The sequence below is a fragment of the Sphaeramia orbicularis genome, chromosome 11 (assembly GCF_902148855.1).
Source record: "Sphaeramia orbicularis chromosome 11, fSphaOr1.1, whole genome shotgun sequence".
NCBI classification, from domain to species: domain Eukaryota; kingdom Metazoa; phylum Chordata; class Actinopteri; order Kurtiformes; family Apogonidae; genus Sphaeramia; species Sphaeramia orbicularis.
The window spans coordinates 19,596,119-19,740,297 of NC_043967.1; the positions used below are offsets into that span (position 1 = coordinate 19,596,119).

At 37.2% G+C, this 144,179-nt stretch overlaps 2 protein-coding genes across 5 annotated transcripts; both read right to left on the minus strand.

Moving 5' to 3' along the window:
- Positions 1-4,519: 4,519 nt before the first annotated feature.
- On the minus strand, positions 4,520-44,596 carry eepd1 (endonuclease/exonuclease/phosphatase family domain containing 1). 2 transcript variants are annotated; one of them, XM_030147699.1, is made up of 8 exons: positions 44,366-44,596; positions 43,330-44,244; positions 24,376-24,427; positions 11,792-11,902; positions 8,411-8,545; positions 6,924-7,062; positions 6,622-6,816; positions 4,520-4,972 (listed from the first exon to the last, which is right to left on the minus strand). In XM_030147699.1, exons 2-8 carry the CDS (start codon positions 44,175-44,177, stop codon positions 4,782-4,784), a joined length of 1,671 nt encoding a protein of 556 aa, XP_030003559.1. In that variant the 5' UTR covers positions 44,178-44,244; positions 44,366-44,596; the 3' UTR covers positions 4,520-4,781. The 2 variants fall into 2 exon arrangements, with proteins under 2 accessions (XP_030003559.1, XP_030003560.1); XM_030147700.1 differs by having other exon boundaries at positions 43,330-44,596.
- An 11,716-nt stretch (positions 44,597-56,312) lies between these two features.
- septin7a (septin 7a) lies at positions 56,313-100,997 on the minus strand. Of its 3 annotated transcripts, XM_030147539.1 has the most exons (15): positions 100,866-100,920; positions 100,039-100,040; positions 93,608-93,710; positions 85,308-85,414; positions 71,127-71,227; positions 70,894-71,028; positions 68,238-68,355; positions 66,652-66,744; positions 66,313-66,409; positions 64,132-64,183; positions 63,808-63,933; positions 63,331-63,351; positions 60,741-60,876; positions 60,497-60,642; positions 56,313-57,433 (listed from the first exon to the last, which is right to left on the minus strand). In XM_030147539.1, the coding sequence occupies exons 1-15, from the start codon at positions 100,918-100,920 to the stop codon at positions 57,397-57,399; spliced, it is 1,329 nt and encodes a 442-aa protein (XP_030003399.1). In that variant the 3' UTR covers positions 56,313-57,396. The 3 variants fall into 3 exon arrangements, with proteins under 3 accessions (XP_030003399.1, XP_030003401.1, XP_030003400.1); XM_030147541.1 differs by lacking the exon at positions 63,331-63,351 and having other exon boundaries at positions 100,866-100,997; XM_030147540.1 differs by lacking the exon at positions 100,039-100,040 and having other exon boundaries at positions 57,397-57,433; positions 100,864-100,972.
- Between the last annotated feature and the right edge of the window lie 43,182 nt (positions 100,998-144,179).

Below are 144,179 nucleotides of genomic sequence, written 5' to 3' on the forward strand. Positions count from 1 at the left end.
TGCTAGAATTCACCACTGTTCCACTGAAATATTTCCAAAATTTTATTTTTAGTGTAAGCACAAATGGTCAAATGGTTAATGAAAGGAATACAGAAATAATGGGACAGAGGGACACACAGTAGAAATATCCAGATAACTAATAAACTTATAAAATATATTTTTATGCCCAGTTGTGCATGTGAAATGGTCAGTAGTTACTATTACTTTATTATATTTAATATTTTGAATTAATTTTACTGCTGCAGTTGCATGTTGCATTTTACTGTTGTGAGATTGAGCTCAGTGAAATACTTTAGATACTACTGGGTTTAGTTGTTATCTTCCACCATTAGACCACAACATGTGCCACAAACGGCACAAACTAAAAGTCCTGATTATTCGTGGTCATCTCAGAGGCAGTGTTTTCTCATGCTTTTATTGAAGAGTTATAATTTTAACTTGTCACATATGTAACCTTTATTTTCATGTTTGATTTCTCTATAAAATATATTCAGTTTTAACCATGTTAATTGTTATAATGGACATTATTATATCATATGTTACTGTCTCAAATTCGAAATTATGCATCAATATATGTGACACTAACAAAATTTTCTAGATATATATTGACATATGAACTCTTTAATTTTAGGTTCGATTTTTCAAGAAAATATATTTAGTCACACAGTCGACTCAATCACACAAAGTGTTTTCACTCACAGAAGCTGAAAAAAAAACCCAAACATACAATGACTATATCGTTAAGTCAAAGGTATATTTAGCAGACTACATAACAAACAGTTTGTGACAAGTTAACATGATAACTCTTCAATAAAAGGAAAACAGCCTTTTTATGTTTAAATCACCACCATCATCAGGCATGTAATGTTAAAAAAGAAGATCATGTAATGATAAAACAGATTGAATTCATTCAAGAGAAACAAAATCTATCAAATCTATGTTTTTTCATCTGAAACATACAAATAGATAACATCATCAGCACCAAAGAAGAACTTGACCCTTTCTGTCTTGGAAATGAAAGTCCAAATTAATGCAGATAAAAAAGATTTCTGTACATGTGGCTGATTAAAGGTAACATGACAGATTCAGGTCTTCATTTAAATCAAGAGGCTTCACTGTGGTATGTGTATAAGATGCATATAAGAGTAACTCCACGTCTAGAATACACCAGACCATTAGAGATGCTGCAGAGCCACAGGGAGCCTTGACATAGTGTTCAGTCAGAGCATATTCCATGGTTTTAGCATGTATTGCAGTCTGATGTTCAGAGATGTGAGTCTGGTGAACTCTGTTGGTTTGTCTAACAAGTCATAAGGGATTTCATCATATATACAACACGTGTACAGCTCTTCTGAAGTATCCTTAAGCATCTTGTTTATCTAATTCTGTCATAATATCACATAATGTGTATGCATTTTATACATGCACTTATATATAAACTATATAATTTGTCCTATAATATACTTTTATAGATAAATAGATGTTTTTTGGAAAGTGTAAGAATGGTAGGCATTGTGAGGCATTACTGCATTGAGTTCTGAGTCATTTATATTGTGATCTGTTTCTATTTATCAAAGCAGTAATTATCCAGTAGGAGGTGCTTACCTACTTGCTTACTTAATGTAGTAACGATAAAAGCTGCATGTTCATCTATTCATGTGTATCTGGATAAACACATGAGTTGTTTGTAAAGCTGCAGACTCTCTTGAAAACTGAAAAGAGTGAAGTTGAGTCAAACTGGACAGGACTTTCTGAACATTTTCTCTGATTAAATATTTCTGTTATATTTCTATCTGTCATTTTACTTTACTTTGTATCTTTTAAAGCAGTGGTTCTCAAACTTTTTACAGTGGTGTACCCCCATAAATATGTGTTTTTAGCCAAATACCCCCCCCCCAACTGTCACTTCAGCATTTTTGATTTTGGCAAAATCTGTTCTTGTGCCAAAGGTGTCTGTTTTTATCTTCTAAACTTTGTAAACAAAAAATGTATATTTTACTGTAATACATCAAAAATAATCAAATCTTTATAAGTACATTTTGTGTACAATATATATAAACTGAAAAGTGCCCTGTTTAATTAATAGGAAAAATAAATGAATTGGTTCTTAATGAATAAATGAACCTTTCATCAACAAAAAATAATAATTTAATAACTCAAACTCATCTTGAATAAGATCAAATAGAATTGTCAATTTTATAATATGAATGTATTTATTGTGTTTTATATTTCAACATTTATTCTCATTATTTATTTTGTATTCAGTGCATGACGACTTATTCAATGTATTTTTCAAAAAAAATAATTGTACCCCCATTTGAGAAAGACTGTTTTAAAGTATTTGTTGCTCAGGAATGGTAGGACTTTCCATAATTTGGCAACTGACTGGATAAATTCCCATTGGGAGAACGGGTCAGTTGGTGAAATAGAGACTTACTGCCACTAGAGGGCAGTATCTAATTATTTTTTTCAAAGGGTGGATTGAAGACAATATCATAAATTACAGTTTGCCAAGAGTTGTAATCAAGACAAATGGTACATATATATAAAAAATATATATAAAATATAGTGGCTCTAAAATAGAACATGCATTTTCCATTACACTGGTCTACAAGTAAAATACACCCCAGAATAGAAGTAGTGAAGCTTTGCTAAGTTTGTGTCAGAAAATAAAGGAATAAACTAATAATGAAAAGATTAAGACAAAAATGGTTGGCTGTAGTTTCCAGGGTAGAGCATTGAGTCAAAATGTGAAATTGTGAACATTAAGGACAGAATGAGTTTTACTTTAAAGGAATGTTTGTCCCAGATTTACCAGATTGACTTCAAAACACTGTCTGCACATTATAATATAATCATTTTACTGGTTCTTTAAAGTGGCAGATTTATAAATATATAGTATTAATGTACATAAACCAATATATATGTGTAACAGCCCTATTAAATACATTGAAAACACCAGTTAAATAGCACTTTTATCATTAGTTTTCCAAACCTTACTAATAAAAAATATATGGTGAGTTGACAGAGACAATCCCAATCCATAAAAGACATGACGAACTGAAGCTGAAGCACTGTGCTACTGTTTATCTTTCAAATGTTCACTGTGGTTGGTTTCAGATGCTGCAGCTCTTTCATAATTCATAGTTTGAGTTCTTGTCTGTTCAGTATTAATTGTCAGCCTTGTAAATCCAAGCTGGACTGACTGTACATATCCTGACCAAGGAAAATAAAATTCTCCCTTTTTGCAGTAATCTACACCTGGCTTTTCTGCGTCCGTCCATAATAATATACATTATATAGACTAAATTTCATCTAAAATGAAAGTTTATTTGCAACATAGTATAGCAAACTATTACATGGTCAAAAACAAATTAATTGTATATAAAAAAAAATGTCTCAGTTTTGAATGTCTGGGGTCGCCAGAAATTTGTGATGTTAAAATGGGGTCTCGAGCCAAAAAAGGTTGGGAACCACTGACATAGTGTATATTTACCTCCATTTTCCTATTTGTACATATGCAAATCTTGTATTTTTCCTGCTTTATAAGTGTATTCTATTTATATTATTTTTTGCTTTTTATCACTTCACACTTACTTTCCTTTTCTGCTATTTTTTTTTTTCCAGGAGTGTTTTTATATACAACCAAGATACTGTGACCAAATAATTTCCCTTGTGGATCAATAAAGTTTTGTCTAAGTCTTCGTCTCTATCTGGTGGCACCTGATTTCCATCACAGAAGAAAATGGCAGCTACACAGAGGCTGTGCTTCCATAATTTAAGAGTGCAGTCCCCACGAGGTCGACTGCAGAGACGTCATCATCCACTCGAACAGAAGAGGCTCTGAAGAGCTGAAGCTTCTGGGATTATTTACATCACAGGTGTCAAACTCATTTTAGTTCAGGGGCCATATTAAGCCAAATTTGATCTGAAGTGGGCCGGACCAGTGAAATAATAACATAATAATATACAAATGTCAACTCCAAACTTTCCTCTATGTTTTAGAGCAAAAAAAGTAAAATTATGTGATGAAAATGTCTACGTCTACCAACTACCCTTTAACACAATGTTAATAACATGAACAACAGGGCACGTTTTTGTGAAACCAGTTTGTTTTAGTGTAAATACAGTAAAATGACATGAAAATGTTAACATTTACAAAGAGAAAACTTTGGAGTTGTGAGTTTTTATAGGTTATTATGATAGTGTTTTACTGATCCGACCCACTTGAGATTGAATTGGTCTGTATGTGGAAACTGAACTGAAATGATTCATATCTTCAGTGTAAATTTTGCATTTCACAAATTCATCCCACGGGCCAGACTGGATCCTTTGGGGGGTCGGATATGGCCCCCAGGCTGCATGTTTGAGACCTCTGATTTACATAAACTAGCGGCATTGTACCTGTGGCTAAAACGTCCTCCCGTGCTGCAACATCGATCGGACACGGGACACCGGACGGACACAGAACGTGCATTATTATACAGATAGATAGAAGATGACAGTTCAGGCACAGTTGGAACATTTAACAAGTCTTTATTTTATATATAGAAAATGTTTGGCACATTTCTGTTTAAAGTACATCTTATATACAGTATATTTATCTGGACATTTTTATGGCTCTATATCTCACCGGTTACTATTAAATAGTGATAAAGTGACACCCAAAAGGCAATCTTGGCACTTCTTCACATTCATTAGGAAACTCTTTGCTCGACAGCAAACCGACACCCAATCAGGACCCACAGTCACTCTGATGCCATTCACTGCTGTGGACGTCGTCACCGCTCATGTTTGGGCATTATGTCTCCTCTGTCCACCACCGTCATACCGGGTCTGCTCAGCTCCTTAGGGGCCACGTCTGCATAAAACTCAGCCACTACAGGGCAGTGGTCCGAGGCAACACCGCCCCACGACCAGTTGTCTGGGATCCAGGGGTTGGTCAAGCCCTCCCGCACGACGGAGCAGTAACCTGTCGGAGACAAAAGAGACAAGGGGATCATGGGACGTAAAGGGGTCATATTTTGCTAAACCCACTTTTATTAGTCTTTGGTTCATTTATTTGTGTATTTGGACCTTAATAGTTCAAAAAGTTGGAATTTGAACCCTCCAGGTGCTGCAAAGCTAGCTTTATATTCATTTTGGCAAAAATTGAGTGGTTTCCACAACCTGTTTTAAGTCTTGCTAAATCTGTTACATCTATAACTAGTTACTTCACGACATTTGCACATATAAGGTCAAGACTTCCGACGAACATTTCTCTGAGTATGACATAATTGTTTGTCAGCAGCAGCGGTTGTAGTCCATACTGAAAATATGTCCAAACTTCGAGCCGATTACTTAAAATTTTCAGTTGTTGGTTGAACAGGACAGAGCAACACAGCCAACAACCTGGAGGGGGTGGGGCCTGAAGTGGCTTATGTGCATTTAAAGGGCCAGCGCTCAAAACGACCTTTCTGGTGTCATTACTTAGAAATAGGGTTGAAGATGGACCTGTGGAGTTGAATTAATGAAGAACTGCTCTTACCTCGAATTTGTCCTGAATAACCTGGGACCTGAAGTGGGCTTTTTTTCCCACTTTCTTAAGAAACTAACCTTTGTAAGAACTTCTACTGCAGGAACCATGGTCTAACTTTGTGTGTTGATCTTATATTGCTGAGTATTTCTGATCAGTGCTCCAACAGTTTGTTCCAGACAGTTTTTTAAAGAAGCAGGAGGCTGGAGAGGCAGCTTTTCATTGTCCTTAAAAGCACCACCAAGGATTTCAGAAGTCATTAGGGACAAATGGACCAATGATGAAGGCCAGCCTGATTTACATACAACAGTTTGCTAGTTTTTGTATCGTCGTACACAAACAACAGCAGGATAATTTGTCATATTTTTGTCTGCAACCACAATGGAAACCTACACCACCAGTTTGAAGGACCTTTAGAACTTAGGACTAGAAATTTCCTGGTTCTTTGGGTGGAAATACACCTTATATTACTTTGCACACATGTTATATATATTTCGTTAATTATCATAATGACAATATATTGTCTAGTATGTATTGAATATGTATATTTGGTGTCTATCTATCTATCTATCTATCTATCTATCTATCTATCTATCTATCTATCTATCTATCTATCTATCTATCTAGCTATCTATCTAGCTATCTATCTTTGTATTTTTAGAACTTTATATACTGTATATTGATACATTTTTCTTTTTCTGTTGTATTGCTAACTTCTTTCCTACTAGTTTTTATTATACTTGAATGCAGCGACCTAATAATTTCCCCCTGGGTTTAATAGAGTATTCTGATTCTGATTCAGCTACAGCAGGTGATCCTAAATACTGAATTACTACTATACCCTGGACAGACTTGATCCAACTTATTTTCTTGGTGCTGTCATTTTGGAAGCTAACATTAGGGCTCTACATGGACATACTTCCAGACTAGAACCTGCTTTCACCATCTTGAGACTCGCTGTTGGAACTTGGAACCCAACCTGGACAAATCTTGACATAATCAATATGACTTTTACATGGAATTGACTTGGGCTTTTCTTTAATCTTCGACAGATCGTGTTTGTAAATCCTCACCACAGTCCAAAACCAGCCCCCCTGTGCTCTTACCAGTGTAGATCTTCTTGAGGGACCGGCTCAGCCAGATGTTGTCTAGACAGCGGGTGCCCTGTGGTGAACGGGTGCTGATGTTGGTAAACTGGGTGGATGGGACCAGCGCACAGAGTTTCTCCTTTCTCAGTATGTCCAGCTCTGAGCTTTGAGGAGGTGAACCGAAGTTTCCCAGAACCACCAGTTCCTTCTCGGCTGAAAAGTAACGTAAAACATGAGGACAAGCATGAGATCGCATTTTGACAATAAGATGAGAGAGGTGGACTATGTTTGATTCTCGGTCTAACCTCACACAGACTCACCTTTGAGTGTTTCCTGTATTCTGGGGGACAGGCGTTGACACTTGGCGTCATCTGTGTTGCCGTTCTTACCGTTGGACTCTCCCGGTGCAGATGTGGTTTGCATGTGGACGTTTATCACCTTCAGGTCATAGGAGCCAATCTAATGGGGGGGGGGGGAAAGCCTATTTAACTGCTAATGTATGGTGAAAATCATGACATTCTGCCAGCAACATAAGAAAACAGATAAGATATGACCTTATTTATCCCACCATGGGGAAATCTCACAGTTAACAGCAGCAACATACAACAAGCAAATGGAGAGAAAAGGAGAGGTAGAAAAACCACAAATAAGTGAGAAATGAAAATATAAGAGAAAATAAGAAATTTGGTATTCATATAAATATTTATATAAATAAAGAATTAGAACTGAAACTATTTGATAGGCCTGTACCAACCTGTTCCATATCTAGGAACTATATTTGCAGTCATTTGTGCTGCTAGGGCTCTCTCAGTGAAAACAATAACAAAGTAGTTTGATGACATCATGAAGTAGCATAGAATCATGGGAGTTTTCACCAAATCTAATGTTTACAGATAAGCTCATAATAACACTAGCTCATGTAATGTAAAGTAGGTTGGTAATTTGCATTTCTGTACAAAACCCACTGACTATAAACTACACTAATATTGAAATATATCAATAAATTAGCTACCTACTAACTAGCTTAGAGTTTGAAAAATAACAAAAATAATTTAAAAAAATGACCAAACTACTGTTGTAGTACTATTACTACTTCTGAGTCTCTGACATAGAAGGGGATGTTATTGTCGTGGAGGCGTAAACGACAAAGAAATTCATGGAGTATTAACATTATGCTACTAATTGCTAATGAAATGGGTTGTTTTACTGAATACATTATCACATTGTTATAATCATTACATAGAATCAGCATTGTTGGAAACAAGTGCTATAATGTAAGGACACATACTGTGCTTGTGTTCATAGCAGCCCTAGTTACTTTTAGATGTTTCAATGGAGAAATATTTCAGTGAGGCAAGGTTATTTGGTATTATTAGGTTAAAATTCAATACTAATCTAATAGTAAAGTAGATTTGTCTCCTTCTTCTGCGTGTTTTCGGGCCAATGGGGGATATTTTGGCCAATCAGGCTTTCTCAAATGGGGGTGAGGTTTAATAAAAAAGGGTGAGTGACAGCTGTAATGTCCAACTGCTGTCAAGAATAAAAAAAAAAACTACTGTTCAGGTCATTAACTGGCACTGTGTTGACATTTATGAATCTATTTTCTTCCTCCTGTAGGTTTACTATAGTCACAATGTGAGGCCTTTAACTTAGAAACCGTTTAGATAAAAAATAAAAACAGTAAAAGCCATCAAATGTAACTGTAATGTTAGGTGAAGAAAACTAAAACATATGAGCTCAAAGAACATGTTCATTATCACAACATAGTTCTGAATGGATGAATGAATCACACACACTTTATACTTACACAAAACTGAGCGCGGTACAGTCCTGGGTAGCCATGATTCCCGTTGCCATTGACAACAGCAGACTCCAGGACTGCAGCGTCCTTTAGGTCAATACCGGATGAGCTGTCCCACAGAAAGCCGCAGTAGCTGACTCCCTGGGAGCAGAGGATGATGGGAGATGAATATCAGAGTTTAGACGGGTGTTACATAAAGTACATGACAGTCACATAATGGGATTCTTTTATGAGACTTGAGGTAAACGTCTACTGTGTGACATCTGCAATAAATACAGCCATATTGTATCCAAAAGAAACACACTTAAATGGCTTGGTAACAGTAATTAAATGGATATATTAAGGATTTACGAAAAATATGCATGGGAGTGCTGTGAGGAAGTATATACTGTAAATACAAAGATGAAGAGCAAACTTCTACATTTCATAGAATTCTGTAGAAATTATATGATGCGAAATGGTCAATACAACTCACTTCCATCAAGAAAAATAATTAAATAGTTGAATGTATTTTCTATGTGTTATTATTAGGAGAACTCTCCTGTTATGTTGTCAATGTATCTGTATTTTCATCATTTACAGTAAATTAAGGCTTTCTGTACACTGCAAAACACAAAAAATACCATTTCTAATGATATGAATGAAAGCACAGAAAACTATGGATTCATTCCACAGCATACTCTAAGTGTAAGCTTTTATTATTTAATGAAAATACATGATTTCTTGTCCTCAGTGTACTGTTTATTTAAGGCTATGAGACCTTCAGGCGCTGGTGTGAAGCAGAAATTTGACTTACGCATGTATATGGAAAGAAAGTGAGAATAAAGTATGAAGTTTAAACACTGTGTAAGGGGTTTGAGGACAGAGACATGACTTATAAAGACCGCTCACCCTCATGAAATAAGGATAAAAACACAGAAGTAATCATTCAAAACCAAAACAAATGTGCAGTTTACACAGGTGAAGTTGCTTTACAGTGTAACACAGTCTAACGACTTGACTGTGGTGGGTAGAAGCATTCAGGATCCAGTCTGAAATGTTTGGGAACATGCCTTTTTCTGCTCTAGTCGAGTCAGATGAGGAGATCAATACCAGTCTTTGTGCAGTAAATGTCAAGTTGGCTGCTCCTCTTGTTAACATGGACCGAATCAGCTGAACGGACAATAGCTAGAATTTCTTCTCATTCAGATTCTCTATTCATGGATTCAGCCGTCATCAAAAAAATCAAATAAAAGGACAATTCATGTTTTTAACTGCTGTTCCCCATAAAACTACTGTAACTACTGAGTACTGGTTGGATAATCATCCAAGAATGCACAAGGTGTTTTAAAGCCCTCTGCTGTTATTTCAACCAGCCATGGACAAACATCTATCCCAGCTCAACTTCATATCATGTGGTCATCTACTGGCTAGTTTCCGCCGTCAACACAGTTATCTGCATCCTCTAGATGTGAGGGGCTGATATTTGACAGAAATGCACATTTGGGGCTGAATAAAATCCACTGGGCTTAGTTTGACGTGCACTGCTGATCCCTTTGAAAACTAAAAAACACTACCTTCTGTTAGGATTGGTAGTCTGTTCCTTAAAGGGAATTTGATGAAAGCGAAAAAAAAACCAAACCTTGTTTCTTGGAAAGGAAAAAAAATGAAGTCAAGTATGTTTTTCATTAGTAGTGTAACCTTATCTCTGGAAAAACAAGCCTAAATTTGTCTTATTACAATATTCCAGCTCATATTGAGCTATGTGTAACCAGTAACAAGCTAAAACAATGGTCTGTGTAATATCCCATGAAAGGAACAAGACGATTTTCTTTATTTTAAGAGACCACATGCACACATTGTCAATTTAATATATATGTATAATACTATACAATATTTTTTAATATTCATTGACAGCACAAATTCCTCATATTTTGGCTTTTTATTAACCTAATTTTAAGTCCCATTTAGACATTGCAGTGGCTAAACTTTTTTTTCTTTTTTTGACACTTAGTTTTTATTAGTTATCATTTTTTCATACAGAACAAAACAAACAACAATCGGCAACAGATAATAGCCACAATCTAATACAAATGATAATTTAGGTTACAGTTATGAAATAGCAATCAAGTTATCCAATTAATTTAATTATTAGAGCAGCAGTTTATATAACATTTCACAGGACTATGAGACAAACCATCCCTGAATTGTATTTAAAGAAACTAATCCATTTAGCCCTCCTGGTTATGTAAAGTTCAGCTTGCAGCCTCAGCATAAATGTTAATCTTTCCATTTTGTGAATTTCATCAACAATTTTCATCCAGTCCTCCAGCACCAGTGGATCAAGTTGAAGCCATTTACGAGTGATTGGTTTTTTTTTTTTCTGTGTGGCTAAACATTTATTCTACCTTTAAGAAATCTAGTCAAACAGACTTTTCTTGTATCTATGTATGTAAATATCTATGTATGTGTGTAAATGTATGTATGTGTGTATATATATATATATATATATATATATATATATATATATATATATATATGTGTGTGTGTGCGCGTGTGTGTGCGCATATATATACATACACACACACATATATATATATATGTGTGTGTGTGTATATGAATGTGTGTATGTATATGTCAGGGTAGAGACTGCGATCTGGTAGGATCGGCGATTCTACCAGTAGAGACTCCGATCGTTGTCTCTACCAGTACAAACTCCGATCAGAGTCTCTACTGGTAGAAACTCCGATCCTACCAAACATTTAATAGGATCGGAGTTTCTACCGGTAGAAACTCCGATCCTACTGGTAGAAACTCCGATCGGAGTCTCTACTGATAGAAACTCTGATCTTACCAATAGAACTGCCAAATGCAAAGTTAATGTTGAAATTCCAAAGGTTTTGAGAAAATTGTTGTCATTTTATATTTCACAAATGGTTTTAATATTTGGTGCTTTCCATAAATTATTTATATATTATGTGAGCGTGCTGAGACTAACTAAAAAGTCCAGATGTGGATTAGGGGTTAGGGGTTAGGGTTAGGGTTAGGTAGGTAGGATCAGAGTTTCTACCAGTAGAGACTCTGATCGGAGTTTCTACCGGTAGAATCGCCGATCCTACCAGATCGCAGTCTCTACCCTGACATATATATGTATGTATGTATATATGTGTGTGTATATGTATATATGTGTATATGTATGTATGTGTGTGTATATCTATGTGTAAGTATCTCTCTCTCTCTCTCTCTCTGTCTATCTATCTATCTATCTATCTATCTATCTATCTATCTATCTATCTATCTATCTATCTATCTATCTATCTATCTATCTATCTATCTATCTATCTATCTATCTATCTATCTATCTATCTATCTATCTATCTATCTATCTACCTACCTATCTAATCCTACCTTGTTGGAGTGTCCTGTGGGTTTTTCAGATACAATGCTTTTCCACAGCCCTCGAGGCCACTTCCACTTGCGTACGCTGGCCAGTGTTCCTTGGTTCAACTCGACACAGAACTGCAAAACAACACATAGAGAGGAAACGCTGTTAGCAGGAGACGCTGAATGCAGAACTGCCTGAGTAATGTAGGCTGTAAATGAGAAAATAACCTTGCAAACAGCGCTCATTAGACAAAACGAGCTTGTCTTTGTACTGTTTTATAAGACTCTGGAGGATCACAGTCCAGAATATGCCACCTCCTTATGCATATGTACTGATATAAACCATAAAGAGCTGATCAAATGGAGTGTTGTACTTAATTTTAACGCTTGAGGGCAGATTGTACGGCCGGCGCTGTGTAAAAACATGTTTTTGCTCAGCAGCACATCACTACCTGGGAAACAATACAAAGTTCAGTGACCTCAAATGGCCTCACAATGCACAAGGAAAGAGGAAGCCTCTCATGTCGACACCACTGAGGGAGAACAGCGTCTTGGTGCGACATAACAGCACTGGGAGCAGAGGGAAGCCAGAGAGAAGCACATAAAGCTCCTAAAGGCTCAGGTTTCTGGAGTGGGTGACCTGCCGCTGCCTCTAAAATTAACCCGAGGCTCCCGGAGGGACACTGTGACCGTCAGAGGAATCCCTCATACGTGCATGGAAACACATACATGAGCTTGAAATGACAACAATATTGAAATGACACTAATTAATACTGTAAGTGATAATGTGCAATAGTTTCATAATAAATACCGTGTACAGTAGAGTCTTAGATGTACATGTTGGTTGAGTGGATAGATCCGGAGGCACATTCCCACATAAGGAGATAATTAAAAATACAAATACAGTTGAATTCTTTATAGTGTGCAGTAAAAGTTTCAGATTGCATCATTTGTATCTCTAGGGCCATTTAAATTTTTTTATGTTTTTATTTCACCATATTTTGCCTCCAGCTGATCTAGTTGTTATATTGAAGTGTTTTGCTGTGTTTCTGCCATCATTGCTGACCCATGTATCTGAAAGTAAGTCTATTTATTACTTTTTAAGGTTTGACTGTTTACTGAGTTCGCTGTTCCTTTCACCACTGTTTTCTGTGCTTTTCTCAGTTATTTATTTATTTAACCAGGTAAGTTAGTGGAGAACTGACTCTCATTTTCATTAATGATCTGGACATGTAGAGACGAACAACCAATCACTCACACATTCACACCTATGGGCAATATAGATGAACCAATTAATCTATATTAGTGCATGTTTTTGGATGGTTTTACTGCAAATGACATCTGTACAATATTATATATTCTCAGATTAACCCATAAAGGCTCAGCGCTACTTTTGTGTCAGTTCCCAAAAGAAATTTTCCCTATATCTAACCTTTCTTAAGCGATGTATCACCATTTATTGTCATATTATCTTCTGTATTTTGCATTTTATCAGAAGATCGTGAAAATGTTCATAAAAATTCAGATTAAAATTGAGGATTATTATATCAAAAAGAGAGAAAACTGCAGAAAAAGTGACTTTTTCAGTCAAATATATCCTTAACTGAACATAAACCAAGCATTTCCATCCACTGTCATTGATCCAACTCCATGGGTTTTACTGGTGAATCAATGTTGTAGAAGATGACGGCGTTTCCACAGTAACTACGGAGCTTCTGAACGTCCAAATGGGTCATATCTGATGACCATGAAAAGATGACAAACTGCATTTAACACAAATTATTTACATGTATTGATAGAATTAGTGGATCAACAGGTATTAAACAGTTTAGATCAGTAGATGGTTTTGGTTTGTGATGGATGTTTGGGTCTTTATGGGTTAAAGCAAAGTTCAATGAATGAATAACTTGAAACGCACACATATACATATACTCTATGTGTACAGTAAATATACCTAATCTGTCTGCTGTATATCCGCATACAAAACTTCATTGTTTGTTTATTTATGTTGAATTTAAAACCAAACACAACAAAAGAAAACTAAGAAAAAAAAAACCTATTCGAAAAGGAGTGGGAAGAAATGCAACATATACTTACACCCCCTTACTCCATCTTTGTCTGCTGGCCACAAAGTCCCATGCCAGCTCCACAAAATAACTCCAAAATATGACATTAATCAAACTTAAGTTCTGTCCATGCCTCCACAAGATGCAAAATATTACACTTGTCAAAAATAAACTCTGTCCAGGCCTATGTACATGATATACATTGTATATCATAGTTCATTATTCATAATCATAGAATATAATACACATGATATACATTATACAGTGGGGCAAAAAAGTATTTAGTCAGCCACTGATTTTGCAAGTTCTCCTACTTAGAAAGATGAGAGAGGTCTGTAATTTCATCAGAGGTACATTTCAACTATGAGAGATAAAATGAGAAAAAAAAAATCCAGGAAATCACATTGTAGGATTTTTAAAGAATTTCTTTGTAAATTATGATGGAAAATAAGTATTTGGTCACCCACAAACAAGCAAGATTTCTGGCTCTCACAGACCTGTAACCTCTTCTTTAAGAAGCTCTTCTGTCCTCCACTCGTTACATGTATTAATGGCACCTGTTTGAACTGGTTATCTGTATCAAAGACACCTGTCCACAGCCTCAAACAGTCAGACTCCAAACTCAACCATGGCTAAGACCAAAGAGTTTGCAAAATCAGTGGCTGACTAAATACTTTTTTGCCCCACTGTATATGAATACATCATACAATGATATAACAACATTAAAGCCAAGCAGCTCATTAAACACACTTCAGTTTTTCCTCCTAAACTTTTGCTTATTTCTTTAATGCAATTTGTACAATAAGTGGGTAAGGCAGTTTAATTAGATGTGACATTACTTAAAATAAGGGAGGAGTTAAACCCAGAGTATGACTCAAAGCCAGTGTGAATGACAAACACACTAGATATTTGATTTTATAGGGCCATGTAAAAATGAAGGCAGAAAACTGGGGTTAAATCGTCCATCAGAACCTTAAAACGGTGGTTCTCAGCTGGTGTGGTTAATAACAGCTGCACAACTGAATGCGAAAATATGTAAAACTTACAAAACTGACTGTTTTTAACACATTAACCCTTTGATGCATGAATTATGAGAACCTTAGTCAAGACTTTCTTCCTGAGTGTTTATATTCCTCTTTAGGCATGAAAAAAAAAACCCAATGTGATTGAAATTTTTTTAATGACCCTATTTTTTTATGGAGTTCCAAAAATGTCCACTCCACTAATTTTTGAAGCAAAGAAACATGTATTTAAAGCGCAATAACAGGAAGTGATATAGTGTGAAAACTATGAAATAGAAACATTTTTAATGCAGCTAATCTGACGTTTTCTCACATTTTAACATACCCTAATACTAGTTGTTACTCAGTTCATGGAGATAATATACAAAAAAAAACTTTTAAGAATACTGTTAATTACAATCTAATAACAACTAGCAATTGATTTACACTCAAACATGTTACTGCAGATCAAGAACAGCTAAGTTACAGTAATTGTATGAATTGCAGTGTATGAGATGGTGCATAAGTGTCCACTGTGTTGGCTGATATCAAACTAAAACAACAAAATCCATGACTATATGAAAGAACAGCTGTAGAATAGCTGTCCACTGTAGTGACTACTATCCATGAAAGGGTTAAGTGAAAACAGTGCGAGTTTTGGTTCTAAGTAACATTTTACTTTTGATATTTTAGTTCACATACTTGGGTTTTTTTCATTGTCAGTGTTTGCATATCTATATTCAGGCTTCATCTTGCCTGTAAACATCTTTCAATCACATTTGCGTCACCATGGTAACCGCCAGCTACTGCAGGCTTTGATATGCCTGTCAAACCAAAAGTCTGATCTAAGATTGGATATGTAGGCTTTTCTCAGTTATTTTAACCACACACTTCAGGACCCACTTGGAGCGAGTCCTCGACCCACTTTTGGGTCACGACCCACCAGTTTAGAAAGCTGCTGTATGCTGGATGCCATGGAAACAGCAGGACGGATGCTTCTGTAGGCAACGATTAGAAATGAAGCTCTTCATTTTTACAACAAATGTTTCAAAACTATTCATGCTTTTAGCACATTCTAAGGGTGAAAAGGGTTAGGAAATATATTCTGACTGTACAACTAGAAGTAAACAGATTCAGTTTATGACCTTATGTCTAAAAAAATCTTAACATTTTTACAAGAACAGCACAGAAGTAGTTAAAATAAGCAAGCCTACCAGGTCAGCTCATTGTTCCTACCACAGCTTTATCACGCTGAGCTGAGATCTATAGCCCCATAATCACACTATAAACCACATTCTGGTTTTACTTGTCCCCATCTCTGAGGAAGTAATAATAGGAAAGCAATTTCAGCACTTCAGGGGGTCAGAAACCTGCTGCAGGATTTACCCTCTGCCATTGTCCCAAAGGGCCGCTGAGCCTTTGAGGAATACCGGGATGAATAACTCACCGGTACAACTTTGCCAAAACACAAAACACCATCATAATTCAGGCTGTTAAGACCAAAGTGCAGGCACAGCAAGCAGTAAGGGTCCTGGCAGGAGGCCCAGAGCAGGAGAGTCCGACTGGAAACCCTGACACAGACTACACCCAGTACAGGAAAAACCACTCAGCACACTGTCATTTCACACTGCCAAGGAATTACCTGATTATTGGAATGAGTGGTCATCAACAGTATAGACAAGGATGGAAAATCTGCTTATCTTCAGATTTCAACATAAAACACAAAACTAACAGGCAGAGGTTATAGTTATACATTTAAGCTAGTCATGTGTGTGAATATAGTATTATTTTCTATTTGTATGCTAATAGTTTTTCTTCTGTTTTAAATTTGTGTGAACAAAGCAGCCTTACTTTTTATTTTAAGCCATTTTTGCTGCCTGATAAAACTGAAACGGAAAATTAATATCCTGACATCAGCACAAGCATAGACATGATGACATCGGCTGGATCGATGCCAAAATAAGTTACAATATGTGCGAGGGGCGGGATTTGTTGTACCTGGAACCACTTGTTTTTTTTTTTGTTTTGTTTTTTACTTTAACCAGTTTACTCCAGTCCTGAACGTCTAGCTCATATGCTGCTAAATGCTATCAGATAGTTGCTTCACTACGGATCATATTACATTAACATGGGTCAAATTGCATAACATGAAAGTTGTTCCCATCATTTTTTACATGTTTCAGCTCGTTGCTTTTGCCCTTTTGTGGTTGACAACGGTTTTATTTATTTAAGAACAGCATCATTTTCTCTGACAATAAAATCACACTAGACTCCTCTCCTACACTACACTCAAAAAAAAGCAGACCAACAAAGAGCATCTATGTAATTTCACAGTTTTAAAGCAAGATATTTTTACCAGGAGTTAGGGATGACCAAAACTGAGCTAATGTACAAGTGAGTAAGATTCATTCATTCATTCATTAGTGGATACAAGTACAGTTCTGTGGGCATTTTGGTAAAATGTTCCGTATCTTCTTGGCTTGGCCCAATGGACCACTTATGGATGACTTATTTAAGAAAATATTTTTGTGTTCACAGTTAGATGTCCTTCCCTCAAGCAGACAAAAATACATTCATCACTGTTAAAAAAAAACACTAAACCTAATTTATGTGACTTTTGTCTCAGTTTGCGGATTGTTTATCTTACTATCTCTCAAGTCAAATTTATGTATCTGTAAATATGTTTTACCTCCCTATTCCTATTTTAAGTAGGAATGAGAATATAAATCACTGGTTCTTCTTAAGTTGTAAGTCATGAAGAGTAACGTGTAATGCTTCATTTTTTTCAAATATCAATATTTCTTGGGACACTTTAAGTACAGCTTGTGTGATTGATGTTCTTTCAACTCCCTGTGTTAAAACCACTTATGGTGAGAAAAAGAAAAGACAGAAAAAAAAAAAAAAAAATAAGCAAACAACTCTGAACCCGGTGAACCTTCCCAGCAGAGCCAGATAGACGAGTTGCCAGCCTCCACACAACTTCAAACAATAGAAATGTGTGTGGAGGTGTGTGTTTTTACAGGGTTAGGACAGAGCCGTACATAATTATTTTTCTGTTTGGACAAAAGCTGCTTGATAGTCACCACTGAGGCCTTTTAAAGTCCGATTAATCATGAAAGTTAACCACAGACACAGACGGTTCCTTAGCGACAAAACAGAGGACAACAATCTAAAAGTGGCTCATGCTCCTGGTCTGACTAATCACAACACATGTCCAGCAAACATGTCCAGCAAAGTTACACACAAAGGCTCCTCTAGTGTTTTCTTTTTCTGTGCTTTTAAAGTATAATTACTCAAATATAAGAATGTGTATAAAACTGTATATAAGGACTGAAACATCTTCCCCTTAAATGATCAAGTACAAGGTTTGTCACTATTTGTTATTAATCATTTTTAGTCACTTTAACACATTTTTATATTTTTTATCTTTTTATTTTTGTATTGCATTTGATGCGTAATGTCTTGTGCTGCTATATATTTGAATTTCCCCCTTGGAGGTTCAATAAAATAAAGTATCCTATCCTATCCTATCCTATCCTATCCTATCCTATCCTATCCTATCCTATCCTATCTCATCTCATCTTATCTTACCTCATCTCATCTTATCCTATCTTATCTTAATTCTAAAAGGAAAAGCAAGAAAAAAAACTAGAATGGTTACCCTATTAAGCATAGACTGTATATAAAGATGGTTTCCAAAAAACTTCTTTCCAATGCCCCCCCCGCCCAGTCTGATGAATTGTGACATCTTCTGTTTTAACGCAAATAAATGACTAAAAAGAACCTACTCACAAAGATAATGATTTGAATACATATTACACCTACAAAGTTCCAAATCACCTTTGGAAAACATGTATAAGATTTTGACCCCTGTGGTGTCCATCTGTGTGTCCGTCCATCCATCAATGTTTGGTATTTAGGTGCAGCTTGGGAAGTTCTTGGATGAGTTATTTGTGAGTCGACCTTTACCTTCATTTTCAAGGTGAAATTGAGGTTGACATGCCAAATTTGGACAGCAATGTTGACCTACATTTTTCAGGTTTTCCTAGGTCAGTGTGTGGTCATGGGGGCAGATAGGAGAAGCTAGCACAGTTGGGATGAGGGGATATTATATTACAACTGTCAACATTGGTCTTGTTAGTTTGGCTGAAGTCCCATAGAATAACATAGATATATAACCTAGACTGTCAGCCACAATGGGGAGAGTGAGACATTCTTGCTCTTATGGTATCCATCCTTAGAAAGGGATTAAGAAAACAGCAAATTTATGATTAAGATATTAACATTTTTGGCCTCTTGAGATTTAGAAACATTCATAAGAAGGGTTTTTTTTGGTCATTCTATTTATCCACCTGTCCAACAAAATAAACTATTTCATGGCAACTCATGTACAATTTTGTAGATAATGTAAGTCTTTGAGAACATTTAAGGTAAAGTATTAAATTAAAGTATTGTAGCTTTTGCAATGTAGGAAATGTAAGTGAGCTAATGTAATTACTGTCCAACAGAACATGGATGCATCTTCTGGTTTAAAACAGCAACAAATTAAGTCAACTTTAATCCTCTTTTTTTTCTTTTGCTTTAACCCATAAAGACCCAAACATCCATCACCGACCAAAAGCATCTACTGATCTAAACTGTTTAATAACTGTTGATCCATTACTCCTATCAATACATGTAAATAATTGGTATAAAATACAGTTTGTTATCTTTTCATGGATCATTTCATCAGATATGACCCATCTGGACGTTCAGAGGCTCCATAGTAAACCATCATCCAATGCAAATCTCTTACACTTTTGTTAACCTATAAAGACCCAAACAGCCACTTACAACCAAAACCATCTTCTGATCTAAACTGTTTAATAACTTCTAATCCACTAAATCTATCAATATGTTGAAATTATTGGTATAAACTGCAGTTTGTCATCTTTTCATGATCATCAGATATGACCCATTTGGACGTTCAGAGGCTCCATAGTGAACATGGAAACACTGTCATCTTCTACAACATTGATTCACCAGTAAAACCCATGGAGTTGGATCAGTGACAGTGGATGGAAATGTTTGGTTTATGTTCAGTTAATGATATATTTTACTGAAAAAAGCAACTTTTTCTGTAATTTTCTCTGCTTTTGATGTAATAACCCTCAACTTGAATATGAGCTTTTATGAACGTCTACAGGGTGGGGAAGCAAAATTTACAATATTTTGAGGCAGGGATTGAAAGACAGTGTATGACCAATTAGTTTATTGAAAGTCATGAGAATTTATTTGACACAAGAAAATTTACATAATAGAAAATGTTTTTATTCTATGTGTCCTCCTTCTTTCTCAATAACTGCCTTCACACACTTCCTGAAACTTGCGCAAGTGTTCCTCAAATATTTGGGTGACAACTTCTCCCATTCTTCTTTAATAGTATCTTCCAGACTTTCTCGTAATAGTTTTGCTCATAGTCATTCTCTTCTTTACATTATAAACAGTCTTTATGGACACTCCAACTATTTCTGAAATCTCCTTTGGTGTGACGAGTGCATTCAGCAAATCACAGACTCTTTGACGTTTGCTTTCCTGATTACTCATATGGGCAAAAGTTTCTGAAAAGGTATGGATAATAGTGTTAGGTATGATTATGACATCAATATATGTTTGGTTTCAAAACAATTGACGTAGTGCCAGCTGAGAAAAAACAACTAAATGTTCATTGTAAATTTTGCTTCCCCACCCTGTACATGATCAATAAATTAAATATATGAAACTACCTGATTTATACTGATAAAATACTAAATACAGAGGATAATATTATAAATAAATGGTGATAAATAACTTAAGAAAGTTTACATTTAAAGAAAATTTCATTTGGGAACTGATATAAAAGTAGCGCTGGGTCCTTATGGGTTAATATCTGCAGCTCATCTTGAAAAGGGGGTGAAAATTACATAAACAGACCAATCCAGAATTGTGAAAGCTCTAGAAAAACATTTGAACAAAGTGTGAAGCTGAAGCAAAAATCTGTTTTAGCAGGCCAGGTTTCTAACCAAAGTGAGAAGGGGAACATTCACAGTGTAGAAACTGAAGATGAAATGATAGGATGGAGGTGACGAGACAACAGGCAGGGACTGGACCCATGATGTGAGCCAACACCTGTCCAGAGGTAACCCACCCTCCCACCAGCTTCCTTTCTCTGTCCAAAATACTCCGGTGCTGACCTACTTCCCTTCACAGGGAGCTCTGATTCCTCTGCCAAGCCTCCATCTGGCAGCCAATACAGAAAGTGACATTACATGCGTGTAAGGAACTGTGGGGGCTGAACAGGAACACATCATGCTGCCTAGAGCTGCGAGTTGAACTGTGACATTTCTTCAGCACAGATATATTTGCATTAATACAGCCGACCTACATCTTAAAAACTGGGTGAGCTGACTGTACGGGCCGAGAGAAGTGGAGGCAGTTAACATGGGCGAATGATATGATTAAACCGAAGTGAGAGGTGACGGTGTGAAGGTCAGGGGGTGGAGAGGCAGCTTCAAATCTTGAGTGTTATTTGACTCAGCGCTGGAACCACTGGGCTGCAAACGAGAACAACCTCCGTGAAGAGATTTGTTTCTAAACGCCAGGTACACGTGATTTAAGAAACTCTGCAGCATTTGTTAAATCTTTAATACCCTCTCTTAAGTACATAACCAAAGTGAGGGTTATTATTATTAGTGAACAGCTTTGGTAGCGCCGAGTACATACATTTAAAGTAAACACAGTCAGCCTCATATCGTACATAAGGTTGTTTTAAGACATTTTGGGGTTGTTACCAAGTTACTTTTACATGGAGACCTTTAGAGAGCTGGAGGGATGGCAGGTTTTTGTAGGTCAACTCTGAAGTTTGTCCCAGTTTCCTCCACAAAAAGCTAAATGGATTTTCCATTAGACCACTGCAGAAAATAAGCTCTGCGGCAAACAAAACTTTATGACACATATGTTTAGTTCCACAGGATAATGTTCACAAATGGAAGGCACTTTATGACTTCTGAAGAGTAAAAGTAGTCTTCTTTTCATTGTTAGCATGACATTTTTTATGTTGAGAATGGAATAGTTTTCCTTAACCCTTTATCAGACAAGTAACTATTTTTGGTAATTTCTCCAATTGTGTATTTTGCTGAAAAACTCACTTTTTCCTATGTGATCTTAAAACCTTTGAATTTACTCTGAGATTGTATGACCATCTACATCTTTAGTAACTTAAATATAAGAAAACACATGATTTACACTGAAAAATGTAAAATACTGACCATAGTATTATAATAAATGGTGATAAATCACTTGGAAAAGACACACACACACACACACACACAATCCTTTGGACATTGTGACAAACATAGTTGTAGGTCTTTAACCCTTCATCAGGCAAGTGACTATTTTTGGTCATTTCTGCATACATTAAATATGGGTCCAATCCTGTGCCTCGATGAGGTCTAGAAGCGTGTTGGTTTTTATAACATTATACACTGATTCAGAGAGATTTTATAAATATTTTGAAGCTGTGAATATGAGTCATTTTTGTCACTTTATGACCTTATAACAGTTGTTTTATTGCGTGTGTTTACTTTATAGCAAGTGCTGCTCGAATGTTTTATGGCAAGAGGAGGGAGACTGTTGTCACAGTAACTGATGAGGAGGTTGATGATGATGCCCAATAACACACTAAGGTTGAAATTTTGAATATCGGAGTATTTCAGTGAGTGTCCTGTAAAGGGTTAAGGCAACATGATGAGGCTGTACAGTTTCATATTTGGTGTGATGACATTTACTGTTCCAAGAAAACGTCTGTAGTTTCATTAAAAATGTAAGTAAATGCCCCATTCATGAATTTTTGAAACCTTTGAAACTTGCTGACAAGTTAGCCATTTGTTAGCGAGTTTCAAAAGTTTAAAAAAATCATGAATGGGGCATTTACTTACTTTTTTAATATCATGGAATAAAAAATTTCTTACACTTTTGTTAACCCATAAAAACCCAAACCATCTACTCATGTAAACTGTTTAATAACTTCTGATCCACTAAATGTATATGTTGAAATAATTGGTGTAAAAATGTAGTTTGTCATCTTGTCATGGTCATCAGATATGACCCATCTGGATGTTCAGAGGCTCTGTCGTTACTGTGGAAACACCGTCATCTTCTACAACATTGATTCACCAGTAAAGCCCATGGAGTTGGATCAATGACAGTGATGGAGACACTTGTTTTTATGTTTAGTTACTGATACCTTTTCCTGAAGAAGTCACTTTTTCTTCAGTTTTCTCGTTTTTGATGTAATACCAATCAACTTTAATCAGAGCTTTTATGAACATCTACATGATCAGTAAATTAAATTTAAAGAAAAAAAAAATCATTTTCACTGACCCCTCCCAGAAAATACAGAGGATAATATCATAATAAATGGTGATGAGTCACTTAAGGTTAAATAGAGAGAGAAATTCATTTGGGAACTGACACAAAAGTAGCACTGGGTCTTTATGGGTTAAGATACAATTTATATTGGGGCGCTAACAAAAACTGAAGGAACAAAAAGAGCAAAGTTCTAATTCTAAATTGCAACGCTCTATGAACAAGTCTACAGACATCAACCAAACACAGTGACTCATTGAGAAGTACTGGGCTCATTCAAGAAATAGTTCCATTTCATAATAATCCCCGACACCACAGACTGTCATTCTGAAATGTGTACGGATTAAACCAGGGATGATCTGTGTTAAGTGCTGAGCTTGGACAGAACTGTGAGTCCGGTCTTGTTTAGAGTTGACACTGATCATCTCTTTGAAAGAACATTAAAAAAAGCATCTTTCCCAAACCATCTGTGTATTCTGCCTTTTAACCACGATGAACTTGAAGGCGGCTGAGCACAGACATCCTGTTGGATTAAGAAAGCTGTAGCCTTCGTGATAAAAGTTTCTGTGTCATTTGTCTTCCGGGAAATCTGGCTGTCAGAGCTTCCAGCTGTCACCCAAAATGTGCCAGCATCTTTCTGCTGAATTCTTTTTTTTTTTTTACTCATTAAAGAAAGGACACAAACAGAATGACAAATTAGGAGTAGCTGTTGTGATGGATAAAGAGCCCAATCATCCCTCAGAGGAGACAGATGTAGGCTGTGTTTTTCTGTGCATGCTGATTCCTGGCAGTGCTGAAGAGGACACCCTCCAACCCATAGCAACCACTGTCATATTTATAGTAACTAAAGTACAGGGGAGCGTGAACACAGATCAAACCCAAATGTGTGCCTAGAAATAGAAGACATTTACACCTGGGAGACATAGACACTCAGAGAGACAGAGAGACAGTGGAAGCGAAGGACAAACATTTGCATAATGGCAGCACATTAAATAAATGGGAAATACTGAGTGAATGAGTGTGAATGTATTTTTTTGAGCGGTGACTCATTTATAAAGCTGCAAAATCACAGCGGGTATCGGCACCTACAGTCCTCCCACTCCACCGCTGTGACCCAGCCAGGGAAAAAAAATCAGGCTGCAGAGATCTACTTTACCTTATCGAGAGCGTCCTGGTCCAGCAGGTCCTGCACGGCCAGTAACTTGACGCTGCAATCAGAGAGACAAGAGGTCACGCTTTACACTTCCACTTTCACAGCTTAACTGTACTGTACGTACCACGTTAATTAGCTGCAGTTGGCTTCCTGCAGTAAGTGATAAGGTCAAACATTACATCCACTACAGTAAAAATACACATCTGTAACTTTTACTTCCAGTATATTCATCACACCCACACTATCGAAAGGTAAGTGTCTTAGTGCAACACATACTGTTTGATTGATGGATGGTTTCCAGGAAGACAAACTAGAGGTAAGTGTCCAAAACAAACACACACAAAAACCAGTGAGGATCTTATGGATTAGTTGGGGCTTGCTTGAACTACGTTTATTTTGTAGCTAAAATGTAACGACACATCTAGACATGCATAATCTGACATAGCCTAACTGTCTGGCAAAGATGCAAACACTGTTGACATAACAGATACAGCGCCACTGCCCAAACTGGATCCTCAACATATGAACCAGCACATTTCCTCAGGGGCAAAAAGTTTTTATAAACTGGCAAAGAGCTGTGAAAGTCTAAGTACCACTCTCTAACTCAGAGTTTGGACTGCTGTCCTACATTCAAGGAGCCAGCACCTTACTGCACTAAGAAGGAGGGGCCTTTACAGCCCAATAAACATTTATAGGTTTACTTTTAAAATAATTTTCCAGACCAACAGTCAGCACAATAAAAAGCAATAATTTCTGAGATGCAGTACATGTTTCTCTCTCTTCCTCCATTTTGGCTCTGAAGAGGAACTGCTTGTAATGCAATTTGTGACAGCACAGAGAAAATCATTCCGCAGTATTTCATTTGGATTAATGTCTTTTGCAAATAGCCTTTACACATGAGGAGACTTGTTTTGTAAGATCTATATGAGGTTTAATTAGAACCCATCTGGTCCCAGACACTGAAGATATATGGTGGGATCTGGACTTAATGCAAGATCATGCAGACATCAACATCATAACATATGCTATGTGTAGAGCAGGGCAATATATGATAAACAATGCAATATTATTCATTCATTCATTCTTTTTCTAAACTACGTAATCCTCTGGAGGGTTGCAGAGATGCTGGAATGGGTCCCACCTTTTATCAGATGAAGTCAGTGTCAGGCTGACAGAGATGAACAACCATTCACTCACACATTCACAGCTATGGGTGATTTATTGGGGCTAATTAACCAATTATGGTGCATGTGTTTGGACAGTGAGAGGAAGCCAGAGTTCACAGAGAGAACCAAAGCACAGGGGAAGGAACATGTAAACTCCACAGAGAACAGTCCCTGCCGGCCAGTGCTCTAATTCTAAACCAGGACCTAATTGATACTAATACTACTACTACTACTACTACTACTACTAATAATAATAATAATAACAATAAATTGGTTTTATATAGCGCTTTTCTAGGTACTCAAAGACGCTTTGCAAGAAGCAGCCAAGAAACAAACCCACAACAAAAGGGCAAACATAGTTATAGAACAGATTCAGAGCTAATATAGATACAATAATTGCTTCTTACAACAGTGCAAACCACTGCACCGCCGTGTCAACCAATATGTGTCTTTTGAGTTTATCTTATTTACAGCATCAGCTAAAACACTGATAAAATGAAATAACACGGCAGCTCCCTTACGTAACTGTGATATTTTGGCTTCCCTTTTTCACAGCGGCATGATACGTCTGTCAAGTTAAACATGTTCATATTTAAGAGCTGCAAACAGAAGGTCCATATTATCAAATAATGTGATTTTCACTGTGATTTTTGGCTCTTGCAGTCAATAAATTGCAAGAGGTCACTGTAGTTGATCCTGTTTTTCCCTTTACTTTAAGAGTATAAAATCTATTCCACTCAAAGGAGCAGAGACATGGCCACTGTCTCTGCCTCCAAAATCTTAAAGGAGTGATATTCTTCTTGTTTAAATGAAATTCTGCATTTTAAAACATTTCCCTGTGGTCTACATGAACTGTAAATACTATGCTTGGGTCTGAATTCTTCATTAATTAAACACCACAGGTCCATCTTCAATCCTATTTCTGAGTAATGACACGAAAAAGGTCGTTTTGAGCGCTGGCTCTTTAAATGCACATGACCCCACCCCCTCCCGGGTTGTTGGCTGTGCTGCTCTGTCCTGTTCAGCCACTTACGTTCGTTAATACAACTAACAACTGAACATTTTAGGTAATCGGCTCGAAGTTTGGACATATTTTCAGTACGGGCTACAACCGCTGCTGCTGACAAACAATTATGGCGTACTCGGAGAAACGCTCGTCAGAAGTCTTGACCGTAAATGTGCAAATGTCTTGACGTAACTAGTTGTAAACATAACAAATTAATCAGGAATTAAAACGGGTGGTAGAAATCCACTCAATTTTTGACGGGATGAATATAAAGATAGCTTTGCAGCACCTGGAGGGTTCAAATTCCAACTTTTTGAACTATTAGGGTCCAAATAGACAAATAAATGGACCAAAGACTAATAAAAGTGGGTTTAGCAAAATATGACCCCATTAAAATTCCGTGGTGGAGCAGCTGTATAAGAGTTAATTAATTTTTGTCAGTTTTGAGACTAGCAAAGTTCCAACATGTCTCAAAGTTGACAGATTTAGTCTACAGTCTGACTGGCTCTTTATGTTAAAAAAAAAGTGCTGCTTTACTGAGTTACACAAGATATTCTGCACACTCAACTCACCCTGCACTGCCATATGTTGAAATGACTTATTGTGGTGCAACACAATGAAATGAAGTTGGTGGCAATGGTTTGACCTCATCTACCGCTAACCTACTAATCCCAAATCAGCCATGGAGAAAATCACATTGCATAATAGTCTTCTCTATTAGCAAAGAGCCGCTGCTGGGCATTATGAGAGCTCTGTTATCGCTGTGGACTGATCACATTCACTTAGCTGAGTACAGTATTTCCTCTGAGGCTCAGTGACCGACAGCAGCATCATGTGTCATGTAATCAGTAATTATGAAGGAGTTACAATACAAATCCTCTGCACCGCTGTACACGTCACCCTGCACAGGCTGGGAGGTCACCCAAGTATGAGAACCACTTCCTCTACCTGACCCCTAATGTCAAAGTTTTAACATCCACTCTTAATAGAAGTGCCAAACTGTACTAAACCTCATGTGAAAGGGGATCTAAATTTTATAACTTCTGTTTCACACGTGGCTGAAACACAGCCTAAACTAAACCAGTTTAAACATGGCTCGAATGTAACTCTAAACCTACACCAAACCCATGTCCTAAAATGGATTGCTGGTGACCTAGTTGATGTTAAGAGGTTTTTAATGCTGATACGTAACCATCTGATCCAACAGAAAAGGCTGCACAAGGACTTTCTGTCCAAAAAGTAGGAATTTAACAGATGTCTGCCTTGTAACATTAGAAACCAGGTTCGATTAGGTGTAAAAGATAATTATGAAACAAATATAATCTCAGAAGTGAGTTCTCTTTCTACAGTTTTTATCAGCCTTTAACTGCAGTATTAGACCATACCAAGGCAATCACAGATACTATAGGAATGTTTATTACTACAGATATGCAATCTTACTTGTGAGTAAGAACAGATTTCAGATAGTACTTCAGTGAAGTTACTGAACCCTGGTGCAGTGTGCAGTCAATACGTCGTACCTGCCTTGTATAAATTAGCAAAAGTTGCAGTTCTTGAGCCCTGTTCCTCATTTTCTGTGCCAAGTTGACATCAAAAACAATATTAGAGGCATTGTGGTATTGAAATAATGCAGTAGTTGTAAAGGAAAGATTTATTCATTACCTTCTTTTACCCTTTAAGGTCAGAGTATTTGGCTCTTTCCAAACTTACATTTGTATACTACGTAGAACATTTAGCTGTTCCTTTACTTTTTCTGTTGTACTTGAGGGTATTTTTATTACTCAATAATGGAGGAGATGTCACTTGAAACATCATAAAACCTATGCAGCCTATGTGATGTGTGTTGACAAAACAGCAGTACATTTTGTACAAGCATAATTTGAGGTTGTCCAGTCTTTATACTGACAGAATATCCACTGCAGAATTCACTGTGATGTGAAGGTGATCAGTGAAAGCAGCTGCTGATCCATATTCAGCACAACTCAGCCACTACAGTACGGGAAGGCTAAGAAGGTTTGGAGGTTAAAAAGGACACAAATATGTTGAAAATGCAGGGTCTACTTTACCAACATCTCTCTCAGCTTAATAGGCTAAGCCCCAGATTCTGTGAAGCTCAGTGTTATAATATTGCTTTGCTGTTAGTAGATGAAGTACTGTAGTCGTATGAATTAGAAATGAAAAGCAGAAAAGCAAAGTAATAGCTTTAACACAGTCGTAAACTGAATTTTTTATAGAGCTTCACTCATTTTATATACATATACATATATATACATATATATATATATACATATACATATACATATATATACATATACATATATATATACATATATATATATATATATATATATACACACACACACACACACACACATTCATTCTTTTAACAGAGAATGCAGAAAAACACAGTGATTATATGTCAATGGTCTTGCTGATAATAAAAATCCTGTTTGTCTCGGGGCTGGTTTGTGAGACTTCAACATTTGGGGGGAGCCAAATGGATGAATCGATTAAATGGACCATAATGACAATTAAATGATAAGATATCTGGTAAATACTTCTGACAATCTGCCCTGACAATGGCACTACAGGAAAGCATGCCAGGGAATTTTCATTCAGGGAAATGGATCACATTATTATTTCCTTAAGAATTAAAGAACTTTAGTTTCTATCTCAGAGGAAAAGGTCAGGAGGTCATAACATAAAGAGTATTGTAAAGTCATCCTTTGTCTGCCTTTTTTCTGCATGTCCTGTTTTGTACAGATAATATCTATGTGCAGTTGGAGATTGCTGATTGAATAAAACATTTAAATACACACATTTGGAAACAGAGGAATTATTGCCTGCATTTTTTTAGACGTTTGGGGAGACAACTGGTCGTAAATTCCAATAAAGTCTATAATGAAAATAGCCTACATCCTTTGCTGCAGCCCTACTTCATTCCTATCATACAGAAAAGCATCCTTTAGAATGTATTTTGCAGAGATTTACTTATCAGTCATCACAGACGACCTGTAAACCATTGTGGTATTTGTAATATTGAAAAAAATTAAACTCAATGAACTTGCAGTTCACTGTCTATCTTATCCATAAATCATATTAGAGCTGAAGTTGTACATAAGCACTGCTGAGTTGCACTAATCAGAGATATGCTCAGCCCATATTAACTGTGGTATCTGCCAAAGATTGGAGACTAATCCACAGTAAATCGCCTGAAAATGTACAGCACCACTTTACCTAACAATACGAATCAGTCTATTTTCCAGATGGGCTAGAAGCAATGATTTATACTAATCCATGTGTTTCAACTTGACTATCCTGCCCACCCAAATATACAACCTCATTTTACATAACACTGAATAGCGTGAGATTAAAAGCAGAAACTCTGTTGCCTTTGCAGTCAGCCAGTCCACAGATCCTGTTTTCAGAACAAACAGGCCTGCTGTCACACAGACAATACCCCTTTCCTCTTCTGGAGGTGTGATCACTCTGCACAATGAAAGAAACTCAAAGACAACGCTTCATTTCTGTTGTACAAGATCCATAAACTCCTCTCTTTCAATTGGCTGGGATTCAGGTTGTGTTCGCCCTACAGTGACCTGAGGTTTAGTTGTGTCATCAGGACGTGGAGGATAATGCAGAGTCAGTGATGTAGCCTTGATTGGACTTTCAAGCCTTCCGAGGTCAACAGAAACTGCTATGTCTAGAGGAGATCATCCTGACGTAAAACTAAGGTCACCCAAAGTCAAACTCTTTAATGTCACTGTGACAATAGCAGCTTTCACTGATGTCAGACCGCCACAGTGAACTTCAAGGCCTCGTGCTGCAATGTAGACACAAATATAGCATGATGAAGCAAAACAGAGTGTGTGCTTCGGCATTTGTCAGATTAAGGTAAATCTGTGGACAGACAGGAGGTTGCATAATCAGAAGTGACGTGCAGCAGCAACAGCAGACACAACCTTGAACATGAATAACACCTCTGACAAGTCTCTGGATGAAGACAGGGCTTGAGGCTACAGTTTGCTAGAGCAGACTCAGTTAAAGAGCACACAGTGATGATGGACCTAGTTTGGTTTCTGGGCTTTTCATTTGATATCTCTGCTGTCTTGTGAAAACTGTCTGTGTTTTTACTTGTTTTATCTTCAGAGAAGAACACGGGTCATGCGTAATATGTCACAAACTTTTGGCTGGAGCAAATCTATGTGTAAAATGTAAATCATAGAGTACACAGTAGCACAAACATACATTAGCATCAGAATTATGTGTATTTGCACTAATGGAGAAATCCATATAATTCTGAGATGTACGCTCACTCTTTTTTTTGGCAAAGATACGACTTCTTTCAGCCACTACAATGACTTTATTTTGGCGTAATACAAAACACCAGCAATACTGTCATCTTAATCAGTGTCAGATTATTTCACCTACTTGCTGAATGTTAATCCATTCAATTGAGTTTGACAACTGTTGTGACAACTTTATGTCGTGTATAAGAACAGAAATTAGCATGCTAGCTAGCCTAATGAGCAGGCTAGTTAAGGCATTGCAATTAATGCTGAAATTAGGTGATGCTACAACAGAAAAAAATAACTTACATATAGGTTAATTCTCCTGTCAGTGTCCTTGACCATGGAGTAGATGAAGATGTTGAGTTTATTCACCGAGCACCTTCAACGGCAACTCACTGCTCCTAATGTGCTAATTGCTAATGCTAAATGCTAATGCTAATCGCTCAGGCTAACTGCTAATCGCTAATGCTAGGTACTGTATATTAGGATGGGTAAAATGCAGAGGCCAAATTTCCCTGCAGGGATAACAAAGCATGTTGTCCTTAAACCTTTTAATATTTACAGTAAGATATGCTAACATTCCAGGTATTCTTGCATACCGAAGTAACTGTAAACTTCACAAAACATCCCATAGACCAGGAGTGTCAAACTCATTTTAGTTCAGGGGCCACATTCAGCCTAATATGATATAAAGTGGGCCAGACCAGTAAAATAATATAAATAATAGAAATGATAGGATAAAAACTTATAAATAATGTCAACGTCAAAATTTTCTGTGTTTTTGAGTGGAAAAAAGTAAAATTCTGTAATGAAAATGTTTACACTTACAAACTGTAATTGAACATAACTTCAACAAATATGAACCTGAAAACACTTAAGAAAACTAAGTGCAATGTTAACAATATTACACCTTAGTTTATCATTTATGCATGTGCATTACAACTTACAGATCACAGTAGATCTACAAATACACACAACATTTAATTACAGGCAGAATATTGGTAAAATTCCACATACTACTTTTAAGACATTTCAGGTTGTTCATATTTGTTCAGATTATTCACATTTTTTGTAAAAGGCTAGTCTGTAAATGTAAACATTTTGATGCAATTTTACTTTTTTTTTTTTTTTTTTTTTTACACTAAAACAATGAGTTTTCATTATTTATAGGTTATTATGATAGTATTTTACTGATCTGACCCACTTTAGATTGAACAGACCTAAAATTATTTAAACATCCTTGATTGTTAATATCTTCAGTGTAATTTTTACATTTCACAAAATCATCCTGCGGGCCAGAATGGACTCTTTGCCGGGCTGGATTTGGCCCCCGGGCTGCATGTTTAACAACTGTGCCCTAGACAGTCTTAATCTTCACCGCAGTAAATTAAAGTTGTTTGTCAATAAATAACTCTTCATTATTAGAGGTTTTGCAGCTCTGTAAGTAATGGTCTATTTATGTAATACTAGTAATTTTATTTTACAATTATAATTACACAGTAAATGGCAAAAATAAATTAGGTACATACATTCTGTTGTAGGTTTCACTTTTTTGGGTTCCTTGTACCAATCACTTTACTTCACACACATAATTCTACCCCCGTACTTCTACTCAATACTACAGTGATATATGTTTGGTTCCAATCAGCTGATTAAAGTAAAAATGCTGTCTACAGTAAGTTGGTTTGATTTGCTGCTTGGTGTTTGATTCAAAGCTCTGCAGAACAAACCGACAGTTTTGTTTAGCAAAGAAACAGGATTGAATCGCTGTGCTGGCCTGAGTGACTCCTGGCTGTGGCTTTCTGGGCAATGCCCCTAACTCACTGTCCACCCACAATAAAATGCTGCGCCAATGGAAATTTCCGCATGAGCACCTACAGTAACACCCTGCGTCAGCTCCACATGCACACCTTCTTTGCAGCCCCCGTCTTCATGACCTCAGCACCCGCGCTGGTCGTAATCTCTCTCTGGATTGCTCTAAATTTCTTTACTAACAATGAACATCACTGAAAATGGCAATACCCGCCATGTTTACGTGTGTGTTGCTGACAGATCTGTCAGTGTGTGTGTGTGTGTGTGTGTGTGGGGGGGGGGGATTAAAAGAGTGTGTGACGCTGCTGCCAAACACTGCTGCCTGCCTCATAATCCAGGCCTGCTGTTCAAGCCACAGATACTGGGTTCATCCTCTTAACAACTGCACTGGGCTTAAATTCACTGCAACCAAAAGACAGTGTTACAACATCACAAAATAATTCATATTTTGGGTGTAAAAGAACATATATTGTTAGCCTCATAGCATAATTGCATCACAACGTTTGGCCAAATTGTGATATTTATGTAATTTTAGTCTCCTAACACTGCAGATTCATTTTGCATCACTGGATATGTCCTGAAAAAAATATGACTTAGGCAGTTCGGCTGTGAGGCTAACAATATGCAACACTGTTAGCACAGTATTAGTTTGCAACAAATAATACTCTTAGGAAATAATAACTCATAAAAATGAGAAATATTAGCTTTTACCTCCATGATCGCTAAATGCCACCTCCTTCTTAATTGGAAATCCACAACAGCCCCTTCCAGGACACAATGGATTAATGAGGTTATGTTCTTTTTAAAAGTAGAGAAAATTAGATATTCAAAACGGGGAAACTTGAACAAATTCTACAATAAATGGCAACTGTTTATGGATATTTTTTAAGACAATGTAATCCCCCCCCCCCTTTTTTTTTTTAATTATTTAATGTATTTTTATTTTATTATTTATTTATTTATTTTCTCATCTTTATGTCACCAGTTTAATTATTTTATACAGACTATGTCTTAGTATTCTTTTCATTGTATTGTTTGTCAGGATTCATTATTATTTGTTCCTTAAAAAAAAAAAAATGCAAATCTAAACGTAATGGTGTTTACAAACATGGTTAATGTTGATATCAGTGTGCCCTGGTATTTGCATGTACCTTTAATTCTCTTGTATACACTTAAATAAAAATATGAAACAAAAAAAAAAGAGAAATACACCTACAGCATTATGTCTCTTACATGTAATGTTTTCATTATACAGCCACACTTTATTATAGTTTTATGATGCTTACGTAAGCCTGTGCTGTTGTTAATATGTTAAAGACAAACAAACATGACCTGCACTAACTGGAGTCAGTATTGTTTTATGTTTTGTGTTGGTTTAATGATTTGCCTTGAAATATGGCAATTAGTTTTCCTTTCAGCTAAGAAAGCAGCTACCAAAGTCTGTTCGAGTCAAGAGGAGAGTCAATACCATGAGGCAAGGGAAAGTACCAACACCACCAAAGGGCTCTTATAACGTGTTGTTTCATGTATAATTAATACAGAAATATAAAAGTATTTCCACAAGATAAGACTCAAACCTGACCTGCACTAACTGGAATCAGTACTGGTATTCAGCATTGGTTTAATGATTTCTGTTGAAATATGGTAATTTGCTTTCTTTTCAGCTAGAAACGTCTGCCAGAATTAGGAGGTATTTAGACCAGGAAGTAGCTTTCAAATAAAAAAAAAAAGGGGGACCAACACCACAAACAGACACTTGCAGTACGTTGTTTCTTGCATAATTAATCCAGACAGAAATGTAAAACAATTTAAAGAAGATAAGATTCTGCAGATGTTGTCAGTGTTGCACAAACTGACATTAATATAGCTGGGATACTTTATTTATAAAGTAAATGATATATTTCTGTTTGTGTACAGATCCAAAACATTAGAAAAAGTGAGCTTTAGAGGTGTCAGGATGAGTCAGGTTAGCTATTCCCCTGTTTTCAGTCTGTTTTATGCCCAACTCAAAGAAATTATGAGAGGTTTACATTATTGTATTTAGTACATTTTCAGTGAGAAAGCTTATAAGCATGAATTGCAAAATGTCAATCTATTCTTTTAGCTGTAAAATCAAACTAACTATAGTCCAGATGTGATTTCAAATGTCTTAAAACCCCGCTGTGAATTAAATTCCACTGTGGCATAGATAAGAGCCGATACAGACTGTTAAAAGAGACGGCAAAGAGAAAGAATGTCAACATGATAAACGGGTGAGTGTTATTCTCTCGCACTTGTACTTTGATAAAATTATAGTGGCTCAATGAGGGGGAAAACGGGATCTGATGAGATGGGAAAATGATTAACAACACAGCGACGACAGCAGCTGCCATCTGTACGCCTGCCACTCAACGATCAGGAATATCACCCTGCAGCTCATTATTATATAATAGTTTTTCCCTGGTTGTGGAGTCGACACAGCAGGACGCACTGGCATTTGGGAGACGTGTCTGTTAACAGCATGAAGGAATGACAGAGATAGATATATATAGAAGTAAAAGGCTGGACAATAAAACTAGTTTTAAGAAGATGTTACATATTATACACTTGACACTTATGATGTGACCTATGAAAGACACGACAGAGTTATCACAAAGTCAACAAAAATAAGCAGTAATAAACCACAGTCCTGCAGATGAGGATGTATCTGCCTTTGTCTGGTGTTTTCTCCTCCTTTTGCTGGTTCTGAGAAATTAAAGTGTGTGGTAAGAACTCAGCACTCAGCTTTCCTCTACCGTTATCAGCAGTTTCGGCAAGGTTAAAGGTCAACTACAGAAACCGCATCGGTGAATAAAAACCCTCACAACTTGATATGGCAAAGATAAAAGCAAGAGTATCTTTGATCCTGATTTACACAGATAATCCAGATAATAGAATAAAGTGTCAAACATGTCCTGATTGTAATCTGAGATAGCAGACTTTTTCACCTGTTTAAGTATTGAAATCATTAATCACAAATACTTTCAGCACGCATAGAAAGAAAAACACACTACTGCTGAACTAGTCTTAAAACATATTTAACAAAATGCTGTGTAAAAATCTTAGACCACCTTCAGTTATGCTGTATTTACTGGGATGTAATGAGCATATCTGTGAGATAGGATCCAACAAGAAAATACAGGGAAATGCCACGTACAGTGTTAAAAACGCATAAAAACTCTGAACTAAACGGCTTCTATAGGCAGCAGATAATAAGAAATATTTAACCAAAAGTAAAGTATTACACATATCATGCTATTCTCATTAGGACTGCACGATATTAGAAAAAACTGACATTGCGATTTTTTTTTTACCCTGCGATATATATTGCGATATGAAAAGATACTCAGGAGGATATAATAGCTGTGTGGTGGAGATGTAAATGATCAAACATATTAGTAGTGTTTCCTTTCGTTGTGTCGACATGTGCATTAAGGCATTATCTAAACAGAACACATGCTTCAATATCATCCTTCTTGTAGCCGAAATAATTCCAGATAACTGACATTGCTTTTCTTTTTGGCACCAAGTCTTTGTTTATGGTGATTTTCTCTGGTTTGTTGCTCATTTTTCAGTGTTGTTACCAGTGACTCACTCCAAACCAATTAAGAAAGATTGTGATTGGTGGATCGCTGCGTGCAGTGTGTGTCAGGTACCCTTGAAATTAGATGAGAGTACGTTCAGTTCATTTGCCTCCTACATTGCAGGATCTGCGATGTGACTATTGCGCACACGTACATTGCGATGATGATGCTCAAATGATATATTGTGCAGCTCTAATTCTCATGCTATCTATGTATTTCAGGTATGTCTCATTACTCATACTTACAAATATGCATGTCAGACTTCTGCACAGGAATGTACGTGAGCATAGATAGATATTAAACCCGTTTCCTAGTCATGGGTAGGTTAGTCTATCTAAACAGACATTACACCCTCTTGTTGTTTGTCATAAAACAGGTCCCTGTCAACTCAAACTCAGGGATTATATTTCTGTTTGTTCTGTCTGTGTGTAGAATGCACCAACAAAAAAAGGCATGGTTTGTATATTAGTAAGCTCCAAAAGAGATAGAAAGTGTATTTTTTAACCTAGCTGATTTCCTTCTACTTGTGGTCTCTCTGCTGATTTAGACAAATCCCCCTCTGGCTCCTACACACAGATTTAAAGCTTTTTTTAAAAAAAAAACATGCTGAATTCTGTTTGTTTCATCTATATGCAATCACAAATGTAAAAACTACACTAAGATAAGACTTCAGGACATAAAGGGCCTTCAGATAATGTTTAAAATGGTAGAATACCTCATCAGTAAGGAAATGTATACACTTTTTGCAGGTTTAATAACTAGAATATACTGGTATAATTAGATGTTAGTAGGTAATAACATGTGGAAATAGTCTTGTACCTGCTTTAAGGCTTTACTCGAAACTCCGTCCTGCAAAACCAATGAGATTGATTTCATCTCAAGATCAGAAATTAAGTCAGTAAATATATTTCATAGCATTTACATGGACAATGGGTTCTTGATAAAATGTACAAATAACATCAAGCCTTGTTGCCATAACAAAAGACATATCAGTGACCAAAACATGCTTGTGTTTTAAGATGAGTCCATAGTGACTCATACAAAAGGAAACCAAACTGATGACAAAAGCAGCTAATGATATCAGGCCCAGCTCTTATTGGAACGATCACTTCCTCACTGCAGTCCTGTAACTCAATTTAATGTTTTCATTCTTCACTTCCTGTGTGTCGTAACACTGTCATATAGGTCTAATGGTTAAGAGGATAAATATGTAGCTGTGAACAGGGATGCTCCTCACTTTTCCAGGGATACTTTACATTGTGGTCACAGAGGATGGGTGGATGTTTATACCAACGGCCTGGAAGCTAAACAGCAGCGATAGAAAACACTTGAAACCAAGATGGATGAAATTCCACTTAGCGGCACAAGAAGAGAACCAGAAAGAGCCAGACACGTCATTCTGCAAAGTGACGGAGGGGATCCCGGGAGTAGATCTGACAGCAACACGGCTTTTCACTGCTGTAGTCACATTTACTCTGAGTCCTATGAAGGTCCTGTCATCTTGCATCCACACTTTGCTCCATAGTAACCTCACTAGTGGCTGCCGTTTCACTTCCTTCAGTCCAGGGAGAATGAGGCATGTGGGTCTGACTAATGACCGGCTGATTACTAATATCAGCAGGCCCAGTGGCTCTGGTGAATAAGCACAGTTTGCTGTGTAACCTCTGGTAAGTAGGAGTTCATTGAACTCTAGTAGCTCCCTACTTGTGCCTGGAGGAAAGCCAGGAAGTGTGTAAACTCAGCCTGGATCTTGTGATTGCTCACACAGCGGATCCTAAGCGCTATGCAAACACACAATATCTTCCTTACAGCTTTCAACTCCTCCTCCCACTGCCGACTGTTCCTCAATAACAATCAAACCTACAATATCACCATTAGGGCTGTTACCCATAGCTTGGGAACACAGGAAATGGGAGGCAGGAGAGAGGGAAGCAGTGGAGATTTATGGATAGGTGATGGGTTTGGATTGGAGATGGAAGGGAGGGTGCTCAGATCTAACTTGGCGCCAAAGTAATCAGATGAATCTTACGCAAACACACATGACTGTGTTTGTTGTTCAAATGGATCTGTCATGAAGCCTAAAGACAGTTTTCAGTGGCTGTCACGAGAGGTTAATGCTGTTTTAATAAGCAGAAATCATTTGAAGAAAATGTTTCAAAGGAGTGATATTTTGCTTTTTTTAAATTCAATTATGCATTTTAAAACATTTCCCTTTGGCCTACAAAAACTGTAAATGCTATGCTTGGATCTGAATTCTTCATTAATTCAACTCCACAGGTCCATCTTCAACTCTATTTCTGAGTAATGACACCAGAAAGGTTGTTTTGAGCGCTGGCCCTTTAAATGCAAATGACCCCACCCCCTCCAGGTTGTTGACTGTACTTTCCGTCCGTCACTTATGTTCGTTAATGCAATCAACAACTGAACATTTTAGGTAATCAGTTCAAAGTTTGGACATATTTTCAGTATGGACTACAACCGCTGCGGCTGACAAACAATTATGTCGTACTCTGAGAAATGTTCGGTGGAAGTCTTGACCTTATATGTGCAAATGTCATGATGTAACTAGTTATAAAATGTAACAAATTAAGAAGGAATTGAAACGGGTTGTAGAAATCCACTTGATTTTCACTGGAATAAATGTAAAGATAACTTTGCAGCACCTGGAGGATTCAAATTCAAACTTTTGGAACTATTAGGGTCCAAATACACAAATAAATGTACCAAAGACTAATAAAAGTGGGTTTAGCAAAATATGACCCCTTTAAGTGACTTCCAATACACTATTTTTTTTTGTTTGTTTTGGCATAGCTGGCCAGATCCATCAGCTGTACACATTTCCACAAATGGGCTATCATAGCCTGAGGTGGCAGTTTGTGCTGAAGTTTGTGTTGCGTTTGGTCATTTGTTGATGTTAGCTTATCATTCGTAAGCTAATGGTCGACAATGATGAGGCAGGTGTTCAACTACTATTATACAAAAGTACTGATGAGGTCTAACTAAACAGTAGAACATGTACATTTTCTGTAGTAACAATTAAAGGTGAATTTTAACATTTACATGTGATTGTACTTGGAGCAGTTTGTGTTGGTGTGTGGGTTGTTTGATCATTTGGTGATGCTAACAGACCATTTGCAAGCTAATGGTAGCTAGTGTTGAGGTGTACAACTACTATCACAAGTAAAGTTGTCTGAGGAGATGCTGATTTTTAATACAGACTATGATCCATTCACATAGTGGTAATAAAAATGTACATTTCTTCACAGAAGTTACATAGTGCACACGAATTTGAGGTTGCACTGTTGTTATAAGCTTGAAACAGTGTAACAAAGTCAGAATAACTCAGGTTTTGTGAGTTCTCTCACTGATTCAACATACGTAATCAAGACCTGGTAAAGTCCAACAGGGCCAAACAACACAGCAGAAACTACAGGGACACAGGGAGTCAAGCGCCTAGTGGATATCAGGGCCTCAACAAACCTCATCCCCTGGCAAATATCTATGGAAATGGTATGTGGAATGGTAGCAGCCCAAATATACATATAGTGTGTAAGTTTGATGCTTTAAAAAAAAAGTCTTACAACTGTGAGACAAGTCCAGCTTTTACTTTCACAGAAACTCTGTACACTGCAATAATGTAAATCTTACCAAGTGTATTTTTCTCATTTCTAGTCAAAATATTTCATCACACTTAAAATAAGATATAATCACCTAAAGAGGAACTTCTCAGTGAGATATAAGAACTTATTTTTAGACAATAGATCTTGAAAATCTTATTTCAAGAAATCTTACCAAGATCATTTTCACTTGTTTCATTGCCAGATTTTTTTTTTTTTTTTGCTTAATTCAAGATTTTTTTGCTCAGCTCAAGCAAAAAAAAATCTGCCAATGAAACAAGTGAAAATAATCTTAGTAAGATTTCTTGAAATAAGATTTTCAAGCTCTATTGTCAAAAAACAAACAAACAAACAAAAAAAGTTCTTATATCTCACTGAAAACTTACTCTTTAGGTGATTATGTCTTATTTTAAGTGTGATGAGATATTTTGACTAGAAACGAGAAAAATACACTTGGTAAGATCTGGATTTTTTTTTTCCAGTGCATGAATGAAAGCAGTAGGGACTTGTAGTTCTATAGTTTTCAATAAGGGCTTCTTGTCTCAGAATTAAGTGGCGTCATTGATCAGAAATAGAGCATTCCCCATTCAGTTATTCTTCTTGTCTAATTTCTTATTTGAAGCACAGTAAAATCATAAAATGTTATTTTTTCACGTACTATAGATGTTTACTGATTCATATTAAGCTCTAATGTGTAGATTGTGACTTTACAGCTATATTTTTTGTATTTGTGATGATACTTTTTTGTAATTCCATATGGATACAAGCAGAAAATTAACACGAAACACAAAGTAACAACACAAAGTTAAGTGGAAAGAAGTGAATGTGCCACAGAACAGGGGCTTGTGTTGGGGTCGTCTATGTAAAGCACTAAATAAAATCCCAGTTAGTGTACTATAATACATACTGTTAGCATGATATAAAGTTCTACATGCTGTGATCAGAGACTTTGCCCGTATAATGTACAGCTAATGTGGAAGTCTCAGCACTTGATGGAACAGAACATGCTGCTAAAACAGATCATATGCTGGCTGCATAGCGGAGGATGCTAAATTTACTGACAGTGACAGTTTAAGATTTAACAACATGTAGTGTGGGAATGACTGTATGCATTCCCTCCACACCCACTCTGCACTTTGGCTTCTAAGAAGGTCAGGTCTCACCACCCAAAGAGAATTCTGCTCAACCCTAGACACTTGAACTGACAAAACCTGGCCAACAGTAAACCTTGTGCCAAGAGATACAAGTTTGGTCACACCCTGCTTAGGAGGCGTTTATTAAGAACAGAGGATTACTTATACAGAGGAGAACTAAGTAAATATTCTGGGTGTCATCTCATGCTGAAACCCTTGTGTATCTTTTTCCATTTCCTTTAAAGCTACATTGTGTTTTCTCAGCCTTTAACATTCACCCTATGCTCCTCTAATGCAACATGAGCGGTGTCTTCTAAGATTTGGCTCTTTAACAGGCCTCATTCTAAAAACACCTCCAGTTCTGAGCTAATAGGTGAGCAGCACAGCTCTTTATCCATGCAGCTTGTTGTCAAATACGCAGAATCCCATTGAATTAATCTTGTTATTCATTCACCAAGCAACCTGATACCGAAAAACTGCTCTCAGAGTTTATCAGGGCAGATTAACCTGGATTCACAGAGACCCACTTTTCAGCTGTCTGCAGAAATGTAACCCTCATGAATAAAAGGACATGACCGCATTAAAAACTACTGCACTGTTTGCACTTATTTCCATTTAACAGGGGTTTTAGTCATGGAGGCACAACCATACAAATGAAAATGTTGTGTAAGATTCAGTGACAGCCTGTCTTTGTTAGATGCGAATAGGTTTGGAACAGACATCTCCTGCTTTTATTTTGTTTGTAGAGACGTACTCTGACATTTTTATCAGTTTATTCTCTTTTGTTTCAATGTGTTGGTTGTTTATACAGTTTGTGGATGTGCACAGTATAATACCATATTCTTGTAGGTAGGGATGTAACGATTACCGGTATAACGATAAACCGCTGTTAAATTGCCAGTGGTTAGTATTACTGTTTAAATTCTAATTATCATGATAACTGAGTTTGACTACTGCACTTTTAGGGGAAAAAAAACCTATGTAAAGATCTGCTTTTATGTCAAATATTTGAGTATAGTTTTAATTACAATTTTAATTGTATATACTTATTATTTGGAACCAATATTCACTTTTAAAGTCTTTGAAAAGGTTCGTTAAGCATCTTTGTGTTATTTATGCAATAAATTATATACATTTTTCAAATTGGATTTTATATATTTTTTTGTGTTTTTTGTCCTTTCATGTTTTTATAGTAGGTTAAAGTGAAAAAAATAATAGACAGATGATATAAATGAAGTTGTGCTGAAAAAACAGATCCCAAACATGAGTATAGTGAACATTTGTTTATGTAGTATATAAAGGCAAGATCAAAAGGACTGAAAAATGGACAAAATAGGCTCAGACCACTAAGGGTTAATATTTGAAAGTTTCTGCAACAGAAGGTACATTGTGCCAATTATTTTATTTAGTATTATTTTTTTTATAAAATACAACTTGGTTAAATTATTTCAGTGTGTGAATTAGTACTTTTTGAACATTTTGAGCACAATTTCAACAATACTGCAGTAATAATGATAACCTTGATAATTTTGGTCACAATAACCGTGATATGAAATTTTCATATTGTTACATCCCTACTTGTATGTTTAACTGGTCATGATGGTGCTGTTGTGTTTGACCATACCCAGACAGCAAAATCATTATGGCTTAAATCTGGCCCAAAACTGGCATGTCATTTGGCAAAGTTCTGGGTGGATGTATGAGTCCTAAATGGCCCAAAATAGGCAAGCTAAAATCAAACCAGAAGGAAGCCAAAATTCATCCAAAAGTAATAGTGGACTTCCAAAATATAGCCATAATTGTCCTAGAAAAGCCCCAAATCCCCATAATCCAGCCAAAAAAGTAGCTAAAACTGACCCAAAAAGAGGCCAAAAGGAGGCCAAAATTCACCCAAAATGTGTGTTGATCATGCTTTTAAAATGAAGTGGGGTTTACTTCTGGGTAGAAATTCCTGCTCTTTGTGCAGTGTTTTGGCTTTACAGAAATATGCCAAAACACAACCAAAACACATCCATATATGTAATAAGATGTTGCTGCTCTTTAGTCAGTCTTCTGGCTTGCCATAAACATGCCATACCATCCCTGTACTTGATCCCACTCTTTGCCCCGTCTTTTGGTTAACCACACATATGCATAACTCAGCCATATACTGCTGGTGCCTCCATATCTATTATGGATAATCTTAATCCTACCACAGTTAAACCTAAAGGTTTTCATAATGCCAAAAGAAAGCCAAAAATGTATCCCATAATACTGCCAAAATATTTTCTGTCTGGGTGTTCATACCAGCCACAGTTTAAATCACTTATTAAAAGGAAGTTGCACTCACTCATTCTCCAGCAGGGTCATGCACACCACCTCTTTGACCCCCGGGTTGTTGGCCTTTTCGCAGGAGCAGCCCTGCAGGCTCCAGGTGGCCACTCGCACCACGGGCTTCCCGTCCCGTAGACCGGGCGGAGGGTCCACGTTGGGCCGCACAGAGATGATCTGGGTCGGTCCTCCAGGTGGGAGGTCCAGGTCGTCGCTTTTGAGGCTGAATGAAGTCGGGCTGGGGTGAGACTTGGTGGTGCAGGTCAGCCCCCCGTTGGTGTTCGTGGACGGCGCCCTGGAGCGTTCCACGAACACCTGGAAGCGGATCTTGTCCAGGAGAGAGCTGTTGATGTGGTTCACCCGGACCAGGTCCTCGATGCTCTTGAAGGGGCCGTGTTCCGTCCGGTAGGCCACGATGTTATTGGCTATTTTCTCCGTGATGCCTCGGATGCTCATGAGCTGCGCAGGGGTGGCGGTGTTAATGTTCATGCCGGTGCACGGCTGGTAGTCCAGGTCTTTGCGCAGAGAGGACGGGGAATGCTGGGAGGAACTGGTCCGACTGGAAACACAAATTTCCAGTTTGATCACCTCTAGTTTAGTGGCCCCGATCCCGCTGACCAGGGCCAGGTCCTCCACCTTCTTAAAGCCCCCTATGCAGTCCCGGTACTCCACGATGTTCTGCGCAACAGTGCGGTTGACTCCCGGCAGAGTCATGAGTTCCTCCTCCGTGGCCGTGTTGATGTTCAGCCGCTCCTGGTTCACCATGATGTGGCCGAAGTTACACGCGGCGCTGAATTTGCGCTTTCCGCAGCTGAAGTCCGTGGGGTCCTTGGGGATGGAGCGGTGGCAGCCCAGACTCCCACCCATGGCTCCTGCGGGTCACCGGGGCTCGGATCAGCGCAGCGGACGGAGGCAGGCGCAGGGCCACGGCGCGCTGGAGAAAAAAACAAAACAAAAAACACGCACCGTGGAAGCCAGAGAAGTGACAGTCACACACATACACACAGCAGCTTCAGGACAGCCTGGTTCATTTTAATGATATCGGAGCTACGCACCATACAGCAGCAGCAGATCCAGTGGGTCCAGTCTACATGCTGCGTGGACTCCCCACACCTGCGCACTACTCGGATGAAGCCTGTCCGTGGGTCTGCTGAGACAGATACGAGCTGGATACCCGGGCTCCGCGGTTCAACTTTACCCCTTCTACAACCTGCAGTCTGACTGATCACAGGTCGACCTCCACGCACACTGATCTGACAGAAACACGCCAGTGATCACATCAGTACACCCCACTGAGTCACAGTCAAGTCACACAGGCTGAGGCAGGAAAACACAGGAACACTCCACTGTACAAAATAAAAGGAAACTCAAATGCATAGACTGATGGCCACTTGAAAACCACATTATTGCATTGGGGTTTTTTTTATGTTTAAGTTTTTGTTTGGGGTTACTTGTTTTTTTTTTTTTTTTTGTTGTTTTTTTGTTGTTTAACTTTTTGTTTGGAGTTACTTTTTTTTATTGTTGTTTTTTGTTTTTTCTTGTTTAAGTTTTTGTTTGGGGTTACTTGTTTTTTTTATTGTTATTTTTTTTGTTTTGTTTTGTTTTTTTTGTAAAACTGGAAAATTGGACATATCGATGGCCAAAAAACCAAAACCTCCTATCTGCAAATTTTTAGATTTTGAGTTTTCATATTAAATGGTGAGAACAAGGATGGCTCCACATTTTCAGTCTATCTGCATGATAATCCTGCCCTTTCTTATGACATGAAGGTCACCTGACAACAACAACAAAGACCATACTATAATAAAAGTAAACCATCAATCAATCAAATTTTATTTATGTAGCGCCAAATCATAACAAAAGTTATCTCATGACACTTTACATATACAGTTGGTCAAAACCAGACTCTAAGCCAATTTACAGAAACCCAACAGAATCCTCCAGGATCCACGTTTTTTTTTTTTTTTTCTTCCTGAAAAAAGTGATTTTTTCAGATAGGAGGTTTTGGATTTTGGCCATCAATATGCTTGTACCTGTGCTGACAGGATGTGTATACTGAAAATGTGTCCTAATAAAAAGATTATTAAAAAAAAAAAAGTTCTATTTAATGTGATGTATACTTAAATGCTGCATTATATTCAACATAAACACTAAAGGGAACACTAAAATACACCTCATGTAAATGCAAGATTACTGTTGACTTAATACTAGCACTACCTTCATGCACAGATGTCTTTGAAGAGTCCTGCTTTTATTTTGACAGCCCTGTCTCCACTGCTGTCAGGACTAACTTGATGCTGTCTCCATCAGAAGCAGGAGTGGGCGTGGCTCCAGACGTCACGAACCAATAGTTTGTGTCTTGTCACTGAAGTGCACGAGCTCAGTCAATACACGTAATTAAAGGCTACATCCACAAATGAATTGGGTTGAAATTATTAGTTAGTGATTGTCTTATGTAACAGCATGAACACCAGAACACAATCAGTCTGGATAACAGGGTTGTAAAGTATCATCATTACCCTTACAGCTATTGTCAAACAAGTTGTAACATGTTCAAGAGGTGTTCACAAATTTTACAGCAAATGGAAGTCTGGATTATGAGGTACATGGAAAAGGGTTTATTATAAGGAAGGTTATTAGCTCAAATCATAATAGAAATGTATTTTTAAACCCATAAAGACCCAGTGGTACTTTTGTGTGAGTTCCCAAATGGATTTTTCTCTATATTTAACCATTCTTACATGATTTATCACCATTTATTTTAATATTATCCTCTTTATTTCAAGTTTTTTTCAGTATGAATCATGTATTTTCCAATATTTAATTCAGTCGTTTATAAAGGCTCAGCATAAATTCAAAGGTTATTATATCACATCAGAAAAAAATAGGAAAAAATGACTTTTTCAGTAAAAATATCATTGACTAAACATAAAAAACAAGTATCTCCGTCCACTGTCATGGATCAGACTCTGTGGGTTTTACTGGTGAATCAATGTTTTCCATATTCTGATGACCATGAAAAAACGACAAACTGTATTTTACACAGATTATTTCCGTATTGATGGGATTAGTGGATCAACAAGTATTAAACAGTTTAAATCAGTAGAGGCTTTAGGTCGATGGTGTGTGTTTGTGTGTTTCATCCACCGCTGACCAAAAGCATCTACTGATCTAAACTGTTCATCCACTAATCCTATCAAAACATAATCCTTTCAAAACATGGAGATAATTGGTGTAAAATGCAATGTATCATCTTTTCATGGTCATCAGATATGACCCATTTGGACGTTCAGAGGCTCCATAGTGAATGTGGAAACGCAGTCATCTTCTACAACACTGATTCACCAGTAAAACCAATGGAGTTAGATCAATGACAGTGGATGGAGACACTGGGTTTATGTTCAGTTAATGATATATTTTGCTGAAAAAGTCACTTTTTCTTCAGTTTTTTTCTGTTTTGATACATTATCCTTTGATTTTGCTTTTATGAACATCTACATGAATTAAACATAAGAAGACAGATGATTTTCACTGGAAAAAAAATGCAAAATTCAGAGGCTAATATTATAATAAATAGTGATAAATTATTTAAGAAAGGTATATCGAGAAAAAATCATTTGGGAACTGCCAAAGAAGTCACACTGGGTCCTTATGGGTTAAGCAGAAGTGAATTTACAGCCTTTCACTGTGGCTCCAATCAGTGTAATTATTAAATGTATTTCTTTGGCTGTGATCCTGATTGAATTCATTAGCACGGCATTAGAATTTCAGATAAGACACACCAGCTATCTTCATTCATAATCAACAAAGCTTGTGATTATGAATTTATGTGTAAAGCATTTTTACGTTTTTAATCGGCTGTTTTACAACCGGCATACAGACCATTACGCAAACGGAAGTTCTGATTAGACTTTAAGACCCTTGAGTCTAGTGGTTTTCAAGAGGGAAGTCGAGTCCCAGTAGATCTTAAATGTGGCATCAGAGGTTTTTGAGTGGTTCAATGTGCTGTTGAGGGGCTCTAAAGGGAGACCCAGAGAGGGAAAAAAAAGTCAAAGGACTCTTCTGGGGTCTTATAGAGTCCTGGAGGGCTTCCAGTGTGTTTTGAAGGAGCACTGTAAAAAGCATGAGGATCACCCAAAGGTGGACTGTTAAGTGGTTGTATTGACCCTTGATTGACTGACAGGAAGTGGATGAATTACATGAGATCCTTTAGGGGTTACAAGGCCTCTAGTGGGGCCTTTCAGTGCAGCAGCAGATTGGTTTTTGATAATCTTGTCAAGCCATAAGGACAGGGATACTTGTGGTCATTGATCCGAGGGTTCTGACGTGGGTTCTTGAATGATATCTTAGAGCTCTTGGGGGCTTTTTCATGCTTTTGCAATTAATGTGGGTTTTCTCAGGAAGTGTTCCCATTGCATTTTTCCAGTTCATGTTGGCACGTGATTTTCTTTTCATCATTTTTACTTTCATTCCAGCAGGGAAGATGTTTTGATATGGTTTCGGGAATTCAAGAATGGTTTTAAAAGGGTTTATTCGCCCAAATGAAACACTGGGTCACTCATGGATCCTGAGGAGAGTTCTACATTGACTTTGGAATGGCCTGCCCGAGGAGATAAGGCTTGCGGAATCAGTGACATCTTTTAAATCACCTCTTAAAACACGTTTTTATAGACTTGCTTTTATGTGATGTCTGTCCCTTTTTAATTTTAATTTTTTGAATTTGATTTTTATCCTGTCTCATTATTAATTTATATTCTCATACATGATGTTGTTTTATCTCATTTCTTCATTTTTTGCACTGATTTGACAGCATCATATTACGTTATCCCTGCCCTCTTTACTCCGATTCACTTAATTTATTCGAAGTGCCATATTTTTTGCATTTGTTGTACACATCTCTCTTATTGTGTTGCTTCTGTTTTAGTGTTTTTACTTGCTTCTTGTATCCTGCTGTTGTGCCCTCTGTCAAAGCACTTTGTAAAGTTTGTTTTTAAAGGTACTATATAAATAAAGCTATTATTATTATTATCTCAGGAGGATTGCAAGGGTTCCCTGTCGATGCCAGAGATTCTGAAATGGATTTTTGGAGAGCCAACAGGCAAATGCTGCGTGGTTGAATGGTCATGAGCTCTTGCAAAAATCCTTGAGTTCAGTGGAAGACTCAAGGATCAGTATATTATCACTGACTGCAACGCAACAGTTATATAATGTATACAGTATCATATCAGGCAAATGCAAATTCTGTAAAATGATATTCAGTTTTATGATCAAACGGGTGCAATGTCCAGTTAGAATCCAATGATATGGATCTGTGGTCCAGCAGAATGTGAACCTGGCAGTCAGCTATGTGCCTGGATCGCAGTAGTAAAGGGATAAGCTACTATTTACATCATAGCTCTATTTAGAGCCACTGTCCCACCATGGTACAAATACTGGACATTGCCACCTCTGCTTGACCTCAGATCTTACACAATCTGAATAAAGCAGGACTTAACATCTTGGGGGGAAAAAAAAGTACGTTGCGGGACAAAAAGCAGAGACATTCCACACTTCTAAAAAGGATTACGACACATCCCAATCAGTTAAGAGGATTTAGATTTCGCAGTGATATGAATGTGAAGAGGACGGTGGCTTAGGAATCATGATGTGGAACAATGATCGTGGAACAATGAGCCAATCATCAAGAAGCCACATACGCTAGAAGAATCATTATGTGGCATGTACTGTGTCCGCACAATGCTGCATTCAGTTTCTAGAAAATATTGGAATGAATTTAACATTAATATTCCCCAGACTATTAACTGTAATATAGGTTGGTGTTACGATACTCAGGGTTTTCATCTAGGGCAGGGGTGTCAAGCTCATTTTAGTTCAAGGGCCACATTCAGCCCAATATGATCTCAACTGGGCCGGACTAGTAAAATAATAACAGCGAAAAAAGACATTATGAAAATGTTTACATCTACAAAGTTTCCTTAAAAAACATGAACCTGAATCTTCCTAAGAAAAATAAGTGAATTTTTAACAATATTATACCTCAGTTTATCATTTACACATGTGCAATACAATTACAAATACACAAAACATTCAGTCACAGGTGGAATATTTGTAAAATTGCACTTATTTCTCTTAAGAAACTTCACGTTGTTTGTATTTGTTCATGTTTTATGTAAAAGGATAGTTTGTAAATGTAAACACTTTTGTTTAATTTTATATTTTTACACTAAAACAAAGAAAATTTATAGCTTTCATTATTTAAGTTATTATGATAGTATTTTACTGGTTCAGCCCACTTGAGATTGAATTGGTCTGTATGTGGAACCCGAATTAGAATGACTAACATCTGATTGTTAATATCTTCAGTGTAATTTTGTTTTACAAATTCATCCCATAGGCCAGATTGGACCATTTGGTGGACCAGTTTTGGCCCACAGGCCACATGTTTGACACCTGTGATCGAGGGTCATTACTGATCACCAAAGACTATCATTCTAAGCTTTTTTTTTTTTTTTTACTTTTCATGCTCTCAACTCTCAGTCTGGGCTGTAATTTGTTCTTAGTGCGACTTAACAATGAAAAACTGAGAATTGTATTATTATTATTAAATTAACACTGTGGCTAAAAAGGTGTTAGGATTGCTGTAAAGAAGACTGTAATCTGGTTAGTCTTTTAAATGGTCTCTATTAAAAGCCAGGCCTAGTATTAAATGTCATCAATAGTTGTAAATACTTTAGATATTTCTAGATTCAATCAAAAAAATACTTGCCCAAAACATATTTATCATGATTACAATACTTAGCCTTAAAGGGGTCATATTTTGCTAAACCCACTTTTATTAGTCTTTGGTTCATTTATTTGTGTATTTGGACCCTAATAGTTCATAAAGTTTGAATTTGAACCCTCAAGGTGCTGCAAAGCTATCTTTATATTCATTCCAGCAAAAATCAAGTGGATTTCTACAACCTGTTTCAATTCCTGCTTAATTTGAATATGTTTTATAACTAGTTACATTACAACATTTGCACATATAAGGTCAAGACTTCTGACAAACATTTCTCAGAGTACGACAAAACTGTCAGCAGCAGCGGTTGTAGTCCATACTGAAAATATGTCCAAACTTTGAGCTGATTACCTAAAATGTTCAGTTGTTGATTGTATTAACGAACACAAGTGGTTGAACAGGACAGAGCAGCACAGCAAACAACCTGGAGGGGGTGGGGCGTGAAATGGCTCATTTGCATTTAAAGGGCCAGCGCTCAAAATGACCTTTCTGGTGTCATTATTCAGAAATAGGGTTGAAGATGGACCTGTGGAGTTGAATTAATGAAGAATTCAGACCAAAGCATAGCATTTACAGTTTATGTAGACCACAGGGAAATGCTTTAAAATGCAGAATTCCATTTCAAAAAGCAAAATATCACTCCTTTAAGAGTATATACGACCACATAAGAAAAGCTGCAGTGACACATTTACTTCCGTCTTTTTTTCCCAGGGCTGGAGCTAACCTAGAAATACTGCAACCAGGTCAATGTCAGAACAGCAATTAACCACACATGTAATGATTTGCCTGATAAAGAAGAGGATTTGGTAGCAAAGGTGGAAGTTCTGCACAATGGTAAGAAACACAGGGTGGGTTAGTAAAATTCCCTCAACAGTTCAGACTCGCTCCATGTAGTCGAGGGGCGGACCCTGCCCTTAGGGGACCTGAAACAGAATTAGATCTGCCACTGGTATTCGTGTTGTCATGTAAGCTGACACATGGGGTTTTTGAGTGCATCTCTGTAATTGGCTGAGAGTGTCCTACCTGGGTGATCTGGAGGCACGGCCGACCAATCACCAGGCGGAAAGACTGACCCAGACTTGTTGTCAGGCTGGGAGGGCTGTGGGGTGATGCTGCAGCGGTGTGTGTGTTTATCCTCCACACAGCTACTAAAAGTCCAAAGGGTCCATCTTTTGTTTGGATACGGCAGAGGGAGTGACACATTTTGCATCAATAAGTCAATAAGTGCATGCACATGGAAATTATATATGCTTTACATATTAAAAGTCTGCTGATCATATCTGATGGTTAGATGATGCAACGTGGAACTGGTTAATACATTGACTGAGTCCACATGCAACCTTCTTTCATTATTTATCATTAAACATAACAAGTCTACATTTATTTTCTTAATGCAATGTAATTTCAGTCACAGGCAGAAAATAAACATGGATCCAGGCTGTTTCAAGTAACGCAACTCCCAGTAAATTGCTTCACATGTCCTAAAATGATCTAACTACAAAGCTTGTACATGGTGAATGTAGTGGAAAGAGCTCATGTTCTAATGGTTTAATTTTATACATGATTGGACAAACTTTGCAGCACAAAAAAATGTTGCATGAAGCTGATACATCCTCAAGAATTACTTTCCAAAAAAACTCTGCAGTCTCATAAAGGGATCCCAAATGCCCTAAACAATCCACTGCCTCTTTGATTAAGTTAAAAGAACATCACATCTCAGTGGGCCCTGAAACATCCTCAGAAAATCCTCAAAAATATTGACAATTTAGAAAATCCACTGAAAACTTCATATGAAGCATCACAACATAAACCCTTTCAATAATTCTTAGAAAGCAGTTCTTTGTGCTCTTATATAGGCCCCTAAACTCCTGCAGATCACTAGAATACCCCAGTAGCCTATAGAACACAGGTCTCAAACATGCGGCCTGGGGGCCAAAACCAGCCAGCCAAAAGGTCCAATCTTGCCCACGGGATGAATTTGCAAAGTGCAAAAATTTCACTGAAGATATTAACAATCAAGGGTGTCAGACTCATTTTAGTTCAGGTTCCACATACAGACCAATAAGTTCTAAAGTAAAATAATAGCATAATTACCTATAAATAGTGACAACTCCATTTTTCTAGGTTCTAGGTTCAACTGGACTAGTTTTGCTCTTTTGAAGCAAAACTAGTCCAGTTGAACCTAAAAGAACTATGAAGAACAATGAGCAGGACAAATGAGAAACTGAATGAGAAACTGTTCTCATTTTAGTTCCAAACTCCAAATTTTTATTAATATTCTGCCTGTTAGAACATGTTTGTATAACACTGTGTGTAATGCACATGTATAAATGATAAGTTGAGGCTAAATATTGTTAAAACTGCACTTATTTTTCGTACAAATTTCAGTTTTTTAGGTTATTCACATGTTTTTTGCTAAAGGATGGTTTTTAAATGTGAATATTTTTGATAATTTTATGTTTTTTATTGCACTAAAACAAAGAGCAAAAGTTGTCATCATTTATAGCAGGGGTCTCAAACATATGGCCCGGGAGCCAAATGCAGCCCGCCAAAGGTTCCAATCCGGCCCGTGGGATGAATTTACAAAGTGCAAAACTTCCACAGTGTAGGCTGTTGAACTCATGTTACTTCACGTTCCACATACAGATCGATATGATCTACAGTAAAATAATAGCATAAAAACCTACAAAAAATAATGACTCCATATTTTCTTCTTGGTTTGATGTGAAAAAATATTACATTATGCCTATAAAGAATGACAACTTCAAGTTTTTTTGTCTTTATTTTAGTGCAAAAATAACGTTAAATTATGAAAATATTAACATTTACAAACTATCCTGTAACAATTAAATGTGAATAACCTGAACAAATATGAACAACCTGAAAAGTCTAAAGAAAATTAAACACAATTTTAACTATTTTCTGCCTGTTATTAAGTGTTTAGTGTCTTCGTAGATTCGATCCATAATCCACATGTAGAAATGATAAGTTAAAGCATAATATTGTTAAAATTGTACTTATTTTTCTTAAGAAATTTCAGTTTTTTCAGGTTATTCACATCTTTTTTGTTTGAATAGTTTATAAAAGTACATATTTTCATAATTTAACGGGGGTTTTTTGCACCAAAACAAAACAAAAATTTGGAGTTGTCATTATTTATCCGTTATTTTGTTATTATTTTAGTGGTCCAGCCTACTTGAGACCCAATTGGACTGAATGCGGCCCCTGGAAGAAATGAGTTTGACATTCTTGCTATAGAACCACATAATAATCTGTAGAACCTTTTTATGAGCTCCCATAAGAACTCAAGAACCTCCTTTAAGGATTAAATTAAACCTGAAATACATCTAAAAGTAATGAGAAGAATCTTAGATTCCTCCTCATCAAAACTCTATTCAGATGATCCCATACCACCAAAAAAAACCAAAAACCAAAAAACAACAACCCTTAAACCACTTGAAGACTATTTAAACCAACATTGAGGACTACGGTAATCTCTTTTGACATACTCAGAACCTTTTAAAACATCTGGAACACATCAAGAACTTAAAAAATTTAGATGAAGCATAGCCAGAGCTCTTTCAGGTCATATTGAAGTCCCACTAGAACTTAGGAAGCCTAAAACACTGTTAGTGCTAAGATAAGAGCCTCAGCTGTTATCTTTGAAATACTCTAAATTTTTTTCTGTAACCACACAAAACTTAAGGAGCTACTTTAGGAAAAAAACAAAACAAAAAAAAAACAAAAAAAACGTGTTTGTCTCGCAAGGAAAATAATTGCACATCCCAGAATCCTCATGCATTTTTGCAAACTTCAGCTCCTACTAAAACATTTAAAATCACTAAACTATCCATTAACTTAAAAAATATACAAACTACTACTTCTAAATCATTCAGTGTACTTAGTGCCACCTCGCTGAATCTTAAACTGAGTGTAGTGTTCCTGATAAAGCCCCTCATCTGAAATGTTGAGGCAGAATGATAGTGTACTTTCGGCCACACAGGAGCATTAGTGCAGTAGGTGAAAGGCTGTAACAACACGAGCTACAAACACAAACTGGCAGCGAATCCTTCTCTCAACATTATTTAGGTTAAGTGTATCAACACAAAACAACCAGGCTGCGTTTAAAGTCCAGGGAAGCACTGATAAGGCTGATCAAAAAGAAAGAAAGAAAGGCCTTAAATGTGTCAGGAGGCGTTCACTGTCTGTGCTGCCACCTGCTGGAGGAAATTATGTCACAAAGTCTCCTATAAAATCTGTGAAATCCTGTCCACAACATACATTATCTGGTCTGAAGATTTGTTTTAATGAGAGGCATAGTAATAGTTAACCCTTTAACCCCTGATGTATCTGTGGTGAGCGTTCTATAATTAAAAAAAAAAAAAAAAAAAAAAAATTCATTTCATTTATTTGGATCTCCACTAGCTTTGGCTCAGGCCATCGCTATTCTTCCAGGAGTCCACACCCAACACAATTATCTTTACTCTGCAGTACGCAAATAACCAAAAAACACCAAAAACACAAACAACAACTACAAACCATCCATCACAATTACAAAACAAAAACAAAATACATGTTATACAGGACCTAGTTCAACTAACAGTACCTCCCAAAAAGTAGTTTTTAGCATACTTTGTAAATGGTCAGATACATTTCACAGTTGTATATCAATGTAATGTTAATCAACTAAACATTAGCAGACACCGAGCATCGTTCTGCAAATAAATACTTTTTCAGTAATTGTTTAAATCTGTATTTGTTATTTTCTTGAATAATTTGTCCCGGCAGAGCATTCCATATCACCATGGCTTTATAAATCACAGTACTTTTCATTTTATTTGTTTTCACTTTAGGTAGAATAAAACTACCTTCTGTAGCATGCCTTGTGTTATACAGATATAACACAAGGCATGTATGTATGATTTGTTTTAAATATTTTAAAAAATTCAACTGTTTGCTCAATAACAATTTCAACATGTGCGCAGACATCTGAGCATGCTCAGTACACCCCCCACCGCCTGTGTAATGGGGAGGGGGGACAAAATTATTATTATTTTTTTTTTTACACTGTTTTCCTTGTGGGTTTTTTTGTTTGTTTGTTTTGTTTTTACTGTTTGCAGTGTTATGATGATTTTCTTAAATTTTTTCTTTTAATTTATTTTTTACTGTTTTTACTGCGTTTTGACCATGTAACTGCTTTTTGGAGTTCAACCAGGTGCCAAAAAGCAGCTGAATTGATTTAGAATAAAAGAGCCACAAAACAAAAACTGCTGGGCCAAAATTGAGATACTTCAGTGTATTACAGTTCACTGTTAATGTTAAACATCCTAAATCTCTTATTGATGTGCATTCTGAGTGTTTATTTTGTAAAAACCTGTAAAATGTCCAATTCCTCTCTGTCTTTGTCTGTTAATTCCAACCTGTTTTGACCCTAAAACACACAGTAAAAAAAACGACTGCCAGGTACTGAAAGTGTGATAGGTTGTAAGAACACGAAACGCCTAACATCAGATTTCAGTGATTCAATTCATTACATGATTCATTAAGAGTTAAAAACAGCAAAACAGTTAAAATGTATATAAATATAGTTAAAATGGTCATGTTACAATAACACCTTTGCTATTTTAGATAAGGTAATCCAATCCACTAGTATGTCTGAAACTGTCTGGGTTTGTTTGGTTGTGTCCTTATCCACCTCTAGGGGGATCGCGCCCTTTCTCCTCATTGCATTAAACTGCAGAGGGAAACAATTATAAATCACTCTCATGATTCCATCTCCCCTGTTTTCAAGGGTGTAACAAAAGCACAAACATTCCTGAAGAAAAGGAACAAAAGCATACACTCACAGCAGCTTTTATGACACGTCTGATTATCTCATTGAAATAATGTCTCAGGGGTTAAAGGGTTAAAATGAAGGAGAATTTTGATGCTATTTTATGAACCCAGGTCCATAAAGACAGTCTGGTGTAGCAGAACTTAAGTATTCTACATGGAGCCCTTTTCCTCACTGACCTCATTGCTTAACGTTAGTGCTGGATGTCACTAATGCTCTTGTAGCTGAACGGAAGCATATTTCCCTGCAGCTGAAAACAGAAGGATGGACACTGTTATATGTCATTTTAGGTAATGATACAGTGACAGGATTTTGAAAAATACAATGTGTTAATATTTCAACTTACCTCTGATGATATAGAGCATACATTTTGCACTTTCACAAAGGCAATTTTTTCCCATCACAATTTTATTATGTGACTTTGTACAGTAAAAACAAGACATTACAAAATGCAGATGCAGTACACAAACAGTGCTAAATGTGACGTAAAGAATGCCAGTTACGTTGAGTGACTGAGTCTGTCCCAGTAGAGCTGTTTGAGTGACTTTTCATATCCATCAACATCTAACGCAGGCTTTCCATATCCTGCCCTTGGAAAGATTTATTTTTTTCTGTGGAAAAATATTTATATGGAGAATTAGAAAATCAATGTGTGCTGGTTCATACATAAGCATTTGATGGGCAGTTTTCTTTACATTTTTACACTCAGCGTGAGTGAAGTCAGGAAAACGTGGTAAGTTTCCAAAGGCAGGGTTAGAAAACACTATGATACTCAAAGCAAATTTTAAAATAATTTCTATACCAGGGCATAAAAAGGAAAAAAAGTAATAAACAAAAAGTATGAAAATGTTACACATGTTTCAAGTTAAACACTGCAGTTTGTGGTTATACAATTTACATTACAGGAGATGGAGGAGCATAACACTCTGGGAGGGAGGGATTAACATGTGATAGCTAAATAGATGAACCGAAAGATATATATATATATATATAAAAACAGTGCCTGAGGCGAGCTTCAGCCTCTATGTCGAGGCCAACCTCTTTAGTTATTTTTTTTGGCATTAAAAGGATGCAGCACAGATCAGTGCAGCAGCCAACATTCCCAAACGAACAGAAGAGTAGAGGAAACAACGACTGAACTCTGGATTTCATCCTCGTCTATCACAAAGGAAGAACGGAAGTTGTTTGATCTGCAAAAAGAAACGGCTGTACATACTGTCACTGTTTCCATGTAAAGAATCAATAAGGACATAAGATGTGAGAAGAGGAGTGGAGGGGCCATGACATCGTTTGAGGAGGGGTGGGTTAAATTGAGAGTCCAGACAACACTGCCCTCTGGCTTTCACTTGAGTATTCCACAGTAATATGGTCAGACAGCTGATGGAGTTGATTGACAGATGCTTCGACAATCAAGTCTGGCGGGCTGGCAAAAAGTAACATGTTGTTAGGATTGGGAGGGTCCTCCAGAGTTATTAAAATATCTTCTTCTTTTTGTTCTTTTCCAAGGTCCTGTTAAGACAAAATAAACAGGAAACAGGCAAGTAGTTAAGTATTTATCAGTGTGCTTCCTTCTGAGGCCAAAGCCTAGTTAGTCTGCGCAGCCTAAAGCTTATAATTTAATACCTTCATTCAGTTTCAGTGCTTTTAATTAGACAGTCAAGTTTATAATCAGCATTTGTCGCTTTGCAAACCCTCGTCTAGTTTGTTTATGAGATTTCTCGACTGGATCAAATGTTTTGGGGCTTAAGCGGCCGCTTAAAGTCTAATTCTCTCAGTGGACATATGCGCCCTGATACAGTGCCTACCAAAAATAATAATCTTAAAGCCTGCCTCCTAAACAAAATGGGCATTTGGAGGATTTGCATTCTGGCTGTTTGTTAAACTATTTGATCTGCTGATCATTGGGAGGCACGGAGGAGCGAGGGGCTCCGCCAGAATTTTAACGTCATAAAGATGCAACTGCTGATTCAAAGTGAACTGCTGGTGTAGGAAATTACAAGTGTACATCAATATAAGAACAAGAGACTAAGGAATTAGCATTTGATTATAAAATGAGGCAACATCAGCATTTAACAGTAGGGACAAATGCACTGACAAACCCATGCTTTACTAGGAAATAATTAAAAATGTGTTTGCATCCAATGGCTGTCAATTGCTTGTCTAAATGTTTGTTTTTGTTTGGGTTTCTTAGTTTTTCTTGAGCTGATGAAAAAGTTTCACCTCTTCAAGACTGCCATTATACCAGACCGCCAAGGTGACTTGATGTTTCTTTTTCATTAAAAGTGGCCTAAAATGTCTTTTTTGTCAATTCTTTCGCACTTTCGTTTTCAGGAAGAACTTAACCTTCAATATCTGTCCATTAATGATCATTTATAAATAATAAATGCTTAAAACAGTGTGTTTTAGTAAAAAAGAAAAAAAAACAGACTTGAAGTTTTTAGCATATTTACTATCAGAGACAACTGTAAATGTCCATAATTAAACTTTGAGAGTGGAAAAATAAACTTTCAACTATTGTGCATCTGCTCAGTCATGCTTTTTGATCTTGAACATTCAGTGTCCATATTATTATTTAACATTTTTTGTCATTTCCAGGCATTTTTTAGCCTGTGTGGAACTCTCTGAAACAGTTCCTTTCTACTTGTAATAGAGTCCCACATTGCTGCTGTAATGCTTTATATCTGAGGTGTCAAACATGCGGCCCAGGGACCAAATCTAGCCTGCCAAAGGGTCCAGTCTGCCCTGTGGGATGAATTTGTGAAATGCAAATATTTCACTGAAGATATTAATCATTTTAGTTCAGACTCCACATACAGTCCAATTTAATCTCCAATGGGTCAGATCAGTAAAATACTATCATAATAACCTATAAATACTCACAACTCAAAATTTTTCTCTTTGTAAATGTAAACAGTTTCATGTAATTTTACTGTATTTACACTAAAACAAACTATGATTTCACTAAAACAAGCCCTATTGTTCATGTTATTTACATTGTTTTAAAGGATAGTTGGTAGGCGGAGACATTTTCATCATATAATTTTACTTTTTTCACTCTAAAACATAGAGGAAAGTTTAGAGTTGACATTTATATCTTATTATGTTATTATTTCACTGGCCAGGCAACCTTCAGGTCAAATTTGGCTTAATGTGGCCCCTGAACTAAGATGAGTTTGACACCCCTGCTTTATATAGTGTCGGAAAGGTCAGGATCTCAGCTTTTTGATGTTGTTTGAATTTTGTGGATAGCACAAACGGTTCAGGAGTTACAGTAATTTGAATGCTGTCAAGTGCAAAATGCAGCGCCGGAGAGATTGCAGTTAAAAGGTTAATTTCAACAATCAATGATGTTTATCTGCATCTATGATGAGGCTCAAATGTATTAATTAAAATGAACTGGACGACCTCTCTCTCTGAACCCAACACTCATCATTACAAGTTGTACTGTGTATACAGCATTACCAAAGTAATGTGTAGTTTATTAAATCACAACTGACAAAATGGCCAAATAACCTGAACCCGTATGTCACCTTGAAGGCACTTAACTACTACATGAATTCTATATTTAATTAGGTTATATCCTATTAAGCACAGCAGACAGAAGACATTTCATATTCTGCCTGCCATAACAAAGTACATTTCTTGTGATCAACTATTTTGTTGTTTTTATTTGTCAGATTCTTATCAAGATGTTTTTAACGTCGCTTTTGGCATCCTGAGTGGTGAAATGCTTCCAACTCAGAGGTTAAAAGTCCCCATTCTGACATTTCCAACCTCTGACTTAAACCACACACCTCACACATAATTCAAGTTTTTCTTCTTGATAATATATTACACAGACAGACCAATCACTCTGCCTGCCTCATGATTTAGTCAGTTCTTCAAGCTCTCCCTGTCCTGTTTGTGTCATTTATCACAATTCTGCTGGCTCCACCTGCAGATACAAATCTAAAAGTAGGTCACACAAATATTGCTTCATTAAAAAATAAATAAATAAATAAAAAAACTCAGTAATGTCTTTAAAAAGCCAGACATGCCAGTTTTCAGCTAATGTCACTATCTGGAAGGAAATGGTGCGTTTCTTGGGTGCTTTCACAGCTGTAGATTATTCCTCCTTTGCTGTTCTAGGAAATGGTGTGTGCTCATGTTAATTAATGAACACGTAACCCTGAGCAACACTGTGATAAATGAGGTGATGCATAGTTTTTAGACATGTAATACAAATGTAAAGCAGAGTCAGTACCTTGTAATTTTAGACTTGCATGATTCTTTAATACAGTAAAGTAAGTAGTGTTTTAACAGTAATAAAATGAGCAGTGGAGAATCACTAAGGTTTATTTTTTAAAGGTAAAATGAGTGGATTATACAGCACAAAATGACCACAGTTAACAGCAGGGAAGGAAAAATCCTTTAAGGTATCGACAAACAAGTGTCATGGGATACTGTAAGGGTTTATGTTTTTATTACATTTCTGTTGAATGTTCAGACAGGTTTCAAGCTCACCTCAAATCACCCTCTGAAAGAAAAACCCTTATGATACTTTGATCATCCTATGTGATGATGTGTGTTTACCTGGAGGCGTCTAATTTCTGCTGTTCCATAATCCTCTGCTGGGCCTCCCAGCTGGCCTTCTCCTCCTCGTGTTGACGGCGTTTCTCTTCCAGTTCTTTGTGCTGGGCCTCAAGGTTCTTTTTCATTTGCTCATGACGTCTCTGGAGCTACAGAGACATGCACGGTTAATCAGAGGAGAGAAAAAAAAAAAAGAGGGTAAACAAGCACTTATGAAAGAAATACTTAGGTACACCTATAGATTTACCTCAACCTCAGAGTCCTTAAGCTTTTGAAGCTTCTCTTTGACCTTCATTTCAAACACTTGTTCCATTTCTTGCTCCATTTTTTTCATCTTGGCCACGTGCTCCCGTCGCTCTTCCTCCATTTGAGCAAGAGGACTCCTGGAAAAACAATTCAAGCGTTTATTACAACAGAAGACAACCTCTGGTATGCAGGTATCAAATAGGCGGACATTTCTTAAAACACTGTCCCTCCTTTTAAAAGTTTGATCTGACAGAGGGATAAAATGAAAAAAGAAGCAGCAGGATCAGAGGAAGAGGAGGCGTCAACTTGCTTACTGTCCCTTGAAGCCCCCCATCACGGACAGCTTCCTGGGACAGTTGGAGCTCAGAGGTGACATGGCTTGTTGGAAGTACAGGTGTGATGCTGCATTCCAGAGTACTGGGAGGTAGAATATATCTCACTTGGAGATAACTACATCCCACTTCAAAGTATTCCGGGTGATCCATGTTCAATATAAACAACAACAACAAATAATAATAATAATAATAATAATAATAATAATAATACATCGGTTTTACAGGGTGGGGAAGCAAAATTTACAATGAACATTTAGTTGTTTTTTCTCAGCAGGCACTATGTCAATTGTTTTGAAACCAAACATATATTGATGTCATAATCATACCTAACACTATTATCCATACCTTTTCAGAAACTTTTGCCCATATGAGTAATCAGGAAAGCAAACGTCAAAGAGTGTGTGATTTGCTGAATGCACTCGTCACACCAAAGGAGATTTCAAAAATAGTTGGAGTGTCCATAAAGACTGTTTATAATGTAAAGAAGAGAATGACTATGAGCAAAACTATTACGAGAAAGTCTGGAAGATACTATTAAAGAAGAATGGGAGAAGCTGTCACCCGAATATTTGAGGAACACTTGCGCAAGTTTCAGGAAGCGTGTGAAGGCAGTTATTGAGAAAGAAGGAGGACACATAGAATAAAAAATATTTTCTATTATGTAAATTTTCTTGTGGCAAATAAATTCTCATGACTTTCAATAAACTAATTGGTCAAACACTGTCTTTCAATCCCTGCCTCAAAATATTGTAAATTTTGCTTCCCCACCCTGTATATAGCGCTTTTCTAGGTACTCAAAGACTCAAATATGGATATAGCAGACCTAAACTCCTCTTTGTTTTGTTACTGATGTGAGGCATTTTGATTGTTGACACTACAGTGTTCTCATATATGCAAACGAGATGGAAGAAGCAAAATGATGGATGAGCTAATTATACATTGTGAAGTTTTTTTCAATGCGAACTTGCACACCGCCATTGTTGTGTTGACGTCACGTTGTATTTCGTGGTGAGGTTAGGGTACTTTGATCTGGCCCCACTTTGCAACAAGGACCTCCGGCTTGGACAGGTGTTCCAATGTATTTTACCGAGATGGACATCGGAAACTTCCTATCTCCCAGCACTCTGGCATGCAGCGTAACAGCAGAACCTTTATATCTTTTAACACAGTCTGTACAGTTTTTCCATGACTATGAATCTCTCATTCATTCAGCATCAGTAAAGCAAACATTCTCCTCATGCTTAATTTCAGTATTGGTGAGTTTGTTGCCTAAATATTATTAATTGACTATACAAAAGCTACACAAGAACAGAATTATAATAATATATATTAATATTTTCATAATATATAATGTTTTTTAAGTAATACCATTGACAGATTACTTTTAATCATGCAAACACAATTTACCTAGAACTGTTTGTTTAATGCACACTGACATTGTAGCTTCACATTATTGTGACTCTTATTGCATTTATCTTTTATCTAATAGGGTCTATATACTATTTACATGCCAACACATAAAGTGGTGTTTAGGATGGTGACATATTATACCAGATCATAAAATTAACAGTTAGTGCAAGCACATTAAGTTAAGCCAGTAGCATTACCTTAAAACTACAACTATCCGTCTATAAAATTACAAAACTTGCAGTTATTTATCTTTCTCTTTTATGCTAAATAGAAGATTAAATGAATGGCACAATAAGATGAATGTCAAAATGTAATATTTTCTTTTTGGCCTTTGCTACCGATCAAACAGGCTACTGCAAACCTTTTAAATAGGGGCCCTTGTGTATATTATTAGTATTTTAATTAAAAATATATAGCCTACTCCAAGGGTGATAAATTAATCATCAGGTGCTTACATTGTGTTAATATTATCATTTAACTTAATGCACCATTTTTTGGCCTGCTATATATTATACATTAAACCTTCTGCAAAAACTGATTTTGATTTATATCCTAACATTACTGTTGTATATTTAAAGTTTAGACAGAATGTTAATCATAAAGGGCAATGCTGTAGCAGTGCAGTATATAAGTGAGGAATGTGGTTATATTTAATGCACCACAAAGCAAGCCAATCAGAACAGAATAGGTCTGACTAGATGTCCTAAACACCGTGTGAAAAGACATTTTGGATTATACTTTATGGAGTTGCAGATAGGTGCATGAGTGAGGGAAGGATGGAAATGGCCGGAGAAAGGAGTAAAAAGCATGTGGAGAGAAGTTGTGAAGAAGTGGAATAACACTTACATGCCTTCAACTGTGTCAGGTCTAAAAACAAACAAACAGACATTTAGCATGCTGCCATAACCCATGCATTAGCTTGTGAGATTGTGCTCGTGATTACAGGCGGCTGCAGCCTGCGGATTAGGAGTCAGATGGTACCTCGGTTAGTGCTGTCAGATTAGACACGGCTGATACTGGTGGTCAGTTAGTGGGGGGTTAGTGTTGGCTCTTTGGGCCAGGAATGGGTTTAAAGGTTTGGGCTGCTTTAGTGACAGCTTGGCAAGTCTAATCTGCAGGTCAGTTGTTGCAGACTTTGACCTCTGAACTGGAGTGTCTTCCACAGTTACACAGTAACTGAGCTGCTTCTGCTGCTGACAGTTTGATGAAAGGTCGCTGATAGAACCAGCTGCCAAATCTTCTGTGGGCTCCAGTGGGATGGAAGGAAACCTCCCAATTGTCAGCAGTTCACAAAACTAGTGGACATGCAAATATGAAACTTACTTGGTTAGTTGCCCCTTGTTCTTATTGTTGTCAACGCCATTGTAGGTGACGGCAGCAAGTTTCCTGCTACGGTAGTTTTCATAATGAACGTTGTTTGTCACATCCTTCAGGTCCTGCATGTGAGTCCTGAAAATAACATGAATAAACGTGAGTGGAAGAATATGAGCGTACTGCACTACGGAAACTTCACTGGTGGCACATACAGTTTTAATCTGAAACAGCTAAAAGCAGCTGTTTGACTGAGAGAGACTGGAAGAACACAGAGACAAATGAGACATTATGCAGTGACAGTTGGCATGCCTTTTTTTTTTTTTTTTTTTTTACCTGATAAGCATGTTCCGGAGGATTGTAAAATCACAGTGTTCCCCGTTTTCCACTGTGAAAAGAAACAGATGAGTCTGTGAGAACTGATCAGAGGATGGCAACACATTAACATTAATGACCCTGCAACAATGCTAAAAAAAAAAAAAAAGTATATATTATATCCACTTTTGTTGTTGTTACTTTTACAACTGTTATTATTAAATAGGGCTGGGCAATAAAAAAATACTGAAAATTACTGGGTTTTTTATAATTATAATTTCTACAACACACATTTTTCTCTTGACATTTATATACTGTCAGCTATGTTCTGCTACAGTGGCAGGTGTTTGACATGTTTTGACCACAAGGTTAGTTTAAAACCATAAATAATAATCTGGCTTCATTAAGGGGGAAAACCAAAATCACCCTTTAAACTGGTAAAACAAATAATGATATGATACAAACTAATGTGAATTTCTTTTAATCACAGGACAGAAAAATGACATTTCACTTGGTCTTTCTTTATTCATTGTTGAGGTTTAGCTGACATTATAGACAACTGTTTATCAAAATCTTTTAGGTGACCTTCTTCTTAAAAATGACAAATCATTGTGATCCAGTAGCTTTTATCTATAAATCATAACAGTATATTTGTAAAAATCCTAACCATTTTTATGTCAATTTCCAAATCACATTATAACACTTAGTATAACTGGCTATTTCAAAAGATATTTTGATAAACCACTCTATTTTTGTCCATTTATTGAAAAAGACCAACTTCATCTTCTTCATCTACTCCTTCATGAATGACCACATCAAACATCACGCCAAGTTCCTGAATGCCTGAACATGTAAACAACATGTAAAATACTGTGAATGACACATAACTCTATTTAGGTGGGGATAACAGGCTTCATTTTTTACTCTTCTCATTTCAAAACACAAAATATATGACAGCCTGTTACACTAGATAAAATGTTAGTACAATTATCAAAACAATACTATCAAGAGCATATTTATTCTGAAAGGTTTTTGAAATATATTTGGTGGACTTGATGCTATCGAGTGCCTTAATCATTGCAGCCTGTAGTACCAGACAGATCCAGCAGATGGCATCATGAGTCTCTCCTGCTGTAACCCTCACCGCAGTCCCCTGAGGTTTCTCTGGACTGCTGTGGTAGAGTGACTCGCATAGCTTCTCAGGGACCTTGCCCTCTTTCTCTCTCTCTTTCCCGCCCTCTCTCCATATTTACGCTGACATGGAGCCAAAAACATTTTTGGTATTCCAAAACTCACTCCCCAAGGGTGGCAAACACTGGCAGCAAACCAGTTTCATAGTAGCACCCCTACGAGTCATCCACTGGGCTGCAGTGTACAGTTGTGAGACAGTTGTTTTTATCTTTAGACTACACAAGAGCAGGATATACAGTATATGATGTGGAATGTTCCCATCATTGCCTACAATTAATTGGTTGCAGTAAAAACGACTGAGTTCAGTCACTTTCACACTACAGCCACGTCCTCACATCACTTTAAGCTAAATATACCGTCATGTTTTTGACTCTGTGACCACATTATGATTGCAATTTCCTGTGAGAAGTCAGAAAACACTTTCATATCCGATGCTGAAAAAAAAGTCAAGTTTCTTGGTGTAGGTTTAATGTGCTACAGTTTTCATTTATGTAATACCATCAAGATGAGGATAATTTCAGAGGACAAATGGTCTTACAGCAAATTTAGACAGAATGGATGAAGATAATTAGAAGATGTTAATTTTAAGAGTAAGTGATTCATCAGGTATTCATAATTGGGTAGATTATCAAAAAAATATCAGTTATGTATCTGGGCCACCATGTTGAACACTGCCTCACAAAGTTGAGCAGCCAATCACATCTTAAACAAACTGCACAACCAATCCCTGTCATTCAGTTATGTAGGGCTTCATACCAAAGAACACTAGAGTTCAGCCCTGGTACTACTTCAGTATGTATACACTTGCTTGTGAGAAAGTTTGTGTGTGCTGGTGTGTACACTTTGTGATAACACCAAAACAGGAGCACATGGATTGTATTACTGCTTTGCAAACCATCTACACATGATGTCTGGTCAATAATTCAATAAAAGTGGAAATACATGTGTGACAGAGATTCCATTCTAGTGATCAATTTGCAGTCGGTGATCGGCTGAACTCTGGCCTCTCACCTTCAGCCACGCCCCAGGGATACTGCCGCCCGCGCACTCGCTTTCCATTGACCTCGATAATGGTGTTACTACCAACTACAGCCAAGGGTAAACGATCCTGCAGAGTGGAGGGAGGGGACACAACTGTTGCATAGCTCATGCACAATGGCTAAAAATACATTGCAGACTGTGGGTGTGCACTAACATACATGGAAAGACTGTATGCACACCATAACTCAAGAGAATTACAAACACAATACGATAGCCTGGTACTGAGTTAAGTACAAATGATCCAGTGAAACAAAAAAAATGCAGAGAACATGTAGAGTTACACCGACTTCTATGCCAGTGAGGACACACCTTGATTTTCCTGACCATCTTCATCTCCTCCTCATCATCTGTGTCTGGGAACTCATAGATTTTGATTTTGTGCTCCTGGATTTCTCTCATGATCTGCACACATCGGAGAGGGAACAAAATGAGATGGAAAAAAAACAAACAAACAAAGGGATGTATGTGGAACAAATGGATCCAACAACATCAATATCCAGTGAGAAGGTTCGATCAATACACACAGTGAGAGAAAAGTACCTGCTTATTCTGCAGTTAAACAGGCTCGACCCAAACACTGTATCTATGTATCAGTTAATCAAAATCTAGGCACTGACTTAAAGTGTACACTAATTTACAACAATACAATCAAGTATTACATAAAGGCAAGCGGCACAAAAACACTAAAAGTCAGAGGAGCATTTGAACATTGTGGAAAATGATGAAACAGTTCCTGTTTTGTGACAGATACTTAACTATACAAGTAGGAGTGTACTGTAACAGATCATGTTTGTTATAATAATGCTGTTCATCACTGTATGCCTTTTATTGACAGTGCTAGTGATCCCTGTGTTTGTGTACCAATTACACAACTGTCACTTAAAAAACACTTTGTCTTGTTTCATTCTGTTCATTTCTTTATTTACATACCCGTCAGTTCAGTGCTCACAAGAACAGACGATTTGATATGATACTATAATTAGTGATGTCCTGATGTGGATTATTTTGCTTCTAATCCGATCCAGTTTTATTTAGGATTAGTTTTGCCGATACCAACTTTTTACAATGAAATTTTGAGTTAAATTTGGAGTCATTATTTATAGGTTATTATGCTATTAATTTTCTTCAGATCACAATTGGGCTGTGTGGAACCTGAACTAAAACAAGTATGACACCTTTGATGCTAAATAACTTTTGTATAATTTTTGCATTTTCCAAATTCATACTGTGGGTCAAATTAGAACCTTCAGCAGGCGACTCGCACATCACTACCGTACGTACCTCATAATGACTATGAGCAGACCATAAAGTGAAACTGAAACTTATAGATGCTTTACTAATTCCTCTCAGTCTCTCGCTGTTGTGCAGGTTATTTTTCTTATCCCTACCTTTGGAAATTTTAATTTGAGGGGGCAGGACGTGTCCCCCCCCCCCCACACACACACACACATAAGTGTGACAGAGGGATAACTTCTATAGAAAATGATCCCCTCAATTAATTGCAACAACTTGTTGATTATCACACAATGTTCAGTATTGTTTTATAAAAAGAATATAGCTTATAAACATAATTCTTCTAGCAAAAGAGAAGTAAAAAATGCGTAATACACAGTGGAAAAATGATCCTCACTAAAGGCTTGAACATTCTGAATCATAACTTATTGTGTAACAGTGCGTAGTCTAAATGGTCAGATGATCAGATCAAGAAAAACAAGTGCACTACATCTGTAGCAGAAGTACATGGAACAGGACACAAAGATCTTGTATAAGAAGCATCAAGTGGGTTACAGGTTTGAATGGACAGAAGACACACCTGTTCAAACAGGAACATTTGGCTGCATCATTAAAGGTGCTTGCCAAACAAAAACATACCAGCACCGAGAAGAGACCCTCACCTGTTTCTTGAACTGCTGACACTCCTCAGGAGTCATTGTATCGGCTTTGGCAATGAGGGGAATGATGTTTACTTTTTCATGTAACCGTTTCATGAATTCAATATCAAGGGGCTTGAGTCTAGAAGCATAGAAAACAGACATTTGGTTAGTGGTTACAGTTTGGCTCTGCAGGGCTTTAAGGCTGACAGGCGTGTTTCATGGCTTGGCTGACCTCAAAATGCACATCTGGATGGACCAGACCGCACTGTAAATCTGAACTGTTTGGACTCTGAAAATCCTCTTTCAAATGGTATTATGTGGCTTTGCTATTGTATGTGTACCTGTCTGCCAGAGCAACTACTGTACATAGCACTCGATCTGGTCTGTATCACAGTTTCTGAGCTTGTCTCTCACCAAAACGTTTTTGATGAATAGTCCACCTTTTTTCACTAAGAGTATGTCTATTGAGTACAGAGCTGTGGTCAGAACATGGTTAGCCTTGCTTAGCTTAGCATAAATAATGGAAGATGAAAACATGTTAAATCTACATGGGACATAAAAACCCTAACTACAAATTATTTCATTCCTCGTCACAGTAATGAATAAGGACTATGGGACTGATGTGGTAATGCCATTTGATTGACACTTTATTTCAATATTTAACAGCTTCCTATATGACATATGAGAGCTAAGCTGGACATGTTTTACTTGGGACTGTTTAAGAATGATAATGCTGGTTCAGTCAGTATCACTTTTCTCCATTAATACCAACCAACTATTTCTCCATAGCGTTAGCCTCATAGGATAATCACATTTTTTTCAGGTCATAGCCAATGACACAAAATGAAACAGTAGTGTTAGAGTTAAGATACACATATATCACAATTTGGCCAAAATTTCACTTGGGTAATTATGCAATGATATGCTATGGCTAATGATATGTAAAAATGTAGGTTTAAAACTATCAACCATTAAAAAACAGCTGATGTTCAGACATGAACAAAGATTACAGTGCATTATGCACAGTAGGAAAAATGATCTGAAATCATATAAATCAATCATTTAATCATATAAATGCCGGATAAACTTAATTTTTCATCTATTTTTAGAGGCTCTTATCGTAAATAAAGAAGAAGAAGAAATAAAGCTTTATGTTGTCCAGAGTATATGATGATGTTTTATGTCATTTATACTTCTATTAACACTCTTTTTACCTCCGTCAAGGAGGTTATGTTTTTGCCAGCGTTGGTTTGTCTGTCTGTGTGTGTGCAAGATAACTCAAAAAGTTCTGGATGGATTTGGATGTAAATGTCAGGAAATGTTGATACTGGCACAAGGAACAAATGATTAAATTTTGGTGGTGATTGGGGGGGGGGGGGGGGGGGTGTCCCACTGATCTGCCTTGGCGGAGGTCTGCGCTCTCCGGGTGCTTCTAGTTTTATGCTGCTTTTTTTTTTTTTTTTTTTTAGATATTTATGCTGTCAGGGTTTTTTTTTTATATTTTAATTTTTATTCTCTTTTATATACATTATTTATACTTTTTTTATGGCAACTAGGACGATTGCACTTTTTTAATTTCGTTGTACCTGTACAATGACAATAAAGACATTCTATTTTATTCTATTCTATTCTATTCTATTCTATTCTATTCTAAATCCATACTAGTTATGTAACATTGACTCAAGTCTAATTAATAACATGTTTGTGTAATTGGTGTCTTTCCAGTACTCAAAAATCTGTAGCTATACAGTAAAGCGCAAAACAAACTGAAAAATAAAATTAATTAAATATGTGTACTTTACAGATGGGGGAGATTAACAGTAAGTGATTGGTTGGAGATGCATTGTGGGCCAACAGCCGTGACAACAGTGGATTGCCAAACCACCTTTTGTTGTGGGCAGCCCAGCGTGTTTAACAGCTTGTCCAACTGTATGTGTGTTTGGCACAAGCCAGAGCCAAGACACAGATGGGAGGAATGGGGTCTCCAGGTCACTGAGCTCAGGACAGATTAGAGCAATGTTATTCTTGCCTGGGAGCTTGGTAGGAGGTCACAGACTGATCTGGCTGGGCTCCGTTATCTTGACTCTGATCCAGAGAGTCATGCAGCAGTAGAGCCATGTTAAAGCACAACAGATCTATCGGTTGTTTTAAACACAGTAAATGGAGACGAAAACAGGGTCTAAAGCAACATTTTACTGAAAGAATTTGGCTTCTGTCCTTATTAACAGATTTTTAGGTCAATTACTGGAGCTTTACATCCTTCCAGCTGGAATCCAGGGTGGGGTTCCTTAAGGACCCCTCCAAGGCCCATTTCACTTCCTCTCGAACAAATCTCATTTTCATGAAGACACTAATAGGTTTACTGATAACACATTAGTGTCAAAATAAGCTGGAAAAGCTAAAGACGTGCAAAGGGGACTGTTGGTAGTAACACAAAGTGGATAGATGGTAAATACTGAACTATTAGTGTTCAATATATTAATCACCTTGAACAGCTAAATAATTAAACATCTAAAATCATCTTGCCATTAGTCTTGGTTCATTTTACACTCTAAAACAAATCTCAAATGAGAGCTATATTCTTTAAGTTCAGTATTAAACCAAGCTGTATGCAATTCAAACACAGTAAATGTGTATTTAGAACTGAACAAACACTATTCATCCATGTAGAACCTACCCGTGTCCGGATGGGGCAATAAAATACAGGCAGCATTGCACCCTGTTGTCTGGCATCTGCCGTCTGTTGACCCGGGACTCTGCATTGAGGTAATCCTCAAATTTACTGTCGATATAGTCGATGACCGGCTGCCAGCTGAGGATGACACATTCGATTACACAACCATTGTAAGGAGCATCAGCGGTTTCTACACAAAAGTGAGTCCTTTCCAAGAGTGAGGCGGCTGAACCCACCAGTTACTGTTGTCAACGGCGTCGCCAAAGCCAGGGGTGTCAACGATGGTGAGCAGAAGATGAACTCCTCCTTCTTTTACCAGAACCTTAGACTGTTCCACCTGTAGCAACACAGAGCAGTGACAGATATCAGCATGGGAGAGTGGGATGAGTGCTCTGTATGTTTTTCTATAAGTGTAATTGAAGTTTTGATTCTAGTCATGTTCCTCATCATGAAGCCACAGTTTTGGAAAAAAAAAAAAGAAAATCACGTATCAGCAGGCCTTATTCATACTTGTTGGACATTCACAAACAATGCTTGTAAGTTGGGTTAACCTCTGTATATCACACGCAACTTAGTCTAGTATAAATCACAACATTTTAACAGTTTTTAAGTGGAACTATCAAGTTGGTTAAAAAATCATACCTCATGCCATAAAGCCTCTTAAAAAGTTTTAATCATCTGTAAAAAAAATACTGAGCTCCCACAAAGTGCGTGACACTAAAGTTGAAAAGTATGGATGTCACAGGCATCTAAAGATAAACAACTCAGTAGAGTGAATACATCTGCCAAGGCCACGCAGTGCAGCTATTCAATCAAACGCCTCATCATGAACTGTTAGAAAGAATGAAAAAAATCCAAGGTTTTTATTTATGTAGTCCAGAATTTGATGGGTTCATCCTTGACTAATGCCAGCAAACAAACCAGTAAACACATGCAGCTGATGCCATTAACTCTTTGGCGGATGTAATTCATTGGTGTATATGGAAGTATTAAGTAGGACAAAGAAGATACTTTTTGAGATGTAAGGTGCTCAACTGAAAACAAAACATTAATCGACCCCTTGACCTTATCTAGCTTCGTTTTTAGGGGCACTATAAAATTTACAGACAACAGACCAAGCTTATCATACTCCATAAACCAATTAACCACAACAAAAAACAAAAGTATTCAGCAGCCATTATAAAAGTAATGTGAGATCTGTGTGGAGTGTTTGTGTGAAGGTGCTGACCAAAAAAGTTCAGACCACATCAGATAGGCCAGAAGGAGTGAGCTTTGATCAGCATGGGGTCTCAGCAATTCCCGTGATCAGAAGACGGACTTTGATTTAATCAGTAGATCTAATCCAGACTTTGGCTGCAACTCTCTGATATCACACACTCTTTTTTTCAGATTTGGACTCAGTGATGAGAAACATTCAGTATAGCTGAGGTCAACCCCGGTCCACACAGCAGTTAGCAGTCATAACATTGACATTACAACACTCCTTAAAATACCATACATATGCCTTGTACAGTCTTTGACTGGAGTCCAAGTCTGGACATAAATCTTTCTTTAGCTGAAAGTTAAATGCTGTGAGGAAGTGTGTGTAGTGCCGTTGCTGTATACAGTAATATTTTAGGAAAGCCGCTGAGGAGTGCCCACATTTGAGCTTAACCTCAGCTAAACTGAGCCCGTACGTTACACTTAAACAGCACCGCAGAATGCCCGTGGTCAGACACTCTAACTACATCATTTCTTTGGTTACACAACACCACCAGGTTCTCACAACACAACAAATCTCCTGGACCGAGGAGGAGGGGTGTGATGTTTTGTGCTTATTACTACACTCACTAAGCTGGCTGGTTTATCTGGGCACCTGTACAGACAGATCTCCTGGTGGGATGTGAAGCACTAGTGTGTGTCACAACCTGCTGGATAAAAACCTTACAGACAGAGCCAGGGTGGTACCTGATGATATCCCTAGTGAATGTCATCAAAAAACGTTATTTATGAAACATCGTCATGTGTCAGCTAAATGATTTGTCTTCTAGATTGACTTTCCTACCTCCCACCACAAGGACAGTACATTTATATTATAGCCCTATTCTAGAATTATGAGGATACTGTTATACAATATGAATCCATATTTGAGAGTTATGTACATACAATTACACCAACTGACACATTTACACTGATATATGTACACGGTGACAACAACAAAATAACTCTGCAGTACTTTCTTTAATCTCCGCTGCTCAGCCGTGAAAGTATGGAATCTGAGGAGGTGGAAAAGTGGAAGTAGGGTGGTGGGCTCGCCTCATTCATAGATCATATATTACACAACAGACTTTAAGAAACATTGATTTTATCGGACTGTATAAATCTTTTTACTTCAGATGTTTTGTTATAAGAGCTACAAGAGCTGCACAATTAATCACAGCACAATCGTGACGATAGCTCATACAATAATACAATTACAAAAGGCTGTGGGTCCAGTGTGTTTGGTTTAGATCCAGTGACATACTGTGGAAAATTCAAGCTTTTTTTGTATGGTTTAGCTAGAAAAATATTTCAACATGATGAGTAATCTGTGCATCTTTCTTAATAACAAAGCAAGTAGGCTCAAATTGCCAATACTGTCCCCAACAAATAATCTTATGTTCCATTTTCTTATTTTACTTTTTGTAATTTTATAGTCACTCTATTCTTATTTTCTTATATTAATGGTTGTTTTTTTAATTCGTTTTGCTGCACTTAATGGAGTAGCACTGCTAATTTCATTGCGCACACACACACACACACACACACACACACAATGACAATAAAGGGTATTCTGATTCTAATTAGAAAAGGACTAATTGTGCATCCAAAAAGCATGTTTAACATGCACAATACCAGTATCTTGAATATCTTATAAAATGCCACTACTATTAGTTCCTGACTGTTTGCTGCCAAACCTCTTTTCGTTCTGATATCCTCATAGTATTCATGGTACCGTTTCCTTATGGGTTCATTTTAACTGCCGGCCAACCAGTCTGTCATGACACTTCCCACGTAAAACTTTAACAGCAGACCTTGACCTCTCTGACCCACCACCCACCACTTAGTGTCGTCTGCCATGCACTGGTATCTATCATGGCCGGGCTTTCTTTTGACTGACCTTTGACCTCCTTGGCTGGCGACTCATAGGGTGAGCTGACCAGTAAGGGATTTATAAAGTGAACGTGATTAATGCTAATATAAAACACCTTCAGAATGAATATAGTAGAAACTGAATTGTGTGAAATCAAAGACACTGCAATATTTTAAATACCTTCATGTTGATGTTACCGGGAATCAAACCAGCTCTGTCAGTGCAAATCTCAGCAGGCTAAAGTCAATGAAAGTGTTCTGAAAGTTTAATAGGTAGGACTGCTGAGTAGACAACGCTGAAGAATCCTGCAGTGTCTCTGTTTCTCTCTGTAGTTCATAACAGGATGAGTCAAGCCACAGACATGCCTATTAACCAGACAAGCTGCCCACAGACAGTGAGCTCATGGGAAAAGAAGGAACAACGCTTGGCCCCAACGTATCAGCACATTAAAGCAAGATAGTCAGTACAAGTAACTGGCAGTATCACATGACTGCAAGTTCATTTAACTGTAATAGACTGTGCATGCGGCATTGCAAAACAAACTGCACACGATGGAGTCAGTGAACTAGCTCTTACCACAAATGAACCGTAAGTAGAAAGAGGGCTTACAATATTATGACTGGCTGAGAATATATTAGAGATGTTCTTGCTGATATAATGTCATATCAGCATGTACTGTGATAGGGCCGCACGCTCAAGTTGGATGCCTTAGACCACGAGCGTGAAACATATGGTTCGTGGCCTGCAAAAGGGTCCAATCTGGCATGGGGGATGAATCTGTGAAATGCAAAAATGACACTAAAGATATTATCAATAATTTTATTTCAGATTTAGTCCACATTCAGGCCAATTTGATCTCTAGTGGGCTGCATCAGTAAAATACTATCTTAATCGCCTATAAATACTGACAACTAAAAAAAAAAGTTAACATTTACAAACTATATTCACAAAAAACATGAATAACCTGAACAAAAATGAACTTGAAATGTCTTAAGATGTACAATTTTAACAAAATTCTGCCTCAATGTTTTGTGCAGTTGCAGATCCACTGTAGTCTGTAAGTTGTAATGCACATGAGTAAATGATAAGCCGAGACATAATATTGTTAAAATCGCTCTTATTTTTCTTTAGAAATTTCAGTTTGTACATGACTGTTCACTTTATTCATATTTTTAAAGCAGAGTTTGTAAATAGAAATATTTTTTACACTAAAACATAGAGAAAAGTTTGGAGTTGACATTATTTATGTATTAATAGGTTATTATTTTACTGGTCTGGTCCACTTCAGATCACATTGGGCTGAATGTGTCCCCTGAACTAAAATGACTTTGACACCTCTGACTTAGACCTAGCCTAAGCCGGATCTAAAAGGTTAATGTATTGCCAGTATCATTATAAAATCCTGTCAGATTTCCACCGGATCACCTATCCAATGGCATTCAGGTTGAGCGGGGTCACACATCTTGAATGAATGATGTGGCTGTGAGACGATCGGATAGATTTCCTGGCAGGTGTGAAATAGTGGTGGGCCACAGTTTGAGCTGTTGAATGATCAAATTTCACACACCGCAGCCTTCAGTCATAAACGTGACTCATTTAAAAATATTACTGGAATGTTTTTTTGTGTTAAAGTTACAGCTGAGTGTAGTTTCAGCTGACACTCATACAATTTAACCTTGGAGTGAATAAAAACATCTGCAACTAATTTTTTATCTTCAAGCTACAAAAAACAATGCCTCTAGTTTTCTTAGATACATTTTTACATTATGTTAAGAATAATTATACAGGCGAATACATCAGCTGTACACAAAAAAATTAAGAAAGCAAAAAAAAACCCTTGACATTTTCCATATGTCAAAGCCCATAACAGTGTTTTAGCTCCATTCTAGTTTAAGGAAATCTGGCCGAATAAAATGTGCTGCCCTAATGGTAGATTGTGTTGTTTAACCCATAAAGACCCAATCATCCACCATCAACCAATGCATCAAATAAGGCAAATTGTTTAATACATATTGATCCTCAAATCTTATCCATACATGTAAATAACTGGTGTAAAATGGAGTTTGTCATCATTTCATGGTCATCAGATATGATCCATTTGGATGTTTAGAGGCTCCATAGTGATCGTGGAAACACAGGCATCTTCTGTAACACTGATTCACTGGTAAAACCCATGGAGACTGACAAATGACAGTGAATGGAGACACTTGATTCATGTTCAGTTAAGTAAGTAAGTAAAGTTTATTAATAAAGTGCTTTTCACAGATAAAAATCACAAATTGCTGTACATAAAATGGGTGCAATAAAACATAAAAATAATTTCCTAAAATAGATCAAAAGGACAAATCCATCAACCAAAAGCTTTCCTAAAAAACATCTTGAGCTGCTTTTTAATGATGTTTTATTGAAAAAGATACTTTTTCTTTGTTTTTCTCTGTTTTTGATATAACAACCCTCAACTTTAACCTGAGCTTTTGTGAACATCTACATGATCAGTAAAGGAAAATACCTGATTTTCACTGAAAAAGTGCAAAATACAGAGGCCAATATTAGAAAAAATAGGACCAATGGCCCTGTAGCTTACCAGCCAAATTAAAAGCTTTTGGAAATGTTTACAGATGACATTTATTATCACCCAGTTATGTATATTTATTATATTACAGAAATAGCCCATGTTTTGGTCATATTCCAATCAGATCTGTAAAAAATTCAAATTCCAACTTGATATCATTGATACTGATTTATTGGATCAATCCACTTCCTATCTCTTATAATGGGAAAATTTTTCACAGTGGCACCAAATCCAGAATCAGATCCGGATTGAAATAATTTCAATACCTTGTGTTGACTTCATCATAAAAAAGCTGTATACCAAGTTTGAAGTCAATCAGAACTGCAGTTTTGGAGAAGAAGACGATTGAAAATTTTTCCCCATAAGAGCCCATGTTAAATTTTCGGTAAGTTCCCAGATCCAGATGAAGATCCTGATCAGCATGTGGCCATTATGTTTTGGTCATGTCCCCATCAGGGCTGGACTGTAGAAATTTACAATTGATACCATTCATGTTTACTGAGTTATTGTATCGATCCACTTCCTATCCCTCATAATGGGGAAATTTTTCAAAGTCGCACCAAATCCAGAATCAGATCCGGATCCAAATAATTTCACTAACTTTTGTTGACATCATCATAAAGAAGCTGTATACCAAGTTTGAAGTCAATTGGAAATGTAGTTTCGGAGAAGAAGACTATTGAAAGTTTTGTAACGGACTACAGACAACAGATGATGACAGACGACGACAATAGCTTACGGCCTATCAGCTGGTAATAAAAATGGTGGTGATACATCACTTAAGAAAGGGTAAACAGAGAGACAAATTAATTTGGGGACTGCCACAAAAGTACAACTGCATCTTTATGGGTTAATACAGGACTATCTGATTATATTTAAGACGATTTGGCTGTTCTTGCAGTACATATTGTCTGCTCAGCTTCAGTGTCAGCTATTACAATCAGCCTGGGCTTTATATGAAACCTTTACTCCATCATATTATCGTGTTGTTTTAATCTCTGAAATTCCACTGAAGTGGGAGCAGGTCTCGGATATAAAAAGCGAGGCATGTCTGTGCACGGACAGGACAAGACTGATCTCAGCACACAACGGCAGTTTGTTGGCTAATCATCAAGGCCCTGTCCTTGTGTGCTCTCCAGCCTCGGTGAGCCTTATTAACCAAAAACAACACAGACCTCTGCCCCGGTCTTTCATCTCCTGCGCCCGCTCTGTCTATATTCCCCTGGTCATCTTCATCTGCTTCTTTATTTTATTTTTTTTTAATAATGGAGTGGGTTTCAGCACACACAGCATTCCACCGGGTTTCATCACATTCTCTGGCATCGAACAGGGGGAAAAAAATGGCCACAATTATTTGAAATGTAATTAGTTTGTGGTTCCTGGAGAGAGAGAAAAGAAGGGATCTCTGTTCTCCATATTTACAGTCTTGGTTCTGGTGAGGATAAACAACCACCAATACAAACACGCATTCGGTACGTTTTATTTCAGGCCTATATGTTTCAGTTAATCCTCTGCTCAAACATTCAGTCTGAGAGGCAACAGAGGCACACGCATGCTGTCGAAATCCCATCTAAACTTTTAATTAATAAGCACCGAGGATGTGGAATGTACAGGTAAACTCATTGGAAGTGGCGGCGAGCGGGGCGAGGGCAGACGGAGCCCCCACAGTGTGTTGCCGAGGATTAGAGGAGATTTAGAGCAAAGTAGTAGATCACAAGAAGCAGGTGAAGGGAAGATCCTGAACATGCAGCTGATCTACGGTACGCTAAACCGAGCAGAGCGCTTTCAGTGGCATGTTCAAGGCGGAGGACGGGAGAGAGAGAACGCTGTAGCAACAGTATCGACTTTCAGTCTTCAAAAGGAAGCTCCGGTAAAACTATGCAGCTGTGAGCCAAACCCTTATCCTCTGCAGCGTCACTGCACGCAGCACTGCAGATGGACGCCTGGTTCATTCAGTATCACTCATTTCTGGCACCGTCACACCTGCAGCTTTGATGTTTCTCACTGCTTCATGGAATATGACGATGATCCGCGCTGGGCTAAGCTCATGAAAGACGCTAAATTTGCTATTGTAAACAGATGTCTCCTCAATGTTCATAGGTATAATCCTAATGGGTATAAAGACTGGGATGTGTTTGGAGTTGGCAGATGAAGTAGGCAGTTTAAGACACTAAAGCTGCTCTGAAGAAAAAAAGGGGCAAAAGGCCAGATTGCATATGGTTGCGTTCAGCCATAACAACTCTGACACTTCGGAACAAATCACAGAACTAAACTTTGAGCTTAAAGACGCCTTTGTCAGTTGTGGTTTGTGTTACGAAGAACCAAGATCCATGATATTTTAATGGTGCCTTAACTTAAAAAGGAAATTTATTTGTTGTTCTTTGTGTTGTGTCAGTCTCTGGTGTATACTTGTTGCCGAGTTTGTAGAAGGCTCTTGGACCTCAAGTTAATGCAATGAAACTTCATCACAGATACATCCCACGGTCTTTCCTGATTCCTCTCTCTACTTCTGAGCATGTCTTTATAGTCTAGATGAAAAATACATCAGAGGATATGTATAGAATTAAATATGAGCCCCACTTGGTCTCATGCTGCCCTGTTCTTCGACAATTGCTGCTTTCATCATGCTGCTCAGCTTTTTATTTACTGTGCTATTATAGTAGTTATTTTATGATTATTATTAATTTTATTACAGTACTGACATTTATTCTATTATAGCTGTGACCAGTGCTGATTCTGGGTATGTTTTTGTTTAACATATGGCATGCAAATGACAATGACATGAACCTTGAACTACTGTTTGCCAGTTTAAGAGCTACTGCAGAGTAACAATGTAAACTCCTATGGTAGTTTTGACAAAGCACGTTCAACAATTTCCTGTCAAGCCTGGGGAGCCTGTTTATAGGTAGCAATTATGTGTAACATGATTTAATAATGTGTTGATCTGATGTCCACACAATCTGACAAACATATGTGAGGTAACCATAAAGCATTCGCACAATCACTGATTAATGTCTATATTAATTATTGACATAAATAAACAAGAGTAAAAACTAACCTCAAATATACCAGTTTTCATTGGAGAAGACACATGTGAGGGTCTGTCTCAGAATGCAGCACAAACTGATGAGATAACTCTATTCTGTATGTATTTGAGCAGGGTTTTCATGAGATTGCTTAATTTCTTTGGCAAATTACTTTGTTATTTTGTAAGAATACACCAGACAAAAGTAGAAAACCCAATTTAGTGTTTCTCATCTGATTACCCTGGAGTCGTACTGACACAGCCAGCCAAACACCCTGTTATTTGATGGCTCAATACATTGACATCTGACCTGGATAAACGTGCTGGGTGACTACCACAGTTACATCATTACAATGAACTGCAACTGATGCTAGGTGTGGTCAGAAGTGCAACAAATACAAACAATGCTTTTGAGCTAGAGGGTTGTTCTATAAGATGATAAACCCCTACAAGACATATCCAGGCGCTCGTTCATTTTAGGACTTTTAGTTCTACATGTATCCTGTCTAAAGAGGAACTTGCATAAATCCACTCTGTGTCCAGGTTGAGCTCCTTCCTGTGTATTTTTTTTTTAATATAATAAATGTGTTTGGTTTTCACACATCCAGAATATATCAGGGCCATACTGTGAACCTTATGAACGCAACATGGTGTCTTTTATGGATTCACAAGCATTACATCACAGAATTACAGCCATGTTTTTATGAGCAGCTCTGTAATGCACATAAGCCTAATCACAGCCTCTATGAAGTAAAAATTACACTGTACAGTGTGCATTCTTACGCGTGCCTTATTTTATCTGGGCATCCTCAGAGGAAGTTGTGTGTTTGGTTAAGGTTTTGTGTAGTGCACACTTTAATGACGCATACAAACGCTGCTATGACTGACACACAGGAAATGCCTGCTTAAATCTAATACACTCATATTAGGCATCTGCACAACTGAGGAGCTCAGCATGAAGGACAGACTCTTACAGTACATTCTTTGTATGTATTTAATGGTCTTACATTGGATGGATTTAAGATGGAATATTTATGTTTTCATTCAAGCTTAATTCATGCATTACATTTGCATTGTAAACAACCACGTAATTCCAGGGAGACTTAATGCCATCATAATATATATAATGATGTCAGGACATATTCATAAAACTATCATATACATTATACTAGTAGTAGCAATCGCAATAGTGGTAATAGTAGCAGCAGTAGTAATAGTAAAATAATAATTTATTTAAATAGGCTGCTTTGTATATTTTACATGAAGTCAACAATGGTTAACATAAATGTAAATTTTCTGATATGCTTTTTTCTTTCAGTTTGTGGGAGATGTGATCTCACTATGATCACTATTCACAAACATCGCATTTTAACAGTTTATGTAGTTAGTGGACCTGTGCTAACAATGAATATGAACAAATTCAACAGCCATTGAGAACACAACTAAACCTGACTAGAATCCACAATGACATGCCTTGCTTTCATCCAAAATGTATTTTCTTGTTTCAAACCCAGACAAAGGGTTTTTGAGATGTGCTTTGATTTTTTGGTGGAAAAAATACTAAGTTTATCATCCACTAAAACAGACCAGAGAAAACTAAAGCCTCAGTCATATCTTTAATAATAAAGCTTAGTCAGAAAAAAAACATGTGCATCATCCACCGCAGTCACAAAACACACTGAGGGGCCAACAGAGAAAGAACTGCTCATGTGTCTGTGTTGATCCATACTGTTGGCTCAGGAATCACTGCTTCACACAAGGCTGTTTTAATTAGTTTTTCACTCCCTTTATTTATACACATGAGCACTACATGTCAGTGGGTTTAGATTAAAAAGCCAATGTCTTATCATTTCAGTTATGTCCTTAAATGTCTGAATTATTAGTGAACAATCGGATGAGTTAATATCACAATGGATTGAGATAAGTGGTCATGTTTCAGAGATATGTGTAAGAAACATGGTCAAAGAGCAAACTGAGCCTTAGAATTCTGTCAAACTATTGCTGAGATATTGTTTTAAAATGAATGAAGACTGACTGACTGACTGACTGACTGACTGACTGACCTTACAGAAATGTGCAATGGATGCAAATAAAAACATGCTTTACTCAACAAACAGAAAATCCAAAAGTTCAGTTTGGTGGGTGATGAGCTGTCAGCCACATCTGTTAATTAAAGTCTAAAATCCTATTAATGGAGGAATAATTCTAAGATACAAGTGGGATAGGAGATCCTGGAAAAAGGGTTCAAGCATCCATCCCCCTCAGTCTGCGGATCCATGTATACCTTATTCATTCTCGAATGGCATTTGAGTTTGATTGACATATCACCATTCAAACATTTCAGCGGGCTGGTTTAAATGATTGGATGGTGTTTTTTCAGTCCTGTCCGTTCCACAGGTGACTAAAATTTTTTATTTTTGTGTTAGAGCATTTAATTAATTGGTTGCAATTGGGGTGTGAAGGGGATTTTAAGCAATATAGTAAAAAAATGCTCCAGGAAAACATCTCCTACCCTACCTTTGGAAGGGTCAAAAATAATGCAAATATGATCAGAATATACAATATGGACAAAAATATTGGGACATGTTGAATTCCGGTGTTTCTTTTCTGACAGGAGTCTGGGATACAAGACAATAATGACAAATGTCATAATATAGTTTTATATTGTGATAAATATCATTGCATTGGTTGGTTTTGTTTAAATTGTTATCCGTTTCCAAACTGCCTCAGAGATGGTTTTTAATCTCAACTCTTTCAATATTTTTTTTTATCCATGACTATGATTTTAAATGTTCTACCCCTAAATTTCTAAAATATTTTTCATGCTCTGACTGTAAATAACTTTCTACCACAACTAACCATCTACTTTCTTCACATCACACTTAGGAAGAAAAATCTCCCTTTAAACTTTAAGGAAATAATGATGTTAATATCTCAAATCAGCATGAAAAAGGGCATCTTACAAGCTGTAACCATGAAGTGTCCCAATATTTTTGTCCATGTAATTTATAAACATCATTATAGAGAAAAAATACTACTACTAAAGAGAAGTTCTGTACTATTACACTGCATTAGCTTCACTTTCTAGCTGCAGTTATTACTCACTGATGTCAACAGCCTTCCTTGTCTAGAATTTGGAAATGTTTATCGAATTTACAGAGATGTTTATAAGCTGATAGTGTATAGCCCGTGGTCATCTGCGCTAGTCTAAACACTCTACTGTGACTACCGACGCAGGCATGACATGAAGCAGTTTACGTAAACACGTACTTCATTACTCTAACTTTCTCTTTTACCGCACCATACTGTGAGGACTACATTTCCTCTCAGCCTGCGCCATGTGAATAAGAAGTGGCAGTGACTGTGTGAAAGACTGACACAGTGGTATAGGCCTCCCACACACATTCACAATAATAATAATGATAAGAATAAAGTTTTTTTCTTCCCATCAGATCCATGCATGTTGGATCTTATACACAGTCCCATCCTCACTTTGTTCTGTGGTTTTATTCTCTACAATGACATGCCTTCTCTTGTGCAACACACACACACTCTCTCTCACACACACACGCCTGCACACACACACGCACGCACGCACGCACGCACACACACACACACACAAAAAGGAGCTTCTCAGCACTCTGCAGCTCTGGGTTTTCTCTGTCCAGACACCTACACAACCAGGCCCAGTCTGATGGTTCTGGTCCAGCATAGTAAATCAGGGTTTACACAGAGCGGCCTTGTGTTTTCACAGACCCGCTGCTCCAACATTCTTCAAACTCATTAGTCATAGCTAATCAATTTTTACAGTATCTACAAGGTTTACACTAAGACTTTTCTTTTTTTTCACCCTGTTTGTTTTCAGTTACACAATATATTGTGTGTCAGTGGTAATTTGTTTCCAGCGGTTTCGAAATGGTGTGATTATAAATTCTGCTTTTATTACATAAAGCCATTTTCCCAGTGATTGCTGCCAATTTTAATCATGAATTCAGTCAACAAAATGACTGAGCAAATCATGTGATGTGGCTTTTAATGTGATCAGCCAAACAAACAACTACATGAAATAGAATGGGGCAATGAAAATAGACTATATAAAATTAAATATACACAGTTGTATAGCAATGACACAATATACTGAAGTACTTTTTACATTTAGAGGTTTAAATTGTTATTATTAATATTTTTACGTATCTTATTTATCTCTATGTTTTTAATAGGCTGGGTACTGTTTGTATTAGTACTATTGATGATACTTTGGCTTCCATGCCTGTTCATAAATAATACTTTTTTAATATCAATTTACCATTTCCACAAAAATTAAACTGTATTATACATAATGGTACAAATCTACAGTTATTTTAAAACTCATCTGCATTTTCAGATGCTTACAGTAGCTTCATGAATAAAAATTATAAACCTCTTCACTGCAATGTAGTTTAACTGTGGCCATTCCAACTCATCAGTTTTATCTCACAGCATTTTGGCAAGCTTTCACTCATATGGGTTTTATAAAATAAAAAATAAACCTATTTAAAGCAAGTTGATTTTATCATATAATTAATATGTATAGAAGCTGTGCATGCATGCTTCATTATTAAAGGTCAACTGATGGAAAGTGGATAGAAGATTAAAGGTCCAATATTACTCCTGGAAAACATTAGACACTGTCGAAAATGACCTTTAGAAACTGATAACTGTTGAACACAATATGGAAGTCAAATTAATGAATAGTGAAGTAATTAAATCTGGATCACTGAATATAAAACCCAATTTAATTCATCTATATGTCTGACACTGAAACTAACCATGGGGAAAAAGGTGATTGGAAGTGTTGTAATTGTTAGCGCTTACTTTTCCCTTAAAGTCAGTCACTTTTGTCACCAACAGTTCGTAAAATGTCCTAATCACACAAATTAAATGGTCAGACAGGTGATTTCACCTATATCTACTGCATGCATGCATTACCTACTCCTTAAATATTGAAATTTATTATAATCAGAAACACATTTTCCTCATACATGACACTAGCAAAGCAATTCGGTCAGTTCCACAGAGGTATCAAAGTTTGGTAAGCGGTCCTAAATTTCAGCCATTTATAATCATACAAATTATTTGAAACTATCATAGTTTGTGGACAGGTCCCACAAAATATATATCAACTGTGTGTAATGTTCATTTTAATTTACATCCAGTCAAGAACGTAAAGAATGGAAAGGAGTAACAATTGTAATGAAAAACAACAATAAAATTGCAGTGGCTAATTTGTGATTGTAACATATGTTTGCCTTTGGCAGACAATGTCTTTGTTACAGCGGATGAACCGGTTTTACTGTCTAACACAAACACATGGGTGGCAACAGTTTGGAGAGCAGCCTCACAAAACAAGATCTCACACAGCAACTATTTAGCTGATGGCTGCAACACTGAGAGACAGCGGGAGAAGGTGAAGGCACACCTGCGTTACAGCAGCCTCTGGCTCTTTAACTGGCCAGTGTCAGGATGGAGTTAACCTATCGAGTTTCAGTTATGCTACCAGACAAACCTTTGGCCTTTTTATGGGATTAAAACGAAAGAAGCACCTGTGTCAGTAAATCCACAGGGAAACATCCGAAAGTCATCATTTGTCAGTGGGTGAAATTACTTCTGTGTTGACATCTGAACAATAGAAAAGTGTTGACTACTCCTAGAAAGGACGGTTGGGTTACCTGTACAGTTTTCTTAATTCTGTGTGAAGGACCCGGGTATTCAGGGGAGTACAAGTCTGTCAGAAAGAGTGAGTTGATGAGAGTTGACTTCCCCAGCCCGGATTCCCCTGAAAGACAAAGACAGAGCCAGAGTGAGTGGGTGGGTTTGAACTCTGAGATGCATTTCATGCTATACTTGTTTTTTAATCCTCTTTTTCATGCCAGACTGAGGAGCAACATGACACAATCTCCAGATGTTTATCGGTGCCGTTTCTAATGCAGTTTTACTGTTTGACATTCTTTACATGTTTCACATTCAAAACTTTTTTTTTTTTTCAGCACAGGAAATGGTTCTCTTAAACGCTCTTTTTTTCCCCTTTTTAAACCAGGCAAGCTTTAACACGAGACAAAGGAAGAGACAGACAGGGTGGAAGTTCTGTCCTCCCAAATTCTTTTCCTGTCTGCATTTCAGGAATCTAATCAGAGATTGGAGAGGGAGGAGAAGAGAAGGAAAAAGTTTTTAAACCACTACAGTCATCATGAATTTTCACTGTGAAAAAAGGAGGAAACAGAAATCAAAAGCGCAGACTCCATTCCCCCCATAGTTAAAATAATCAAGAGCACAAAATGCGATCAGATAAGTGAAACTCTATAAACACTATAAATCCCACTGTAATTCTGTCAAATTGACTTTAAAAACAAAAACAATACTGAGTGCTAAGATAATGTTTTATTTAAGCTTGGTCTTATTATCCTTACTCTTATCAGATACAAAAACATTTTCTACACTGCTAAACACAGCTTAATAACACCGCTGATAAGAACAATCATCATAACACTTTAGTTTGGCCATTTTAACACTAAAGCAAATCCATGCTCTTAGTTACAGTATGTAATGTACGGCTGGGGACTCGACATTTTGTTAGTGCACTGAAAATCACCTCCAAGCAAAACAAGCAACAACTACAATCGAATATCTGGTTAGATAAGCAGAAGTACATTTTGACATTTTTTAAAAGGTTCATACTGACAATTTTTTTTTTTTTAATCAAACTCTTACCATAGAACCAATACTGATCAACTACAGTAAGCTGGCAAAGCATTTTCTGTCTATTTATATCTCCTTTTTTGTGTTTTCATTCAACATTTTGTTTTAAATAGTCTACAATCTGCAATGAAGAGGTTGTGCAACATAGTAACTGCCAAAAACACTGGGCCACTCATCCAGAATGCTCACCTGTCTTTTTTTTAATACCAAAAAAGGGTTAAATTCTAGATCAAAATTTTCTGCTCAAATAATTCAATATTTAGTCAATACAAGTCAGTACTAACAAAAATGTAGTTGGACCTACCTGAAGACCCAAACTTCTACAATCCGATTCATAATATCTATTATGAATATTATCTATTCAAACTGTCCTATATGCCTGAACATTGCATTAATGTTTTTGCATGCTTATTTTCTCATGTAAGAAAATACTTTCACGACAAAATAAAAATAAATATATATTGTATGTAACCTTCAGGTGCTCTACAGGAAACACGTAAATGACCCTACGTTGCTGTTTCCATGCCCACTCAATGGATTGTTAACCAATGAGGGTGCCGAGGGCCTCATTTTGGTCAGTATATGTGCAGCTTTTTGTTCTTTACAGAGCACAGGAGTAACTCAATCCCATCAGCAGTGTGCCTGTGAAGATTGAGGTGAATGGAGGCCACTGCAAAGCTCATCCACAAAAGCCTCAGTGTGAGAGAAGAGGCGGTCACACGGCGGCCTGGCATCAGAGCCAAAGAGCTTCTCCTGACCTTTACAAATGGCCGACTGGCCGTGGCCAAACAAGGGCCGCTGCTGCCAGTTACCCAGCCACTCAACGCCCAGTGAACCAGGAGGAGGGGGGAGGGTGGGGTACGAGATGAAGAAAACATCACAAAAGGATCCTTCACTCGGCACACTCTCAAAGTCATAAATATTTTCCAAGAGGGCAGAGCGGCATTTATCTTGCAATCAACAGAAACGTTTCAGCTGTTATAGTCGGCCCGTGATGAAACATGTGAGACTGCTGTAAACAGTACTTTCAAGGCCGACAGGGAATGGAGATCGCTTATTCACCGAAGGCTGATGGGTACCAGGGGGGAAGATGTGGTTTTGTGCAAACTGTGGGTGAAACGCATGTGATAAAAATGTCAGCTTGAATTAGAGAAGCTGATGAGAACAGCAGGACAGAGGAGACCCAGTGAGATGGTGATCCAGGTCCAGATCTGGCCCCAGTTTCAGGAAAGAGAAGAGACTGAGCTCTGGTTACACATCCAATTGAGAAGTGGTGGTGGTGAAGAGGATGCTGATCATAGTTGGTTAGAGCTGTGGTGGTTTGTTTTCGAAGCTAATGTAACCAACGTTAGCTGAGGAGATCTGACCTCATGATAATTGCTCTTGACTGGATGTTACATATCAGCACCCCTGTTGCTCTGGGTCTGCTAACCCCATACATGATGTTTGACCCTTTACCCACATCTTAACACTGGCTCAAATTGTTCAGTGGTATGAGTAACTGAACCACAAAATATGGAAAAATAGCATATAGTAGTCAGACACTTAAGATGCTGTAAGCATACACTGGATGGATACGCTCGAGATCAGTAACACATGTCACACTGGAGTTTGCGTTGATGGTCCTAGTATTTCCACTGCAAACATGGAGCCAAAGACATGAGTTAAAGCTGTTGTACGTTAACACAGTCCATTACATAAAAAAAGCATGCCAAAGGAACCATACTAACTAACTGAGATAAAATCCGTCACATCTTCGGTGTCTTTTTGGTTCCTTTTTCACATTGACCAATGCTTTCCCCTCAGCTAACCTCAGTAATGTCATGAGCGTATAGTGAATGTGAGGACATGGTGGCTTTTCATATAACATTTGGGTTGGTTCTCCATTGTGTTGGTTGTGTTCCAGTGCTACTTCTCCCTGGACATTAACTGATGGCATGAGCAGATGTTTATCTGTTGTGTTTTATTAAATTCATTCAAAACTAGTGATGCTGAAAGGGCTGATAGACTTTCAAACACTTGTTTATTATAATGTATCATATAATATGCAATTCTTTGACACAAAATGGAGAATGAATAGTTCATTATCAGCATCTGCTACTGGCCAAATAAACAGTGACAGCACCACCCAGAATAAAACTCAGATCATCTATAGCTGCTATAAATTTGACTAATAGCACACTACTTTCCAGCAGTGAAATATCAGTAGAAATAATTCTTGTTTGTTGAACTGCAAGAAATTTTAGAATAACTTTGAGAAGCAAATTAAACAATATGCCAAATAACTAAGCAACAAATGTTGTTTCTTAAGAATATCCTTCTTATACAGTCAGCCTTCAGATACAAATCAGTATAATATGGTACTAGCCAAGGTTATTATCGTTAACGAAAACGAACGAAATGACGAAAACTAAAATTGAAAAAACATTTTCGTTAACTGAAATAAATAAAAACTCTAATTAAAAGAAAAAAACGATAACTAACTGAAACTGTATCGTGAGCTTACAAAACTAACTAAAACATATAAAAATTATGGATAAAATTCCCTTCGTTTTCGTCTTTGTCAATGTCGGATTGATATGAAATTAATTTATTTGGCTCCAGCAGTTTGAGCTGGTGACACCATACGACACTTCACAGTCTGTCATGTCTGGTCACTGGTGGTTTCCAGTGGTCTTCTGGTCCCCACTCTACCTGGAACATACAGACTAAAGCTGGGACACAGCAGCACAGTCCTGTCTGGGGTTTACTGTAGTGATACATGGGTCGGGGTTTTTTTTTTTTTTTTTTTTTTTGGCGTACCGTGTGTGTGCGCGTGAGTGACAGAGACAGAGCAGAGCTAAAGGACAGAGTCAAACAGGACTAGCATCCAGGTTAAAACTGGAGAGTTTATCACCATGAAAAGGCCTTTCAAGCCCTGAACTGCACAGTTTAGAAGAGGAGAAAAGAGGAGGATGAAAACTAATCCAATTACAGAGGTATGGAACCTGTTAGAATGTTAAAAAACGTTTGATGTTACTAGCTACAGCTAGCTAAACTGAACTGAAGCAAAGTTGGCTAATAATGGAACTGGAGATGATTAAGAGATGAGATATCTGCTAAGGTGTGGTTTACTGCTGAGGAACTGGGTTATATATGTTTATAAGTGGTTTATATATGTTTCTGTCTGCTTTAACTGCTGGTTAGCTGGTTTATAATAGGTTCCTATCTGCTTTAATTGCTGGTTAGCTGGTTTATAATATGTTCCTATCTGCTTTAACTGCTGGTTAGCTGGTTTATAATATGTTCCTATCTGCTTTAACTGCTGGTTAGCTGGTTTATATATGTTTCTATCTGCTTTAACTGCTGGTTAGCTGGTTTATATATGTTTCTATCTGCTTTAACTGCTGGTTAGCTGGTTTATATATGTTTCTATCTGCTTTAACTGCTGGTTAGCTGGTTTATATATGTTTCTATCTGCTTTAACTGCTGGTTAGCTGGTTATATATGTTTCTATCTGCTTTAACTGCTGGCTGCTTTGTGCATCTCCTCTCATGCTTTGCACATCTTCGCATTGTTTCACGTAAGTGACGTTGTGTATGGATTGCACCCCCCCTCAACCTGCTATAGGGAATTTATACATTGTACAGTACATTGTGTCTCTGCTCAGTCCATGAGCCGCCCTAACCCGACCCCCAAATAAAGTGTCCAGGGTAACCCATATCCGCGCCTCACTAATTTCTTTGAATAGGATGATGAGGAAGTTAAAATATATGAAATAACTAAAACTAATACTAAAACTAAACTAAACTAAACTAAAACTAAGCATTCAGAAAAAAAACGATAACTAATAAAAACAAACAAACCTGCTCTAAAAACTAATTAAAACTAACTGAATAAGAGAAAAAAAAGTCAAAACTAATTAAAACTAAACTATAATTAAAAATCCAAAACTATTATAACCTTGGTACTAGCACGTGCTACTACTTCATCATAACAAAACCAGAGTTAATCATGAATCCACTTCCCCAATGAATATCTACGGAAGATGAGGAAGCAGACAACACAACACAGCCGATGAATCTAATCTCCGTCTTTGGGTCAAACCTTAAAGCGCCAAATCAGTAGAAAATAAAGTGGTGGACCAGTCTGGGTTAGGAGAGGTTTTGGAAACAAACTCACTGACATTCAGGACTGGGGCTGAGAGTCTGAAATGTCTAGAGGCAGAGGTGAGGAAACAGGGTGTGTATCGTTCAGCTCTACCCTCTTTTTCCATCATACTTCTTCATATTTCCATTACAGTTGGGACTGGAGTTAGGTCATTTAGAACTGGCTAAACTTTGCAGCCTATGGTACGATTATCATTTGATGTTTGTCTGATGCTTGAACCGACAACATTGTGTTTTAATTTATGGATTCTGTGTTAAGAATAATTTTCCAAATCAGAAGAGTGTCCAAAACAGCAGTAAGTTCAGCCAGTCGAGTTGGTGAATTACATATTTGACTAATGGATGGATTATATTTTGGCATCTCGTTTTTCTGAGAAACACCAGACCAGGTTAGCTGAACACTAGTGAATAAAACAGCATTCATTGCAGCTGTGGTAGAGCATCCCTGTTGCAGCACCAGAGGAGGGCCACTCTCACTGAGCCGGCCCACCAAGCTGAGGCTCGGCGGGCCCGCTGCTCGGCTCGCTTAGCAGCCAGCTCACTTCCTTTAAAGGAAATTTCCAGCAGCTGTGTAAACCGTGGGGGTTTATTCAAAGGTACTTCCCACTGCATGTGAGAGGCTGGTGGAGGGGAAGCAGGAAAAGTTTGGTTTGAAAGTGGGAGACTGCACTGGGTTAATTCATTCGACGGAGCATCCAAGACACTGGGCTATTAATGTGCAGGTGACACAAAAACTGGTCTGTTTGTTTACGAAAGGGAAATTTTGCACATTCAACATTATCATCTGAAAGCAGTCATCTTCTCTCTGAGACTCTGTGTTTATGAATGGGACTTTCCCCCAAAAGGCAAAGGAGACAGTAAAAGTTTAACAAGTCTAGAGCATGACAAAAGTGTTACATATATATCTGTTGGCAAAGCCATCAATTTCCCTCTACCCGTCTGTGTCAGATTTCGTCTGCTTCTCCTAAAAGCCCCTCTTGTTTATGTGTGGGCATTCTTTCCAAAAAGGATTCGACAGAGCTCATTCAGCTCTCTGTAAACCAGCACCAAACACAAAGAGCTACGACTGCAGTAGCTAACATCAAGGTCAGTTCCTGCCGATGTGTAAATCACTACCAAATATTGACTTTACCGACCAATGGTTCTGGCCCACTTTCACTTGTCCGCCAACAACAGCAAACCCCCCCCCCACTGCATTCACACCTAGACTAATGCATACTTTAGTACAGGGGGAGAAAAAACGCCACTTAAAAACAGGGTTTCCTCCACCACATGCCTTACACCGTCAAGCTCTGGAGCAGTTCGAAAATAAAACTGGATTCTGCAGCTTTTACTGTAATAAATCCAAATCATTCCCCTGGGAAATCAAATAAAAAACACAACAAGGGTTTAAAGGAAATGATACATGAACTTGTGTGTAATCCTGGAATACAGGTGTAATTTGATCTTGCTGATATCAGTCACAGTGTTTATTGCTCACTGAGACCTGTATTCAGTTTCCACTGGTGTAGCTTTTATTGTGAAAAAGGCAAACAAATCCAGTGCATTTGTTACTGAGCTAAGCAAGTATTGCCGATCATATTTCCAGTTTGTTTCAACAAGAAACAGTGGCCACAGTAAGATAGTAGATGTGACTACAGATGGCTATCTTATCTTGGAAAGCTTTTGTAGGACATACATCAAAACATTACGTAGTAGAAGATGAAAAAAGGGAAATACTAAAAATCACTGAAGATCTAGCATTTTGGGAATTCTTTCCAAAACTGAGCTGATCCTGTACATTTCTAAGGGCTTGAGCCACAGTGATGTATTTCTTGTATAAAACAAATGTAACATGCCCTAAAAACTAAATAAAACAGCACATACATTCACCTGTTTCTGTTTTCCTACATTATGAGATAAGACTGCAATAATTTTGTACAATATGGGACATTTGGTAAACAATGATTTTGTGAATAATGTTTGATATCATGCATTCCTTCATGACCCATTTAAAAAAAACAATGTTTTTTTTTTTCTCACACGAAAAACTAAATAAAAAAACAATAATTCCTTCCAGCTTTCAGCATATTATTCATCTTACACTGTCATGTTGTCATGTTTGGCACAGTGGTGGAGTTTGCATGTTCTCCCCTTATAGCCGTTTGTGAGACTGAATAATGGGATAGAACTGGTTTTGTAGAAGAAATTCCCTTTCCTCATCACTGTTTAATATTGGAATATACATGCATGCGTATAACTTCCATAACCAGTGGGATGCCAGTATGTCAGTGTGTTTTGTAACTCTCCCACCCCCCAGAAATGAAGGAAAAGCACACACTATCTGATGCTTCGACTCCAGCATGACAGAAGCCTGATTTTGCCAATTACCCTGCTACTCTAATTACATGCTGCACATTAAATTGCCACATAACAGCCTCTTTCCTGTGAGTACACAGCAGGGGGAAAGTCCAGAGCGTGAATTAAGCCAGAGGGGAGTAGGAGGGTGCTGTAATCGCCATGGAGATGGGCTCTGCAGCCCCACATGCAGGTAGGTTCTGAAAACCATGAACCCAGGGGACAGGATATGACATCATTCAGGCATTCAGTGCTGCTTCCTGCTCAGGTACATGGAGACGCCATGCAGCAGAGAAAAGGAAGGGGGGGGTTGTATGGGTGCGCCTCCCCCTGAATCAGCTGCTCAGGCTTCAACTTGGCTGCTTGAATGGAATGACAGGAAACCTCCTCCCACCACAAAAGCCAAAGACACACAAGCGCAAACACACACATGCACAAGCAAGTGGGCTGCTCGAACTGCTGAATGGCTAACATTTGTTTTAAATATGGTTTCCCGGAGTCCTCTTTTACGTGCAACTTATCCTCCTTAACCAAAACCATCTCTAATGGGTTCGGGCAGCCAGCTGCTAACGCTTTCAGCCATGCTGTTTGTATGAAATTCAACACTGCACAAGGTAGAAACATGTACAGTAGCTACAAGTTATAACAGACACAGTGTATGCTGTATATGTGTCAACATCTTCGAAGACTTCCACCAAAGATACAACAGTGTTAAGCTCTCAGAGTTTGTTGTTTCCTAAGATGAATGCCTGGAAGGCTGTGGAAAGGCGTAAAAGACAATTACTCACCCACAACCATGAGTGTGAACTCAAAACCCCGTTTCACAGATTTTCTGTAAACTTGGTTGGGAAGATTTGCGAAGCCCACGTAGCCCTCCAGGTTCTTCTGTTGCTGTGAACCAAAAATAAACATGGTTGAAACTTCTCTCTTAAAGAAATAAGACTGCAATAGAAAAGAAGAGATTGTAGCAAGGTGAATAACTTGATATATCAGATTTCATAAACATTTAGTCATTAATGCAGTCTTCACAAAGGTTTCCTTCCTAGTTTTTTCTGCATATTTTTCCCATTTCAGCAAATGCTCGTTTAGTAGTACAGCAGTGAATACCAACGAAGAAAGGTGAGGAGGATTTGTTGAGCTACCATTACAAAACATCCAGAGTGATCTTTCTACCTCAAAATATGCACGTCTGGAACTATTAAACAAAACAGAATTTTAAAAATGATTGAAACTCACTAAAAAGTACCCAATCAGCTCATCAGCCACATACTGATAGAATTGCTCAGTAAATTATTCTCATTTCACTCTGACCACTGTAGTGTCCTTTAAGTCTGTTCCTTTTGGCCAAAGGAACTCAGTGAATGAATTCAAAGAATGATAGTTGTTATAATAATGAACAGTGACAGATTTCCAATCCACTAGGAACTCCACTTATCCTTATTTTCTGCTTTCTGCTCCTGTCTTTATGTCTGTAAGTCATTTGATTAGATGTAGCTTCACTTCACTTCACTCAATCCCACAATCAATACTACACTCTATCAACTGGCTTTGTATGCATCTATGCCACCTCTGTACTGTGTAAAAATAAATAAATAAATAAATAAAAATCAATGGAAAACCAGCAGATGACTGAAGCACACGTGGGCATAGAAACAGGATGTTTGAGTCTTTTGCCATTTGAAGCGTGTCCAATGTATTTACACCTGTGGTATTGATCACATGGGGTTTTCTTAGTGTATGCGGTACTACTTTTTCACATTTTGGGGATGGAGTTCAATTCAAAAAATAAGCTGGCAATTAATTGTCAGGTACATATTTGAGATTCACTATACTATCTGTTCTGTTAAGTTCATTCCATTACTGAAGTATGAGCCTCACAAGAGTTTAATGATATACCTTTTGAAATGGAAGAGCTACTTATTGACACATAGCTAATTTTGAGGATTATTCGCGTTTGTGGTACTAGTTCTTTATTGAAGTCACAGCAGAAGAAGAATTAGATGCAGTGAGATTTTATCATTAAAAGAGCACAAATGATGGTAAACAATGCGAAAATAATGATAAAATGCGTACTTGTAGTAGTTTCACCCAACTGTTTTTATGCAGGTAAATGCAGATGATTATCACAATAATCTTTAAAGGAATACATTTTATTACAGTAATTTGAAATATTTGTGATACAGTGCTTATGTAATAACTGTGGTAGGGCTAACCACCATTTTGTGAGTAAAAAAAAAAAAAAACTAAAACACTGATCAAACCATAAAAGCTTTTCAAACTAGATGTTTTAAAATGTCATACTTATTTTTGTCTTCATTTTGTGTTTGATAAGATGTATGTACCAACTTCTCTGCATAAATGGAGAGACTGATCCTGTTTATTAGACTATCACAAGTTTTAAACTTGTGTAACGCAGAAATAACAAAACAGAAATCCAATTGAGTATAACCAAATTTAATATCAATAAATCTAATTGAATTAAAAATTAAAGATGTTTACAGTGGCTTAAATATGGTGATAGAAATGACAGAGTTGTTGTTGTGACTGTGGTGTGCAGTGGAAATGAGATTTTCCGCCATATGAGTCAGTTTTAGTGCACACTATGAGGCCCAGAGGCACATGAACAACAGCAGACTAAAGAGATTTAGGGACAGTACTTACAGCTGGGATGAAGAGTGGACGGGTCATCATGGTAGTAAAGAAAGCATAACATGGTGAAGGCAGCAGCAGAGTCAGCAGGTCCACGAGGAGGTGCAAAACCAGAAAAAAAAAAAAGAGGAAATCCACATTAATAATTCTTCTATTTTTTCTTTCTAATACATATAAAGACAGGAAATTATATAGCTTGGCAAGTTACAATAGGCACAGTGGAACCATCTAGAAAAAGCCTAAGTCTCCTTTTCCAAAGAGCATAAAACACAGATGTAGCTTGGAACATATCTGGAGAACAGGTTTGACTATTTCATTGGTCTCCATTTGGCAGTTAAAAGACATGAAAAGGTCCAACGGAGAGGGTTTCCCCAAATATTTTAACAGCCATAAAAGAAGTTGTCTGGCTTGGGCAGAAATCTGGTAATTAATGTTAAAATGTGTTATCATTACAACTATCAATCGTCTCTGCGAAAATTACAAGAAATATAGTATTCATATTACCCAATACAACATTAAGGGGAGATACACGCATCATCTCATCTGTTTCACAGGGTGGAAACAAACTGAGTAATATATCCGTTACACAATGCTAAAGAGATACTAGAGCAGAACAAACTAGATTTATCTCTTCTGGTCTCTTCTGGATAGAAATATTCTGAGTCTTCTGCTGAACTCCTCCAAATCGGTGATTACAACCAGACATTTTACAGTTTAACTCAAAGCTCCCCATAGTCATGTTATAAGACATAATAATGATGCTCTGTTTTAAAAATAGCCCAACGTGACCCATTATTGCAAACAAATGAAATACAAAAATTGCTGACTTTTAGTTATTTCAGTCCATTCATAGCAACGCTTCAACATATTTCCATAAAGTGTTCAGTTGTAGTCTGTGTTAACTGACAGAGCTTTGGGAACGTGTTGTTTTTCTGCTGCTTCAGAAATAATTACAAAGAATTACCATAAGTCTGTCAGTGGTGGATCTGCATTCTGAACTCTGGGATGCAGTGAGTCTGATTTACACAGATGCTTAACAGTTGTGCCAGTGTAAAGACATTTTTTGAGTCATTATAAAACTCTAGGAGGGCAAATAATGCCACCATTGTCTCGGTAATTGGTGTAAAAGCTGTAGCTGTACATACAGGAAAATCTAGACTAGTGTTTACTTTGTCTCATTCTGTCAATAATGTAACAACGTCAGTCCAAAATTATAAAAAAGGCAGCGTTTTTGCTCAGATAAGAAACCACCTGAACATCCTCCAACTATAGAAAACTAACAGAAGATTAGTTACAGTTCGGCTTTTATGTTACTTATATTTTATAAGAAAGAAAATAGTGATTCAGATCATGGGACATAATTCTACCTCAAAGATCGTCATATAATCTTCTGGCCAGATGAGCAAACTGTAACTGAAACTCAGATTTTAAGAATGCACAGAAAAAGATGAGTATCAGTCACATTGCACGAGAGGGAACGTGTGAGAAGGCTTGAAATTTGGAAAAAACCCTCCCACCATTGTTAAACCACAGCACATCACAGTACTACAAGTGATCCAGACCTACAGTACAGTAACTGCACATTATCATCGAGCAGTTATTTCCTGTGTGTTTATAGGAGCTGTCACCAACTTAATCTGAGTGCTTAAGATGATGATGCGTCCTACATTCATCGTATTGGTCCCACTGTAACTGTACACACACATTTTGACAGACTACTGGTTTCCATCCATAGGCCCTCTCCCCACTACTTCCTGTGCCGCAGACGGTTGATGAACAGCAGAGCAGTCAACCATTCAGACTGAAACTACGTACTAACGGCTGCAAACACAAGCAAAACTTCACCATCATATTACACCTCACAACCAAGAGCCGGACAGTTCAGCTGAACTTTTGGCCAGAATAACACTGGAAATGACATGTCTGTGATAAAGGTCACAGTTTCACACGTCACATGAAAAGCATCACTGCTTTGTTCTGAAGCTTTGTGGCTTCCTGACAGGAGAGGAGTCACGTAGACACAGCCAAATTGTCTTTTCTCAGCCAAACTTCAACACACATCAGTTTCAGCTGCTGACAAAAGCAAAAAGTGGAGCTGTTGAATGTATGTAAGTAAGGCTTATTTTTAAGTGCTGCATGTTTTACATTTAACACAAAGAAAGCAAACATCAGTGTCTTCACCTACACTTGTGGAGCATTATAAAAAAACAAAAAAACAAAACAGAAATCAGTGCAGGAAAGACAAGAGACAGTAAGAACCATGAAGTGAAAAATGCATGATGCACTTTGCTGTTTGCTAAACTACCGGAAACAATGTGGTGAGCCTCCAGGAAGCTAGGGTTACAAGAAGGTTCAACCAGCCAGAGGCAGGGCTCTGCACACTCAGTATGAATTCAACAGCAGAGAGGATACGAATGCCTTCACAAATATGAAATGTCCAACCCCTTCCCACGACCTCAGCACAGCCCAGATATTTCAAAAATGATCCGAGACTGTTATTCTTCCACAGTTCTCTGCTGATATGACTTGGACTCTGCTCACATTGCATCTGAAAGCCATCTAAATGCTCTCTTTTGGAACCATCTGCTTCATGGTGACTTAGCAGCTTTGGAATCTTGCATGTAGTACATTCATTCCATCAGTAAAATTTCATTCATTACATTCATAGATGTTGCTGTTCAACATGTCAACATCATGAACATGCAATCCTAAGAATGAAAAGTAGCTCAGATGACAGTATGCCACTCTTGCTTTACTGGTATATATGAACTGTCAGTCATATGCAACTGCTATGCTGCTGATGCTCTATTGGTTTTCTGTTGGTTTACACTGACACACATCACTTCCCAGCATAAATACAATCTTATTAACAACATTCACTGCTGATCACTAGTCAGTTGTTGCATAAAATTTACAAGTGGCTGGTCACTCATATCTAATATAAAAGATACTTTTTTTTTTTTTTTTAATCTTAGCAAATAATGGATATTTGGTAATAAGAATAATGATTTATTAATTCCACTTCACTACAACAGCCCACATCTTCCTCTTCCTACCAAGACAACATGATAATGTTATCCTGCTGCATGTCACTCACATGCTGCTAAATCATACCACTGATGTTCAGCAACTCTTCCTGTTGCTCAACGAAAAGTAAATTGAAGAGAAACCATGTAGAAGAGATATTTTAACATAAACAAGTATGTACATGAGAACATCACTGTGACTGTGTCTGGAGGGGAATGATTTGGAAGCATAATGGGCCAACACTGGGAAGTATAACTAGCCATGTGTAGCCACTAACATTTTTGACTGTGATACCGCATTTTAAAGGCCACTAAATTGTCAGACAATGCACTGTGATGCTGTGATGTTCAGTTCCATTCTGTCCTTTTGATCGTTCTGTAATTTCATGGCTATTTAACCACATGTTTGTTCTTCAGGTGGTACAATTGTACAGCAGGAAAACATGTTCACACTTGGCCAAATGCACTTTAAGTAATTTACTAATTTATAGAAAACCACCAGCAAAACCATAAATATTTAAAAGGGCTTTAAGTTAGATACTTCCATATGTGACCACATGGGGATCACATTTTATCACACACCCACAATTAACTAATGTGGATCTGTGGTACATAGATCCACAATGTTTTTTTATACAAATGTGTCTGTTATGTGTGGAATCCAGTTTTAATGTTTGTTCCTGGGAGAAAAACTGAGAAATGCTTTATGATATAACATAAATAGAACTGGCAATCCCAGACTTCCCAGTGCATATATTATGGCATTACCTCCCTGTTTTACTCAATTTTAGCAAGAAAAATTTGGAACCTACTGTCAGTGAAAGCATAGTACCACCATTGATTAACTGACCAATGTTATCTCCATACAGTTTCCTGTGGCTGAATGTAACTTAGAGCTTGTATAAATATTCACACTGAACTAAAACTGACAGCACTGAACAGATGAAAGATTGCAAATGTGCAAAATAGATGTGACACTGTCTCTGCATGTGCCCATTAACCATCACAGTCAACTTGAGAGCAATTTAAGTCAAGCCTGTGGTGTGACTGCAGATGTATTATTTCCCTGGAAGAGACAATGCTGAGGTAGGCCAATATGTCACACATCCTGTGGCTGTGCTACATTCAGCAACACCTGAACAAAGTGAGATCAGACATGGCGCGGTCATCACAGACTTCCCCCTGGTATTTCAGTGCCATACCATCTGACTTGCTCTGTCTGTCTGGCTGAATGCCTGACCTGCCCATCTGTGCGATGTCATTGCCACTATGCAAACAGCAGAAAGAAACAACAGGTCACTTGGCTCAGGCTGCAAGATACCACAAACTATATTACCACAACATGATCCCTGGATATTTAATAAGCCATTGCTTAGAGTCAAATGCATGGGAATTTGATCTCTGGTTATTACATAAGTAAGTAGTAGGAGAGTTAGTCTGTCAATCAACACAGAGTTAAAAAGGAACAAATATGATGTTAAGCGTGTTTTGGCTAAACAAAGTAAAGGTGCAGTCACTGTCTATGACTTGGCAAACAAGTTTACAGCTTTCACTAGTACACAAATACAAACTGACCTGCTTCTCCATCTGTAAGGACACATTTTCGTTTATTATTAGGTACATATATAATAAAAACAACGCCTTTCTCTTTTCAATTGTTTAACTACCCTTGCATAAAGCTCACATTTAATTTGTAGTTAATAATCAGACAAAAACTGATGGAATACCAAGCAATGTCCGAGTAAAATTCGTAAAAACTAAAGTGCCAAACCAAACTTCATTCAAGTTTCCAATCGTATTAGAGTTAGAATTAAAAACTCGCACTTAAAACGACAGTGGATTTTTAATGTAAACCTTGTGGGCCCTCAATAAGATACCCTTTTTCAATTCGGTATAGAAAAACGACACATATAGAGAGATACTACACGGAAAACACCGTAATATAAGCTAATTCACATGAACTTCTGTCGGTGGAAGTTTTTACATTACACAGCATTGGTGGGCGGTAGCAAACAGCGTACAGGTTAACTAGTACAAAAATACGTGCTTAGGTTAAACACCGAATCTACCGGAAGACCTCAACAGTTTCCGAGGTGTGTAACTATACGAAGTTTAAGACAGGGAGACAAATGTATCAGGTTTTGCCCTAGAAATCCCCTGTATGAATAGTTACCAGGCTAAGCTAGCTAACGTTTAACACTAAATGACTATCCCAAAGCGGGTGAACACTTTATGTCAGAAAGGTTTGGTTTGGCTAACATACTGACTGTTCGTTACATAAAAGCAAACTATTTCAAAAGTTAACCCAGACTCGGGTCAACTCTACCCACGAAAGAGAAGAGGAATGTTTAAAACTCCTAAACAAACTCACCCATTATGCCGCCGTTCCCGTCCGCTTCACTAAGCAATCTTTCTCCGCTTGACATTCCCTCTCACAAACTCAGTACTCAACTCTGTGAAGTAGCAGTAGTAGTAGTAGTAGTACCTAGAGGGATACGCAAATTATTGGGCGTAATGGCATGTGATTGACGCGAGAACGTCACAGCAGATTGCGTAAATTGCGTACGTTTTCTATGGAGAATATCAGCCCGGAGTCATCGCGAGATTTGCGAATCAGTTAAACTACTCCCAACTGGAAACTGCAAAAAAAAAGTCCTATAATACTATTTCTACTAATGCTGTACAATAAACAACAACAACAACAACAACAACAACAACAATAATAATAATAATAATAATAATAATAATAATAATAATAATAATGATAATAATAATAATAATAATAATAATAATAATCAGCACTGTGTATAAAAAATAAAGACTATCACTGTCTGCATATGACATTAGGACACATAAATGCAAAAACCTAACCCTCAATGAAAACAGTGAACTCCTGTCTCTTGGGACAGTCAACAGTGCCATCTAGAGGGTGTTTCCACTTGATACATTTTTTTTCTACCCTGTTGTTGAACAACATCTTGAATTTCTCATTTAATTGCAATCTCAGGCTCAGATTCTCAACATTATACGCACAGAATCATTAAGGCTGACAGGAATTAACTGCACTTTCGGATGTATCTCAATATGCACCAAAATGTTGCAAAAGTGTCTTTGCTGGTATCAGAGATCAACAACTTGAGTACATTTTGTCCTTTGGTGACCATATTTTTTTTGTTCTTGCTCTCAGCAATCAATCTGTCAATCCACCACCTACTTGTAAAGACCTTTCAGTTTCAGTTTAAGCTTAAGTGTTATGTGCTGACTGACAGACAGATATTTGATACCTCACCACATGGAGGCTTGAAACTGCTGGGGCTCAGATTGCATGATTGTACTTATGGAATGCAATAAATTCCACAAACCATGAAAAGGAAAGAAGAAAGAGTAGATGAACGCAGTGCTGCACAGGGTTTTGAGAAAAAAAAAAAAACTATCAAAGAGCATAGCAGACACAAGCCATCCTACGCAAGGCAGCAGTAAAATCAATGCACTGAGCTTCAGCAGCAGCAACAGCAGCAGCAGCAGCATATACCAGAGCGTACACGGCAGCTTCTGCCTGTGAAATCAAATGAAATGGACTGTGACGAAGAGGAGAGTGAGCGTGTCACATCACATTATATAAAGCTGGCAGATGACATACACAAACCTTCCCATGAGCCACCTGTGTGTCTGTGTTAATATGTGGTAATATGTGTACAATTGATTAAGCTGTCGTCTGAGAAAGGCAATGAATTAATTACATGGCTTTATAGCTTGCAACACTTTGAAAATGTTTGCCTCTATTTTGTTCATGTCATTTTCACATAATACACTTACAGCAAATTATCATTAAAAATAGACATTCCCAATTCTATGCTAGGTATGCTTGAGTAATTTGTTAAAGACAGACTTAAAAGATCTTTTACAGATGGCCTGGTCCCCAAACAATCATAAAAAATTTGCCTGTGTCATGACAGTTAAATGGTAATATTACATTGCCATGATTCTGCATTACTGTTTGGCCTTCACTGCCTGAGTTATGACAAAATGCTCACACAAGGTGTCAGTGTGGGTAATACAATAAGGCACGCATGAGCCTGACTCATTTTGTGGTTTAAGACTGAAAGCACTAATCTCATAGTCTTTCCTGTAACTGATAAATGAGTACAATTAATGTACAGAAAAATGGATTTAATACAAGCAGTGTGAGATTAAATGCCTGATGGGAGAATATATGGCTGCTCAGAAAAGAAAGGCCATCTGTAACTCAAATAGTCTTTTTCACAAATCTCATTTCAAACTAAGGAAATGGAATTATTATTCAGCATCCACACACAGTCTTGATTTCATCAGCAGGGAGGTAATTTTCTTGCTCAAATGTTTAGGATCTCATTGGCTGTGATATAGGCTCTCACATAACCGCCTGGCGCGCTGATATGCACACTATGCAAATCAGTCAACGTATGCAAATGATTTGTGCATTGTTTGTAGTGTATTATTTAGCAGGAGGCGGAATGTTGAAACAAATAGCTGCTACCCTCTGTTTTTCATCACTGTTTGTCTCTGTTCAGCAGTAATCAATGGTCCCCTTTTGCCAGCACAGTGTGGGTTTGCTCAGTGCTCATTTTTATGAACTGTATCTATTTACTGTCCCTTTGTAGCAGGGGGTTCTGGGAGCGGGTGTGCATATGCGCTCATGCATGAGGTACACAGGCATGCAGTGTAGTCGGTATGTATGAGAGAATAATGATTCGTGCCGGTGGAAGAGCTGCCTGTCATCTTCAGCGGCAGCTCATTAGGAAGGATAAGAAAGTGGGCTCTTCCTCCCAAAGCAGACCAAGGGAAGCTGGAGGCCTGTAATAGCTCAACAGTCCTCTCACTTTACACAACATTTTAATATAGGCAATCTGAAGAGACACACGCGGGACTTCATTTTTTTTTTTTTATGGAGGCCACACAGACTATTTTTTGTTATTAAAGAATACGCCTGCATTAAGACCTTCATTCTCCATTTGAAAAATGTATCTCCGATTAATTTGAGGGAGGGAAGATGTAAAAGAAATCAGATAACAACAAGCAAAGACTTAGATGTAATATTTAGCAGATACTGAGAGAGAAATTAAATCATTGCAACACTCAAAGCTACTAATAAATTTCTGACTTATATCAAATAATTGAAACCACTTGATCATATTGTAGTAGTTATTAAATGCAGCATAAAGGGAAGAACTACTGCATTACCTTAATCCTATATCAATTTATCAAAGATAGTAAGTATTTTAGAGTCAAAACATTAAATAGAACATATCCTCATGAGATATGCAGTAAGGGTTATTTATTTATTTCTTTATTTATGTATTTCTTTATTTATTACATTAAATAATTGCCTTGATTTGAAACAGCATGATGCAACAGTTTTTTCTGATAATTTCTTTTTTTTTTTTTTTTGGAATGTCATTTGCAGTGGACAGCATCTTTTTTTTTTTTTTTTTTTAATCTTTTTTTTATGACTACATTATCTTTTTTTTTTTTTTTTTCAAGTAAAGCTGTGAAACTCTTGTTCACTGCAGAGGACAAAAATGCATTGCTGGGTGTCAGGAGGGTATTTCCATGATAGAACACAAGATTTTGAGTTGACAATTCAGCATACTCTATGAAAAATACTAGCTGTGGCCATTTTTTATGATCCCGCTTGAAAATGTAGTGGGTTCATCCTTGGCCCATGCCACACCTTTCCACTAAGTGTCATGAAAACTGGTGCAGTAGCTGTTGCATAATCCTGCCAAGAGACAAACAAGCAACACTAATGAAAGCATAATTTCCTTGGCAGAGGTAATTAATGGGCTGCCTGTGCCGTGGTGGGAAGCAGGTGAGGGATCAGGCCTATGTCACTGCATTAGTCATTCCGACTGATTGGTCAGTGCTGTGGGGCATAATAATAAGAATCATTTTATCTATCTAGCACTTTTTTCAGATTACAATTAAAAGCCTTTTAAGACACCCCCGGTAGGCCACAGTTATCAACATTCAACTGCTTAATTTGAGCTGCATACAATTAATCGAATTACACTCACAAAATCACAATCACACTTAGAATGTTTGCCTGGCAAATACATATACAGTATAAAAAGGCTCAAGTTCAATCAAATAAAATGTGCGTGTGTAAATGTGACAACCTCTATTTTATGCATTTGCTTATGATAAAGTGACCTATAATTAAAAAAATGACCCAGGAAGTCAACTCATGCTACCATTATCTTATTGAATCTGTTACTTTTTCCACCATATTCTGCAGCCTTAGTATTTATCTGGTAGATTTGAACCAATACACATGACTGATGAAAGTGTAAGTGCAGTTTCAAAGAAATAATCTCATATGAGTGAAATGCTGAAATGTTAATTACAGTTTCCAGTTCCCTTCAGAAAGCTTATACAGTTACGGTGCCTCGTTTTTCGAATGATGCGCCGTTTTCTGCTAACCTACAACACTATGCATATGATAACATTTCAATGTGTAAAACTTTTTTGCACTTTATGAAAAGGCAGCAAAATGAATCACATACTACTCTGCATATTGACTGACAAAACACATACGGCCAAAACAATGCATTCATGTAACACAAAGCCACTTTATTTATTACCCCGCCCCCAAAGGGGCGGCAAGGGGTATTGTTTTTGGTTTGGTTTGTTTGTTTGTTTGTTTGCTAACACTCTAGCAGCAAAAGTATTGGTTGAATTCATACCATATTGGGCTTATAGACTGCCAGTGACCCAGAATAGATCTCATTACATTTTGGGAACAGTTCCAATTTTTTATGAATTTTTAAAATCCTTTTTTTCCCCATTTACTTAAAATGGGTGAAATTTCAAATGTCTGTAGCAGCGAAATTGTTGGTTGAATTCATTCTTATAATTGGGTTCATAGATTTCCAGTGACCCAGAATAGATGTCATTACATTTTGGGAAAAGTTGGTCAAAGTTAAAAATTTTTTATGAATTTTTTAAATCTTTTTTTTTTTTTTTTTCCATTTTCTTATAATGGGTGAAATTTCAAATGTCTATAAAAGGATCAATTTTGTTTCAATTTACCTAAACTTGGCACATATATTTAGGCAATTGATATGCTGATATAAGCACACGTATAGACATGATGACATCAGCTGGATTGATACCAAAATAAGGTATAATACGTGCGAGGGTTGGGGTTTGTTGTGCCTGGCACCACTTGTTTTAAAAGTTTTAATTGTACAGTGTTTAATGTCCTTAATCTATTCTTGTACTTTATTCTTCTATTTTAGTTTTATTTATGCTTCTGTACAGCACTTTGGTCCACTGTGGTTAAGAGAGAGAGAGAGAGAGAGAGAGAGAGAGAGAGAGAGAGAGAGAGAGAGAGAGAGAGAGAGAGAGAGAGATAGTTTAATTGTTAATCTTCCCCTTGTAAGTCGCTTAGGAAAAAAGCGTCTGCCAAACGCATAAATGTAAAATGTAAATGCATATTTGTGATGCACCGATCACTCATATATACATGTAAAAAGGAACATTTGTTTGCATGAACTCTGAAACAATGGGTCATACCTGTGCTAAGGTCAAAAGACATCAGAGGGAACCAAGGTGGTCCCATTATCATCCAACCACCCCACATTCACATATCTCCATATCCCTCATTCCTCAACGCAATAGGAGATTTTTTTTAGCATGGTGATGGAGAGTTAATGCCAGAAAGCTCTAAACAAGACTGGACGTTATTTCCATAGAGCAGGCCGCCATCCAAGGCTGGATTAGACATACCTGGGCATATGTCCCATGTCGACTAGCCAAGAAAAACATCCTTTGTGATGTTAATGAAATTTAGTGGATGAATCCAGACCAAAGACGTGATTACAATGTAGACCAGGTTGTAATTAGATTGACTGAGAAGTATGGGATCATACTTATATGTATGTTGTCAAAGTTTTCCCCTTTGTTCATAACTCTACTCTACTCTACTCTACTCTACTCTACTCTACTCTACTCTACTTTATTCTGATCTAACCTTATTTTCTTCTTTCCGTATTATTTTCTGAAACAAGATAGCTGTTTCAAATCAGTAAACTGTCTGTTCAACATCACAAAGCTGGAAAACAAAGGAATACCCACCAGCAATGTTGTCTTTGTCTTCATTGTCTTTGTCATAGGCATTAAAGATGTGCATTTCGATGTGATGCAGACAGAAAAATAAGAAATATTCATATCAACATAAAACATAAATCTATAAACACATGTAAACAAAGTTACACAACTTCATGCATATACTGGTTATAGTTTGATACACACTAGCATATGTACAGCACAGAAAGACGCGTGCAGACACATATTTACAATAAATATCGAGCAACTATTTGAGTTACAACACATTTAAACTTAGCAGCATGAAATTCTTTCTATCAGAGTGTTTCCTATTTTTAACAGAAAATCTCAGCCTTTGTGGAACTGGTGGTGATGCATGAGCCTGATTTTCACAGTCAGCCACCAGTCTGGATAAGAATGGCAACAAAGAAGTGCAATTACACTGATTGTGTCCAATGAGTGATGTTTTCTAACAAGCTCAGAAGAGCTGTTACATACAGAAAAGCTGTGGCTATTTATAGAGCCTGTTTCACCACCATTCATTCCTCATGCTATTAACCAGCATCAGTAGTGATATATTTTAATCACCAACAGCCAACTTCAGAATGGAGATTTAGTTTACAATGACTTTACAAAGTGTAAATCAGTAAAAGACCCTGAATGTAAAACACATAAAATATATTTTCTAATGGTACTGCTTCAGCCAAACAAGGGTGTTTGCATGGTCTGAACTAAATATGAAATATAATCATGAAAACATAGTTACTGGATTGACAAAACATTGCATAGTAAACTATTAAAAAAAGATAGTTTTTGGTTAAAAATATTTGTTATACCACACCTCTGTAACCTCTGAACATCAGTTAGTTTATTAGCTCCTCTGGTTTTCCTGCTGTGTATCATGTGTTTTATGTTAGTTATGTATTATTTATATGCCTGGTGACAGAGGGAAGGAAAGAAAAAAATATCTATAATTACACATATGTAACATGTAGCCATACCAATACACTACTGTGCAAAAGTCTTAGACCACAATTAGGTTGGTTATTTTACCAGGTTATAATGATAACACATTTATAAAATAAACATGTTTTAGTATTATTTAACAGAAATGAGACAGACAAAAAAGAAACAAAAAACAAACACGCTCAGACCAAAGCATCCAGCATTTAGTGTGACCTCCTGTTGCACTTTACATGTCTTGAATATTTTGTTCAGTCAATAAGAGACTTACTGAACCAATCTCCATGTGTTTTATACCAGGTTTCAGTCTACACATTCCAAACATTTCTTACTGTTAGGTTTGCTTTTCTCATACGAACAGAGTTCACACTAAATACTCACTTTTACCTACAGGAGCTATTTCAGTCTTATTTTTTGTGCATGATGTATATATTCCCTGTGTCTTCTTACTACTTAATAAGGACACTAGTAAATAAATAAATAAATATGCTATTAACAACTTTGTATAAACAACCAAGCAAAAGGGTGCCTTTGCAAAGTACTGCACAAAAATAAATGAATTCATGGATACATACACATATACTTATGTTCATGTTGTGTTTCATGTAAATTGAAAAGGGGAGTTTTATATATACATATAAATAAAAAAAAAAAAATAAAAAAAAAAAAAAAAAATATATATATATATATATATATATATATATATATATATATATATATATATATATATATATATATATATATATATAATATATCCACTGATAACTAAAAATGAACAAAGAGAAAAGAAAAGGGAAGAAACTGTGATTGATGCTCATTTTTTTAAGTAAAGACTTGGAATCCCTTTAGTCTTTTGGTGTTTGTTTGCAGGATGGATGGATGGATGGATGGATGGATGGATGGATGGATGGATGGATGGATGGACGGACGAACGGACGCACCGTCGGACTGATGGACGAATGGATGGTGGATGGATGAATGGATGGATGGATGGTTGGACAGAGTTAACCCTATTACGACACGTTAGAAGATTAAGTACATTTATAGATGTCACAAATTCAAGACATGGGTCAGATGATGCTGTTTAGTAGGAAAAAAAATAGTATGTGGTTATTGTTGAACTCTAAAGTTAGACACACACAAGACACTATGATTGGTATCCTTATTCATGTTCCTTATTTTTGTGTTTTCACTCTTTGACGTTCTTATCTTTGCAGCTTCTTCAACCCCTTGTTCCGCTGTTTTTATGCCTGAACTTAACCAAACCATAACGGGTGATTTAGATGTCTTTTGGAGTGTCTCATTAGCTGAAAAATGCTGTAAGACACCAGATTTGCATCCAGCTTTGAAACTATTGACTCAGTATTTATCATTAGCTAATTAAAAACCTCACACACTGTAGAATTACTGTGCATTAAACACAAGCAGATCCATTAAATTCTTACACATACAGCAGATGTAGTATTATTATTAGTCTCATAAAATGTTGGAATTTGTTGATGATCATAATCTCCAAAAAGCATTATTAATAGTATTTTGTAATTAAACTGCTTTCGTGATAATATTCCATTTGAAACCTTGTTTTGCTCCCTGTGTGAATACATCTGTCACCAGCCTCCATCGGGCTCCACATTTCATTAGACTTGTTCTCTTTCATGTTCCCTCGTTTGACATAAAAACGTCTCATTGTCATCATTTATTTCCATCTGAAAGTGTAATTCTGTTTCATCTCTCCACCGCGGTACAAACCCATGAGCTGTGGTGCCGCTACAGCCTCACCATTTTCCCATCAGCTCCGAGATTTCAGCTCACATCAAAAGTTCCACAGAGAAGCAGAGATATCAGACACACCGAGGCGTTGACCACGGTGAAAAAATGCATAGGATCTCCCTTGAACATCTACCGGTCTATTCCAGGATTCTCCACAAAATAAATGAACACGTCTATTCTTTGTGGAGATTTATGGTCTTTTTCTCCCACTTTACCTTTATCTCTGGGCTGATCCACCTCAGAGTTGGAAGTCCAATTACAGTTCTGAAAAGTGAACATTTCCATTCCTGAGGCTGGAATCATTATGTTTTACTACTATCTAGACAAGCGAGTGAGGACAGCTGACGATTTTGCCATTTATCAGCCTCCGCAAAAGGCCGAGGAATCACATATGAACAGAGAGACGAGAACAGACGGGAGGCTTGCATGTGGAGAGTGTGCGTACAGTCTTTTCCTGTCTTTGTTCTTACAGTATGTGATAGTCAGAGCTCAGAATGGGCCCATCTGCTGCCACATGGTGTGGGTCCCTACAGCAATGTGAGCAACGTTTAAGTGAGACAAATGGGCACGAGCACAAACAGAACATGCACATACAGTCAGACACAGGTTACATAATCATCATTAGTAAAGAAATACAAATCAGTCCAATATTCTATCTACTTGGACAGCAAAGAGAAGGAACTTTATTTTTGTTTTTAGTTTAGTTTATTTTGAATATGCAACAAAACAAAAGTAAACTTACTTATTCCTTAGAAATAAAACAGATTGTGAGAAATCATGGAAAAAACAAACTTGACTTCATTTGCACATTCAAAAAGGAGTGGGAGGAAGTATAACTTATTTAATCCCACCCCTTCTCCACACTACAGTCTACCCTTTAGCTTCCTATCAGCATGACATATGAAAAATCAAGTCCCTTGGATCCCTTTTCCTTCTGGAGCTCAGAAAAAGACAATGTCTCATGCATTTACCTCAGTGTTTTTCAACCATGGGGTCAGGAATTCGGCTGGAATTCAAATGGGGTTGCCTGAAATTTCTAGTAATTGATTAAAAAAAAAAGTTATTGATAAAAAATATATGTTGAGTTGAGAGAGACAATCCCAATCCATAAAAGACATGACAAACTGAAGCTGAAACTGAAGCACTGTGGTTCTGTTTATCTGTCAAATGTTCATTGTGGTCGGTTTCAGATGCTGCAGCTCTTTCATAATTCGTAGTTTGAGTTCTTGTTTGTTCAGTATTAACTGTCAGCCTTGTAAATCCAAGCTGGACTGACTGTACATATCCTGACCAAGGAAAATAAAATTCTCACTTTGTGCAGTAATCTACACCTGCCTCTGTCCATAATAATATACATTATATAGACTAAATGTCATCTAAAATTAATGTTATTTGCAACATAGAATAGCAAACTATTACATGATCAAAAACAAATTATTTTTAGCAAAAAATGTCTCACATTAGACCAGATATAATGATTACATACTGAGTCCTGCTTATTCTTACAACAAAACACATTGTCACAATCATTTCATGAGAAGAGGCAGAAATACTTTATTCCAACAGTGTTTTTTTTTTTTAATATTTCATTTATTTTTAGTTTTGACATGAAAATTTAAGTATAAGAAGAAAAGGACGAGGGAATGTGCCTTTCTCATTTACAAGGAAAGACTAATAAGAATAAGAATAAGAATAAGAATAAGAATAAGAATAAGAATAAGAATAAGAATAAGAATAAGAATAAGAATAAGAATAAGAAAGCTCAAACACTGACCTATTTCTAAATAAATAAATAGACTTTCCTATTCATGTAAATATTCAGATTCAGAATAGTTTACTAATTCTAGCGGAAACTGTGTGGTTACAGTTGTTCCATGCATGCATGAGAAAAAGTAGCAGGGAAAAAATTGTAATGTTACATATTTATATACTCTGTTAAAATACAATTAGAACAATTGAACAAATATTTGCACAAAAATGACTCTTACACTTGAATAATGTGTGTTTGCATGTTGTAATTGTCTATTATTTAATGGCTCCAAATGAAGATGATACATAATGGATAAAATGTAAAACCTTGATTATACCTGATGACATTATGTTTATTACATACATAAAACGATTGAAGTAGTATAGAAATATGAATTATTGCATTAATGATGACCTCTATTGATAAAGGGTCAGGATAAAGAATGGGTTACTGGTGCTGGTGTCACATGTGGAGGCAGCATTATGAATGAACAGATAAATGACTGCATAACGTATAGCATGTTAGTGCGTGATTGATTTTCGTAGACACTAATGAGACAATGTGTTCTGTTTACTGATTGAATGATTAATGGGAAGATGAGCTGATTAATAAAGGGTTCAGAGGAAGAATAGATGAGACAGATGAGACGGTGGTGGATTAAATATTCAGATACGGAGTTAAAGCCATGGTGCTGGATAGTTTCATCCATCCATAGGCTTCAGTGGAATAGTGAGCTTTGCCGTTGCTTTGAGCTTTGCCTCCCTCTACATCACTGCCAAAGCTACTCCGATCCACCTGTCAATCTCCCTCAACTTCACTCAATCTGCCTTTACCTCTCAACGTATTGAAATTCAAGTGGTCTGAAAGGACAAGGAAAATCAGCGTCTAATCTTCACTTGTGTTGTCAGGGTTAGTGAAGTCAGTCTAACCACAGGTGTTTTCAGACGGGTAGGAGGGGTAAATACATGACTGGGCTTTAGGCCTGTTCACATGGCTATGGTTTTAGGATGAAACACAAAGGCTGTAGATGTCCTAAAACAGATACTTTTAAAAACAGCCTCCAGAGGGGAATTTTGTCAGATGCAGCAGCCATAGTCACAGTCAACAGGTGTGTTTTCAGTGAAAATGGTAACGCCATGCTCCACTCTATGCATGTGCATTACTCTTTGTAGTGTTGGGCAGACTTAAACTACATGTAGTTTAACTACGTTTGCTGTAACTTGCTGGTAGTTAAACTACATTCATATTTTGTGCCATCAAGTAGTTCAAGTACTTTTTGGGTCATTTTTTGTGGTTTAACTACACAATTTGCCAACTACAATTTTGGGCAACAACATAAAATTAAAGGTTTTTTATAGATTTATTTTTTGTAATATAAATTGCAGTTCACCATTGAACGTACAGCAGTCCCTTTTTCTTTCATTCTGAATTGTTTTTGAAGGCATGATCATGTCATGACATGACAGCCAGCACTGCCTCTGATCGGTTTGCCCTGGCAGCACTCAACTGCTTTGCAGATGTGCGATCATTACTAACGTCGTGTGGTCGTCACCACCATGGACAACCCTCTCACTAGCACCACCTCCAATAATGACATGCCACCCTAACCATGGCCATATTTTGTTACCTCTGCTAAGTGTAACGGCGGGGGTTATGTTTTTATCGGGGTCTGTCTGTCTGTTTGTTTGTTTGTTTGTGTGTCTGTTAGTAAGATAACTCAAAAAGTTATGGATGGATTTGGATGAAATTTTCAGGAAATGTTGATCCTTGGACAGGGAATAAAAGATTCAGTTTTGGTGGTATGGGGGGGGGGGGGGACTGATCTGCTTTGGCGGAGGTCTGTGCTCTCCGAGTGCTGTTCTAGTTTCATATACACCACATGTACATTCTCAATTTAATGGGTCTACCAGGGGTAGAACTGTAGTTTGAACTACAGCCATGCTGAACTACTTGTAGTTTTACAAGCTACACTTGCAAAGTAGCTTCCCCAACACTAACCCTTTCATTCAAATTACCATGCACGAACTGGACGACAACAATAACAGCTGGCTGTACTTCTACTATTCTGTGGAGGAACATGTAGTGGAGTGTTTCATTACATCATTACATCATGGGCTAGCTGTCTGGTATACGCACGCTACAGCGTTTTCAGTCCATTTCAGGGTCCCAATGTAAACAGGGATCCTTTTCAAGACAAAAAAAAAATACTTTTGTGTTTCGAGTGATTCTCATTTTTACAAGAATACCTTTTTCTTTTGGTGTTTGCAGATGGATGGATAGATGGATGGATGTACAAACACCCTACACAATACAATACAAATACAAACACAACAGACCTGGGTCAGAGGGTTTTCAGTCCATTTCAGCATCCCAATGTACCTGTAAACGGGGATCATTTTCAAGACAAAAAGAAATACTTTAGTGTTGTTGGGTGAAACGTTGTTGTGTAAATGGGGCCATAATTACCACTGATCAGATTCAGTGAGGAAAACAAGCATATGTATATATTCTGTATGGGAAAATTAAAGTGTGGCGGGTAAACTAAAAGCACTTTTCACTCAAAGTCAGACTGAAAAACAGGAAACCTAAACCAGCCTTCAGACCACATACTGTTTGTGCAAACTGTAGAGAGAGAAATTAGTACCAGTAATGATGACTATTATGTTAAATTACCAACATATGCAGAGGATTTTTTTTTTTTTTTTTTTTTTCAATTTGTGGACTAATGCATTACCCACAGCACACAGCTGCTAGCAATGTGAGTGAACAGAAATTAATACAGCCACCTCTTGAGTAAATAGATCTATTATGTGAAGCAGACCTTCATTATGCCTTCTTCAAGGTCACCAACATTCAACAGTGGTGTCTGACTAGTGTTATGGTACATCAGATTGGTCTTGGAGTTTGAAGGTGTTCGTCTTGTCTCAGTTAAGACCACAACTGTAAGGATATCACTAAAATTTCCTGAACAATTTTTGATTTATTCTGTCAGAAGTGACATAACGATGACTCAGCCCATGTTAATAAATGGGATATGTTTATACTTGACTTTTACTAATAGCACAGCCACAATTCAATAATATGTCATGGCTGTCATTAGGAATTCATACATAAAAATAATAAATAATTCCAAAAAATACAGAATACAGGAAAAACATAATCTGCCTGATTGAACATGACTCTTACACTTAAATAACGTATGTGTTGTATTTGCCATAGATGTTATAATAATGATTCTAAATGAAGATGACACATTATGGAGGAAAAGTCTTGATTGTCTTGATTATATCAAAAGGTGTTAAATGTAAATAAAATTATTGAAGTAAAATAGAGAAATGAAAAACTAAAGGACAAAAAGGACAGTTTATTATTATTATTTTCAATAATAATAATAATAATAATAATGATAATAATAATAATAATAATAATAGGAAACAATAATAAAAGTCCTTCATTGTCTATAGTAATGCCATCACCTTTCACATTTTAACTACAATGTCTGTTTCAGGGCATAACACAAAAGACATGTGCTGCGTTTTAAAACTTCACTGCATCATGGGATATCATGTCATATCATGTTGATCAAAAAAAGGATAAAGGAAGTACAAGAAACAACAATATACAACAATAAAAACAAGATATATCAGGGTACAGAATAGCCATTTTTACACAGAGATCCCGGTAAAAGGTGAGAAGGTGATCCCACCTTTTTGCCACCATTAACCAATTTCCACAGCCAAGCCAAAGGAGTAATAGAGGTGAGACAGGCTGGACTTTTACACCACGGACCTGCGTTCTGGAATCAAAGAGGTGGTGATGCAGCGCAGCATAGTGTCGGAAATACCCCGAGCATAGCATAATATAGTCATAGCTAACCTCTCCAAAATCTTTCACCATTCCACAAATGTTAGCACGGACAGATTCCCCCGCCTGAAGTGACAACAGCTCATGGATCTAGGCATCTCCCCAGTTCATCTTTCTGGTCGCGTTGATATGTTTGTTTACTGTACACGGCCCACACTCATTTCTTTAAAAACCCGGCATGGGGGTCACACACACAATATGCCATCAAAACGTCACACCTTGGCTGTGGAATGAGAGGTGATCCTTTTACATAGCATTCTGGAATCATGATTCCACCTTTACCACAGCTCTGTTACTAACTCCAGAGGCGTTACAAAGGTGTGATAAAGGTGGGACCAAATGATCCCACACAGACGTCGTTCCGGAATAAAGGTGAAATATTTCCGTAACAGAAGCACTGTGTAAAAGGGGCAAATGCAATCACAATTGTTACTGACACTAAATTAAAAAAAACATTTATCAAGTCTTTACTATCTGGATGCTACTCTTTCTTAGTTAAATCTGGGCTCTTGTGCATATTTAAGAATATCTGGTTTCAGACTGGGTCTCAGTTAACTATGTTTAGAAGAAAACATGAACTAAAATTAAGATATAACAGATTAGTAACTGATGGTTAACTTTGTGAGCTGATATACAAGAGCCTGCAGATTGTTAACACACAGTACAGTGTGGTGTCCGAATCCAGATTGAAATATAACATCCAATAAGTGTTGCATGAAATGGCTGTCTCCCAAATAAAAGCTCCTGGGAGTTAAGCCCTAAAGAGAGCCAAGTGTTTATTTTGTATTAGAGTTGTTTTATCTGGCCACTTTATTCTGCTTGTTGGTGCTTTTTAGCTTCATTGTTACTGAAATGCTAATAAACAGCATTTCCCTCTTAGTGCACAATTTCTGGAATTACAGTTTAATAAAGCTTGATATGGTTTCTTTTAATTTCTAAAGAACAATGGAAAAAATGTGATGAGAAAACACAGAAAATCAACTGAAGACAGTGGGAATTATGATTAAAAAGATACATGGAAAAAAATGATTAAATGAACGTCAGTTAATTCGGTTATCAAGACCGTAGTGATTGATTTTTATCCACATTAAATTTCCCAAATTACACATGAAAAGCAAACAGAAGTGTGTGTGTTCCTCTGTTTGACTGTAGCTAATGACAAACACTGTGAAACATCTTTTCTACAATCACAGAAGTGATGTGTTGTCCAGACGGTAACTGTCAGGAAAGCTGTCAAAACCAGGTCTTTCACGGAGTCCTCTTTGTTTTTTTGCATTTCATTAGATTTGACAGAAACTGGCATTCTTCCCATGACTCCTTCCATTCGTCTCAGAGCTGTGGAAAAACAACCTGAGCTCAAAGCAGAAAAGTGGGATTTCTTTGAAACCTCCTACTCAGTCCTACGCAAGACGAGGCTGCAACTTTAGAGATTTTGTGAGATGGTAGCAAATAAATAAACTTTCAAGATAATAGTGCGAAGCATAGACTTTTACAAAGCACAAGCTAAACAAACAGGCTTTCAGTGTAAGTCAGCTTTGATTTCACTGCTCATGAATCTAAGTGGAGTCTATCCAATAGGAGACACACCTCAGGGGGCTGTAAAGAGTCAAACTTTGAAACTTTGTACACATGTCCAAAAGTTCTGCCTTCATTAGCTGTGTTTCACTGAAGTGTAAATAAGGCATGTTTGACCAGACTTGAATACTAGAACATCAAACTGCCTTGTGTGTGGGGAGTAGGATGACTTTAACCCTTTATAGGGCACTAATAAAAATACTCTAAAATTTAAAATTTCAACCTTAGTGTGTTATTGGAGGACATAACAAGACTTTATTACTTTTGTGAAATTTTTTCAAAATGTTTTACTCTTACGTAAAAAATTAAGGTTAATGAAGTGACCATATTTGGTTCCTTACCCATAAGTGGCAAAAATAAATAAATACAAGAAGTAAATATAAAAAGTACAAGAAACACACATGTAAGGTGAAAGGAAGATGTATTTTAAAACATTAGAACATCACTTTTAAACATTAGGCAAGGCAAGGCAAATTTATTTGTATAGCACAATTCATACACAGGGCAATTCACCGTGCTTTACAAAAATGGAAAAGAGACAGGTTAAAAACACACAATAACAATTAAAGCATAATTAATGAAACATAAATAATAATCAGTTAAAATAAAGTAATAGAGAAGAGTGCAGATAGAACCCTTTCAGTTGTTCTATGCACCATGTTCTGAGCCATTTTCAGCCTGGACTTAAACATTGACAGAGTGGAGGCCTGTCTCATGTCATCATTAGACCAACATAAGTGCTGATCCAGACACCTGTCAACATACACATTATCACTTGAACATCATTACTTACATTAGTACCATTACTTCAATGGGGTGTGAAAAGTATTCCCATTCATTACTCAGGTGGAAGTACAGATACTAGGGTTTAAAAGACTTCTGTAGAAGTTGAAGTATCAACTCAAGCTTTTTACTCCAGTAAAAGTGTAAAAGTACTGGTTTCAAAACTACTTAAAGTATAAAAGTAAATGTAAGGGGGGAAAAATGCCATTAGGACAAAAGCTTAGTTGGTGCCACAGGGGTCTATAATGCATTACCCCACCTCCCCAAAAAACATTTATCTGAAGGTCATAATGACTATAATGCCATATTAAAATGTTAATGTTGAAGCATTTGGGATGCACTAGTCTACCTGTTTCAGCCACTTATATGAGCATTGAAAATGAATGCATTTTAGTCCAATGCAAATGTATTAAAGAACCATATATGTGTCCTACTGAGCATTAACATGTGTTTCATGGAGCAGAAGATATGATGACTAGTTGAATATAAAGTATTGGCATGGTGCAAAAAGTCAGGTACGATGGAGCCCATACAAACCAATAGGGTGTCAGAATGGTATATGTTTATACTTCTCATCCAACCACAATCAAATTCACTCACGTAATTTATCTGGATAGTTTTTTATTTGGATGATGACAAACCGGATTGAAATTGGAGTAACGAGGCTATTTTTAAAAAGTAAAGAGAAAGTACAGATAATTGTGTGACAATGTAAAGACTAGAGGTAAAAAGCCGGCTGAAAAATAATTACTCCAGTAAAGTATAGATAACCCAAATTTCTACTTAAGTAAGGAAATAAATTATTTGTACTTCATTACTTGACACCTCTGATTACTTCATGGTACCTAACAAAGCAGGTACACTCACTGTCCATGCAGAGGTGGACCTTACAGACCCTGTAGACCACATTGGACCTGAGATTGTTGACTCACTGTCCTCACTGTAACTGTTGCTGTCACTGTCTTGTAATGCATGCAGAAGTGACCAAATATAGTCACTTGCCAATAAAGGGTTAATTATTGTGGAAAAATAAAACAAGCAAGTGTGTCTCTTAATGTGTGCTCTGCATGTTTGCTATCATGATTCCTCTAGGGTTGGAAAATGAATCAGCCAGATTGATGACGCCTGTGGTGGCACCGCCCTAAACGTTCACTAATTACAGTCAAAGTGATTTGTAATTTGGCTCCCTCTGCTACATGCCATTGTGCATTTACTCAAAATGTCATGTTTTGCTTTGCAAAGTGCAGCGAGTTAATACAAAACTGAGCCTGTGTTATTTTTTTCCCCTTTCTTAATGAGGTTTCACACCTCCCAGTTTATCTCAGGCCTCGGGGGAGCTGAGGAAATGAATGTTAAAAAAGTGAGAGAAACAAGTGAGCGTCGATAAGTCATCAGGTGTGATAGTGACTAAAAACAGATTGTCTTCACAGGCGTGCCACGCACAGGCTCCTCCGGGTCAACCCACATACTGTACAGCGCGCAAGAACAAGAGCTGTGACCTCATAGGCAAGAGAAAGCATGTTTTTAATGCTAAAAACAACCACAGCGGCAGCAGAGGTAAAAACAGAAGCATTGTGGGAGTTGTTGTGGCCTCAACTTCTCAGACTCGACACAGATGTTTCCACAGGGCAAGCATCACTTCAGCTTTACATAACACTGACACCAACAGTAAGAATCCATCAGGAGACGTGTACATGCCTTCTGTACAGGGGAGAAAAAAATGTGTGACATGCGTAAACTAGAGGCACTTTTCATTCCTGAAGTCAGACACAAGAGCTTTTTTCAGAAGGTGTGAATGTAAAAATGTCAGCATTCACAGCACATACTGTCTGTGCAAACTGTATGGAGAGATTAGTATAATAATGATGTACAGGATCTTGACATGCTTGAGGGTTTAAGTAATTTGTGGACTAATGCATTATTGACAACATACAGCCCTTAGCAGTCTGAGCAAACACAAATGTATACAATCACAGCTTGAATAGGTATTGACTAAAGCAAGTTTTGATTCTGACTTCCTCAGGGTCAGTGGCTTCTACCTGTCATTGCAATACTTCATATTGGTCCTGGTCTGTGAAGGTGTTGGCCTTGTCTTTGTCTCAGAACACTCTTGATTTTATTTCAAGACCAATGAAGACCACAACTGTAGAGATGAATTATAAGTTTCTAATTTTTTTTTTTTTTTGTGATCAAATTTTTATTTTCATTTTCATGTAACAAATTAAATCGAACAGAGGTATTTCAGGTTATACAATATTATTGGAATGGATTCTCAGTGCAAGAATACCAACAGTGAGCCCCAGACATAAGAACGTGTCATGAGATACCAAAGTGATAGTATAAAAATAAAAAAGGAAAAGTAAGAAAAAGTAAGGTTAATTACACACACAAAAAAAATAGAAATGCATACATAACCTACAAGAATACACACAATATACACAAAACATACAGACACACAAACATATATAGACAAGACAGAAGGGACTTGACATCTAGAGGTACTAAGGTAAGAGAGCCAATGGCAAAATCAGCTCACAGCACATAAGTTTCTAATTCTTGATTCAACTTTCAATAGACTGCCTCACTCTGCAACTCACTGGCAAATTTGGGAATCATCTCAGCCCTTAGACCGTATCGACCTGTTATATATTAGTAACTTATTTGTTGTATTTTCCTTAGTGTTCCTGGTCTCGGTCTTGATTTGATCTCACGCTGCTTTAGTCTTGGTCTCAACTCTCTTACAATCTTGAGCTGCACTGCAACCAGAGCTTTACATTCAGTATTTATTGCACCACATGCTGCAAAACTGCTATGCATTGTGGGTGATATGCAAGCCTGAAGTGACCATGGTTGTTAAGTCAATCTCCTCAGCCCTCCGAGGGTCCATCTCACCATGTTCACACTCAGAGATTTGGAAATTTGGTTACCGGTGGTGGGCCTATTTCACACCTAGGCCTTAAGTGGTATTCTACCTGATTTAATTCGCCTTTTAATATCAATAATATACTATCATTGTAAAACATGCAATATAACAGGGTGTTGCGTAACAGACAGGTATCTCAAGTAACAAGATCTAATGCCATTACTAAAGCAAACAGTGCGACCAAGAGAAAAGCTATAAAATAAAGAGAATAGACAACTGGGAATAATTTAAAGGATCTTGGAAAAACAGTTTGAGCAAGCTACATTTTGAAAATACATAATTCAAAAGTCCAAACCCCTTTCTTCAGACATCTCCCCAAAGCCACGCCTCCAGAGTACAGGCACTTGCATCAGTTCACCCAGCCCTGGCTCCGGCTCCCGCTCCGGCTCTGACCCTGGCTCTGGCCCTGGCCCCAATCCATGCATTCCTCATTCAGTCTCCTCCAACACCCCTGCTCTTACAGAACAGTCCCAGTTCATACCTATCTGGCTAATGTTACATTTCCTAGTGATTTATGTTAGTGACAAAACAGTTTGCCGGTAAACTTTCCATCCTAATATAGCTAATATAGCCAAGCTCTGACTCTGGCTTCATTTCCTGTACAAGTGCTTCAAGCCTCTGAGAACGCACCATTCATGCACGAAGAGGGGTACGCACAGAGGGGGAGGGACAAATGACAGTTGGGTTTGATAGACATATCACCATTCAATCATTTCGATGGGCCGAAATGATTGGATGGTGTTTTTTTCAGTCCTGTCCATTCCTCAGGTGACTAAAATGTTTTATTTTTGTGTTAGAGCATTTAATTAATTGGTTGCAATCGAGGTGTGAAGGGGATTTTAAGCAATATAGTAAAAAATGCTCCAGGAAAACATCTCCTACCCCACCTTTAATAGATCTTCCTGGAACAAATATAAAATGTATGGTGTAAATTAGGCCTGTAACGGTACATGTACTGAACCGAACCGTTTCGGTACACACCTGTTCAGTTCGGTACACAGCTGTACTGAAACGGCACAGTATGTTGAGAAAAAGAAAAAGGAAAGAAAGACGTCGTTCGATGCGGAACTTTAAATCCGCGGAAGTTTCACACAGACATATTGAAGGAGCGCACATTGACCCGAAATATGAAATAGCAGCTGATATAAGCTTAAAAAAAACAGCAAATATGATGTGAACCTGGAAGGAAGAGACTGAAGACCCTCCACCATCAGTACAGTCCAGTTTGGATCAGTTCAGGTTCAGGTGAAAGACAACAACGAGGAAAGAGACATTAATAAGATGGACGTTGTTTGGCCCCTAGGAACTATGGTAGTTCTAAAACACTGACACTAGCTCTGTCTGTCTGTCTGTCTGTCTGTCTGTCTATCACACACGCTGTATAATAGTGGAATAAATAGAACGTTGAAAGTATGTAAAGTTTCACTTTTGTTTCACCACAGCGTTCGTTACGTTAGTTACCGACCTCACCAGGTATATAACTGCGCACCCCCCCTACCCCCCGGCTCTGACAAAAAAAAAATCCCCCGTGCACACAGGCACACACAAATACACACAGTGTCCTAAACAGTTTGTTCTCTGTCCTAAAATAAATAATTTGGTTCATTGTGTTGTCAAAGTTTCTCTTCAGTTTGTTTAAACAGAATACCCGTTTACCCTCTTCTTAATGTTGCACTTCATATGGAATTTTTATTATGTATTTTTTATTTATTTATTTATTATTTATTTATTTGTATTATTTATTATGTATTTGTTATTTTTATGCAGAATGTGAACTGACAGAACTGTAATTAGATTTTTCTTGTTTGTTCAAAACTACCTTTCAGGGAAAAGTGCAATACTAATGTTTAAAATACATTTAGTAATATTAATGAATTATTTTATTTTCTATTCGCTATTTTCTATTATTTTCTATTTTACATTATAGCCTGTTGTCAAGTATGCACAAGTACTAAGTCATTGCTCCTTTTGTCAGGCATGGTCACTGACATGTTGCCTCCCTCACAGGCTGTTCAAGCTGATGTAGTGACGTAGATTCATAGTACTGTCCGATTACCTGGGCTGTGATGGACTGGTCACTGACCCTGTGCAGCAGATACCAGTCTAAGATGACACATTATTGGCCAGTGCAGGGTTGCGTCCCTAGTACAGTGGCGGAGTTCAAAGATTACAGCTGCACAAACAACAAGTGTGAACACTTACTTTCCACTCAATCTTGCTCACTGACTGCTGCTTGTTTACTCGCACTCAATCACCTGGAAACAACAACGGTACGTCACTTCTGGTTGGCAATGGCTGCTCCCCATAGGTTCTACCCCTACATGTAATTCACGTTATAAAAAGGTCCAGTGTGATGCATTGATGGTGATTTTTTATTTTTTTTTTTACTGAATTTGCGCCTCTCTTGCTTATAAGTAATACATAAAGCACAATTAATGTCATAAGCATGACCAGTACAGGTACACTTTAAAACCCATAAAGACCCAAACCAAACTCATCCACCAATATAAAATGTTTAATACCTGTTGATTCACTAATCCTATCAATACATGTCAATAAGTGGTATAAAATACAGTTATTCATCTTTTCATGGTCATCAGATATGACCCATTTGGACATTCAGATGCTTCGCCACAAACATGGAAAACCCGTCATCTTCTACAAGATTGATTCACCAGTAAAACCCATGGAGTTGGATCAGTGACAGTGGATGGACACACTTGGTTTATGATCAGTTAATGAGAGATTGGACTGAAATAGACACTTTTTCTACAGTTTTTTTCTGTTTCTGATATAATAACCCTCAACTTTAATCTGAGCTTTAATGAACATCTACATGATCAGTGAATTAAATATAGGAAAATACCTGATTTTAATTGAAGAAACACAAAACACTCAGGATAATATAAAAAATAGGACCAATGGCCCTGTAGCTTACCGGCCAAATTAAAAGCTTTGGGAAATGTATCCAGATGCCATTTATTATCACCCATTTCTGTGTATTTATTATATTACAGAAATAGCCCATGTTTTGGTCATATTCCAATCAGATCTGTAAAAAATTCAAATTCCAACTTGATATCATTGACACTTCCTGATTTATTGTATCAATCCACTTCCTATCTCTTATAATGGGAAAATTTTTCAAAGTGGCACCAAATCCAGAATCAGATCCAGATCGAAATAATTTCAATACCTTGTGTTGACATCATCATAAAGAAGCTGTATACCAAGTTTGAAGTTAATCAGAACTGTAGTTTTGGAGAAGAAGACGACTGAAAATGTTTTCCCCATAAGAGCCCATGTTAAATTTTCGGTAAGTTCCCGGATGCAGAGGAAGATCCTGATCAGCATGTGGCCATTATGTGTTGGTCATCTCCCCATCAGGGCTGGACTGTAGAAATTTACACTGGATATCATTTATATTTACTGAGTTATTGCATCGATCCACTTCCTATCTCTTATAATGGGGAAATTTTTCAAAGTTGCACCAAATCCAGAATCAGATCTGGATCCAAATAATTTCACTAACTTTTGTTGACATCATCATAAAGAAGCTGTATACCAAGTCTGAAGTCAACCGGAATTGTAGTGTCAGAGAAGAAGACGATTTAAATTTTTGTAATGGACGACAGATGACATCGACGGACGCCACATGACAACAATAGCTTACGGCCTGTCAGCTGGTAAGCTAAAAATGGTGATAAATCACTTCAGAAAGGTTAAATACAGAGAAAAATTCATGAGAGAAGCACCACTGGGTCTTCATGTGTTCATTGAATAAAATAACCATTACCTGCAGCTCCATGCTCTCCGTGGCATCAGGACTGTTAGTTTCTCCAAACATTCAGGTTAAATACTTTGTCATACTGTAATACTTGCCAAATGTGTTCTTAGCTAGTTGGATGGTTCTCTCTGCCCTTAAAGAGCATTTAAATGGGACTTAGGCCATGTAACTGGGTAGACCATTCTATAATAGAAATCACTCTAACTGACTCTCTAAATAACCCTTATGGAGCTTGGATGTCTGCTCTGGGTCAAGAAGTTGGTGTTGAAGCATTAGCATTAGGTTTGTAAACCGATGTGGTTGTTGAGTCACTGCTCAGATGAACCACTTGCCATTGGTCTCCACAGGTCACAGTTAAGGAGGTGGAGTTACAGCAAATAATGTCGCAGCCCATTCTGTGATAGTCTGCCCGTTTATTCTTCTATCTTCTCCTTTTGCCTGGTTTGGTATCTTGTAGGATAACTGTTGATACATCATTTCCTGTGGTAGCATGTTCATACCCTTTCAGTCTTCTCTCTTTGACAGCTGTTAGAGGATCCTTGAATGGACCTTTCTCTTGGCTAATGGTGTGACAAACTGCATTATTAGAGGTGCAGTTTCTATAGAGGATGCCGAGGATGTATCTGTGGCTTGGATTCATCATTATAGATCTGTTGTAAGAGTCCAGACTCACAGGAATAAAGGAATATTGAAGGTGCCAGTGTTGGGAACAATCTGCTCTTTGTCTGGAGGCAGATGTTTTTATCCTTCCATATGGTCTTTAGCTTGGCCATGGATGCAGTAGTTTGAGCAGCACTTGAAAATATCTTGATCCTTCTATTGGAATTCTAACATTGGAAATCTATTGAAGTACTGTTTCAAGTTGCTGTCCATTGACATCAGTCTTCTTTGTTACCATATTAGTGCTGTTCCACCCAACTGTTTTTCATTGGTTTTCACATGTCGGTGCACTCAGTCATGTGTTTAACCTACATGTGCAGTCGCGGAAAAAGTAATTAGACCATCAAAAGTAATCAGAAACAATGGTTATGTAATGAAGTACTAACTCCTGTGTATATCATGAGCCTAAAACAGACAGAAAAGAAAACATGGAATGCCTAAAAGCACTGTTTTTGTCAGTACAGTGCCGTAGCTATTGATGTAAGAACTGAAGTGATTTTCATTATTGTATGCAGGCCAAATGGGACAACTGTGTATCTGCTCCTTTTCAGATTGGTAACAGTGTGGGACAGGGCAGTTTATTATCCCCTGCTCTTTTTAATTTTTATGTGAATGACCTGTCCAAGCAGTTGAATATATGCAGAACTGGGTGTATGGTTGGAGGTGCCATAATCAATCATTTAATGTATGCAGATGACCTGGTGGTGTTTAGTCCTAGCTCAGCCGGTCTCCAGCAGCTCTTAAATGTGTGTTCCGTGTACGGGGAACTGCATGATCTGAAGTACAACTCAGCCAAAAGTGTAATTATGATTTGTCGGACCAAGGAGGACAGATCTTTGAAGTTTTCTGACTTTAAGTTAACTGGGAATATCTTGAACTTATGCCATGCTGTCAAGTACCTGGGTCACATCATTACAGATCAGCTGTCAGATGACGAGGACATGTATCATCAGTACCGGATGTTGTACACACAAGCAAACATACTGTCACGGAAATTCTCGTCTTATTCTGTACAGGTGAAACTGACTCTGTTTAGAGCGTACTGCATCCCTCTGTACACAGCACATCTGTGGGTGAACTATAAAAAGGCCAGCTTCCACAGACTGACAGTGGCATACAAAGATGCTCTAAGACTGTTACTGAAAAAGCCCCGATTGACCTGTGCCAGTGAATTGTTTATGTCTAATCATGTAAATTCATTGCGTGCTGTGCTGAGAAATCTGATGTTTAAATTTATGTGTTGCCTGAATCACTCGGAAAATACTGGAATTTTATTGCTGACAAATCTTGCATATGGTGCTGTACGTTACACATTTCTGTTCTAGAAGCACTGGTATGACTGCCTCTTGAAAGTATAAAGGTTTTTTTTTTCTGTCTTTTATTGTGTTTGTATTTATCTGTTTGCTTTTTAATATGGACCATGAGTCTGTAACAAAGCCTATCTATCTATCTATCTATCTATCTATCTATCTATCTATCTATCTATCTATCTATCTATCTATCTATCTATCTATCTATCTATCTATCTATCTATCTATCTATCTATCTATCTATCTATCTATCTATTATTATTATTATTATTATTATTATTATCAAGAAAACATGGAAAATGGCCAGATATCAGCTCTGAAATTAAACTATTATGAGCTATTTTTGTTGTTATCATTATATTTTTCCAAACAAATGTACCTTTAGTGGTACCAGGCATCAAAATGAACAAGAAATTGAAGAAAACAAGGGTGGTCTGATCATTTTTTCAGCAACTGTATGTAATCCAAACCTGTTGTGAAACTTATGTGGTAGAACATGACATAGCTACATGTATTTCATCCAGAGTCTACTGTTATTGCAAAAGGTGATGGTTTAATGAACATAAAGCCATTCACTGCACATTTACATAATTATTTGGTCAAAATAAATTTAAATTTGGTCTTCATATCACTAAATTGCCTAGTTTTTTGAATACAAGCAAACTGTGCATGTTTTTATTAAAAACTCCCCTTAACCCATAAAACCCAGTGCTACTTCTGTGACTGTTCCCAAAGGAATTTTTCAGTAGATTTAACCCATCTGAAGGGATTTATCTCCATTTGTCATAATATTATCCTCTCCATTTTGCATTTTTTCAGTGAAAATCATGTATTTTCCGATATTGAATTTATTGATCATGTACTTGATTGATCATGAGGGTTATACCAAAAACAGAGAAAACTTAAGAAAAACCAACTTTTTCAGTAATGTATGTCATTACCTGAACATAAACCAAGTGCACAGGTGTCAAACTCTGGTCCTTGAGGGCCGGTATCCTGCATGTTTTAGATATTTCCCTCTTCCAGCCACACTTGAATCAAACAATGATCAGCTCACCAACATGCTCTGCAGAAGCCTGATAATGATGTCATGACTTCCAGGTGTGCTGGAAGAGGGATATATTTATTTTAGGGAATTAGGGATTGTAATACCAAGTCCTATTAGCTCGACTAAAACATGCGAGATACTGGCCCTCGAGGACCTGAGTTTGAAACCCCCGACCAAGTGTGTCCATCCACTGTCACTGATCCAACTCCATGGGTTTTACTGGTGAATCAATGTCATATACGAGGGATGTTCAATAAGTTCATGGCCTCACCCAGAAATACTGGTTGTTATAATACAGGATGTTACATTCTTTTGTGATGGGATAGTGATGCTTGAACATCGATGGACCAAGTGCATTGCTGTAAATGGAGATTATGTTGAAAAATAAAATATAAATTATCAGTCTGTGTTGTTCTGTTCTGGGTGAGGCCATGAACTTATTGAACGGCCCTCGTAAGATGACGGTGTTTCCACATTTACTACTGAGCCTCTGAACGTCCAAATGGGTCATATCTGATGACCATGAAAAGATGACAAACTGTATTTTACACCAATTATTTACATGTATTGATTAGGGGTTTAAGAAAATATCGGTTCTGCAATATATCACGATATTTCATTTCATATCATTTCATATTAAAAAGTACTGTATCGATATTTTAGGTATTTATTCAAACGCAGATATGATGGAGGTTCATTTTTGTTTATATTTTATTTATTATTATTTCACACTCTTTTATTAAATATTGTTAGTTCCTTTGTTGGGATTGCACAAAAATAATGTTCTGATGTCAGTTATGAACTAATAGAATATGAACATTTGAACAGGATCTTGAACTGTAATGTCTGTAAAACATAATTTCAGTTTTGAAGACAGGAACATTTTGTGATATTGCATTAGATCCTGTTGTGATCAAATAAATATGTGTTTAGTACTTGTGCATATTTTTGGTGTGATTCAATTCTTCAAGGAAATAATAATTCAAAAAAGAAATGAAAAAAAAAAAGGCCTTTTTCATGATATATCATGATATATCGTATCGTGATCCTAGTATTGTGATTTGTATCGTATTGCCAGAATCTTGCCGATACACAACCCTAGTATTGATAGGATTAGTGGAACAACAGTGATTTACTTTTTTCTTTCAGTAAATGATTTTGGTCACTGGTGGATATTTGGGTCTTTATGGGTTAACTTTCAAAGGCAGCAGTGCATCTTGCCAAGGTCTTAGCTTTGCAGCATTAAAGCTGTGTATGACTTTTGTCACCAATTTTTCATTAAATCTAAACAAATGGACTGTTTATGGTGGAATACACTTCAAAATTGTTCACCGTGAAGGAAAAGATTCAGGCGTGTAATCACGGAAAGACTAACAGATTCGTGATACGTAGGCTATAACTCAGGTTTTACAGATTTGATGAAAAATTTGTGACGAATTTCATTCACAGCTTTAAGTTCTCTCAACTTGTTAGATTGTTGTAATGCATTTTCCAGCAATAAATGGGTTTATTAAATTGTTTTCAACACAACTATCCCCAAAGACATTTCAGGTTTTTATTATTATGTGTGACAAAGAATTTTAAGAACAGTAATGAGACCACCTGCTTGACTTTTCTGAGACACACAGTGTGAATAGAATTAGTTTGTCGTCCCAATAAGCAGCAACTAATTAAAACCATCATTTTAATTATATTGCTTGTGCATTATTACAACATGAATTGGATTTTTCTGTGGTTTGTCTTAATTTTAACGCTGACATATAAAGGTATTATTGTCAGAGTTGAATAATCTGACCAGAAGGTAATGATTTGCACAAGGAGAAATCGCTCCCTGCATTGCATCATCTACATAAAAACATTTCCAGATGGTCCTTATTGTCCCTTTGTACGGCAGACCGGGCACTCTGCCTCTGAGCTGTGCTTAATTTATTATTCTAGACAGTGCAGACAGGCAGACGGCAACAGAGGCAATGAATTGATAATGGTCATGTCAAAACACAATACTCTTACAAAAACTCCAGCGAGACAGAAGGAGCACAGACAGAATCTGAAGCCACTCGGTAAATCTTTGAATTTCCTTTTTCACTGTGACCATGAAGGTGTGCGAAGCTGTGAGACCCTTTTCACTGCACGCGCTGAATCGCAAACATCAGACAAAAAGCACTGAAGTCACAGCACATTCATTTTCATACAGTCACAGTTTTTCATTTTTTGTCCTGTAGTCTTCATTCTTTGGATCTCTTACATAGTACCTGGATCTTAAACACTAAAGTAATGTTATTTCTTATAATGGAAAAACACTTGATCCAGAGACTTTTTGTATATGATGAGATTCTTTTGGCTCTCGTGGACTTATAATAATAGATGTAATTGCGCTAATCTGCTAATGCAAAAGGACAAGAAGTCTGACTATATCCCTGTTGCTATTTCGGGAGTGCTGACGCTGAGATTCTCTGAAGGGCAAGACACCAGCAGATTTTGATGTGTGTCATTGTGATCTTACACATGTCAGTCGTCCACATAGCCCAGTCCAACAGTGTCACTGCACCTCCGCTCTTCACAACTATTTTATTACATTTGCGTGACCCGGCCACAATGTCTCTATGATAGATTTAATGTGTTGTACAGTACAGTGTAATGCGATGTGATGCTCAACGGCCTACGCTTCCTGAACTTCAGGGCACTGTGCTATGTAGAGAATTAGCATAAATAGTGGCGACAATAGTGTTTTGTAAGAAGTTTTTTATAGAAATAGGATTCATGAATTTATAATGTGATGATTTGTAGATTTGGTTTACAAATGCAATGTCTGATCCATCCACAAATACTTGAAAAAACCAAAAATAACAATAAACCCCAAGAAAATAGTAGCTGACTGTCATTTTAAAGACAGTGAGGGGCACTCAGTGGTTCCTGTTTCAGCCCCTTCACTTACATGATGACTGTGCCTTTATGACAGCGTCAGAGCATTTTTGTACAATCGTCTGCACACCAGGTCTGAAAATAGCAAACAGACCACAAACTCCCCTCTTCACAGCTTGACTTTTCCCTCTTTCCTTTTTGCTAATTACTTTTTGTGCCTTCCTTCTTTTTTTTTTATTTTTTTTTATCTCATAACAAAATCTGACATATTGAAACAAGCTATTTGATGTCAGTGATACTGATGTAATACACTTCACTGGTGTTTGAGTATAAAGTATGTCATCCAGTGAAATGATTAAAAAAAAAAAAACAACCAAAAAACCAATGGCTTTTTACAGAGGAATTTTACTGAACTGTACTCGAGGTTTTGGCTTCCAATTAAGTTCAGGGCTTCACACTAAGACCAGCGGCACCTGGTGAGACAGCAGGGTGAAAATTACAACAGCCATGAAGAGGCTACAGGAGCACAAACTCTACTTCCACCAAGTCCACCTGCATCTTAGGGGGGATATTGCTCCCTGCAGGACTCAAACTGTGGCAAACCTGCAACCTATCCACTTTATCACCAGTAAGAAGTCATGGTTAAATTATATATTACTGATGTAGGCGAATCACAGAGTGGCATTTGGCCTCATATTCCATTAAACTGAATTCCTTGTGTAAAACCCAGAGGGGGAGGAGACTAAAAGAACCAGATTCAGAATAAGAATACTTTATTCATCCCAGGGGGAAATTATTGGGTGTTACAGTTGCTCCATTCGAGTATAATAAAAAGTAACAAGGAAGAATTTATCAATACAACAGAAAAAGAAAAATATATAAATATATATAAAGCTCTACATAAAGCTCTAAATATACAAACATATAAACAGGGTGCAGTGGCGGCTTCTCTTCTTTCAGAGAGGGGAAGTTCTTTGTCGGCTTACATCAAAAAAAATTGTCAAGTTATTTAAACATAAATTCGGCCCTCTGTTCCATTAGCATTGTCTGCCATCATGTTAACCTTGCTATATAGCTAGTTCACTCCGACCTAGCCAACAGTATGATTGATTAAACTATCTACAAAATGATATTAAACTCGAACAAGAAATGATTAAATTATGTAACTGAAACGAGAAAGCGTTGAAATTATGTTAAATTGAAACAAGGAAGTACAATGAGTGTGTTTTATTTACAGTGCAAGAAATGAACAAGTAATTTCGTAGTGGTTTCTCTCTCGATTTCACAGCAGAATGTGCGATGGTATTAAACTGAACTGTGTCAGTGAAGGAGTAGATCTCAAAATAGCTGTCAATCAAATGGGATTCAGCCTTTTGACTGATCCTCCAATCAGTACATGGAAGCCTGGCGTCCAGCCCAGCTGAGCTCCGCCCACAGCTCCATTCACCCCCAGAGATGCTGAGCGTCTGGGGGCGGGACGACATCTTAGCATTTATCCAATTACCGTCCAGTTTTGAGGCAGTGAAAAAAACTGTTCCACTCAGTCCCATTGAAGTGCATGGACGCCGGGCTTCTACGGGCAAATGCACTGAGCAGAGATCGTATGAGAAAACAGCGCAACGGGAATGTATGAGAAGTGAACAGCATCGAGTCTGCTGATTTGTGATAAAGCTGATTCTGAACGAACTCGTCTGTGAGATGAACGTGTTCTAACGCATTTGTAGTCGATGAAATGTCAACACAACCGAACATATTTGACTATTTAATTTTCGTAATTTTCGGGGAAACTGAGCTTCCCTTGCAGTCTATGAGAAATCGCCTCTGACAGGGTGTATCAAAAAAGGGTTAACTTGGCCTGTCCTCAGTGACATTTTCAGGCCTAAACAAGTTGAATTAACTGTGAAAGGCAGGAACAGCTGAGTGATTGAGTGAGTGATTCTCCTGTAGATTTTAAGCTCAGTATACACTATGCTCTCAGATGAAAGATGAGAAAACATAGGGATATCTTTCTATCTTCTCTCTCTGTTGCACAGTTAGAGTAATCTTGTCAACAAGAGCAGCCGAGGGCCAATTTTTGACAGTCTAAGAAAATGTAGGTTGATCAGCTCACAGTGTGGCTGCTGCGATGACCTACATCTATTTGATAACCAATAGGAAGTGAGGATGAAATGACACATTGGTCCAAGTGACAGGTTATGTCTTTTCCATTGGACATCTGCACAAAATGTTCCTGATATTTACTAAATGTCGAAAAAACAGAAGTGTGTAATGTCGGTTTTTCCATTAAATCACAAATGCGATGATTTGTTTATTTATTATCGTGAGATGACACAAGAAGTCATGCCATAAACATGGCGATGAACGTAAATATGGTGTTGATCTACAGATATATTCATTATTATATTACCCCTCTATCCAGTACTAAATTAAAAAATGATTCAGTTTCCTGGTGTGTCCACACATACCATGCCATGTTTCTTTTAAAACTCTTCTTCTTTGCGTGTTGTAACGTCCATCAACATCCGTTTTTTTTAATTCACATAACTATAGTTGCGGAAAAGGGTCTTTCCAATTGCAGTTTTGCATGATATGCCATTTGCGCTACGCCTGAAAAACCACCTCTTGCCAGCGCAAAAACTTGTAATCGAAAAACAAGAGTTTTGGCGAAATTGTCGTTTTTCCATTAGGTACATTTTTATGCGCAAGTTACATTCGTGCAATTTGAGGGTAAATCGAAAAACGACTACAAATAATAACTTGAAATAAACATATCGTTGCTGTCGGGCGGAAACTTGTTGTGTCCAAAACGGTTATTTTTCTGGAAACTGGAAATATGATGTATATTCTAAATAAATGAATGGAGTTAAGAGATGTAGTCACCAGCTGTTTTCATCACTTTTCATTGGTTAAATATATCTAAAACCATCAGGCCAATACGATGACTGACCAATAGAATCGTTTTATGACTTTATAAGATCCATGTCGTACAGTCTGGCTGCCAATAAACGACACAGTCTGTAGGAGCCTTTAGCTGCTTTTCTCTAGCTATACTGCATACATAGTGCTAGTACGCCATAATATAGAGTATTAATCCTTTAGAAAAGTAGTGTTTGCCTCAGGAGTGGTTGACATTGTCCTGCAGGGTTTATGAGTTATATATTCAAAGTGCAGTCTGGGTTTGTTTAGCCTGAAGTATAATAGATGAAGCGCTACATTCATTTGTGAGGGTAAAACTGCATTCTGAATAACTCTTAAACATTCTCAATAAAATATTTAGAGATGTTCTTCACGTAGATTCAATATCCACAATTCTTGCCATGAAGGGTCATGGTTAGCCAAACCTTGCCATATACTTCGGTTTAATCTCCTCTCTCTCTGGAAGGGATGGAAAAAATGTGCGTCTTTGTATTTCTTTAAATGGATCACAATCATCTCGAACGGCAATAGGTCAGAGGTGCAGCAATTCTTTCGCAGAATGAAAAGAAGCCCAAGCATTTACAAGGTTCAAAATCACCACTATAGAAAACGCCACAATGAACCAAACACGTCTGCATAGTCCAAATCTTTGTCAAGTCTTTTTCAAGGTGCAGCTGGAGGTCCAGTTTGAGGTTTATACCAACAGAGTACATCCTATGAGTCACATAAGGTTAAAGAAGAAATTGTGATTTATTCCAAGTATTTTTTTTTTTAATTGTTTTTGCAAGGTTTTTACAACTGGAAACAAAAGCCCAGCAAGTTATTTGAAAGAGCTAATGAAGTGTGAATTATGCAAAATCTCAGGTTGTCAAACATTATCACAGTTTACACACTGATGTACAATTAAGCAGCAACTAGCAGTGTGTTTACCTCAGTGAGAGGTGGTTCAGAAAACCCACACAAAACAGCTCCATTTTACCTGTTTTTCTACATCGAACAATCATCTCTCCAAGGTTCGAAAAGGTTCTTTTTGATGTATATAATGAATGACACCGAAGCTCCAGCAAATAAGACCTGAGGTGCAATGAAATGTTACCTGCTTTCTTTATTATTCTATTTTATATGACAACATATTATGTCTCATGATTGGGTTCATCTTTTATATTTTCATGATGTGTTTTGCGCTTCAGTTGTGGCTCTCTGCAACTGACGAATAAACAGTCTCATTCTGTTTCATCTTACTGCCCATAAAAATTGTTTTCGGAGCTCCTGTTATCTGCAATCACCTCCTTCATGCAATTAGAAAAACTCATTTGGAAAAGTGTCACATAACCGTTCCTGATGCAGTCTCTTCTCTGGGTTCTGGGGCTGAGGCAGCACTAAAACAAATAACGTCCATGAACCTTTATTGATACACAGTGTACATTTCCTCCACTAAAGTGCAGTGATCAGTCTCATCCTATCAGCGGGTACCTTGTGAACTCTCCGGAGGCCAGCTCATGTCAGCAGCTCCTCTGATGGGTGTCGGCCCCTCAGGATCGTTGGATGATGCGCTGACGGGTCCTGCCACTGTTTATCACCACCTGACCGAGAAAGACCTCAGCATCACATCACAGAAACACTGAGTCATAGTGTGTCATCATCTACTATCGCTGTGAAAATGGAGACTGGGGTGAGTTAATACTAATAAAAGCAGCATTGACTCAGTAAAGTACATTAAAGGTAGTCTTAACAAATAATAACTTGAAATAAGCATATCGTCGCTGTCAGGTGGAAACCTCTTATGTCCAAAACAGTTATTTTTCAGGAAACTGGAAAAACAATGTATATTCTAAACAAATGAATGGAGTTAAGAGATGTAGTCACAAGCTGTTTTCAGCACTTTTCATTGGTTAAATATTTCTAAAACCATCAGGCCAATGTAAAGACTGACCAATAGAATTATTTTATGACCAAAAATGGACTTACAAGGTTTCCCCCGACAGCGATGATACTTAAATCATGTATTGATAAAGTTATGTGAAATTCAACTCAAAATCCAAGATTATGATAATGAGACATAAGAACATGAATATAATGCAAAATTGTTTTAATCATTGTGAATTTCCTCCTATGTCTGCATTTTTTTCTTTTTCTTTCTTTTTTTTTTTTTTTTTTTTACATATTTTCCCTGATATACATCTGATTTTCCTGAAATAAACATATCATCACTGTAAGGCGGACACCTCTTATGTCCAAAACAGTTATTTTTCAGGAAACTGGAAAAACAATATATGTTCTAAATAAATGAATGGAGTAAAGAGATGTAGTCACAAGCTGTTTTCAGCACTTTTCATTGGTTAAATTTTCTAAAACCATCAGGCCAGGTCAGAAGACTGACCAATAGAATTGTTTTATGACCAAAAATGGACTTACGAGGTTTCCCCCGACAGCGATGATATTTAAATCATTTATTGATACAGTTATGTGAAATTCGACACAAAACCCAAGATTATAATAATGAGATTTTGACATGGAAAATGGTGACATAAGAACATGGATATGATGCAAAATTGTTTTAATCATTGTGAATTTCCTCCTGTCTGCATTTTTTTTTTTTTTTTTTTACATATTTTCCCTAGGGCGACACGGTGGTGCAGTGGATAGCACTCGTGCCTCACAGCAAGAAGGTCCTGGGTTCAGTTCCAACACCAGTTGATGGGGGTGGGACCTTTCTGTGTGGAGTTTCCATATTCTCCTCGTGTCTGCATGGGTTCTCTCTGGGTACTCTAGCTTCCTCCCACCATCCAAACACATGCACTGATAGGTTAATTGGTTAATCTAAATTGCCCATAGGTGTGAATGTGAGAGTGATTGTTTGTCTCTATGTGTCAGCCCTGCGATGAACTTGTCCAGGGTGTACCCCGCCTTCGCCCGTAAGTAGCTGGGATAGGCTCCAAGCAACCCCCATGACCCTAGTGAGGATAAAGTGGGTTCAGATAATGAATGCATGAATATTTTCCCTGATATACACCTGATTTTCCTGTCTTATTTTAAAGGGTTAGACTTTATGTATATATTAATATTCCAAACTCTCATATGGAAGTCTTTCAGGACGACAAAAACCTCCAAAAAATCAACACTATGCATCCACAGACTGTATCACTCACTGAATAAAGTATAAAACTCATTTTTACACAAATCTGTTTTATGGCATCATTAAGTTTTCATCTCATAGCTGCTTATTTTAACAGTTGATCAGCTGATAGTTTACATTATAGCACTTTCTGATGCTTTGGTCAAAGGCCCCATAGTGTTATTTTTCCTCACCATGAGAGACCTGCAGAGTGACTCACTACTCCCTCTAGTGGTCACATAAATCCCACAGACTGTCACTATGACTATGTTCAGTTCAAATCAGCAGAATCCAATAATATTCAGGTCTTTGGCAGAACTTCTGAGCTTCTTATTGAAGTATCTGAAAGTAGAAATACTACATGTAGACCCTTTAATGATTATTTAATAATATTAAGAAAGATGCATCTTTTTAATAAAAAAAAAGGCATTAAATTTGAGCTATTTATGAAAATCTCTGTAAAAACAATGATGTTAAGTGAAAATACAGAAAATATGACAATAATGTAACATATGATTTGTTATTATTTATGAACTCTTTCATGCATGAATTATGAGAACCTTAGTCAATATTTTTTTCTTGAGGGATTTTATTCCTCTTTGGGCATGAAAAAAAAAACAATGCAATTGAAATTTTTTATGACCCTATTTGTCATGGAGTTCCAAAAATGTCCACTCAGCTGGACACCATGCATTTAATTTTTCATGCAGAGAAACCTGCATTTAAAACCCATCATCAGAAAGTGATAAACTGTGTGAAAACTATGTAATAAAAACATTTTTAATGCTGCTTATGCTCACATTTTAACATACTCTAATACTAGTTATTACTCAATTCATGGAGATAATATGCAAAAAATGCTTTTGTTTAAGAAAGCTGTTAATCACAGTCTAATAACGATTAGCAATTAATTTACACTAAAATATGTTTGTGCAGATCAGGTTGATCAAGAACAACAAACAGTAAGAACAGTAACTGTATGAATTCCATTGTTTATGATGATGCATAAGCGTCCACTGTGTTGGCTGATATCCAACTAAAACAACTAAAGCCATGAATATACAAGAGAACAGCTGTAGAATAGCTGTCCACTGTAGTGACCACTATGCATGAAAGGGTTAAGATTATTATTATTAGTTAAGATGTAGTACATCTACTTTAAAATATCAAATATAACTTTTTTGTGAAATCTAACATCTAGCTAATCTTTTGAAGTATATTTGATTAATCAAATACCTTTTAGTTATTGTTTTAGAACTCTACTCAGATTTGCTGTTTTGGTAATGAATGACACATTATTTATACTGCACTTTATATATTATTGTCTCAGAGATATACATAATTAGCATTATTCTAAACAACTTCATACTGATACATATACTGTCAAATTAAAATAAGGTTTTAGGTTTTTTCCCCATTTTATTCTAACAGAATACATTAAATTTACATCATAACCCATCAAACCAATTCCTACAAATACTTTCCACTTCTATTGGTATTATTTGTACTACTGATACCTGTATTCTCCTATTAATGCATTCCATTCTGTCCCATGCAGTCAATTATACTGCTATAATAATCCTGTGTGTATGTGTTTAATAGAAGACAGAGCTAATGAGGAGATTCTACAGGGCAATGATAAGGTTAAAAGATAATCAGTGTTCAAAGATTCCAATAATGAGTAATGGGATGTGAAGCGCATTTGCTCTGAACAGGTTTTAAACACATTTGGTGAATATTCACTGTAATATACGAAAGTTGGCAGAATATAAAACTCAATATGACAACAGACATCAAACCCAATGAAACTTTGCTCGAGTGTCTCTCAGATGTTAGCACCGAGTGATTAGTGAAACAAATTAAAATAAATTTGCAGAAATTATTTAATAAGAGCAGAACCTAGAACCTAGGTTTGCTAGGTTCTAGGTTGCTCCCAGGTCAGAGCAGATTCAGCTTGTTTTCACACCAATTGAATTTGGTTTGATTGCAGTTTCAACCTTCATCTGGTCTGAGTTCACTTTCACACGAACCAAACCTTTGGATAACATGTTTCCCTCCTCACCTGTGGTGGCGCTGCATCAAAAATTACTGAGGGAGAAGACAAGACAAATAATAATGAACAAGAACCTTCACCCATCGATTGGTTAACCCTTTAACCCCTGAGACATTATTCCAGGTAAACGTGCTGCTGCGAATTTGCGTCTGTTTCAGTGTCATAAAAGCTGCTGTGAGTATGTGTTTGTGTTCCTTTTCTTCAGTGGTTTTGTTTTACTGTGTGTTTTAGGGTCAAAACAGGGTGGAATAACAGCAAAAGACAGAGGAATTAAAGTTTGACAGGTTTTTTATTAAATAAGGCACTCAGAATGTACATCAATAAGAGATTTAAGATGTTGAACATGAACTGTGAACTGGAACACACTGAACAACAACAAGGATTTGAATTTGGGCCCAGGAGTTTTTGTTTTGAGGCTCTTTTTTTTCTAAATCAGTCCAGCTGCTTTTTGATACCTGGTTGAACTCCAAGCACTTACATTAAAATCAATCAATCAATCAATAAACAAATAACAAATAAATAAATAAAATAATCACTACAACACTGCAAACAACAGTAAAAACAAGGAAAATGGTGTTAAAAAAAAAAAAGAGAGAAAAAAAAGCTCAAACCGTCTATTTTTATAGTGAGTCGGTCTCAGTCACTACTCTGTGTTTTACCCCTCAACCAGGGGCTGCACTGAGCATGCTCAGATGTCTATGGAAAGAACAATGTCTATTCTATCAGCACGTTTAGAAATTTTTCCTATTGAGCAAATGGTGGAATTTTTATAAATACTTAAAATAAATCATACTTTCAGAGCACTCACCACAGACACGTCAGGGGCTAAAGGGTTAATGCAGGGCTACTTCCATTTCTGCAACATGAAAACAAAACATTATTAATACTATTATTTACCTTTATTTTACCACGAGGTCCCATTGAGATCAGAAATCTCTTTTGCGAGGGAGACCTGGATTATGTAGCAGCCACATAAAATCAACACACACAAGATACACAAATGAACTATAAAACAGAATAACAGCTACTCAAGGATAATGGCCTCTCAAGAAAAACAATGACATTCCTTACTCACTGGGTTCTTTATGATACTCTTAAAATCATTAATTTATATGAACGCTTTTAGTTTCAGAACTTTGTAGGGATTATCCTAAAATCTTGGTGCAAAACATGGAGGCTGTGTTTACCCACAATGCCCTGCGTTGTTGTCCGGTTCCTGCATTTGACGTACGTTTTTAGGCTCTAATGATCAGCATTAGAGTTTGATTGCACATTCACACCTCCCAAAAATGAACCAGAATCTCTACTAATGCACCCTGAGACACATGTTACAGATCTGGGTGTGATTTTAGACATTTGCAAATGTTGCAGCGAGATTATGGAAGGCTGAAGAACAAAATTAGACCATTCTTAGTTTGAGAATGATGTTGAAATAACGCGGACACATGAAAGCTGTTAATACTCCTGCATCTTTCTGCAAACCAACGCCCCTGAAAAAAACTGTAGATTATTCAGGGTTGTAGAGCCATGCTTTAATAGAAGATTGCATCACATTACCCATCCGCTCACAGCACTGCACTGACAACCTGTACCTGTTAGAACTGATTTAAAGTCCTTCTACTCATCTTCAAACCTTACATAATCTAGCACCCTCATTTATCAGCGGCTGCCTGTCATTTTGTGTCCCAATGAGACCCTTCAGATCTGCGGTTGTCTTTTAGAAGTGTCATACATCACATCTGGTGAGCGGGCTATCTGTTTTAATGGCATTACATTTTGGAAATGCCTCGCCTTGTGTTGGAGAAATATGATATTAGACTATTCTCTGTAAATACCAGGTGTCCAGAGCACGAGTCATGGATGGGTTGTGTTAATGTGTTGGAAGCTCCAAGAATAACTGGATTCTTTTAGGTAACATTTCTGTAAATTTATTTTTGACTTAATCTGACCACAAACAAAATATAACTCAGCTCTAAGGATCTACACACCAAGCAGGAAAATGGATCCAGACATTCCAGCGCACATCACTTTTGTCATCCTTGTAAACTGATCTTCAAACTATGGGCTGACCCCCTTGTACTAGGTGGGTTGGATCACAGAAAATGGACTGGTGTCATCTGACTCAAACAAATGTGATACCTCAACTCTATGTAAAACCCTATACTGACAGTGTGTTTACCTCTTATCTACTGTGGTTTACACTCCTATGTGAGCATGTGTATTTAAAAGCGTGCCTAAGGTAAAACCTAAGTCCTGTGTTCATTAATCTGTCAGTTTCGTATGTTGACCAAGATGTGATCCGATACTATCCTAAGAACTTTACCACTAACCAGTGAAACAAAGGAATCCTGACTACTACTGACTAATAAGTGATTAAACTTAAGACTTCAGCTATCTAAATTAAAATAATATTTCTGTTGTGATGACATATTCTATGAGAAAGCACCTGAGATGTATCTACCATTTCTTCTTTATCTGTATGTCTCCTGTCTTGTTGTGCCAGTTCAAGGACAATGCGTCTTGTTGTCCTTGGGAATATCAGGCCAAAGGGTAGGTGGGAGAAGAGTACAAACGCGGTCACTGAACCCATGCAACACTGTGGTTTGGATACTTAAGCCAATGGTGAACTTGATCAACATCATTATGTTTGGAGATTTGGACCAATGGTTGTGTTATCCATATTCATTTCTAAGATCTTAGACTTCCTGGTGTTAGTCAGTCAACTGCTTCATCTTGTTGTATGTACCAAGGTTATTATCGTTAACGAAAATTAACGAAATGACAAAAACCAGAATTGAAAAAAACATTTTCGTTGACTGAAATAAATAAAGACTATAATTGAAAGAAAAAAACGATAACTCACTGAACCTGTATTGTGTACTTACAAAACTAACTAAAACGCGTAAAAATTACAGATAAAATTCCCTTTGTTTTTGTCTTTGTCAATGTCAGATTGATGTGAAATCGATTTATTTCAGGCAAGCAATTTTAACTGACGGCACCATACTGCACTTCATGGTCTGTCACTTCTCGACACTTGTCGTTTAGAGTCGGAGACAGCAACAGAGGCCTGTATGGGATTTATTTGAATATGATAAGGAAGATAAAAGATAAAAAAAACTAATACTGAAACTAGAAAAGCACTTGGAGAGCGCAGAACTCCACTATGGCAGACCAGCCCCAGGGCCCCCCCCCCCCCCCAACAGCACCAAAATTTCATCATTTGTTCCTTGTGCCAATATCAACATTTCCTAAAAATTTCATGAAAATCCGTCCATAACTTTTCGAGTTATCTTGCTAACAGACAAACAAACAGACAGACAAACAGATGGACAAACCCCAATGAAAACATAACCTCTGCCGTTTCACTTGGCAGAGGTAATAACTAAGCATTTAGAAAAAAAACAAACAAAAAAAAACAAATAAAAACTATCAAACCTACTTTGAAAACTAATTAAAACTAACCAAATTAGAGAAAAAAAAGTTCAAACTAAATAAAACTAAACTATAATAAAAACAATCCAAAACTATTATAACCTCGGTATGTACTTGACTCCGTCTGATTCCAGAATCCAGTGACTCTATCATGATTCTTAGATGGTATCTCAGAATGTTTCTATCACCTTGCATCTCATCTGGAATTTTTCATTTGTTTGTGTCATGCATGTGTTTCTGTTCAATTTCCTGCACTTCAGGTGATTAGAGATCACTTTGTCTTTGTTTGTACTGTTATATTACGGTAAATAAAAAGTAAAAAGGGTCTACAGCTAAAAAGGAAAATCACTTTCCTCCTGTAAATGGTGATAACGCAAGTCTGTGTCTATAGTCACACTCTGGCTCCGTTTGTTATTCTGTCATTTATCATAAATGGCGTATTGAGTTAGTGCTTCATTTTGTTTTCAGCAAAACTACATTTTCAAAGGTTGAATTAAGCTTTTGCAGAAAGATAAACAGATCCCGGAGGAACAGACGAAAATGACTGAATGTTCTTGTCCTCCCTTTATACGAAATTATACTTTGAAAGTGCAATTATTAAAGACAGAGTGTATTTTCTGTTTTCAGTGGCGAGGAGAAAGGAAATTAAAACACAGTGGTGATATTTCTCCTGAGGGGTGAACACAAGCTTTTATCTTATTGGCTAATGAGCTTCTTTCCAGAGAAAAGTGGAGGTAAAGTGTGGACGGGAGATTGAGGACAAAGAGTACAATCGTCCCCTAAACGTAAAACTGAACGCTAAATACAGTAGACATTCAACTTCCACTCTAAGTCCACAACCACTGAACAGTTTCACACCTCTGAAGGTCAGCGTTTTCCTTACAGTCCAAATGCCTGCAGACTGAATATCCTTTTGTTCAGATGATTCAGTATTTGAGTTATTCTATTACACAGTGAATTTTAGAGCACAGTCATTTGTATTTTATTTCATGCTGGAATGGCGACTTTGTGACAAGCTACAGGGAAACATTGGATTAAATTGAAATGAGAAGTGTGGACAAAGAAACCAATTCTGACTAGTTCCCACTTCTTGTCGGGTACATTATATACAAAATCTTTTCTACTTTCACATATTTGAAATAAATCATCAATCAAAAAACACTGTACTGACCCAAGGTGATAAATAGTTACCCAATACACTGCATATTCACCAAAAATAATAATTCCATTTGTCATTTTACCAGTTTTTACAGTTAAATGTTAAAAGGAAATGTCATCTTTTTCATATATTCATGTCTGTTTTAACCCTTTCATGTATTGTCGTCACTACAGTGGACAACTATTCTACAGCTGTTCTCTTGTACATTTATGGATTTTGTTGTTTTAGTTCCATATCAACCAACACAGTGGCTGCTTATGCATCATCCCATACACTATAATCCATGCCATTACTGTATTTTTACATTATTGTTCTTGATAAACCTAATACATATACACATTTGTATACATATGTATACATACAGGGTGGGCAAGCAAAATTTACAATATTTTGAGGCAGGGATTGAAAGACAGTGTATGACCAATTAGTTTATTGAAAGTCATGAGAATTTATTTGCCACAAGAAAATTTACATAATAGAAAATGTTTTTATTCTATGTGTCCTCCTTCTTTCTCAATAACTGCCTTCACACGCTTCCTGAAACTTGCGCAAGTGTTCCTCAAATATTCGGGTGACAACTTCTCCCATTCTTCTTTAATAGTATCTTTAAGAAAGTCGACATTGCTGTGTGATGTTCTATTGGTAGCATGTTCTAAAACGCCCCAAATAGCATAATCCAGAGGGTTTAGATCTGGGCTAGAAGGCGGCCACAAACACGATTCCCAAAAATTGCTAAAGTTGGATTTGTTGCTGTTGTCAACAAGTGTTTTGGTGTTCTTGTGTAAGATTTTAACTTCAAATCATATTTTACTGCATTTCTAACGGTCTTGTTGTCTACCTCAAGTTCAACTGCCATTTTTCTCATGGATTTGGTTGGATCCTTTAGGATTTTGGATTTGAGAGCTTTAACAAGAGCTTTGGTACGTTTTTTGTTGCTTCCTCCACTTCCAGACTTTCTCGTAATAGTTTTGCTCATAGTCATTCTCTTCTTTCCATTATAAACAGTCTTTATGGACACTCCAACTATTTTTGAAATCTCCTTTGGTGTGACAAGTGCATTCAGCAAATCACACACTCTTTGACGTTTGCTTTCCTGATTACTCGTATGGGCAAAAGTTTCTGAAAAGGTATGGATAATAGTGTTAGGTATGATTATGACATCAATACATGGTTGGTTTCAAAACAATTGACGTAGTGCCTGCTGAGAAAAAACAACTAAATGTTCACTGTAAATTTTGCTTCCCCACCCTGTATACACAACATATGTATACATATACATGACATATTTGAGTGTAAATCAATTGCTAATTGTTATTAGACTGTAAAGAACAATTTCTTTAAAAAACAAAAAGTTGTGGTTTTTTTGCATATTACCTGAGTGAGTACTAGCTAGTATTATAGTATGTTAAAATGTGAGAAAACATCAAAAAAATTATATCATAGTTTTCATACAGTATGACAGTGAATGCATGTTTCTTTGCTTCAAAAATTAAATGAAAAGTGTCCAGCTGAGTGGATATTTTTGTAACTCCATGAGAAGTAAGTTTCTTAAAAATATTTCAATCACTTTTTTTCATGCCTAAAGAGGAATAAAAACAATCTGGAAAAAAAAATAAAAAAATCTCGA

What these genes read in the sequence shown, in the direction of transcription:
- eepd1 (XM_030147699.1), bottom strand. Translation starts at nt 44,177, where the DNA reads ATGGGTGGGAGTCTGGGCTGCCACCGCTCCATCCCCAAGGACCCCACG. An exon ending in ATGACCCTGCTGGAGAATGA is followed by an intron (nt 24,428 to 43,329) that starts GTGAGTGCAACT and finishes CTCTGATTGCAG; the next exon opens with CGTCAAGTTACTGGCCGTGC. An exon ending in AATACAGGAAACACTCAAAG is followed by an intron (nt 6,817 to 6,923) that starts GTGAGTCTGTGT and finishes GTTACTTTTCAG; the next exon opens with CCGAGAAGGAACTGGTGGTT.
- septin7a (XM_030147539.1), bottom strand. Translation starts at nt 100,920, where the DNA reads ATGTCAAGCGGAGAAAGATTGCTTAGTGAAGCGGACGGGAACGGCGGC. An exon ending in GTCAGCAGTTCAAGAAACAG is followed by an intron (nt 66,745 to 68,237) that starts GTGAGGGTCTCT and finishes CGATGTGTGCAG; the next exon opens with ATCATGAGAGAAATCCAGGA. An exon ending in AACAAGGGGCAACTAACCAA is followed by an intron (nt 63,352 to 63,807) that starts GTAAGTTTCATA and finishes GTTTGTTTTTAG; the next exon opens with ACCTGACACAGTTGAAGGCA.